This window comes from Coregonus clupeaformis, chromosome 26 (genome assembly GCF_020615455.1).
Source record: "Coregonus clupeaformis isolate EN_2021a chromosome 26, ASM2061545v1, whole genome shotgun sequence".
NCBI lineage: Eukaryota > Metazoa > Chordata > Actinopteri > Salmoniformes > Salmonidae > Coregonus > Coregonus clupeaformis.
In genome coordinates, this window is record NC_059217.1 from 19,114,501 (window position 1) to 19,258,679 (window position 144,179).

At 43.5% G+C, this 144,179-nt stretch overlaps 2 protein-coding genes across 4 annotated transcripts in view; one reads left to right on the forward strand and one right to left on the reverse strand.

The window, feature by feature from the left end:
* The window catches only part of LOC121540475 (terminal uridylyltransferase 4), a 22,912-nt gene extending 8,353 nt beyond the window's left edge, over nt 1-14,559 (forward strand). For 2 of the 3 annotated variants that reach the window (XM_041849373.2, XM_041849374.2), the window contains exons 7-29: nt 3,536-3,587; nt 5,755-5,824; nt 6,090-6,216; nt 6,581-6,700; nt 6,909-7,094; nt 7,458-7,632; nt 8,003-8,565; nt 8,868-9,018; nt 9,254-9,340; nt 9,465-9,568; nt 9,689-9,746; nt 9,894-9,997; nt 10,141-10,344; nt 10,510-10,587; nt 10,764-10,941; nt 11,029-11,076; nt 11,185-11,267; nt 11,531-11,664; nt 11,926-12,086; nt 12,417-12,514; nt 12,708-13,308; nt 13,679-13,855; nt 14,060-14,559. In XM_041849373.2, the coding sequence (XP_041705307.1) occupies nt 3,536-3,587; nt 5,755-5,824; nt 6,090-6,216; nt 6,581-6,700; nt 6,909-7,094; nt 7,458-7,632; nt 8,003-8,565; nt 8,868-9,018; nt 9,254-9,340; nt 9,465-9,568; nt 9,689-9,746; nt 9,894-9,997; nt 10,141-10,344; nt 10,510-10,587; nt 10,764-10,941; nt 11,029-11,076; nt 11,185-11,267; nt 11,531-11,664; nt 11,926-12,086; nt 12,417-12,514; nt 12,708-13,308; nt 13,679-13,855; nt 14,060-14,148 (3,648 nt within the window). In that variant the 3' untranslated portion in view covers nt 14,149-14,559. The remainder of the gene's footprint in view (nt 1-3,535; nt 3,588-5,754; nt 5,825-6,089; nt 6,217-6,580; nt 6,701-6,908; nt 7,095-7,457; nt 7,633-8,002; nt 8,566-8,867; nt 9,019-9,253; nt 9,341-9,464; nt 9,569-9,688; nt 9,747-9,893; nt 9,998-10,140; nt 10,345-10,509; nt 10,588-10,763; nt 10,942-11,028; nt 11,077-11,184; nt 11,268-11,530; nt 11,665-11,925; nt 12,087-12,416; nt 12,515-12,707; nt 13,309-13,678; nt 13,856-14,059) is intronic. The other variant, XM_041849375.2, reaches the window with a different exon arrangement.
* Nucleotides 14,560-55,284: 40,725 nt separating this feature from the next.
* On the reverse strand, nt 55,285-113,711 carry LOC121540032 (pituitary adenylate cyclase-activating polypeptide type I receptor-like). Its single transcript, XM_041848679.1, has 13 exons — nt 113,613-113,711; nt 112,011-112,119; nt 86,744-86,848; nt 63,130-63,230; nt 59,188-59,285; nt 58,824-58,956; nt 57,745-57,898; nt 56,997-57,057; nt 56,775-56,844; nt 56,523-56,614; nt 56,104-56,233; nt 55,822-55,863; nt 55,285-55,548 (listed from the first exon to the last, which is right to left on the reverse strand). The coding sequence occupies exons 1-13, from the start codon at nt 113,709-113,711 to the stop codon at nt 55,285-55,287; spliced, it is 1,458 nt and encodes a 485-aa protein (XP_041704613.1).
* Between the last annotated feature and the right edge of the window lie 30,468 nt (nt 113,712-144,179).

A 144,179-nucleotide genomic window follows, 5' to 3' on the forward strand; every position in this document is an offset into this window, starting at 1 on the left:
TCCTGTTTCCATTGATCATGATTGATGTTTCTACGCCTTGATTGGAGTCCACCTGTGGTAAATTCAATTGATTGGACATGATTTGGAAAGGCACACACCTGTCTATATAAGGTCCCACAGTTGACCGTGCATGTCAGAGCAAAAACCAAGCCATGTGGTCAAAAGAATTGTTCGTAGAGCTCAGAGACAGGATTGTGTCAAGGCACAGATCTGGGGAAGGGTACCAAAAAATGTCTGCAGCATTGAAGGTCCCTAAGAACACAGTGGCCTCTATCATTCTTAAATGGAAGAAGTTTGGAACCACCAAGACTCTTCCTAGAGCTGGCTGTCCGGCCAAACGGAGCAATCGGGGGAGAAGGGCCTTGGTCAGGGAGGTGACCAAGAACCCGATGGTCACTCTTGACAGAGCTCCAGAGTTCCTCAGTGGAGATGGGAGAACCTTCCAGAAGGACAACTATCTCTGCAGCACTCCACCAATTAGAGTGGCCAGACGGAAGCCACTCTTCAGTAAAAGGCATGTGACAGCCCACTTGGAGTTTGCCAAAAGGCACCTAAAGGACTCTCAGACCATGAGAAACAAGATTCTCTGGTCTGATGAAACCAAGATTGAACTCTTTGGCCTGAATGCCAAGCGTCACGTCTGGAGGAAACCTGGCACCATCCCTACGGTGAAGCATGGTGGTGGCAGCATCATGCTGTGGGGATGTTTTTCAGCGGCAGGGACTGGGAGACCAGTCAGGATCGAGGGAAAGATGAACGGAGCAAAGTACAAAGAGATCCTTGATGAAAACCTGCTCCAGAGCGCTCAGAACCTCAGACAAGGGCGAAGGTTCACCTTCCAACAGGACAACAAACCTAAGCACACAGCCAAAACAACGCAGTTTCGGCTTCGGGACAAGTCTCTGAATGTCCTTGAGTGATCCAGCCACAGCTCGGACTTGAACCCGATGGAACATCTCTTGAGAGACCTGAAAAAAGCTATGCAGCGACGCTCACCATCCAACCTGACAGAGCTTGAGAGCATTTGCAGAGAAGAATGAGAGAAACTCCCCAAATACAGGTGTGCCAAGCTTGTAGCATCATACCCAAGAAGACTCGAGGCTGTAAACGCTGCCAAAGGTGCGTCAACAAAGTACTGAATAAAGGGTCTGAATAATAATGTAAATGTAATATTTCAGTTTTTTATTTTTAATGAATTAGCAAAAATGTCTTAACCTGTTTCTGATTGGTCTTTATGAGGTATTGTGTGTGGATTGATAAGGGGGAGAAAAAACTATTGAATCCATTTTAGAATAAGGCTGTAACGTAGCAAAATGTGGAAAAAGTCAATACTTTCCGAATGCACTGTAATTCTAATTTCCCACTCCGGGGTAATGTGATGTGCTGTCACTGTTAAGTACAGTGGGGGAAAAAAGTATTTAGTCAGCCACCAATTGTGCAAGTTCTCCCACTTAAAAAGATGAGAGGCCTGTAATTTTCATCATAGGTACACACACGTCAACTATGACAGACAAAATGAGAATCTTTTTTCCAGAAAATCACATTGTAGGATTTTTAATGAATTTATTGGCAAATTACGGTGGAAAATAAGTATTTGGTCAATAACAAAAGTTTCTCAATACTTTGTTATATACCCTTTGTTGGCAATGACACAGGTCAAACGTTTCTGTAAGTCTTCACAAGGTTTCACACACGTTGCTGGTATTTTGGCCCATTCCTCCATGCAGATCTCCTCTAGAGCAGTGATGTTTTGGGGCTGTCGCTGGGGCAACACGGACTTTCAACTCCCTCCAAAGATTTTCTATGGGGTTGAGATCTGGAGACTGGCTAGGCCACCCAGGACCTTGAAATGCTTCTACGAAGCCACTCCTTCGTTGCCGGGCGGTGTGTTTGGGATCATTGTCATGCTGAAAAGACCCAACCACGTTTCATCTTCAATGCCCTTGCTGATGGAAGGAGGTTTTCACTCAAAATCTCACGAACATGGCCCCATTCATTCTTTCCTTTACACGGATCAGTCGTCCTGGTCCCTTTGCAGTGAAAAACAGCCCCAAAGCATGATGTTTCCACCCCCATGCTTCACAGTAGGTATGGTGTTCTTTGGATGCAACTCAGCATTCTTTGCCCTCCAAACACGACGAGTTTAGTTTTTACCAAAAAGTTCTATTTTGGTTTCATCTGACCATATGACATTCTCCCAATCCTCTTCTGGATCATCCAAATGCACTCTAGCAAACTTCAGACGGGCCTGGGCATGTACTGGCTTAAGCAGGGGGACACGTCTGGCACTGCAGGATTTGAGTCCCTGGCGGTGTAGTGTGTTACTGATGGTAGGCTTTGTTACTTTGGTCCCAGCTCTCTGCAGGTCATTCACTAGGTCCCCCCGTGTGGTTCTGGGATTTTGCTCACCGTTCTTGTGATCATTTTGACCCCACGGGGTGAGATCTTGCATGGAGCCCCAGATCGAGGGAGATTATCAGTGGTCTTGTATGTCTTCCATTTCCTAATAATTGCTCCCACAGTTGATTTCTTCAAACCAAGCTGCATACCTATTGCAGATTCAGTCTTCCCAGCCTGGTGCAGGTCTACAATTTTGTTTCTGGTGTCCTTTGACAGCTCTTTGGTCTTGGCCATAGTGGAGTTTGGAGTGTGACTGTTTGAGGTTGTGGACAGGTGTCTTTTATACTGATAACAAGTTCAAACAGGTGCCATTAATACAGGTAACGAGTGGAGGACAGAGGAGCCTCTTAAAGAAGAAGTTACAGGTCTGTGAGAGCCAGAAATCTTGCTTGTTTGTAGGTGACCAAATACTTATTTTCCACCATAATTTGCAAATAAATTCATAAAAAATCCTACAATGTGATTTTCTGGATTTTTTTCTCTCAATTTGTCTGTCATAGTTGACGTGTACCTATGATGAAAATTACAGGCCTCTCTCATCTTTTTAAGTGGGAGAACTTGCACAATTGGTGGCTGACTAAATACTTTTTTCCCCCACTGTAGCTCTCTGTAGCCATGGATGTCCATCCATTTGTAGTAAGCGCAACACAGAGTGCATTGGCCAATTCATTGACAACTTAGGCTTTAGCTTGCTTATATAGAGTACTACCTGTTTGCTGAAATGGGTGAGAGAGGACGAAGTTCATAACGTGGCTCGAGCCCTTTCACAAGGTGCTGAAACAGAACTAGTTCCCGGCTGCGCCTCACAAAAGGACAGTTTGAAATACGCCAATTAAGATTTGAATTTTGATTACAACTTGTTCATAGGCTCTAGTTTTAACGGAATAGCCTGAAATGTTTTTGTCAGCCCAGACTTACTAGCGGTGTACAACGCAGCGTAGGCATAGCCTATAGGTCTAGTGTTTAAATGTTGTACATACATTTTTTTTTTTTTTCATTTGGGTTCACAGTGCGGACCGAACAGAGTTCACCGAATTTTTACGCTCCTAATGAATAGATTTGATTGAATTTGATATGATCAACTTTGATGCCCTGACCCTGACTAACAAATGTCATGCTGTTTTTGTCTCGCCAGATGACCCAACCAGATGTGCTGATACTAGTACTGGAAATCCTGAAGAACAGCAGTGAGTGTTGAACAGCGCTGCATGAATAAACACACACACTCAGTCAGTGTAGAGAGCGATTGTCGAGTCGGCATAAGGAGGATTGTGTTGTGGCACCAGACAGAGTCAGTGAGGTCTTTGTTCCAGCCCACAGGCCAGATCAGGGCAGAGTAGAGCTGTACTGAGTTCTGTGTCAGACTGGAGAGTCCATATTAACCTCCTTGAATGAATAACGTTATGAAAACAGAACATTTATAGAAAACTGAAACTAATGCACAGTGGTTTTAATACAACCCCCTTTGGGAAATTACACTACCAGTTAAAAGTTTGGACAAACCTACTCATTCAAGGGTTTTTCTTTATTTTTACTATCTATTTTCTACATTGTAGAATAATAATGAAGACATCAAAACTATGAAATAACATATGGAATCATGTAGTAACCAAAAAACGGTTAAATAAATCAAAATATATTTTATATTTGAGATTCTTCAAATAGCCACCCTTTGCATTGATGACAGCTTTGCACACTCTTGGCATTCTCTCAACCAGCTTCATGAGGTAGTCACCTGGAATGCATTTCAATTAACAGGTGTGCCTTGTTAAAAGTTAATTTGTGGAATTTCTTTCCTCCTTAATGCGTTTGCGCTAATCAGTTGTGTTGTGACAAGGTAGTGGGGTATACAGAAGATAGCCCTATTTGGTAAAAGACCAAGTCCATATTATGGTAAGAACAGCTCAAATAAGCAAAGGGAAATGACAGTCCATCATTACTTTAAGACATGAAGGTCAGTCAATACGGAACATTTCAAGAACTTTGAACGTTTCTTCAAGTGCTGTCGCAAAAACCATCAAGCGCCATGATGAAACTGACTCTCATGAAGACCGCCACAGGAATGGAAGACCCAGAGTTACCTCTGCTGCAGAGGATAAGTTCATTAGAGTTACCAGCCCCAGAAATTGCAGCCCAAATAAATGCTTCACAGAGATCAAGTAACAGACACATCTCAACATCAACTGTTAAGAGGAGACTGTGTGAATCAGGCCTTCATGGTCGAATTGCTGCAAAAAAACCACTACTAAAGGACACCAATAAGATGAAGAGACTTGCTTGGGTCAAGAAACACGAGCAATGGACATTAGACTGGTGGAAATGTGTCCTTTGGTCTAGAGTCCAAATTGGAGATTTTTGGTTCCAACCGCCGTGTCTTTGTGAGACACGGTGTGGGTGAACGGATGATCTCCGCATGTGTATTTCCCACCGTAAAGCATGGAGGAGGAGGTGTTATGGTGTGGGGGTGCTTTGCTGGTGACGTTGCCTGTGATTTATTTAGAAATCAAGGCACAGTTAACCAGCATGGCTACCACAGCATTCTGCAGCGATACGTCATCCCATCTGGTTTGGGCTTAGTGGGACTGTCATTTGTTTTTCAACAGGACAATGACCCAACACACCTCCAGGCTGTGTAAGGGCTATTTTACCAAGAAGGAGAGTGTTGGAGTGCTGCATCAGATGACCTGGCCTCCGCAATCCCCCGACCTCAACCAAATTGAGATGGTTTGGGATGAGTCGGACCGCAGAGTGAAGGAAAAGCAACCAACAAGTGCTCAGCATATGTGGGAAGTCCTTCAACAAGACTGTTAGAAAAGCATTCCAGGTGAAGCTGGTTGAGAGAACACCAAGAGTGTGCAAAGCTGTCATCAAGGCAAAGGGTGGGTATTTGAAGAATCTCAAATATAATAATAATAATAATAATAATAATAATAATATGCCATTTAGCAGACGCTTTTATCCAAAGCAGTCATGTGTGCATACATTTCTACGTATGGGTGGTCCCGGGGATCGAACCGACTACCCTGGCGTTACAAGCGCCATGCTCTACCAATTGAGCTACAGAGGACCACTATAAATATATTTTGATTTGTTTAACACTTTTTGGGTTACTACATGATTCCATATGTGTTATTTCATAGTTTATTTCTTCACTATTATTCTACAATGTAGAAAATAGTAAAAATAAAGAAAAACCCTTGAATGAGTAGGTGTTCTAAAACTTTTGACCGGTAGTGTAGATTAAACAATCTTTTTCAGAAATTACAGTATGTCAGTTGGGGAGCCAGCCAGTAGATAATGTTGTTGTCTTTGAGTTTGGGAGCAGTCAAAGAATGGTCACCTTTCCCTTTACAGCTGAATATTCTGAGGTGGAGTCTGACTTTCACGCCAAAGTTCCGGTAGTGTTTTGCAGAGATGTCAAGAGGTCAGTGGAATGTCAACTCTACTGCTTTCTATTAGCTCTACTGTCACCTATTTACAACCTACTACTGTTTGAAATATCCTCTGAGTTACTGGTTGCTGGGTGGTTTTCTTTACTGGGCACATTATAGCAAAACATTTTGCAACAGAAAACAAAAATGAGAGTTTCTTATTGGACAAGTTCAGGTAGCCCCTCTCGGTTTCAGTCAGTTTTCTTCAGTTTGGTGCCTAATGAATACAACCCTGATGAGTGTGTTGTATCTCCGCAGTAGGTTGTTGTGCAAGGTGAGTGCAGGTAATGACGTAGCCTGCCTCACTAGCAACCACCTGGCTGCCCTGGCTAGACTGGAACCCAGACTGGTGCCTCTGGTCCTGGCCTTCCGCCTCTGGGCTAAGGTAAGGCTGGCTTGGAGGACCTTCTCTTTTATGGATAGTATGCAATCATATGATGTAAATGGTATCTATCTAGTGCTTTTGATAATTGCACTTTTCCAATGTTCAGGCCTTTGCTGACTTAACCTAAACCTCTTCATGCCAACAGTTCTTAAAGTTTACTGTATTTGTGAGAAGTAGAAAGTAAAATGTGTGTGTGGTTTTCATTGTAATGAGTCAATGACATGATGGCTCGACATACCTTTGCATACTGTAGCTTTAGTTGTTTTAATGATACCAACAGCCGCTGACCAGAGAGAATGTGTTGTCAATGACTTACCAGATGAAGTAAAGACAATTCTATATTTGGTTGTTTCTGTTCCTCTAGTTGTGCCACATTGACTGCCAGGCGGAAGGGGGCATCCCATCCTACTCCTTCTCCCTCATGGTCATCTTCTTCCTCCAACAACGCAGGGAGCCCATCCTCCCTGTCTACTTCGGCTACTGGGTAGGTGACACCACAGAAATATAATAACTAGAATGGACGTTGTTCTCTTTATCACACATTTGATCATTTTATAGAACTGGTCACCATTATGACAGGCACATTTTGAAGTTAATACATTACTTTCAGGTGACAAGTCATAACATGTTGCTGGGTTTTTTCTCTCCATTTTCTGTTGTTGATAGCTAGACTATGTTGTGTTCCTTTTCAGATTGAAGGCTTTGATGTGAAGCATGTGGATGAGTACCATCTGACGGGGATAGAGATGGATATATTTGTGGGGTGGGAGCACCGACCCCCCAGTACAGAGGGACGGGGGGACGGCAGGGGGGAAGGACGGAAGGCCAAGCCTGAGCAAAAGAAACCTGATGTGAAGAACCGGCATGTAGCGGGGATGGTGAGTAGTCTGGGAGGGGAGGGATCTAGTCCCAAAAGCAGGGCTCTGCAAACAGCACACGCACACTATGGTCGAGTTCTGATTTTCTCCACTTTTCCCAGAAGTGTACACTTGCTCACTCCCCCCTTCATGGATTTATTGGATTGGTTTGCATAAGCTAGCAAGAGGGAATTCTGACACCAGTCTATTGGTAACACTTAATGACACCTTTCATAAATAAACAATCCATGAAGGGGAGTGAACGAGGAGAGAATGTGACCATAACTATGGCTTTCAAGAATCGGAATGCTTTTTATGTAGCTTCCTGAACTAAGCCTATGTCACATCTGACATAGTGTATTTCCCTCTCTCTGTCCCTCCCAGACGCGTCTATCCCTGGACCTGGGTAAGGGTGTGTCCCTGGGCCAGCTGTGGCTGGAGCTGCTGAGGTTCTATACGCTGGAGTTCGCCCTGGATGAACACATAATCAGCATCCGCCTCAAAGAACTTCTCTCCAGAGAGATGAAGAACTGGCCCCGGCGCAGACTGGCCATCGAGGGTAAGCGAGAGGGGGAGGGGAAGGACCGCTGAATGGGGGTGTATTCAGAGAGATGAAACGTTCAGAAAGTTGCAGAAGGAAACGTAATGAATAGAGCTGAGATGATCCCTCTATTCTACATGACAGACAATCAGGTTTGTTCTACACGATACATTTTTATGTATGACTAGCTCCCCTCCTTTGTTACCTATTTTGTCCTTACTATTTGTCTCCCTCAGTGAGCCTTCTGATGTACTAGGTGTTAATAGGTTAAAGTTATGTGGTGGAAAGGTCAGAAGGGACTATTTTTCATGGTTAGATTTCTCTTAGTGAGTTTCTACACACCACTACCACCTTTCAAGTCGTCATCCTCCATTTCCACTTCTCTCAGATCCGTTTGCCCTGAAGAGGAACGTCGCACGCAGCCTCAACAGTCAGATGGTCTTTGAGTACATCCAGGAGCGCTTCCGCACCGCCTACAAATACTTTGCCTGCCCACAGAGCAAGGACAGAAACACCGGGGTGCACCAGAGAGGTACGAAGCCAACCAAACATGGGGGCATGAAACAGGAGGAGGGAGAAAGGAAGGGTGGAGAAGAGGGGTCTGAAAAGAGTGGAGGTGGAGAGGGCGTTGGGAAGGAAGGTAAAAGTCAGAGCTCTGAGACGGGACAGAAGGAGAATGGTGAGAGTGATGAAGAAGAAAGAGCTGAGCGGGCTCAGGAGAAGGAGGAGAGGGCATTGAATGGCGGCCTTATGGACTTGGTCCTCAGCGAGGGGGGCAGTTCTACGGATGGGGCTGGAGCTGAGCCTGGCACCATCCTGGAGCCTTCCTCCGCCTCAACCCATAACGGCCTACTGGATGAGGAGGAGAACCATGTGTCGGACAAGCAGGGACATATTGCACCGGAGGACCTGCACTATATCTTTGACAGAATGATTTTCACTGGTGGAAAGGTAATGCATAACCCCTGTGATACCTTTCTACTCATCAAACTTGTTTTCCAATGGACAATGTCAATTCTAGAACTGATTTGACAGCACATTTTATATATCTTTATATAAGTTCCAGAACTCCTTTGCCATAAATGTAATAGTTTGACTCAAATAGATTTGGCTTAAAGTTGATGAAAAAGCAGGTCTTTACCATAGTTTTCAGGTATTATCTTATCTCAATGAGTTTCTGGTCATTTGGATGTTCACAGGTTCTGCTTTCCAACATGTCAATCATCTTTATTATTTGATTCTCTCCCCTGCAGCCTCCTACAGTTGTGTGCAGCACCTGTAAGAGAGATGGCCATCTGAAGGACGAGTGTCCTGAGGACTTCAAGAAGATCGAGCTCAAACCGCTGCCCCCCATGACCGACCGCTTCAGAGACATCCTGGATGGCCTTTGTAGACTCTGCTACCGTAAGTCATCTGCTGTTCAACATTATTCTGCCATCTTGGAAGGAGTTTGAGTGATTTGTCCAGATTTTGTCAGAGCATATCTTCTATATTATGGAGCTAAGACAGGTGTCTTTAACCCTACACTGTTACAAACAGTATATAGACTTAAATATTAATATAGACACAAATAGGAATTCTCAAGCACGCTAAATATCATTTTTGTGTGACTTTTGTTAAATGTCTGTTGTGTTTGTAGATGAGCTGGCCCCTTCCCTTGGAGAGCAGCAGAAGAGAGAGCAGATCATGGGTAGTCTGGAGAGGTTCATACAAAAGGAGTACAATGGTACGTACTGAGTTGCATATTTAACAGCTGAGATAACAGTAATGTAAAGGAATACGGAACTTCCTATACATTGGAGTACCACTTCAGTATGGTATTATAAAACATCTACGATCTCATTTTACAGACCATGCCCAGCTGTGTTTGTTTGGCTCCTCCAAGAACGGCTTTGGTTTCCGTGACAGCGATCTGGACATCTGCATGACCCTGGAGGGCCATGATACAGCAGAGGTACATGGACTCACTAGACCGGCACCCATTTTGACATTTTGAACTTAGCCTTCAGTTCTTTGTCTGATCTCATCTCCCTAGTCATTCTGAGATGTATATCTGTCTACCTCTACTCAACAGAAGTTGAACTGCAAAGAGATCATCGAAGGCCTAGCCAAGGTGCTAAAGAAGCACACAGGTACGAGACAGGTTCTCCCACAGCACATTACATTGGAACTCCTTTCAGAATGCAAGGTTTGACTGCTTGATATGAGTACAGTGTAGACAGTCATATTTTGTGACTTGGTGATTGATTGATTGATTAACCTGTGTTTTCCCCTGTCAGGTCTGAGGAACATCCTGCCTATCACAACAGCCAAAGTGCCTATTGTGAAGTTTGAACACAGACAGAGCGGACTGGAGGCAGACATAAGCCTCTACAACACTCTGGTGAGTAATGGGACTGGTAAGGGACAGTCAATGGCTAACAGGTCCTTTGTAACTCAAGCTAAGTTGCTGTTATCAACATACTTGCTTAAGCAATTAAATACATGCATCTGAATGGATTCATTGGCATCTGTCCTCTCTTCCAGGCTCAACACAACACCAGAATGCTGGCTACCTACGCTGCTCTAGACCCTCGCGTGCAGTTCCTGGGATACACCATGAAGGTGTTTGCAAAGCGCTGTGACATAGGTGACGCGTCCAGAGGAAGTCTGTCGTCCTACGCCTACATCCTCATGGTTCTCTACTACCTGCAGCAGAGACAGCCCCCCGTCATTCCTGTTCTCCAAGAGGTACTGTTCACTTACCCTCTGTTAACCCTTTTCCAACCCCAAAGTGGATACTGTTATAGCCTGTCTCTATGGACGTAGGCCGACACCAACAGAACATGCTGAAAGTCTTTGTAAAAGCAATTATAAAATGTTAAGGAAATAACCCAATGTTGATTGGTTCCTTAGGTCTTTGATGGACATTCTGTACCACAGAGGATAGTGGATGGTTGGAATGCCTTCTTCTTTGATGACATTGAGGAACTGGTGAGTTGTTGAGTCATCAACACTACTGAATGTAACATCCTACATGCCTGCTTCTCCTAAATTATGACCTTGAATGATTACCTTGAATAAGCTTGTTGTTTTGCTTACTAGTTATTGTAGTCAAAGCATTCTCTAACAGTTGTGAATATAATAAAGCTCACTATCCGTTGACGTAGCGTCAGCGTCTGCCAGAGCTTCAGCAGAACAGTGAGTCTGTGGGGGAGCTGTGGCTGGGCCTGCTCAGGTTCTACACTGAGGAGTTTGACTTTAAGGAGCACGTCATCAGCATCCGTCAGAGGAAACGACTCACCACCTTTGAGAAGCAGTGGACCTCCAAGTGCATCGCAATCGAAGGTAGTGAAACTATCTTTCTCACTCACATGGTTGTTATGATGAAAGGACCGATTTGATCACTGACAACTTACTTTTTGTTTTCCTTAGATCCCTTTGACTTGAATCACAATCTTGGTGCTGGAGTTTCTCGCAAAAGTAAGTGAACTATGTCTCCTAAGTAATCCTTATCAGGCCAATTTGGTGTTGTCTCTAGTATTTCAGTGATCATGGTCCCTAACACACCCCTTCTCTGTCTCGCCTCAGTGACTAACTTTATCATGAAGGCCTTTATCAACGGCAGGAAGCTGTTTGGTACTCCCTTCTACCCCCAGCCTGGCATGGAGGCGGTATGACAAACATTAGATATAGGACTGTCTTCACAAAGAGTCTTAGAGTATGTGTGCTGGTATAGGATCGTTTTTGCCATTTTAAACGATAATGAATAAGAGTGGGACCTGATCCAAGATCGGCACTCTGAAACACGTTGTTAGTATTGGCATTGTTACCCTGACACTGTTGAGTTGCATTTATGAACGCATATCAAATGATTCCATTTGTCTAAGGAAGATCTTTTCTCATGTCTAACGTAATGTTTTCTTCTGTGGTACAGAACTACTTCTTTGACTCCAAGGTGCTCACGGACGGGGAGCTGGCACCTAATGACAGGTGCTGTCGGATCTGTGGCAAGATCGGCCATTACATGAAGGACTGCCCCAAGAGACGCAGGTACACTGGGAGAGAACAGTGAGTTTTTTTGGAACAAATGTGTGTGTGTGTGTGTGTGCAGACCTGGGTTCAAATACTATTTAAAACATTTTAAATACTTTGAGTGTTTGCTTTAGCCTGCTTGGAGTGCCAGGTGTGACGGGTTTGCACTTTTGTCTGTTGGTTCTATTGCAACAGGCATAGTATATAGTATTTTAACTTAAGTCGGGTGGTGGCTCCATGTTTGATTTAACTAATCCTCCATTTCTGTTTCCGTGTGCGTGTCTTTTGTCCGAACAGGGGGATGAAGAAGAAGGAGAACGAAAAAGAGGAGGATGTCAAGGATGGCGACGAGCATGAGCCACGGGAGCGTCGCTGTTTCCAGTGTGGTGACATTGGTCATGTACGGAGGGACTGCCCAGACTACCGCCACCTTAGACAGAAAGCTGCAGGGGGACAAGGTACACACACACACACACCTCAATGTCCTTTTATCTACTGTACTTAGTTTTTTACAGACGACATAATGTATAATAATAACTGATAACAAAGAAAATACTGTACCAAGTCTGACTATGATTGTTTTTAGTGGCTCAACTTTATATGAGTGGTCCACAATGTATTTGTTTTTTTATCTGAGCTAGTGGATCACAGCAAGAGTATTTACCAGCTATGTGTACAGTAACTAATTCATGATTGAAGCCCTGTATTTTGTCATTACTAGTACTGCCCAGCAGAGGGCAGCAGTGGGACTGAGTGTATGTGGTTGTTGGTTTCTCTGTTTCCTCCAGTTTCCCACATAGTGCGAGCCATGGTAAGCTCCCAGTCCATCCCCATCCCCCAACCTCCCCACGACCGACCTGGACGCACCAGACAACCTTCCGAATGTGTGAGTACAACAGGCCATTTTCTGTCTCTCCCTTAGCCAGTACTGTTGCAGCTATCTTCTTTATGAATCAATACAGACTTGTATGTATGATGATACATTTTTTTTATTGATTTCTTTCAAAATCTTTCTTCCTGTCTTTCCCACTACCTCCTTCCCCTGCTCCCTTGCTGTCTCTCTCGGTCTCTCTGTCCAGTCTGATTCCCACCAGACTCCACCCTATTCCCCTCAGCCCACCCCGTTCTCCCAGGGTTCCAGCTCCCCCCAGTCCTCCTCCTCCAAGACCTCCATCTCTGCTGGAGGGGGACCCCAGAAGCAGCCCCAACACCCCCAGGTTCCCCTCTCTCTCTTCAGCTTCCCTCCCTCCCACCCCCACCCAAGCCAGTACCACCACCCTGGAGCTCTCACTGCTCTGGGGCTGCTGCCGTCCCACCACAACCAGCACCAATCACACCTGTCCCAGGGGCACCAGGCCCATCACCAACCCCACCACCCCTCCACCTCCTGGCCCATCCACGGCCCCGTCCTCCAGACCTCCAGCGGCCCCAGAGGGCCCTCCCCGCCCAGCCTAAAATTCCCCTTGCGCCATACCCCCGGGCCAGGGAATGGGAACGCAGGCCCAGGGGGGTCTCCGGTGGGTGGCAGCCCCATGAACCTCAACGACCCCAGCATCATCTTCGCCCAGCCGGCGGGGAGGCCCATGGGCTTGGGAGGAGGGCCGGGACTGGACGGGCACTGGCACAACCACCTGGCACAGCAAGGGGCACTGGTGGCTAACGGCACTGTGGGCAAGTCAGGTACACACTGGGTGGCACTGTCTGTCTGTGTTATCTGTGACTGTCTGTGTCAGTTGTAACGGTCAGTCTGTCCACGTCTTTGTTTATTTGTCTGACTAACTGTGGTCAGATTCTGTCCTTGTTCAGGTAGTCTTTAGCAGTAACTGTCTGTTTCCCTGTTAATGGTGCTGATTGTGTGGTCAGGTAAGAGACACCAGTGGTTTTGGCTACACACTTAATTCACTGTTCACAAAAAACTGGTGCTGGGACAGAAGGATTTTATCAAATTGTGGTTGGCTGAGTTTCTTGTTTCAATTTTCCAATGATGTTTTGCTGTACCGAATTTGAAGACCTCTCCTCTCCATCCATTCCTCCCTCCCTCTCCCTGCAGATCCGGGCTACCAGACCCAGTTCGGGGGTGTGAGCCAGCAGGGCTCTAGGACCTGGGAGCACAGCAATGCGGCCCACTACTCCCAGTCCCAGTCCTGGCCCTACCGCATGCCACAGAACTTCATCCAGCAGGGCAACGGGGGCTACCCACAACCCGGCAAGCCCTTCATGTCCCAAGGTAAAAGGCTCGGAGAGAGCGAGAGAGAGACGGACACAGGGTCAAGAGACGTACTGCTAGGACACATACTGCTAGGATGCCACCTCTCATTTAGTATTACTTTTTTTAACTAAATGTAATCAAAATAATTTACGCCTTAGATCTTACAAAAATGCCCCTACAGCAGTTAACTTTACTTCCTTGTTTGTCTTGGCTCCGCCCCAGGTTCTGTGGTGCACCCCAGTCAGCATTTTCCGCTCCTCCCCCACGGACGACATCATGTCAACCTCAATTACATCCAGCAGAAGAAATGAACTTCGAATTCTGAACTCTGAACTCCATTCAGTTAGGTTTTATGGTCCTTCACCATGACAAAACAAAAACGATAATCTAAATTTGCATCATTTGGTCACAATACTTTTAAAAATGAATTTTATCATTTTTGTACAGTTTTTACATTTTTTTTGGTCTCCTTACATTGATTTGTGATACAAATGTCAAATATTTTAATACCCCCATTTTTGAAGGGGTCCAAAAAGTGTTTATTTTATCATGTAAAGTAAGGAGGTAAAAATTATCCTTTATTCTTATTAGCTGTATTCATACTTTGCTTGCTTAAGGATAAAAGCTTTGAATAGACATTTGTAAAAAGATAAAATAAAACATTTTAAAAAATGCACACCCCTATCAGATAGTTAGTGCCTTCAGAAAGTATTCATACCCCCTGACTTACTCCACATTTTGTTGTTACTGCCTGAATTCAGAATGGATTCAATTTATATTTTTTCTCACCCATCTATACACTACCCCATAATGACAAAGTGAAAAGATGTTTGTAGAAATATTTGCAGATTTATTGAAAATTAAATACATACATCTAATGTACATAAGTATTCACACCCCTGACTCAATACTTTGTAGAAGCACCTTTGGCAGTGATTACAGCTGAGGGTCTTTCTGGGTAAGTCTCTAAGCGCTTTCTACACCAGGATTGTGCAACATTTGCCCATTATTCTTTAAAAAATTCCTCAAGCTCTGTCAAATTGGTTGTTGATCATTGCTAGACAACCATTTTCAGGTCTTGCCATAGATTTAAGTCAAAACTGTAACTCGGCCACTCAGGAACATTCACTGTCTTCTTGGTAAGCAACGCCAGTGTAGATTTGGCCTTGTGTTTTAGGTTATTGTCCTGCTGAAAGGTGAATTCATCTCCCAGTGTCTGGTGGAAAGCAGACTGAACCAGGTTTTCCTCTAGGATTTTGCCTCTGCTTCGTCCTATTCTGTTTCTTAGTGTTGATGACTATCCTAGAAAAACTCCCCAGTCCTTAACGATTACAAGCATACACATAATATGATACAGCCACCACCATGCTTGAAAATATTGATGGTGGTACTCAGTAATGTGTTATATTGGATTTGCCCCAAACATAACACTTTGTTTTCAGGACAAAAAGTTAATTGCTTAGCCACATTTTTAGCAGTATTACTTTAGTGCCTTGTTGCAAACAGGATACATGTTTTGGAATATGTTTTTTTCTGTACAGGCTACCTTCTTTACACTGTCAATTAGGTTAGTATTGTGGAGTAACTACAATGTTGTTGATCAATCCTCAGTTTTCTCCTACCACAGCAATTAAACTCTAACTCTTTTAAAGTCCTCTCCGGCAACGGAGTTAGGAAGGACGCCAGTATCTTTGTAGTGACTGGGTGTATTAATACGCCATCCAAAGTGTAATTAATAACTTTGCCATGCTCAAAGGGGTATTCAATGTCTGCTTTAAAAAAAATAAACATCTACCAATCGGTGCCCTTCTTTGTGAGGCATTGGAAAACCTCCCTGGTCTTTGTTTGAAATTCACTGCTCGACAGAGACCTTACAGATAATTGTATGTGTGGGGTACAGAGATGAGGTAGTCATTCAAAAATCATGTTAAACACTTATTGCACACAGTGAATCCATGCAACTTATTATGTGAATTATTAAGCAAATGTTTACTCCTGAACTTATTTAGGCTTGCCATAACAAAAGGGGTTGAATACTTAGACTCAAGACATTTCATCTTTTCATTTTTTATTAATAAACTATTTCTACAAACAATTCCACTTTGGCATTATGGGGTATTGTGTGTAGGCCAGTGACAAAAACATCTCAATTTAATCCAATTTAAATGTAGGTTGTAACAACAAAATGTGGAAAAATTCAAGGGGTGTGAATTATTTCTGAAGGCACTGTATGTAGTGCAAAAAATATCTATAGTAACGGGGGAAAATTAAAACTAAATAACATAAAGCCCCCCAAAAATACAGTAAACACAAACAAACAACACTTTGTTTTTGGTGACTTACTTGTTTTTTGGCCAGTTTCCCAGACAGATTAAGCCTAATCCTGGACTTAAAGCATTTTTAATAGAGATTCTTAAATCGGTCCTGGAAACCGCTGCCTTATTTTTAAAGTTTTTTTAAAAGCCGATCGGGACAGCAAACTGTGGTCGCTCTATGTACAATGCAGTACAGGATGATTTTTAACATCTTCAGTAATCATTTACATAACTGCAGCTGCTCTACTACTAGAACATGGATATAATCAGCAGGACACTGGTATTGACATGTATTGCATACAATGGTCACTGTAGTATTATTGATTCATATCTTTTGTTGATTCTAAACGTTACAAATTTCAGTTATTACATAATGGTAGTGGTTGTGTCACCCAAGTGAACATTTTCCTAGAAATGCCCCTGACTGTTTTTCTCTCAGGTCAATGGAAGGAGCTGTCACAGCAGTCCACTTAGTCTTTGCATTGGGCTGGGGCCCTCCCTCCTTTGCCTAGCCCAAAGCCTTTGTGTTGGACGGACAATGTGAAAGGCAGTAGCAGTAATGTATAGAGTAAGGTAGGACTTCTCCTGTTAGCCTCAGGTAAACCAGAACGGTAGGGGACAGAGATAGGAAAGGAAGGATGCAGGTAAGAATGTACGCTTATGAACAGGTGGACTGATAAATGCTCATGATAACTACTAAAAGTCTAGTTATTGCAATATCACAACTATACTACACAAAGGCATGAAGGTTGTAAGGCTGCTGAGCTGTAGTGCTGTGGGCCCAACCCTGCCGTTTGGTCTGGTCTTCTATGACGTGTGCAGGTAGGCTACTTCTCCCCTGGCCGGGCCCTACACCCTGGCTTCTGGTGGGGAACATGCCCCAGCTACTGACCAAACCTGCACACACTATCGCTAAGGCAGTGGTGTAAAGTCACTAAGTAAAAATGCTTTGAAGTACTACTTAAGTAGTGTTTTTGGGTATCTGTACTTTACTATTTATATTTGACAACTTTTATTCCACTACATTCGTAAAGAAAATATACTTTTTACTCCCATACATTTTCCCTGACACACAGAAGTTACATTTTGAATGCCCTGGAAGGACAGCAATATTGTCCAATTCACACACCTGTCAATATAATGCGTTGTCATGCCTCTGATCTGGTGGACTCACTAAACACAAATACTGTTTGTACATGATGTCTGAGGAATGGAGTATGCCCTGGCTGTCTGTAAATAAATACAATTTTAAAAAATTGTGCGGTCTGGTTTGCTTTAATATAAGGAATTTGATTTATAACATTTACTTTTACTCTAGTATGATAATTGAGTACTTTTTCCACCACTGTACTTGAGTACAGTTAAAACCAGATACTACTTGAGCAAAAGTCAAAGTATTTTACTGGGTTACTTTCACTTTTACTTGAGTCATTTTCTATTAAGGTACTGTAGCTTGAATTTTTTTAACCTAAGTATGATGATAGGAGTACTTTTTCCACCACTGTGCTGAGGTTAATCTGGCTCTGATTTGATTACTGCATGTACCCAGGGGTGCAACTTTGGTTTTAGAAGTGGGGGTAACATAACTTGGCGGGGGTCTGGGGGTCCTCCCAATTTTGGGGGACATCTAAAGCTCATTTCCTGCCTTTCTACAAGGGATGTTAATGGTAAACCATTAATCGGTTAGCTGCCGAAAATACATTTGACCGGTCATGCTTATTGGTCTATAGGTTAATTTGCATAATTGTGTGGAATTAAATTGGTATGTTTGTATTTTTGTTTGTTGTCATGCATTTTTTATTTATCACACAGGCACAGCATAAAGAGCCTAGTTTGATGAGCAGAATAGCCTACCATCTGTCAGACAGCGTGAGAGTAGCTCCTTAAAAATCATTTTGGTTTGCGTTAATTAGTAGGAAAATACCATTTTTGTGAGACTTCATTCATACAAAAATAAAAATTTGGGGGGTAAACTTCGGAACAATCTTTTGAAAGTTTTTGGACCAATGCATTTTGGGCAATAGTGTTCTACACTGCTTTTTTTTGTGTCGCACATTTATATAAAAAAACAAATGTGTTTACAACCCAATATTGTTAATCAACCAGGTTGTCACCGAAATACTTATAATATAATAGTAGCCTTAAGTTTTTGAAATGTTACTATTAACCTCTACGAGATTGGTGTCCTGTATACGGGACGGTTGAGCAAATGTGCGCTAATGTGATTAGCATGAATGTTGTAAGTAACAGCAAACTTTCCAGGACATAGAAATGTCTTATATGGGCAGAAAGCTTAAATTCGTGTTAATCTAACTCCTTTTGAACAGTGAGAGACAGAATAACAACAAAAAAATCCAGAAAAACGCATGTCAAAAATGTCATAAATTGATTTGCATTTTAATGAGGAAAATAAGTGTTTGACCCCTCTGCAAAACATGATTTAGTACTTGGTGGCAAAACCCTTGTTGGCAATCACAGAGGTAGACGTTTCTTGTAGTTGGCCACCAGGTTTGCACACATCTCAGGAGGGATTTTGTCCCACTCCTCTTTGCAGATCTTCTCCAAGTCATTAAGGTTTCGAGGCTGACTTTTGGCAACTCGAACCATCAGCTCCCTCCACAGATTTTCTATGGGATTAAGGTCTGGAGACTGGCTAGGCCGCTCCAGGACCTTAATATGCTTCTTCTTGAGCCACTCCTTTGTTGCCTTGGCCATGTGTTTTGGGCCATTGTCATGCTGGAATACCCATCCACGACCCATTTTCAATGCCCTGGCTGAGGGAAGGAGGTTCTCACCCAAGATTTGACGGTACATGGCCCCGTCCATCGTCCCTTTGATGCGGTGAATTTGTCCTGTCCCCTTAGCAGAAAAACACCCCCAAAGCATAATGTTTCCACCTCCATGTTTGACGGTGGGGATGGTGTTCTTGGGGGTCATAGGCAGCATTCCTCCTCCTCCAAACACGGCAAGTTGATGCCAAAGAGCTCGATTTTGGTCTCATCTGACCACAACACTTTCACCCAGTTCTCCTCTGAATCATTCAGATGTTCATTGGCAAACTTCAGACGGGCATGTATATGTGCTTTCTTGAGCAGGGGGACCTTGCGGGCGCTGCAGGATTTGAGTCCTTCACGGCGTAGTGTGCTACCAATTGTTTTCTTGGTGACTATGGTCCCAGCTGCCTTGAGATCATTGACAATATCCTCCCGTGTAGTTCTGGGCTGATTCCTCACCGTTCTCATGATCATTGCAACTCCACGACGTGAGATCTTGCATGGAGCCCCAGGCCGAGGGAGATTGACAGTTATTTTGTGTTTCTTCCATTTGCGAATAATCGCACCAACTGTTGTCACCTTCTCACCAAACTGCTTGGCGATGGTCTTGTAGCCCATTCCAGCCTTGTGTAGGTCTACAATCTTGTCCCTGACATCCTTGGAGAGCTCTTTGGTCTTGGCCATGGTGGAGAGTTTGGAATCTGATTGATTGATTGCTTCTGTGGACAGGTGTCTTTTATACAGGTAACAAACTGAGATTAGGAGCACTCCCTTTAAGAGTGTGCTCCTAATCTCAGCTCGTTACCTGTATAAAAGACACCGGGGAGCCAATCTTTCTGATTGAGAGGGGGTCAAATACTTATTTCCCTCCATTAAAATCCAAATCAATTTATAACATTTTTTACATGCGTTTTTCTGGATTTTTTTGTTGTTATTCTGTCTCTCACTGTTCAAATAAACCTACCATTAAAATTATAGACTGATCATTTCTTTGTCAGTGGGCAAACATACAAAATCAGCAGGGGATCAAATACTTTTTTCCCTCACTGTACCTCTCATTCCTTTTATGGAATTCCACTCTCCCTTTAGTATTTTGCTTTATTTTGACAAACACATACAATAGCAGGAAAGGTGGAAAAGGGAATTGAACCATGGTTTCCAGTGAGGACGCACACATTTGCTTGTTGCTGGAAGTCTTGCCCACAGCTCTGGACGAGCCTCTAATTTTGATCATGAATCTTGTTTCGAACTATGCATTTAGGCAACTGGCAACATGATGTGTTAATGTTATATAAAGGGTTTTGTTTGAATATAAAACATGTAGCAAATGTGTTTTAGGTGGTTCCCAATCTCATCAAAAAAGGTTTGGCGATTACTGTAATTGTTTTTAGAGCACATGGAGCTTTGTTCCCCACAATGTGCCAAACCAATTGGGAAAAAAATGTATAACGCACTAATACAGTAGCCACTACCAAGTTGAATAGAGTATTTAGCATTTTCCGTATTATTTCATGCTGTTCATATTATACAGCTTTAACTTATCTATGACATTAACTCATTGGATGGTTTACGTTAAGGATAATGTTTTACATCTTTATGATTGTGTTTTAATTTGAAAGCATGTTATTGTATTATTTTATATGTTAAGCTAATTCCCCAAATTCCTGAACGTTTTCAGAATTCAGGGAACATTGAGGTTTACAAGGAATATTCCCTCTTAGTTCATTAAGTGGTTAAGTTTGTCTTTGGAATCTGCCATGAGTTGAGCTAGTTGGGTTGAGATTGGCTTGAGTAGAAAGAAGGTATTCACATTCAGGGAATTGAATTATGTAAATGTATGTTGCAGAATATTTAAGTAAGAATTGTAGTTTTGAATTGACTTAGAATTGGAATTCAAGATGAGTTGAAATGATTCTGAGTTGAAGAACTGTTATGGATTTTTTGAATTGCTGTAATTTATGGGGAGATGGAATTGCATTGGAATTTAATTTGTGGAATTGACCCCAACCCTTCTGTAATTTTGAACTAATGGAATTTATAGGGAGAGGGAATTGAATCGAAAATTAATTTGTGGAATTGATCCCAACCCTGGTAAATGCTTTTAGTTTTGTTGTCCTAGACTAGGCCTGTGTAAAATGCTTGATAGCCTTACTTCCTTGCATGGGCAATAAAGAGCCAGCTAGCTAACGTTAGCTCACTAGCCTACTACACATTGAACTTACATCTTCTCAGGCAAGGGGCTCATAATGTACACTACAGGTCCATTTTCTTTTAGAACACCTACTCATTCAAGGGTTTTTCTTTTATTTTTCTTATTTTCTCCATTGTAGAATAATAGTGAAGACATCAAAACTATGAAATAACACATATGGAATCATGTAGTAACCAAAAAAGTGTAGCCACCCTTTGCCTTGACAGTTTTGCACACTCTTGGCATTCTCTCAACCAGCTTCACCTGGAATGCTTTTCCAAAAGTGTTGTAGGAGTTCCCACATATGCTGAGCACTTGTTGGCTTCTTTTCCTTCACTCTGCGGTCTGACTCATCCCAAACCATCTCAGTTTGGTTGAGGTCGGGGGATTGTGGAGGCCAGGTCATCTGATGCAGCACTCCATCACTCTCCTTCTTGGTAAAATAGCCCTTTGTCCTGTTGAAAAACAAATGATAGTCCCACTAAGCCCAAACCAGATGGGATGGCGTATCGCTGCAGAATGCTGTGGTAGCCATGCTGGTTAAGTGTGACTTGAATTCTAAATAAATCACATACAGTGTCACCAGCAAAGCACCCCCACACCATAACAGCTCCTCCTCCATGCTTTACGGTGGGAAATACACATGCGGAGATCATCCGTTCACCCACACCGCGTCTCACAAAGACACGGCGGTTGGAACCAAATATCTCCAATTTGGACTCCAGACCAAAGGACACATTTCCACTGGTCAAATGTCCATTGCTCGTGTTTCTTGGCCCAAGCAAGTCTCTTCTTCTTACTGGTGTCCTTTAGTAGTGGTTTCTTTGCAGCAATTCGACCATGAAGGCCTGATTCACACAGTCTGTGTCTGTTACTTGAACTCTGTGAAGCATTTATTTGGGCTGCAATTTCTGAGGCTGGTAACTCTAACGAACTTATCCTCTGCAGCAGAGGTAACTCTGAATCTTCCATTCCTGTGGCGGTCCTCATGAGAGCCAGTTTCATCATAGCGCTTGATGGTTTTTGCGACTTTCATGTCTTAAAGTAATGATGGACTGTTGTTTCTCTTTGCTTATTTGAGCTGTTCTTGCCATAATATGGACTTGGTCTTATACCCCCCCTACCTTGTCACAACACAACTGATTGGCTCAAACGCATTAGGAAGGAAAGAAATTCCACAAATTAACTTTTAAGAAGGCATAGCTGTTAATTGAAATGCATTCCAGGTGACTACCTCATGAAGCTGGTTGAGAGAATGCCAAGAGTGTGCAAAGCTGTCATCAAGGCAAACGGTGGCTATTTGAAGAATCTCAAATATAAAATATAGTTTGATTTGTTTAACAGTTTTTTGGTTACTTCATGATTCCATATGTGTTATTTCATAGTTTTGATATCTTCACTATTATTCTACAATGTAGAAAATAGTAAAAATAAAGAAAAACCCTTGAATGAGTAGGTGTCCAAACGTTTGACTGGTACTCTATGTCAATCTAGCAAACCAGGCAACTAAAAGCTTTCTAAACAATGTTTTTGTTCGTTTTTAGCTTATTAGCTGTCTAGCCAGTTGAAATAATGACCATATCATATAGCTGACAACGTCTTAACTTTAGTTAATTTGTATTCATTATTACAGGAAAATAAACTCACAACAAGATCATTATTGACAAGTTAACGGCAGGCTAATTACAGAAAATAGCTTACGGTTGTGAGTGTGACAAAATAAAAGCAGGGCATTCTACTGGAGAATTTTTGAACATGGACACAGATACGAATAATATTACTACACAGATCATACACTTAACGTTAGCTAGCAAGCCAGCCAGCTAATGTTAGCTAACAGTACGCTTTAACTTGCAATGAAAATGACTGACAGAATTAGAAACATCTAATATCTGAAAATGTAGCTAGCTAGACTCTCTTACCCGTATACATGGTTGAACGCTTCTCCCTCTCTGTCACGGATGCCATGGTTGCCCTTAGTTTGAAGATGTAATCCGGAGACAGGTGTTTTATACAACAGCCTTTGTGTGTTATCTTTTCGACTCCCTCCGCATATTTGCAATCAAATGGCTGCATTTTCTCCATCTCCTTAGCTATCATACTCTGCTTCCACTGGGCATTCCACTGATTTTAAACTCGGTCCTCCAGAAAATGGAGAGTGGAGAGCATTAGCAACATTATCACATTCTTCATGATATCTTTCAAAAAAGCCATGTTAGAAACGATTACATACACATACAGAGCAGCTCATGTTATAGACAGAAGAGTGCTAAATGGCAGACCAATCCAAACTCCTCTCTCGGCATGCCCAGCCCAGCCATTTTCTCAGCCAATCATGGCTACCGGGACGGTTCCTGTCTTTTTCCGTGGCTAAACCAATTAGGCTAGTAATTACTTTTATTTATTTGTATTTACAGATGGCATACAAGTTTGTTATTAAGGCACATGAAGGTTCACATGTTCCAGAAGGCATGCCCAAAAACAATGTTTTACTTTCAAATGCCTGAAGTAGTGACGCGCGACATATGCCTACTTTCCTGAAACGACTCATATCAGATAAAGGATTGTTTTTCTATAAATAAAATAGGGCGTGCCAACTGAAAGGTGTTAACCCTCCAGATCTCTCAAGACAACTGCAGCACTGGGCCAGCCACTCTTAAATATCACCTGGGCTAGCACAGGTGAAACACTTTCCAACTAACGAGATGGACAAGCCAGCACAGGTGTAACAAATACTGTCCAACTAGGTGACACCAATCAAATCTAACATCCAACCTCGAAATATAAATGGAAAAACCAAATCCTATACAGTGAGGGAAAAAAGTATTTGATCCCCTGCTGATTTTGTACATTTGCCCACTGACAAAGACATGATCAATCTATAATTTTAATGGTAGGTTTATTTGAACAGTGAGAGACAGAATAACAACAACAAAATCCAGAAAAACGCATGTCAAAAATGTTATAAATTGATTTGCATTTTAATGAGGGAAATAAGTATTTGACCCCCTCTCAATCAGAAAGATTTCTGGCTCCCAGGTGTCTTTTATACAGGTAACGAGCTGAGATTAGGAGCACACTCTTAAAGGGAGTGCTCCTAATCTCAGTTTGTTACCTGTATAAAAGACACCTGTCCACAGAAGCCAAGACCAAAGAGCTCTCCAAGGATGTCAGGGACAAGATTGTAGACCTACACAAGGCTGGAATGGGCTACAATAATAATAATAATAATAATATGCCATTTAGCAGACGCTTTTATCCAAAGCGACTTACAGTCATGCGTGCATACATTTTTGTGTATGGGTGGTCCCGGGGATCGAACCCACTACCTTGGCGTTACAAGCGCCGTGCTCTACCAGCTGAGCTACAGAGGACTACAAGACCATCGCCAAGCAGCTTGGTGTGAAGGTGACAACAGTTGGTGCGATTATTCGCAAATGGAAGAAACACAAAAGAACTGTCAATCTCCCTTGGCCTGGGGCTCCATGCAAGATCTCACCTCGTGGAGTTGCAATGATCATGAGAACGGTGAGGAATCAGCCCAGAACTACACGGGAGGTTCTTGTCAATGATCTCAAGGCAGCTGGGACCATAGTCACCAAGAAAACTATTGATAACACACTACGCCGTGAAGGACTGAAATGCTGCAGCGCCCGCAAGGTCCCCCTGCTCAAGAAAGCACATATACAGGCCCGTCTGAAGTTTGCCAATGAACATCTGAATGATTCAGAGGAGAACTGGGTGAAAGTCTCAACTCGCCGTGTTTGGAGGAGGAGGAATGCTGCCTATGACCCCAAGAACACCATCCCCACCGTCAAACATGGAGGTGGAAACATTATACTTTGGGGGTGTTTTTCTGCTAAGGGGACAGGACAACTTCACCGAATCAAAGGGACGATGGACGGGGCCATGTACCGTCAAATCTTGAGTGAGAACCTCCTTCCCTCAGCCAGGGCATTGAAAATGGGTCGTAGATGGGTATTCCAGCATGACAATGACCCAAAACACACGGCCAAGGCAACAAAGGAGTGGCTCAAGAAGAAGCACATTAAGGTCCTGGAGTGGCCTAGCCAGTCTCCAGACCTTAATCCCATAGAAAATCTGTGGAGGGAGCTGAAGGTTCGAGTTGCCAAACGTCAGCCTCAAAACCTTAATGACTTGGAGAAGATCTGCAAAGAGGAGTGGGACAAAATCCCTCCTGAGATGTGTGCAAACCTGTTGGCCAACTACAAGAAACGTCTGACCTCTGTGATGCCAACAAGGTTTTTGCCACCAAGTACTAAATCATGTTTTGCAGAGGGGTCAAATACTTACTTCCCTCATTAAAATGCAAATCAATTTATAACATTTTTGACATGCGTTTTTCTGGATTTTGTTGTTGTTATTCTGTCTCTCACTGTTCAAATAAACCTACCATTAAAATTATAGACTGATCATGTCTTTGTCAGTGGGCAAACGTACAAAATCAGCAGGGGATCAAATACTTTTTACCCTCACTGTCCAACACCTTTGCCCTTAAGACAAATAGATCCTATATTTTTGTTGGATAAGTTTGCTCACAACCAACAGAAAATAACTTCCATCTCACAACATGACCAACTTAAATGCGTCGCCTCCTCCAGTATAAACATGGCGTCTACTGGCTGTCAACACTTTAATACAAGACAGAACAGCAATCTTTTTTTTAATAAATACAGTATATACAGTTGAAGTCAGAAGTTTACATACACCTTAGCCAAATACATTTAAACTCAGTTTTTCACAATTCCTGACATTTAATCCTAGTAAATATTCCCTGTTTTAGGTCAGTTAGGATCACCACTTTATCTTTTACGAATGTGAAATGTCAGAATAATAGTAGAGAATGATTTATTTCAGCTTTTATTTCTTTCATCACATTCCCAGTGGTTGAGAAGTTTACATACACTCAATTAGTATTTGGTAGCATTGCCTTTAAATTGTTTAACTTGGGTCAAACATTTCAGGTAGCCTTCCACAAGCTTCCCACAATAACTTGGGTGAATTTTGGCCCATTCCTCCTGACAGAGCTGGTTTAACTGAGTCAGGTTTGTAGGCCTCCTTGCTCGCACACGCTTTTTCTGTTCTGCCCACACATTTTCTATAGGATTGAGGTCAGGGCTTTGTGATAGCCACTCCAATACCTTGACTTTGTTGTCCTTAAGCCATTTTGCCACAACTTTGGAAGTATTCTTGGGGTCATTGTCCATTTGGAAGACCCATTTGCGACCAAGCTTTAACTTCCTGACTGATGTGTTGAGATGTTGCTTCAATATATCCACATCATTTTCCTTCCTCATGATGCAATCTATTTTGTGAAGTGCACCAGTCCCTCCTGCAGCAAAGCACCCCCACAGCATGATGCTGCCACCCCCGTGCTTCACTGTTGGGATGGTATGTTCGGCTTGCAAGCAACCCCGTTTTTCCTCCAAACATAACGATGGTCATTATGGCCAAACAGTTCTATTTTTGTTTCATCAGACCAGAGGACATTTCTCCAAAAAGTACGATCTTTGTCCCCATGTGCAGTTGCAAACCATAGTCTGGCTTTTTTATGGCAGTTTTGGAGCAGTGGCTTCTTCCTTGCTGAGCGACCTTTCAGGTTATGTCGATATAAGACTATGGATATAGATACTTTGTACCTGTTTCCTCCAGAATCTTCACAAGGTCCTTTGCTGTTGTTCTGGGATTGATTTGCACTTTTCGCACCAAAGTACGTTCATCTCTAGGAGACAGAACGCGTCTCCTTCCTGAGCGGTATGATGGCTGCGTGGTCCCATGGTGTTTATACTTGCATACTATTGTTTGTACAGATGAACGTGGTACCTTCAGGCGTTTGGAAATTGCTCCCAAATATGAACCAGACTTGTGGAGGTTTTTTTCTGAGATCTTGGCTGATTTCTTTTGATTTTCCCATGATGTCAAGCAAAGAGGCTCTGAGTTTGAAGGTAGGCCTTGAAATACATCCACAGGTACACTCACATGATGTCAATTAGCCTATCAGAATCTTCTAAAGTCATGAAATCATTTTCTGGAATTTTCCAAGCTGTTTAAAGGCACAGTCAACTTAGTGTATGTAAATTTCTGACCCACTGGAATTCTTATATAGTGAGTTGGAAAAATTACTTGTGTCATGCACAAAGTAGATGTCCTAACCAACTTGCCAAAACTATAGTTTGTTAACAAGAAATGTGTGGAGTGGTTGAAAAACTGGTATTAATGACTCCAACCTAAGTGCATGTAAACTTCCGACTTCAACTGTATACACTTTTTTTATCTTCTTCTTCTTCTTTATATATATATTTTTTTAGCTGCCTAAAACTGAAGTTTTGAGAAATGGGGGTAAAATCACATACGTTTCTATAACTCTCATCCCCTTGGAACGAGTCTGACCAAAACAAAACTAATCTCCAAAATGGCAAACGTGCAGTCAAAATAAATTGTGAGCAAGGGCTACACACTGACTGAACACTAAACCTATTGATTGCCCACCCTTGAAAGACAATCAGCAACCAAGTTGTCCTTACCATGGACATGTCTGATTTCAAGGGGAATCTCCTGCAATATGAGACCCCAGCGAAGGAGTCGGCGGTTCGTGGAGCTCGTCTTTTGCAGGAAAACGACAGGGTTATGATCGGTATAGACCACCAGACGGGTAGATACCGATACATAAACCTCAAAGTGCTGAAGAGCCAGTACCAAAGAGAACTTCTCCTTCTCGATAGTCGAGCAGTGTTCTTGATATGAGGCCAATTTCTTTAAAAAGTACCCCACAGGGTGCCCAACATTTATTGTCTTTCTGTAGGAGCACAGCCCCTGCTCCTACATAGCTGGCATCAGTGTAAAGCAAATGGACGACAGAAATCCGGAGCAGCTAGCACTGGTGCAGAGACCAAAAGCATTTTGTAACCTGAACGAAGACGAAGGCAGAAAACAAACCATCAGGAGTGACAAAAGCAGACAACTCTTTGGCGTGCTCAATTAGAGGGACCTGCCAATATCCCTTCAGCAGATCAAACTTGCTAACGTACTTAGCAGTGCCAACACGGTCCACACAATCATCGACTCGAGTCTGACTTAGTAATGCCATTGAGTTTCCAAAATGTTTAACAAAACCGCAGAGACCCATCCACCTTTGGTACTAATATACAGGGCGAACTCCACGGACTGTTGCCATGATGTGCAATGCCGTGCTCAAGCATGAACTCCACCTCACTGCGGACCTTCTCTCTCTTTTCAGGATTCACTCTATAGGCATGTTGTTTGATTGGGGCAGAGACCCCAACGTCAATCTCATGCTCTAGTACATTTGTCTGAGTTGGCACATCTGAAAAAAAACCCTGATATTCTAAAAGCAGTGCAACAATGTCACCTTTTTCCTCCGGAGACAAGTATGCCAAAAAGACGTCAAGGTTTTCTAGAATCTCTGAGTTACTCAACTGTTCAACCGGCACAGGGTGTAATAGGCTCTCCTCGTGCTCTATAGTCAACAGTGACATCAGTGGCCATCACTACCCATTTACACCGACTACTCCGCCAGATCGTAGTGGGTGAAGTATGGTTTCAACATGTTTACATGACACAACCAGTTTTTTTTTTCCTGCGCTCCGGTGTGGCGATGATGTAATCCAGATTACCAATTTTTTTCATTATGGGGTAAGGGCCTGAAAAGCGAGCTTGCAACGGTGTCCCCAGAACGGGCAACAAAACCAGGACTTGGTCACCCACATTGAAAGTGCAGTTTCAGGCCTTTCGATCGTTCCAAACTTACATTTTCGTTTGCCCCTTCTCCAGATTCTCACTGGCAAACTCACAGGCAACATGCGGTGTAATCTGTATCAAAAAGCACGAACATGCTCCAACATTTGTTTTTGTGTTTAATGTGTCACCCTGCAACAACCTCTCTCTCAGCAAGCTCAAAGGACCTCTGACATGTCCAAACACGAGCTCATTCGGACTAAAACAGAGAGATTCCTGAACAACCTCCCATCATGCAAACAGCACAAGATGGACCAATTCATCTCATTTGAAGTCTCAACAGACTTCAAAGTCTGATGAAATCTCTCAAAAGCACCTCGAGACTCTGGGTGGTAGGCACTAGAGGGGCAATGGGTTACACCCAACTGTTGTAGCTCTTGCTGGAAGACCTTTGACATTAAATTCGAAACTTGGTCTGATTGCACTACCTGCGGAAGTCCAAAAGTTGAAAATAATTTCACCAGGGCCTTAACAATGCTGGGAGCCGTGATTTTCTTCAGTGCCTAGGAAACGAGTATCAGCGCACATGATGGTCAAGAGAAACTGGTTACAACTCTTGGCTTTGGGCAAAGGACCAACACAGTCCACCAGAACCCTGCTGAAAGGTTTGTCAAAAGCAGGAACAGGCTGCAAAGGTGCCACGGTACAGCTTGGTTCAGTTTACCCATCCGCTGGCAAACGCGACAGGCCAGAAGAAGTTACGGAAGATACGGTCATACGTCTTGTTGACCCCCAGATGGCCTGACATACTACCATCATGAGCCAACCTCAGTATCTTTTGTCGAAGTGTAACTGGAATGACAATTTGAGATAAACTGGGCCAATTGTCTTGCCCAGAAGTGGCACCAGAATGCCATTTCCTCATCAGAACATAATCTCTGTCAAAGTAACCCACACAAACTTCAAACTCCTGGACGGATCTCAGCAAAAAGAGGGGAGAGGGAAACATCTTTACGCTGTTCAAGAATCAGCTGCTTCCTAGACATCGAAGTGCCAACTGCAGGGAACCTCTTCAAGTAGTCCTACAAACTCGCTCACCTTTGGGGGTTTCAAAGGAGAGGTGAACTCATGAGGTTTATCGAAATCAGGGTCACCCATAAATGTCTCAGACAGATAGACCATGGTGGGCTCGCTGACATCCTCATCAACACTAAACTTGCTAAGACATAGCATGTGTAACGGCACATGCTGGGAACACTCTAGGGTACTTTTCTGATAACCCATCAGGTTCCTCTACTCTGGGTTCCAAACAAATGTCAGGATTTGGCACGATCTTCCCTCCAGCCAAATTGTTTCCCAAAATGAATGAGACCCCCTTCACCGTTAGGCTAGCCTCACTCCAATGATAAAGAAACCAGAAACAAGATCAGACTCGAGTTCCACATTATACGAAGGAACTTCCATGCAACCAATTTCAACGCCTTGTACTAACACACTGTAACCAGTTGCTGAATTGTCAGACAAAGGCAAAACACCCTCCAAAATGAAGGGCTGCCGGGTTGTCTCACAGTATCTTCACAAAGGGTTTCAGACACCACTTCTGGGCAAGACAATTGGCCCAGTGTATCTCAAATTATCGTTCCATACACACCTGATCCAAAATCTTGTTTAGGAGATACACCAGACCCAACCAGAGACTTAATGGGCCAGAGTGCTCCCACAAGAAGAAACAGCTTTTTCTCTCTCATTTTTCTGTTTCAACTTAGGACACAGAGACAATGTGTCCTTTCTCACGGCAGTAATGACAAACTGGCAGATACGAAAAACCAGTTCTCTGCCGAACTTTATCTTTGGGTACTGTAGAAAAGTACTGAAACCTCACAGTAGGAGGTGACTTCTCTGGATTGCTTTTTGCGTAGGGATAACTACTGAGTGCTTTGTTTGTGAAGGTATTTATGTGTCAACACAACCTTATCTGCAAGAACTGCAGCTTTCTCAAGAATGAGATCCTTGTGCTCATAAATGTAGGTAGCAACCCTTTTGTGAAGGCAATTCTTAAACTGCTCGAGAAGTATGAGTGTCTTTAAATCCTCAAGGTCCTTGACCTCTTGAGAACCACACTACTGATAAAAAATATATGCTTGTTCCCTTGCAAACTCAACATGGCTTTGTGATGCTGTCTTTTGTAATTTATGGAACTGTTGTCTGTATGCCTCTGGGACCATCTCGTAAGCCCGAAGGATAGCAGCTTTAACAGTGTCATGATCTGAACTCTGGCCAAGAGAAAGCAGCATACACTTTCCGAGCGTTTCTCACCAGAACACTTTGGAGGAGCAATGACCAAATATCTCGCAGCCATTTTAGGGATGTGGCAATCCACTCAAACAGAGTAAAATATACATCCACCTCTTTTTCGTTGAAAGGCGCTACAAGCCGGCTGTTCCGACCAAGATCAAACTATGTTGAGGGTGCAGGATGGCCTGACTGGATTCAGAGTGCTTCCAGATCTACTGTATCTCTTAATCGAATGGCATGCTCACGTTCTTGATCTTGTTGTTTGGCTGCATGTTCTTGGTTTTTGGCAGCATGTTCATGTCCTTGTTTGGCTGCACGCTCATCTTGTCTTTCCATGTGCTCTAATTTCTGTTGCTCCAATCTCTCCTCACGTTCTCTTTCCCTTTCCTTGTGCTCTAGCTCTAATTTATGTTGCTCCAACTTTGCCTTTAGTTTTAACTCCCTCAGTTGCACGTCTACGGGACTCACCCCACTACTTGTAGCACCGCTTTCATCAGCCTCTTCATCAGGATTTCCTCCTCCAACAAAGTAGTACCAACCAGCTCTTTGACTACTGCTTTTGGATCGTCAGATGCCACTTTGATGTCATAATGCTTTGCAATGATAAGCAGATTTGCATTCTTACATTTATCTAGCATCTCCCATTTAGGGTTTTCCACAAATGCATCAAACTTAAATTGTATTAGCCTTTGTGTTTATACAACTATCAAAATGATTCCACCAATCGTATAACCCCTCAGGGTGGATTTCAGTGACAGAAACTCTACCACAAAAGTGTATTTTGAACACTCAAATATCTGGGCACTGCAGAGCTTCCATGTAGGCAATTAGAGCAACTACCATAGGAAACAAGATCCTGGTTGAGCCCCCATTTTGTTACGTTCCCCAGCAAGAAAAAACAAAAATTGTTGCTCAAACAGAAGGGGGAACAAACAGAGTCACTGACAACAACCAAAACAAAACAGATGAGGATTTAGGCAGGGTTCTGAAAGACACTCATGGGGGTGTCCACAGAAAGTTGACTAGCAACAACAACTGGGACCTAAAAGACACCGATCATCAGCGCCCACTAAATTTGCCCAGGAAGATGCAAACAAACTAAAAACCCACACCAGACTTAAAGACAAGAAGCAAACCAAAAAGTGGAGCAAAATGAGAACAGTGAAGCTCAGATAAAGGATTGTTTTTCTATAAATCAAATAGGGAAAGCCAGCTAAAGATGTTAACCCTCCACATCTCTCAAGACAACTGGAGTGCTGGGTCGGACACTCTTAAATATCACCTGGGCCCGCACAGGTGAAACACCTTTAGACTAACAAGATGGACAAGCCAGCACAGGTGTAACACATACTGACTAAAGAGGTGACACCAATCGGTGCGCCCCACGTACTAACGTCCAACCTCAAAATATAAATGGAAAAACCCAAAGCCTATAACAGATTACAGGGAGGTTCTGAGAACGTTTTACTCTGGTTCCTTGAACGGTTTCCTGGGAGGTTTTATTAACGCTCTGAGAATGGAAATGATAGGTTATTTGGAGGTTTCTTAATACTTCCTTAAATTTGCAATATGCAACTTTTTGGGCAACCCAAACAAATTCACATATAAATATGATCTGTCATTCTCATTGAAAGCAAGTCTAAGAAGTGGTAGATATGTTCTATGTGCTCTATTTCTATGTCTATGCTTCCTGTTCTTAAGTTGTTGCGTCTTTTACTTTCAGTTTTGTACACCAGCTTCAAACAGCTGAAAATACGATATTGTTGGTTATTGAAACTATATTTTACAGCAGTTTAGATGGTAGGATAGATTGCTTGTTTTGTCACAAACTGAAATTACGCCAACTATTAGAATATTAGCAACCAGGAAATGGTGGAGGGATTTCTGCATATTGCACCTTTAAAACTATCACTGAATGTTTCAATAAGACTTTTAATAACACTGCTAGCTTATTTCGGGTAAAACATGTTTTAGTCCAAGTACAGATAGGCATTAATAACGCAAACACATCTTTTTTTATTTGTGACACAGCAGTGAGAGTCAAACCTCTAAACTTTTGTTCCCTATCCATGGAATTAGTCCACTGATGGATCTAATGTGCCATGTTTTTTTAACGCATACAAAGCTGGTAATTTTAGTCTATTCAAATGGACCCCATTTCAAAGGAAACAAGCACTCATCAAGATCTGGTGTGGCCAATTAGTGGGTGCAGCCAACACACCTGAAGACACTTAACAAGATAGCAGAGAGAGAGAGTTTTGTTGACGATGAACATATATGTTTTTATGGAAAGTTTTCTTAACATTCTCGGAACAATTTGAGAACATGACTTTAAATAGAACCATGAGGAAACCTGTAGGAAACGTTACCCTGAAGTACTCAAATTCCCACAGAAGAATGTTGTTTGTTAACATTCTCTGAACTATTTGAGAATATTCCCAATGTCAAACCAGTTGGAGAATGTTCCGAGAACATTACCAAAATTGAAATTAAATGTAACCATGTTTGAACTTTTAGGAAACGTTCTGTTAATCCTGCACCATTCCCAGAAAGTTGTGAGAAGGTTGTATGCTAAATAAATATAGGAAAACCACACTCTCACCAAGCTCTAACAAACATATGGTACTCAGAACGTCATGTGCTTGCTGGGAGTTGACTAGAGGGATATGAGCTAAAGGTGAATGGGTGTGGAGACAAAGGCCATGTCCGAATACCCTTACTTGCGTTCTAAATAGTAGGCTTTTGGGTATGCAAAAATAGAACGTTTTATAGTATGTGGAATTTTTTTCATAGAGTAGGCCTATGCTTTAAATGCCAGGATGTCATAGTCATTTTGTATTTTCATCTAGTAGAATTTGCTGCATGTGATTGAGGAAGAGAATCTTCTTTTCAGATCCACGTGTGTTTGACAAAAGCTGATAATGAGATAAGGGGACGCACTGTATCCAAATGAATGAATGGTGGGAAATAAAGCAATTGCGCATCAGATGACACATTTTCAGTATGGGTGAGCCTAGTATGTTGATATTTGTTGCTTACTGCATACAATTTTGGCTAATTAATATTAATGTACTGATTAATTACTGGAATAATAAATTGTCTGATTTATTTGATTAATTTGTTTATCCTATCCAAATCAATCTAAGAGGGGCACCATTAAGAGTTGAATATAGAGAGTTATCATTAACCATTATAGTGTTTATACAGTATTATCAACAATATAATCACATCATTTACTATATTCTCATTCTGAACAGTCGTCAAGCTCTGGAACCTCAAGAACCCAATCGCTCAATGCCACTAAAAAGTCATTCAAGGTTTTATTTACATCAAAGTTCATTGTAAGTAAACTCGTGTTTTTCCTATCTTGTAGCTGGCATAATATGGGCATGTTATGCTTTGCAATGTTAATGACAATGGATTAGTGATGTACTAGTCGCAGACGTGACAAAATGTTTACCATCCAAATTTACTGCGTTAAAGTTCAATTATAATCCATCAAAGTTCACTGTAATATAAAGTAAAGTAGTGTTTTCCTATCTTGTAGCTGGTATAATATGGGCATGTTATGCTCTGCAATGTTAATGACAATGGATTAGTGATGTACAGTGCATTCGGAAAGTATTCAGACCCCTTCCCTTTTTCCACATTTTGTTACGTTACAGCCTTATTCTAAAATGGATTAAAAAATAAATAATCCTCATCAATCTACACACAATACCCCATAATGACAAAGCGAAAACAGGTTTTTATTTACATAAGTATTCAGACCCTTCGAAATTGAGCTCAGGTGCATCCTGTTTCCATTGATCATCATTGAGATGTTTCTATAACTTGATTGGAGTCCACCTGTGGAAAAGCACACACCGGTCTATATAAGGTCCCACAGTTGACAACGCATGTCAGAGCAAAAACCAAGCCATGAGATCAAAGGAATTGTCCGTAGTGCGCAGAGACAGGATTGAATCGAGGCACAGATCTGGGGAAGGCTCCCAAAACAATTCTGCAGCATTGAAGGTTCCCAAGAACACAGTGGCCTCCACCATTCTCAAATAGAATAACTTTGAAACCACCAAGACACTTCCTATAGCTGGCCGCCCGGCCAAACTGAGCAATCGGGGGAGAAGGGCCTTTGTCACCCTGACAGAGCTCTAGAGTTCCTCCGAGATGGGAGAACCTTCCAGATGGGCAACCATCTCTGCAGCACTCCACCAATCAGGCCTTTATGGTAGAGTGGCCAGACGGAAGCCACACCTCTGCAAAAGGCACCTGACAGCCCACTTGGAGTTTGCCAAAAGGCACCTAAAGGACTCTCAGACCATGAGAAAAAAGTTTGAAATCTTTGGCCTGAATGCCAAGCGTCACATCTGGAGGGGTTTATTTTTTAAATGTGCGCCCTACCTCTACACTGAACTTCAGTCTGCAATACTTTTCTGGTTAAGCACCGCAGCTACAGATTTTCAATATTTTTTTGTTTGATGCCTGGACTCTTGACCTGAACTGAATCTGTCACCATAAAAATCAAAACCGTTTTTATCGCTTGGAGTATGTCTGTTGCATCCAAAACAGAGGCAGCTCAAATGTGCCAGTGTAGTGTATACTCAAATCTGTTTTGACAAGTATATGCATTTGCTTGCGGGGACAATAAAGTTTGAATTGAACTGTAACCATATCAAGTTTTCACTGTACCTTGCTCACTCTGAAAGGCTTCATTCAAACAATGCGCTTCAATGCGCTTCAAACTGGAGGGATGGCCCCAGACTCTTGTTGCTCTGTCCAAAGTTCCTCGACGTAGAGAGAGCAAACCTCCTCTGTTGCTTCCATGGATACCCATTCGACATAACCACACCTAAGTGTAAGAACAGTTTTCAGTAATCAGTGAAGAAGCCTTAACTTGTACCATACACTCAAAGATGTAAGTAAGCCTTGTAAAATTATCCTTTTCGGAGTCAGAACGGCCCATAAGGTCAGGAGCATCTCCTGCTTCTGAAGCGTGAGGCAGCTTGATGTAAAATTACACCCCCTGGACAGGACGCTAGTTTGTAGGGCCTTACCCCCTATCCATCTCCTTAATACTGAGGGCCAAGCAGAGAGGCATCAGGTCCCGTTTTTTAAATCTTTGGTATGATTCGACCGGGGATCGAACTCCCAACCATCCAATATTTTCACACTAATAAAAGGATTTAATATTTCCACAATATTATATTATCAATATGATCAGTTATCCATTATAAGTTAATAAACCTACTGTAAGATGAGGACAATGTCTTGCCTTTCCAATGAAAACAAGTCTAGCACAATTGAATAAGCATAGTATAAAGTATTGGCAGAGTAAAACGCCTTCACCTAGTTACCTTTACTTCCCAATGCTTGACTTCCAATACATATATCTTCAAATAAGGGAATGGAGGGCCGATCTGCGAAACTGTCACCATTGTGGACCAAGGCATCTTTCACCATCTTGTATACACAGAACAACCCACTTTGGCTGTTGGTTTGCCGAAGGAATTTGAAGGCTGAAAATCTTTCCATATATTTTTGCACACTACAAGAAGAACAACAACACATTAAGTTGACTCCAGACTCAGCAGTTATCTTTCAACAGAGAATATGAATGTAGTAGCATACTGCTCTCTAGTGGTGGTAAAGTATCATGCCTGTGACACGTCTCTTCTACACCCGGTCTGTCCCCAACATCTAAGATCTGATCTTTTTAGATAAACAAGTCATTCTGCTCCTTACTCTATATTTGTTTTCAAGTTTTAAGATAACTAATGAACAGAAATCTCACCATAAAGGAACATGTTCCCATGGTCTTACTAGGTTCATGCAAAGATGAGGTGCTGTGAACTGATTTGGACATTCATCTGTGTGCCCTCATCATTAGAGGTGACTAGAGATTAATGAATAATGCATCTTATAACATCTTATAACATAATGTATTGTTATTCAATCTAACAGGAATCAGGAAATTATACATTCTATAGAGTGGAATCTAGAACCACACACACTAAAACAAATGGTTCCATATAGTGCCAAATATGGGTTCTTTGGCTTGTAACCGTAGCAGATCCGTTTATGGTGCTATATAGAACCTGTTTTTGAAGGATCTATAAAGAACCATGCTCATAAGGTTCTAAGTGGAACCTGTATGGTGCTATAAAGAACCCTTTCCTGAAGTTCTATAATAAGCCATTTAGCAGACGCTTTTATCCAAAGCGACTTACAGTCATGCGTGCATACATTATTTGTTTTGTTGTGTATGGGTGGTCCCGGGGATCGAACCCACTACCTTGGCGTTACAAGCGCTGTGCTCTACCAGCTGAGCTACAGAGGACCACATTCTATAAAGAACCATTAAAAGGTTCTATATACACCAAAAAAGGGTTCTGATGGTTACAACCCTTTTTGGGGCTATATATTAAAAAAAAAAATATGGTTCTTTATAGAACATGTATGGAGAATGGTTCTATAACTATAGATCCTTTTGAAGAACCATACAGGGTTTTTTATTCTGGTTAGCCATATTATATTGTTACAATTCCATAGGCATATAATTGTGTTATTTGACAAGTTGAATCAGTTGCTCTAGCTCTGGAATGGCTGGGGGTCGCTGAGGAGATAATTGAGAACCACTGACCTAGTCAACCGTTCTGAATTAATACAAGGCCATACATGAGTCTTTCACAAGACACCGTCACTGGCCATAGTCATATATACTGTACAATAACATATAATGGCATAAGACAACAGATTTGACAAAATGAGACATGGCTTACGGACAATACACTTGACTATGCTATTCAACGAGACGGCTTCTCCATATTCCGAATGAATCGAACGGGGCTCCTGGTAAGAGCCGAGGGAGGGGTATGTTTCCTCATAAACAATTCCTGGTGTACCGAAGTTGAAAACATTGGAAGCTCATGTTCACCCGACCTGGGGCCTCATTTATCAATATTGAAGAGAAACTATTCTAAAATACTACTTACGAACGGAATTTTGATTGTTCGTACGCATAGAAAAAGCATGATTTTATCAAACAGTGTCATAAGGACACCGGTAGGAGATAGCTATTTATAAATATCAATTGTTCCCAGCTTCAGTGCTCGTGCACAACCTTGGCTATTTGCTTTCTGAAACGCACTTAATTAACCATATATGGTAAAAAATCATCCCTTTAAAGCCCATAAGGAATATACAACACAGTACCATGAAATAAAATGTCACAACCAAAAAAAGCATAGAAACAAATATTTTTCAGAAATAGAGGTGCTAGTGTCAGAGAATGAGTACGCTTGGAACGTCCCATCTCTGACATCACCCCATTGAAGTTAACATTTAAAACGGTTAAGGTAAGGGTTAAGGTTAGGGTTAGGTAAGGGTTATGGCTAAGGGTAGGGTAGGGTAGGGTAGGGTAGGGTAGGGTAGGGTAGGGTAGGGTAGGGTAGGGTAGGGTAGGGTAGGGGTTAAGAGTAGGGGTTAAGATTAGCAAAGGCTGCCATGAGGTGGAGGTAAGATGGCAGACTGGAAAAAAATGAGAAAAGTGGAACATATTATAAGTAGTGCTTTATCTGGGTAGCCGGAGAGTAGAGCACAGTAGTCTAATCTAGAAGTGACAAAAGCATGGATTAGCTTTTCTGCATCATCTTTGGACAAATAGTTTCTGATTTTTGCAATGTTACGAAGATGGAAAAAAGCTGTCCTTGAAATATTCTTGATATGTTCGTCAAAAGAGAGATCAGGGTCCAGAGTAACGCAGAGGTCCTTCAAAGTTTTTTTGAGACGACTGTACAACCATCAAGATTAATTGTCAGATCCAACAGAATATCTCCTTGTTTCTTGGGACCTAGAACTAGCATCTCTGTTTTGTCCGAGTTTAAAAGTAAAACAATTGCCGCCTTCCACTTCCTTATGTCTGAAACACAGGCTTCCAGGGTAGGCAATTTTGGGGCTTCACCATGTTTCATCGAAATGTACAGCTGTGTGTCGTCCGCATAGCAATGAAAGTTGACATTGTGTTTCCGAATGACATCACCAAGAGGTAAAATATATAGTGAAAACAATAGTGGTCCTACAACGCTTGACCCCATCCCCTCCTCTCTTCTCCAGACCATCTCCGGTGACCTTCTCCCCTACCTCACCTCGCTGATCAACTCATCCTTGACCGCTGGCCATGTCCCTTCCGTCTTCAAGAGAGCGAGAGTTGCTCCCCTTCTCAAAAAACCAACACTCGATCCCACTGATGTCAACAACTACAGACCAGTATCCCTTCTTTCTTTTCTTTCCAAAACTATTGAGCGTGCCGTCTTTAGCCAACTCTCTTGCTATCTCTCTCAGAATGACCTTCTTGATCCAAACCAGTCAGGTTTCAGGACTGGTCATTCAACTGAGACTGCTCTTCTCTGTGTCACGGAGGCTCTCCGCACTGCTAAAGCTAACTCTCTCTCCTCTGCTCTTGTCCTTCTAGACCTGTCTGCTGCCTTTGATACTGTGAACCATCAGATCCTCCTCTCCACCCTCTCCGAGCTGGGCATCTCCGGCGCGGCTCACTCCTGGATTGCGTCCTACCTGACCGGTCGCTCCTACCAAGTGGCGTGGCGAGAAGCTGTCTCCGCACCACGTGCTCTCACCACTGGTGTCCCCCAGGGCTCAGTTCTAGGCCCTCTCCTTTTCTCCCTATACACCAAGTCACTTGGCTCTGTCATATCCTCACATGGCCTCTCCTATCATTGCTACGCTGACGATACACAACTAATCTTCTCCTTTCCCCCTTCTGATAACCAGGTGGCGAATCGCATCTCTGCATGTCTGGCAGACATATCAGTATGGATGACGGATCACCACCTCAAGCTGAACCCCTGGCAAGACGGAGCTGCTCTTCCTCCCGGGGAAGGACTGCCCGTTCCATGATCTCGCCATCACGGTTGACAACTCCGTTGTGTCCTCCTCCCAGAGTGCGAAGAGCCTTGGCGTGACCCTGGACAACACCCTGTCGTTCTCCGCTAACATCAAGGCGGTGACCCGCTCCTGCAGGTTCATGCTCTACAACATTCGGAGAGTACGACCCTGCCTTACACAGGAAGCGGCACAGGTCCTAATCCAGGCACTTGTCATCTCCCGTCTGGATTACTGCAACTCACTGTTGGCTGGCCTCCCTGCCTGTGCTATTAAACCCCTACAACTCATCCAGAATGCCGCAGCCCGTCTGGTGTTCAACCTTCCCAAGTTCTCTCACGTCACCCCCTCCTCCGCACACTCCACTGGCTTCCAGTTGAAGCTCGCATCCGTTACAAGACCATGGTGCTTGCCTATGGAGCAGTGAGGGGAACGGCACCTCTGTACCTTCGGGCTCTGATCAGTCCCTACACCCAAACGAGAGCATTGCGTTCATCCACCTCTGGCCTGCTGGCTCCCCTTCCTCTGCGGAAGCATAGTTCCCGCTCAGCCCAGTCAAAACTGTTCGCTGCTCTGGCACCCCAATGGTGGAACAAGCTCCCTCACGACGCCAGGACAGCGGAGTCACTCACCACCTTCCGGAGACATTTGAAACCCCACCTCTTTAAGGAACACCTGGGATAGGATAAAGTAATCCTTCTACCCCCCCCCCAAAAAAAAATTGTAAAGTGGTTATCCCACTGGCTATAGGGTGAATGCACCAATTTGTGAGTCGCTCTGGATAAGAGCGTCTGCTAAATGACGTAAATGTGCCCTTGAGCAAGGCACTTAACCCTAATTGCTCCTGTAAGTCGCTCTGGATAAGAGCGTCTGCTAAATGACTAAAATGTAAAATGTAAAATGTACAACGGAACCTTGAGGAACACCGAAACTAATTTACATGCTGAAGCTATGTTGCTCTTGGTGACCTCTGACTGTGTCATCCTAACATCGTTGGTGCTGACGTGGATAACAATATCCCTATACGCTCTACACTTGCCAGTTTTTGCCTTAGCCAGCACCATCTTCAGATTAGCCTTTACGTCGGTAACCCTGCCCCCTGGTAAACAGTGTATGATCGCTGGATGATTATTTTAAGCCTAATATTGCAGGGTAATGGAGTCGCCAATGACTAGGGTTTTCAATTTGTCAGAGCTAATTGTGGGAGGCTTCAGTGGCTCAGACCCCGTAACGGGTGGAGGAGAGACCTGAGAAGGCTCAGCCTCTGACTCCGACTCATTGCTTAATGGGGAGAACCGGTTGAACATTTCTGTCGGCTGAATGAGCGACACCGGTTGAGCATGCTGACAGCATTTCTTTCCAGAAGCCTTGAGAAAATTGTCCGGCTGCGGGGTCTGTGCGAGGGGATTTATACTACTATCTGTACTTACTGGTGGCACAGACGCTGTTTCATCCTTTCCTACACTTAAATTGCCCTTGCCTAATGATTGCATCTGAAGCTGGGCTTGCAGCACGGCTATCCTCACCATAAGGCGATAATTTTCCTGTATATTATGAGTACAGCGACTGCAATTAGATGGCATAGTGTTAATGTTACTACTTAGCTTCGGCTGGTGGAGGTCCTGTAGAACCATGTCCAGATAAAGCGTCCGGGGTGAAAAAGTTGAATGAAAAAAGTTGAGCGAGGACAAAAAAACAAAACAAAATAATAATAACTAAGACATTGGTAAAATGTGTTAAATGAAGATTGATGAAACGGTAAAAAAAAAAAAAAACGTAAAATTTGGCAGGTAGACAAGCAGCAACAAACAGCACAGCACAGCAGCACGGAGACAAGTGACGCACTCAAAACGGAAGTGACAATGCAAGATCTTTTTAAGCAGAATATTTGGATTATTAGCATATGAACGACTTGCAATTTGATTGCTGGACTATCGAAGCCATCCATCCAACCCATTTATTCAGATCCGACAGTTCAAAGAGGATAGTTTCAAAGGTAATCAATTGGGCCTAGTTATTGTTCATTAGCTGCATACTTTAGTTTGTGTGCCTATTATTAGTTTACATTTAAGTATGAACTCCTAAAACTAGAACAGTATTTTAGGCGTCATGGGAATGTAACATTTTAATACATTCTAATAAAATTGGACTTGTCCAACATCGTGTGACATACAACCCTTTTCGTTCCTTGTATTAATGGCAGTGTTGTTTGCCTATCAATATAATAGTAATATTAATAATAACTTATTGGTGAAATTAGACATTGAACCCTGTTTCAACAATCATCAGCTGATTCAGAAAATAATTTTCAGAATGACAGTAAAGTGAACAGCTGTTGTGATAGCGCGCAAGGTTTTTCTATAATATTTTGATGTCTCGTATGTTACAAAAAGGATAGTACAAACTATAGAGGCCAACAATGTAGGCCTATATCATTTTTAAAACAGGTTCAAAAGCTAAAAAGCTTTATTTCTTTGTAATTCATTTCATTGAATGGCTGCATCTGTGTCCTTGCCAGCCAAGGTAGGGCAACACTTTACAACAGTCCAATGTTACAGTCTTGTGAATTTCTCATGCACATTTTTTAAATTGAAAATGGAAACAATGGGAGAGATGAACAAATACTGATTTCAAAACAAAATGAACTACATTCTCATTCATATTATCAAGACATGAGGTGAGTATCAAAATAGTTTTAAAGTTGAACCAGAGTTTTTGTAGAATCAAGATTTGACTTTATTTCAATTCAACAAAGCCCTTGCTGGTCTGCAGAGTAGCCATTTTTTTCTCCCTCTCCTCCCCCTCTATATAGTCTCATTCACACACATCCTAACTTCAAATCCCTCCCTCTTCAGTTTCCCGCTTTTTATCGCTCCACCCACTTCCTTTGTCTATGATGGAGGCTAAATTCAACTTTCATTCAGTTCAGAATCAGTTTTATTTTCGTCATTTAGCAGACGCTCTTATCCAGAGCGACTTACAAATTGGTGCATTCACCTTATGATAGCCAGTGAGACAACCACTTTCCAAAATTTTGGAAAGTGGTTGCCTGCCTTGTGAGTAGGGGGGGACGGTGAGAGGGTGAGGTCAAAAGAGGAGAGGAGTGGAAAGAAGGAGGCAGAGAGAAATGAGTCAAAGGTAGACGTAGGGAGGTGAAAGTCACCCAGAACTGTGAGGGGTGAGCCATCCTCAGGAAAGGAACTTATCAAGGCGTCAAGCTCATTGATGAACTCTCCAAGGGAACCTGGAGGGCGATAAATGATAAGGATGTGAAGCTTGAATGGGCTGTGACAGCATGGAATTCAAATGAGGAGATAGACAGATGGGTCAGGGGAGAAAGAGAGAATGTCCACTTGGGAGAGATGAGGATTCCTGTGCCACCACCCCGCTGACCAGATGCTCTCGGGGTATGCGAGAACACATGGTTTCCTTATGATCATGCTCTTTGTGTCCTTGTAGGGCTTTGTCGTGGCTGTTCTCTACTGCTTTCTGAATGGAGAGGTAAGCCCCCTTTTAAACCAACCTCTTTTGCTTGTATAGAAATTAAAGAGATAGAAAAAGAGAGAGAGTGAGAGACAGACAGACAGGCAGGCAATCACCCAGGCAGACAGACAGGCAGGCAGAGTGTTTCATGCCGAGTCTTTCCAGCGAGGTCCATTAATAATGACCTTGTGAAGTATCTCCCTGAAAGTGCAGTCGGAGATCAAGAGGAAATGGTGCAGCTGGACGGTGAACGGGTACATTGCTGTGAACCTGAAGCATCGGCACCCTTTGTTGGCCAGCATTGGGGTGAACGGGGGGACGCAGCTCTCCATACTCAGCAAGAGCAGCTCTCAGATCCGCATGTCCAACCTACAGGCTGAGACACCAGCCACCTGAGCCACCTGAACCTTAATGGTGAAGTCCAGGGCCAGAGTCAGGGCCAGGGAGAGACCACCACCACTACTACTACTTCTATCACACCTACACCAAGACTAATCCGCCACTTCCACACTACGACCAACCTCTCCCCTACACCCAACCTCCCCCTTACACCCACACCCAACCACGGACCACTACCAGTGACCAGCCTCGCCAACCCATACCCTTTCCCCAACCCGTACGCAGACACCACCAACCCATAACCCAAGACAACAAACCCGTACCCTGACACAACCTTAATCCTGGACTCTGGAGAACATATCCCAGACCCTCCTAACTTCATTGCACCCAAAAGCCCAACAGAGCCCTTCGTCTAACCAATTGGATCAACAAATCAACCCTGATACAGCAATGCCGAATCAATCACACCCAACCTAACCCAACCCCTAGCCCTATTCAAACCAACCCACCACTATCCAAACTAACCTACATCCTAGTTCGAACCAATCCAATCCATCCATACCCAAACTAACCTGAATGATATTCCATTCCAATTATGCAAATTAGGGGATGACGTCTTTAGCGACTTTTAGGACAGCCAATAGCTACTTTCCTTACTGAGGAGTTGGCAACACTGACTCGCACTCCCACCTACTGTATTACGTCACGTTGCATCTCCCCATTCACTGAACCTTCTTCCAGCCAGGACAATGGCAACAATATAGATTAAAGAAGATATACACAAAGCAAACATTTTACTTCATAATTATCAGCTAGAGATATGTGAATCGTCGTAATCTAGCTAGCCAGCTAGGTAGTTAAACAGTAGATGTCAATTCTTCGTGGGTAGCTAGCTACCCAGTTAGCCCTATTTACTTACTATGGACTTACCTATTCACTAAACCTTCCTTCTTATAGCCAGGACAATGGCAATAGGGACGAAACAAGATATACACAAAGCAAACGTTTTACTTCATAACTATCAGCTAGCTATATGTTAATCGTAATAAGGTAGCTAACCAGATAGTATAACAGGCAAAAATGACCTAAAAGCAATGTTATCCAAGGTAGATGTAAACTCTTCATGGGTAGCTAGCTAACAATTATTTGTGGCTAGCTAACCGTAGTAGCTAGCCAGTTAGCTCTATTGACGTACTATGGGCTTGCGACCTAAGCACACTATAGTGGGTATTGTAGGTAGGTAACCGTGCCAAAATGAACACAGCATGTATTTATGAACGTATCAAGATAAAATACTGTAGCCAGGCAATATATGAGATGTGAATAGCCAACAGTTAAAGTCGGAGTGTATTTTCTCTTCTTCTTCTTCTTCTTCTTCTTCAATGAGGTTAAACGGCGGTTGGCATCAAATTTGTTGCATTACTGCCACCTACTAGACTGGAGTACAACTCCCTTATATTTTGCTTGAAAAATAAAATTAAGAAATACCCTACCATCTAACACTACACTCACAAATTCAAAAATATTATTAATAATTAACACCACCCTTCTCCACTATTTAAATATATTCATTCCTACCTCATGCCCTCAACCTGAAATGATGGGACATCACCACTTAACACTCCCTGTAACTCTTCTGATGTCAAGTCTCGCACACCGAAATACCTCTCTGCAGCTGCCACCACAACCTCAATTTTCCTCGACTTACGTTCCATCCCTGCAGTACAATTAATAACCATTGCTATAAATGCAAAAAATCCAATCTTACTGAACATATATCACTTGTTGGCCTATCCCTCTGTACTGGTACATATCTACTACTCTCACCACCCCCCCATTACGATGTTGACACCTGTAATATCGTGATGTATTCGGCACATAAGCTCGTACAGGATAACTTATATATCGTAACTCCACTTTTTCAGGCAAACACTCAACTTCAAAGCTCAAAAGAACAGACAATGACTCTTCTGTTTCCCCACTCTCGCCACCCTGTTTGCGTCGCACCAAACGACGAACATCACAAACACCGGGAATCTTCCCCTTCAATTGATCCACTTTTACATTTACTGCTACCTCAGTAATCACTCCTTTCAATGGCGCCCTTTTCTTGAGAGCGAAACAATTCACACTTCTTTCCCCCATTTGTTTAACTCTGAGCGCCTTCTCCCTCTGACCAACAGAAACACAAACAATTATCACTAGACCACTTCTGGTTACCCTCACTGACTCCACTATACCCAACGCTTTTTTTTTGCCATCTTGAAACCACAAATGGATCAGCCAAAAGGCAAGGGTCCACTTTTTCCAAAAGGTTCACTCCTACTGTCACAGACTCATCTTTATCCTGACCCTCTGTGCAAGCCTCGGGCTCCGAGTACTTCACCACACCTACCACCTCCGATACTTCACCCTCATTCACTTCCATTTATCCTCCTCTCTTCAGCTCACTTTGCTTACATTTCCTACCATTCTTCTTTAACAAACCTTCTCCCTTTTTCCCGCCATTTTTTACAGACTCAAGCTCACAATTTTCCTCCCTCTCTCTCGTAGACCTCCTCTGCCTCTCTTTTTCCTTCCATTCCTCCTCCGTCATCCAAGTATACGTCTCCTTATCCCACAGCTGTCTGTGAGACACCATGTTTCTTCATCCCTCTTGTATTTTCTCTCGCTTCAGCTCCAATATGGGGCGGCAGGTAGCTTAGTGGTTAAGAGCGTTGTGCCAGTAACAGAAAGGTCGCTGGTACTAATCCCCGAGCTGACTAGGTGAAAAGTCTGTCGATGTGCCCTTGAGCAAGGCACTTAACCCTAATTGCTCTGGATAAGAGCATCTGTCAAATGTAAATAATGGCTGCCATTGACTTCAAGAAAATGTGTGTAACTTTTTACGTGGTTGCATCATATTTCTTTGCATACGTTCTGTTGAAGCTTGCTGCATCGATGCATGCTTGAAAATATTTACAAACCAACCCAGTCTCTCATTAACTATGTACTATATGTACAAATAAGCACAATGTTTTTCGAGAAGTGCCCTCTGTGCTCCGTTTCGCATACTTTGATTTGGACTCATACTCCGACCCTCCCGTGCTCCATTTTGCGTGCTCGGAGCACGGTAGTACGCATTTTGAGAAACACTCTAAGGGTTTAACAAATATGTGTAGCCTACCATTATGGCTTATAAATGGTCGAAATAAATTATGTTGTTTCATTGTGTAAGACAGAATTAAGCTACTATTGCAGTATCTTGTAAATTGAGTCGTTCTTGGTGCAAAGTGAATATTAGCAGTCATTGAATTTTGCTCTGTGGTTGTTATCATATTATTATTATTTTGGTGATAGCGTTTGTTCAAATGTGAAGCATATTGTATTGCTGCCTATAATCTTTTGTAGACTGATGCATGCATCTTTGATGGTTGATCCCTTTCAACAAGCTGAAGTTTATCACTCTGCAGATGGATTCTTACTGGATGTGATGAAATCTTTATAGAAATGCTATTATGTTTTTAAAAGTACACAGAATACTGAGGGAATTCTAAGTGTGACATTCTTTTTACTACAGTCGTGGTCAAAAGTTTTGAGAATGACACAAATACTAATTTTCACAGTCAGCTGCCTCAGTTTTGATGATGGCAATTTGCATATACTCAAGAATTTCATGTTAAAATAACAGACTGGAAGCTTTAAAAGGAGGGTGGTGCTTGAAATCATTGTTCTTCCTCTGTTAACCATGGTTACCTGCAAGGAAACACGTGCCATCATCATTGCTTTGCACAAAAAGGGCTTCACAGAAAGGATATTGCTGCTAGTAAGATTGCACCAAAATCAACCATTTATCGGATCATCAAGAACTTAAAGGAGAGAGGTTCAATTGTTGTGAAGAAGGCGTCAGGGCGCCCAAGAAAGTCCAGCAAGGGCCAGGACCGTCTCCTAAAGTTGATTCAGCTGTGGGATCGGGGCACCACCAATGGCAGCAGGCAGGTGTGAGTGCATCTGTACGCACAGTGAGGCGAAGACTTTTGGAGGATGGCCTGGTGTCAAGAAGAGCAGCAAAGAAGCCACTTCTCTCCAGGAAAAACATCAGGGACAGACTGATATTCTGCAAAAGGTACAGGGATTGGACTGCTGAGGACTTGGGTAAAGTCATTTTCTCTGATGAATCCCCTTTCCGATTGTTTGGGTTATCCGGAAAACACCTTGTCCGGAGAAGACAAGGTGAGCGCTACCATCAGTCCTGTGTCATGCCAACAGTAAAGCATCCTGAGACCATTCATGTGTGGGGTTGCTTCTCAGCCAAGGGATTGGGCTCACTCACAATTTTGCCTAAGAACACAGCCATGAATAAAGAATGGTACCAACACATCCTCCAAGAGCAACTTCTCCCAACCATCCAAGAACATTTTGGTGACGACCAAATCCTTTTCCAGCACGATGGAGCACCTTGCCATAAGGCAAAAGTGATAACTAAGTGGCTCGGGGAACAAAACATCGACATTTTGGGTCCATGGCCAGGAAACTCCCTAGACCTTAATCCCATTGAGAACTTGTGGTCGATCCTCAAGAGTCAGGTGGATAAACAAAAACCCACAAATTCTGACAAACTCCAAGCATTGATTATGCAAGAATGGGCTGCCATCAGTCAGGATGTGGCCCAGAAGTTAATTGACAGCATGCAAGGGCGGATTGCAGAGGTCTTGAAAAAGAAGGGTCAACAATGCAAATATTGACTCTTTGCATAAACTTAATGTAATTGTCAATAAAAGCCTTTGACACTTATGGAATGCTTGTAATTATACCATAGTAACATCTGACAAAAATATCTCATAACACTGAAGCAGCGAACTTTGTGAAGACCAATACTTGTGTCATTCTCAAAACTTTTGACCACGACTGTACATTGTGATGACCATGTGATCAGCTGTTCCAAGGAAAAGCAGTTTTAAGAAAGGCAAATACAATGGTGTTCAATAGTGAATAATTATTTCAAACTATTGAACCTATTATATGTCAGAAGGGGTATAGGATAGCTGGAGTAGCTGGTAGCTGGTAGCTGGAGTAGCTGGTAGCTGGAGTAGCACGTAGCTGGAGTAGCAGGTAGCTGGAGTAGCAGGTAGCTGGAGTAGCAGGTAGCTGGAGTAGCAGGTAGCTGGAGTAGCAGGTCAATTGTCAGTAGGCAGGGGCCATATAAAACATTTATGATCTGGACTGAAGCGTTGGTTCCCTGTTCGCTTTCAATTGTTTTCTATTGAATGTGTATTCTATTTTCTATGTTTGACATGAGGGTAATTGCCATATAACATATCTAAAGAAATAGCCAATACCTTTTTGTTAGTTTCCAACCATCACAGGATCACATCTAGAAAGCTGGCTCTGTGTTTAGGATGGGAAATGGACAACAGGGCTGCATTCAGCAGAGCACAATGTTGTCGAACACTCAGATAGAAATACATAATGTAAAACACACATGCCACTCTGACATGTAGAATAAGAACTCACGTCAGCTCTATTCATGACATTTCTATCTGCAACGTTCCACAACGTTTGCCTACCTAACATAGCCCAGGACAAGGGATGAATGTGTGTACTGTACACTGATGGCTGAAAGTAATGTAACTGCTGTATAGGAAAGGATTTCTACCACTGATCTGTGATCTGAAGGGTTGGGGTCAATTACATTTAAATCAGTCAAATCCCGAAGTAAACTGACGTTCCAATTTTTTCCAATGCTTTTTAAATGAGAAACAAATGGAATTTGGAATTTCTGTTTGAATTTAATTTGCCCTAACCCTGGTGATCTGACCGCTGCCTGCTTCTGTCTGTTTTCATCTGATCTTCTCTTTCACTCAGTAGCGGTGCATGGGTAAAATCACTGGGGAAGCCAAGCCCCCCTAAATATGATGTGGCTGTCCATGGTTCTGATTTATGTGTGCGTGTGTGTGTGTGTGCGTGTGCGTTCCTGCAAGTAGAAACGTCTATGCCATCCTCCTCTCTTTCATGTTGACGAAACAGTCTATCACTCTGTCATACAGTACACACTTTAATGTTTTGTTGTCCTAGGCTTGAAAAATAAATGGAGAGTCGCACACTCTAGGAGCTCAGATGCAATCATTTAATAACCTAATAACCAATGTTTCGACAGACAAGTTGTCTTCATCAGGGTATAATAACAAACACTGAGGGTCACTAGTTTATATAGTGTCAAAGGACACACACAGGTGTCTGTAATCATGACCGGGTGTGGCCTGATGCCATTGGTTAATTCACAGATAAACAGAACATACAAAAAACATGAATAGATAGCATACGATCATAGATACAACTTGGCTACATAGGCCCACAAACATTTACAATGAATAGCAAAATCACAATAATCACAAGAATGGCTTCAAATCAAAGTCTACGTTGAGACCGAAGAGTCTTTAAATTAAAGATCCAGGCAGCCTCTCGTTTTAACAATAAGTTGTCGAGGTCACCCCCTCTCCTAGGGAGGGTGACATGTTCGATGCCGATATAACGTAGGGATGAAATCGAGTGGTTTGCTTCCAAAATGTGGGCTGCGACTGGGTATGTTGAGTTTTTGCACCTAATGGTGCTACGATGCTCCGAGATTCGTACTTTTAATTCGCTCTTTGTTTTACCCACATAATATTTACCACAAGGACAAGTTATAAGATAAATAACTGCCTTAGTGGAGCACGTAATAACACCTTTGATTGGGATCTGTTTCCCTGTTTGGGGGTGTTTGAAGGATTTGTAAGTTCCATTGCATTGAGCGCAGCCATTACACTTGTAGTTTCCATCCGGTAGAGGCGCAAATAGATGTTGTGCAGGGATATTTAGGGGTGGTACATCAACGTTTACCAATTGATCTCTGAGATTTCTGCCCCACGAGAATACGACCAAGGGAGGGTCTGAAAACACATTACCGATACTATCATCGGATCTTAGAATGTGCCAATGTTTGTGAACGATTCCCTTAATTTGTTCAGAACACTTTGAATAGCGTGTAGTCAGAACGCAAGAATGCTTCTTTTTGCAAGACTGTCCTTAAAAGAGATCAGGTCTCGATTTGTTTTGAATTTTCTCAATGGCAGTATTAATCTGACCATTTTTGTACCCCCTCTCCTTGAATTTTCTTTGCGTCTCAGACATATTTCTGTCGAAATCTGATCGTTTTTTTTCCAATTATTTTGATTAGACAGAATTGGCTGTAGGGCAAACTGTTTTTCAAGGGAAGCGGGTGACAACTATCAGCCCTCAACAAACTGTTACGATCAGTAGGTTTCCTGTAAAGATCAGTGTATAGAACATGATCCTCACACAAAATCAGAAGATCAAGGAAACTGATTTGAGTCAGATTGTATAGTAAATCTCAGGTGCTCAGAACAAGAGTCAAGAAAGCATGGAATGCCTGGAGCTGTTTTGAATCACCCCTCCATAGAACAAAAATATCATCAATGTACCATTTCCAAATAATAATGTTAGGCAAGAAAACATTTTTGAGAGGATTGAAAATTTACTGTTTCTCCATGTAACCCACATACAAATTAGCATAGTTAGGAGCCATAGGGGATCCCATAGCAGTGCCCTTCGTCTAAATAAAGAAATAATTTAGAAACATGAAGTAGTTGTGTATGAGTACTATTTCAGCCAATGTTATAATGCATGCACTGGAAGGTAGTTCATTTGGGTCACGTTGCAGAATAAAATGACCTCAACAACTTATTGTTAAAACTTGCCTGGATCTTTAATTTAAAGACTCTTGCTCCCTTCGGTCTCAACCTAGACTTTGATTTGAAGCCATTCTTGTGATTATTGTGATTTTGCTATTCATTGTAAATGTTTGTGGGCCTATGTAGCCAAGTTGTATCTATGATCGTATGCTATCCATGTTTTTTGTATGTTCTGCTTATCTGTGAATTAACTTCTCCAAACTGTTGCCACAAAGTTGGAAGCACAGAATTGTCTACAATGTCATTGTATGCTGTAGTGTTAAGATTTCCCTTCACTGGAACTAAGGGGCCTAGCCCGAACCATGAAAAACAGCCCCAGACCATTATTCCTCCTCCACCAAACTTTACAGTTGGCACTCACTATGCATTCGGGCAGGACGTGTCCTCCTGGCATCTGCCAAACCTAGATTAGTCCATCGGATGCCAGATGGTGAAGCGTGATTCATCACTCCGGAGAACGGGTTTCCACTGCTCCAGTGTCCAATGGCGGCCAGCTTTCCACCACTACAGCCGACACTTGGCATTGCGCTTGGTTATCTTAGGCTTGTGTGCGGCTGCTTGGCCATGAAACCCATTTCATGAAGCTCCCAACGAACAGTTCTTGTGCTGATGTTGCTTCCAGAGGCAGTTTGGAACTTGGTAGTGAGTGTTGCAACTCGCCTGTCCCGTTCTATGAGCTTGTGTTGCCTACCACTTCGTGGCTGAGCCATTGTTGCTCCTAGACATTTCCACTTCACAATAACAGCACTTACAGTTGATCGGGGCAGCTCTAGCAGGGCAGACATTTGACGAACTGATTTGTTGGAAAGGTGGCATCCTATGACGGTGCCACGTTGAATGTCTCTGAGCTCTTCAGTAAGGCGATTCTACTGCCAATGTATGTTTTTGGAGATTGCATGGCTGTGTGCTCGATTTTATACACCTGTCAGCTAAGGGTGTGGCTGAAATAGCCGAATCCACTAATTTGAAGGGGTGTCCACATACTTTTGTATATATAGTGTACTTCATTTACAAAAATAAAATATGACTCTACAGTGCTCCCTTGTGGAAAAATGCAATTATTGACAGCAAGAAATAAACAGACACGGTAATCCAAAGACCTGTACATTTTCCCAACTACACAATACAAATATCTGAAAACAAACACATACTGTACAGTTTTAACATATTGACAAATAAATATGTTAATACAATTAAATTTCTCTAAAATGTAATGATAGCACACAAAGTATGTAACAACACATCTTCTTTACAATTGTTTAAATATAAAACTTCATTTGTTTAAGCCAAAAACCTACTACCTACACTACAGTTACATATATGATACAAACATATTTGATTGATCATAATGAAATCATTAAGATGTGTTGTCTAGGTATGAAAAAGTATTTGCCCCTTTCAAATCTTCTCTACTTTTACATATTTTTGATACTGAATGTTATCAGATCTTCAACCAACACCTAATAGTAGATAAAGGGAACCTAAGTGAACAAATAACAAAACAATTACATACTTATTTCATTTATTTCATAAACAACGTTATGCAACACCCAAAAAGTAATTGTGAAAAAGTAACGGCCCCCTTACACTCAATAACTCTTTGTGCCACCTTGAGCTGCACGACTTCACAAGTTGTTTTCCGAAACGCAGGCGACCAAATTACCACCTCATCGAGCGGGGGATTGCGCAATAAACCTCCAGGTAGACGCTGTGCCTCCCAGGAGTCATGTATTTCCCCTGTCGCAGGCTGAAACGGAGGCGATGGAGACATACTGTACGTCTCCGAGTCCCTGCACCAGGGGTTCATACGTCCCTCTTCTTCACCCGCCTCCTCAAGTTATTTTTTTGTGAAGAAGAAAGACGGAGGTCTGCGCCCTTGCATTGATTACCGAGCACTTAACAAGGGGACAATTTGTTATAGTTATCCTCTACCCCTCATTCCATCTGTAATCGAGTCAATGCATGGAGCGCGCTTCTTCACAAAATTTGATCTCCGGAGTGCGTACAACCTGGTGCGTGTCCGAGAAGGGGACAAGTGTAAGATAGCATTCAGCACAACCACGGGGCATTACGAATACCTGGTGATGCCGCACAGTTTGATGAATGCTCCATCAGTCTTACAGTCCTTTGTGAACGAGGTGTTTCGGGACATGCTTGGTCGCGGTGTGGTGGTCTACATCGATGACATTCTGGTGTATTCCGCTACGCGCGCGGAGCATGTGTCCCTGGTACGCAAAGTGCTGGGCCGACTGTTGGAACATGACATTTATGCCAAGGCAGAAAAGTGTCTGTTTTTCCAACAGTCCGTCTGCTTTCTCGGATACCACCTCAGGTGTAGAGATGGAGGGAGACCGCATTTCAGCCGTGCGTAATTTGCAGACTCCAACCAGGCCATGTGGGCCTTGTTCTTCAGCCGGTTTGATTTCACGCTGTCCTATATACCAGGCACTAAGAATGTGAAGGCAGGCGCACTGTCACGGCTGTACGACACAGAGGAGAGGCCCATAGACAACATTTACATTTACATTTTAGTCATTTAGCAGACGCTCTTTTCCAGAGCGACTTACAGTTAGTGCATACATTTTTATTTTATTTTTTCATACCCCCTGTGGGAATCGAACCCACAACCCTGGCGTTGCAAACGCCATGCTCTATCAACTGACAACATCCCCATACTCCAGGCCTGCTGCATTGTGGCGCCGGTAGTGTGGGCGATGGACGCGGATATAGAGCAGGCGTTACGCACAGAGCCATCTCCACCTCAGTGTCCAGCTGGGCTGCGGTACGTGCCGTCTCTTGTCCGTGACCGTCTTATCTATTGGGCACACACGTCCCCCTCCTCTGGTCACCCAGGTATCGGCCGCACAGTGCGCTGCCTGACCGGGAAGTACTGGTGGCCTACCTTGGCTAAGGACGTGAGGGTGTATGTCTCCTCCTGCTCGGTGTGCGCCCAGAGTAAGGCACCTAGGCACCTCCCAGCGGGTAAGTTACATCCCTTACCAGTTCCACAAAGGCCATGGTCCCACTTGTGTATTGACTTTCTCACTGATCTTCCCCTCTCTCAGGGTACCACCATCCTGGTCGTTGTGGACCACCTGCTGCCTCTGCCCGGTCTCCCCACGGCCCTGCAGACTGCAGAGGCCCTGTTTACTCACATCTTCCGGCACTACGGGGTGCCAGAGGACATAGTGTCTGACCGGGGTCCCCAGTTTACATCCAGGGTCTGGAAGGCATTCATGGAACGGGTGAATCAGGGTTTCCCCTTAATCTATGGCTGCATGTGAAATGGCACCCTATTCCCTATATAGTGCACTACTTTTGACCAGGAGCCATAGGGCTCTGGTCAAAAGTAGTACACTATATAGGGAATAAGGTGCGATTTCAGACACAGACAATGTTTGATTTCTTACTACGCTGGATACAAGCACAGTCCACTAGAGTCTAGTGACTAGAGCACACAGCCAGCAAGCCCATGTCTGGCAAAAATACCAGCAAACCACCCAAAGACAGCACAGTTTGAAATGCCCTGACACACAAGGCTGTGTATATCATTGTACTATGAAAGCTACTGTATATTGTAGATACTATAAGGGTTGCTTCAGCGATATAGGGACTCAACTTTCTGTAGCATTCATCCTCAGTCTATGGAACCCCCCAGCCAAGCCAATCAGTCAACACAACAGATACCTCAATCTATAGAACAACATTAAAAGAGAGCCCTCTCTAGAGACAGTTCTATAGAGTTGTGTGTGTCGTCACAGATTGAGACAGAGCTGTGTGTGAGTGTGTGTCGGTGTGTGTGAGTGTGTGTGTCACTGATGCAGGGCAGCTCCTTGGGGGAGGACTTCTCCAGCACAGAGATCTGTGTGACGGTGGAGCTCTCTGTGAAGAGGGTGCGTCTTCTCCTACTGTAGCTCAGATAGCCCTGGGTCTGCCACTTCCACAGACGCTTCTTCAGCTCCCCTTGCACCTAGACAGACACACACACACACACACACACACACACACACACACACACACACACACAAACAGAGAGAGAGAGCAATATAGAGAGAGAAAAATAGTTGTGGAGAGAGAGAGAGAGAGAGAGCTCTGTCCTTTAAAAGCACATTGAGAGGTCCATACACGGCATACAGTACTTAAGATAATCTGGACATCAGAGACTTGAGATAGCAGTAAATTATAAGGATATTCAATGTTATTCAATCAAAATTCTAATTCTGTTGGTAACCCCCCTGCTTACTTCTCCATTCAGGAAACAGTAGAGCAGAGCCACAACAAAGCCCTAAGAAGAAGGAATAGAAAGTGAGTTGTACATCAGGCCATTTTAACTAGCTACGTTATTACAAAATCATATATTATGTCAAAATTACTCTAACACTTATTCAGACAGCCTCACCCCCAACAGACACACATTGCATGCCACATGCTGTCCGTTGCATAAACACACACACACGTGAGCACGCACGCGATGTGGGCACGCACGCACGCACGCACACAGACACAGAAACGCACACACACCTACCTGGAAGGATCCCAGACCCAGCTCTATGAAGATGCGTGCCTCCTCTCCTGTGTTCTCTGGTAGGAAGGCAAACACCATGTAGTGCATCCCAAACAGAGGGATCAGGAACAGGGTGGACTTAGCCAGCCTCCTGCACACAGAGACAGAGAGAGAGAGAGACAGAGAGACAGAGAGACAGAGAGACAGAGAGACAGAGAGAGACAGAGAGAGAGAGTATAATCACAATAATGTATTTGTGTCTGTGTGTGTCTTACGTGTGAACTCGAGTGTTCTGTGCACCAGAACAGCAATTAACACACTAGCCCAATGCCTATGCATTTATTCGGGGAGCCAATACAACTGTTCTAAGTGTGGTCACCGAACCACCATCGTTATATATGTGTGTGTGTGTGTGTGGTGTGTGGGGGGGGATGACTCACATGAAGTGCCCAGTATCGTGGCCCCCAACACAGGGAGACTTTAGCTTCTGGACCAGAATACGGATCACATTAATGAAGATGATGAAGTTGACCTTAAGCAGTGGAGGAAGAGGATGAGTTAGTGCTGAATACTTTACAACACAGGGTGGGTTAGGGTTAGAGTTGAGGCTAGGGGTAGGTTTAGGGTGGAGACTAGGGTCAGGGTTAGATTTGAGGATAGGGTTAGGGTTAGGTAAGTGTTAGGCTACTCACCAGCAGTGATGCAGTTATAGGCCCTTTGATAATCCACCAGATGAAGGTCACATCGGTGTCGTCCCAACAACTACATCAGGACAGAACAACATGATATCATACAGTACCGTATTAATACCAACCTCCAACAGTATTACATTATGATTCATGTATGAATATATAGGCAACATGACAATATAAATTCAGAGCAAGTTCAAAGCAAATGCTAGTTTCCATCCTTACCCTCTGTTATCATAGAAGTTTCGTGTCAGAACCCACACCAACAATATTGTGGTTGGGAGACCTAACAGACACAGAGAATGGACAAACATCAGCCAGATGTTGTAACAATGTCACGCTCGTCGTAAGCAACGGACCAAGGCGCAGCGTGATATGCGTACATCTTTAAATAAGTACTTTAAACACAAACAACAAAACGATACGTGAAGTCCTAAGGTTAACAAACACAAACCTCTCCGGAACAAGATCCCACAAAACAGAAGTGCACAACAGGCTGCCTAAGTATGGTTCCCAATCAGAGACAACAAGCAACAGCTGATTCACGTTGCCTCTGATTGAGAACCACCCCGGCCAACATAGAAACACATAACCTAGAACAGAACATAGAAAACGAAACATAGACACTACACAAAGAAACTAACACCCTGGCTCAACATACAAGAGTCCCCAGAGCCAGGGCGTGACAAACAAAGCCATGACTCTTTGAGTTGTTGAGGAGAGAGGGAGAAAGGAAGAGCGAAAAAGAGAGAGAGAGTGAATGTGAAAAGAGAGATAGGTGTGTGTGTGAGAGACAGAAAGAGAGAGAGAGATAGAAAAGAAAGAGAACAGATTGAGAAAGATAAGAAAGAGAGAGAGAGAGAGAGAGAGAGACATAAAAAGAGAAGGACAGAGGGAAGGAAGGAGAAAGAAAATGAGACAGACAAGAACATGGAGACAGATAAAAAGAGAAGGACAGGGGGAGGTCACCTACCCCAGCCGATGAGTGTGTACCACCAGAAGTACTTATTGTGTGAGACGAAGGTGAGGGCAAGGAGGGTCTGGAGGTACATGCCCTCGACCAGCAACCAGAAGTAGTTAGCCAGGATACTGAACTGGAAGAAGGCCACCGCTGACTTACACGCCGTCTACATGAGAACACAACACACACTCAAAAACATGCTGTGTTGTTTGGATGACCCAACTGCTGGGTTGCAGGCATTGGGTCACTTAGTTGTTGAATTGTTTTCTTTAAAAATACTAAAGTTGGGTTGTTGATGCTGGGTTATTGATGCTGGGTTTTTGAGATATGACCCAGTGGTTCAGATCAGAAGACTGGAGGTGTGGCTTAGTAGGGGCGTGGCTTTCACATAGTTAATTTTGGCCAGCCTTTAGAATAAATGTCATTCCGGTTCATCTGTTCCGGTTCACTGACAATTTTGTAGTGTTAATGAGGCTAATATAAGTGCACTCCTCGGGTGCCCCATCCACCACTCCAATGACTCCCTGAGCCACAATCACACTTTCTCACCCTTCTATACTTCTGTAGTTGTCTCCCTAATGTCCCGATCTCCTCTCTGTGCTGTGGATTTAGTTTCTAAATATAGAATGCCCCATCGGGGTGTGAGAACTCTCTCCTCTTTTCTGTCCTCTTTTCTGTACACACGCGACTGGACGACTCACTCTTTTTAGAAGCATGTATCAGCATAAAAGTATACTGAGGAGAAAGTCTCGACTCGCTCTCTCTCTCTCACAGACTCGTTTCAATTAGTTAAAATGTGTACCAGTGAGATAGTGTTCACAAGCTCACCCTCTCACGCGGTTCCCATACAACAAGATGAGTCATACACTCTGAAGGCAATGACGTTCAAAAGAGGAAAGTGCTAGGATGAAGAACTTAGTATAGATCAGTGGGATACTCTATGAACTTACATGAAGTTCATGTAGATACGGTATAGAATATCTAAATATATGGTGGTATAAGAGGTAGAAGTCACAGGGAGTTAGAGACAGTATTGGGACATTAAGTCCAGTATAGTATGTGTCCTTTGTTGATGACATCATGGCACTCACAGTGGACATGAAGCAGTGGTCGAGGTTCTCGTCAGCAAAAAGAACCCCATCCTTGATGAAGACGGCACTGGCTCTCAGGATGAACGAGGAGAACAGGTTGATGTGGATGTAGTTCCTGGTACAGTGGAACTTCCTGAACGGGAAAGTCAACTTCCTGTTAAACTGACCTAATTTCCTGTCAGGCCAGTTTAGAGGGTCCATTGCAAATGTATTCCCATACAATATATACTGTACCAATATAAACTATAATACATATATGAATGCAGCCCATTCTTACAGTGTTATCTATTTATCATGACAAGTTTATCATGTATCTGTGTATCTCTTAGGAATGAATATTGGACTGAGAATGTCCCAGGGTTACCTGAACACAGCGAAGACAAAGATGGCTGATATGAGGGAGATGAGGGAGGTTGCGTATCCTGCAGTGTACACCTGACTGATGGTCGAAAAGTATGTTGTCTGGAAATCAACAGGTCAAAGGTCAGAAAGAAACATATAGTACAGGTTATAGTATTTTGGGGGGTTTCATTTATTTGCACCAAAGAAAACTAGTGAAAGACAAAACAGTACAGATAGAAAATAGGGAAAAACGGTGTGCAAGTGAAGTTGGAAACCCAAAACTGCTTACAGTGCATTCAGAAAGTATTCAGTCCCTTGACTTTTTACACATTTGGTAACATTACAGCCTTATTCTCAAATTGATTAAATTGTTTTTATTCCCCCTCATCAATCTACACACAATACCCCATAATGACAAAGCAAAAACTGGTTTTTAGACATTTTTGTAAATGTATTAAAAATAAAATACTGAAATATCACATTTACATAAGTATTCAGACCCTTTACTCAGTACTTTGTTGAAGCACCTTTGGCAGCGATTACAGCCTAGAGTCTTCTTGGGAATGACGCTACAAGCTTGGCACACCTGTATTTGAGGAGTTTCTCCCATTCTTCTCTGCAGATCCTCTCAAGCTTTGTCAGGTTAGATGGGGAGCATCGCTGCACAGCTATTTTCAGGTCTGTCCAGAGATGTTCGATTGGGTTCAAGTCCGGGCTCTGGCTGGGCCACTCAAGGACATTCAGAGACTTGTCCCGAAGCCCCTCCTCCATTGTCTTGGCTGTATGCTTAGGGTAGTTGTCCTGTTGGAAGGTGAACCTTCACCCCAGTCTGAGGTCCTGAGTGCTCTGGAGCAGGTTTTCATCAAGGATCTCTCTGTACTTTGCTCCGTTCATCTTTCTCTCGATCCTGACTAGTCTCAGAGTCCCTGCCACTGAAAAACATCCCCACAGCATGATGCTGCCACCACCATGCTTCACCGTAAGGATGGTGACAGGTTTCCTCCAGACGTGACACTTGGCATTCAGGCCAAAGAGTTCAATCTTGGTTTCATCAGACCAGAGAATCTTGTTTCTCATGGTCTGAGAGTCCTTTAGGTGCCTTTTGGCAAACTCCAAGCAGGCTGTCATGTGCTTTTTACTGAAAAATGGCTTCCATCTGGCCACTCTACCATAAAGACCTGATTGGTGGAGTGCTGCAGAGATGGTTGTCCTTCTGGAAGGTTCTCCCATCTCTACAGAGGAACTCTGGAGCTCTGTCAGAGTGACCATCGGGTTCTTGGTCACCTCCCTGACCAAGGTCGTTCTCCCCCGATTGCTCAGTTTGGCCGGGCAGGCCAGCTCTAGGAAGAGTTTTGGTGGTTCCAAACTTCTTCCATTTAAGAATGATGGAGGCCATTGTGTTCTAGGGGACCTTCAATGCTGCAGAAATATTTTGGTACCTTTCCCCAGATCTGTGCCTCGACACAATCCTTCGACCTCATGGCTTGGTTTTTGCTCTGACATCCACTGTAAACTGTGGACCATATATAGACAGGTGTGTGCCTGTACAAATAATGTCCAATCAATTGAATTTACCACAGGTGGACTCCAATCAAGTTGTAGAAACATCTCAAGGATGATCAATGGAAACAAGATGCACCTGAGCTCAATGTGTAGTCTCATAGCAAAGGGTCTGAATACTTATGTAAATAAGGTATTTCTGTTTTTGATTTGTAATACATTTGCAAATATTTCTAAAACCTGTTTTCGCTTTGTCATTATGGGGTATTGTGTGTAGATTTATTAATTTAATCCATTTTAGAATAAGGCTGTAACGTAACAAAATGTGGAAAAGGGGAAGGGGTCTGAATACTTTCCGAATGCACTATACACTGGAGTTGTTTACAAAGACGACATTGAATTTTCCTGAGTGGCCTAATTACAGTTTTTACTTAAATTGGCTTGAAAAAACATAGCAAGACTTGAAAATAGCTGTCTCGCAATAACCAACTTTTTCTTAAAGTCATTTAGCAGACGCTCTTATCCAGAGGGATTTACAATTAGGGTTAAGTGCCTTGCTCAAAGTTACATCGACAGATTTTTCACCAAGTCGGCTTGGGGATTAGAACCAGCAACCTTTTGGTTACTGGCACAATGCTCTTAACCACTAAGCTACCTGCCGTGACAGAGCTTTACAATTATTTAAAGAATAATGGGCAAATATTGTATAATCCAGGTGTGCAAAGCTCTTGGAGACTTACCTAGAAAGACTCACAGCTGTAATCGCTGCCAAAGGTGATTCTAAAATGTATTGACTCAGTGGGTTGAATGCTAATATAACCAATATATATATTAGTGTTTTATTTTCCATTGATTAAAACAATAAATATAATTATTCTTCCATTTTTTTAATAGAGAGTATTTTCTGTAGATCGTTGACAAAAAAAAAGACAATTAAATCCATTTTAATCCCACTTTGTAACAACAAAATTTGGAAAATTCAATGGGTGTTAATACTTTCAAAAGGCACTGTAGCTATACACTGATGTCTGGACCTTGACAAACTGCAGAGAGTGAGTGATCACTGGGGAAAACACACAAGACTGATGGCTATAGCTTGCTCAACAAGTATATTATTCTTCTGGATTTATCTAGCTCTATTTGTGATATTTTACCTTGCCTCGCTGGCTTGCTAGCTTGCTAGGTGGGTCGTTCCACGAAAAGCCATCCTTTGATATTTTAAGTAGAATTTAAAATATAGCACCAATATTTAGTTTTAAAATCCTGTTATATTAAATTAATTGTGCTTTAATATAGACCACATAGATAATTCAATAAATTCGATTTTTTTATATGAATAAAGGATTGCTAAAGTGCCAAAATTCATTATTTTGACATGTCCCTCCTTCATCCCTGTGTCACTTCTAGGAAGATTTGAATCCAATTAATCCCAACATATATCCAAGTTTCACCATCATTGTAAAGACTTAGTTATTTTGTTACTTTGACAGTCATTTCTGTGATTAGTGATTAATTTACATCTGTCCCTCATTTTAAGGTCAAGACTGTTACGTGAACTGAACTCTCATTATGGTGAAATGATTCCTTTAAAAAAAAAGAAATTTTCTGAAGAAACATTGAACAAATCATAGAGTAAAAGCAGGTGAGCTGGTTCTACTATTTTTGGCCATTTTCTGGTGTTTTGTGGAGGAAAACTGAGCGGGTCGAGCATAACACCTCAACCATGTTACCCATAGTTAGACAGGCTAGAAATTTTTAACAATTTCATTTTTTTTTGTGAAGCTACCATTCAATTGCCACTCCCTGTTGCACACAAGCTTTCATTCCCCCTGTCACAAGGGGATTTATGGCTGATTTAAGAAGAAATCGTCAACACTGGTATGGTCAACCCTGTTACTTTATTTGGGACTTAATAGGCACTTACTATAGTAATATATTTTTTTAGCTCTTCAGATGTTTTTAAATATTTTTTTTTATGAAGTTCAACATGTGCTCTTTATGACAGAATGTAAACATTTCGTGAAATCAAATGTTTTCTTGACCAAGTTACAATTCTCAAAAGGCACCGAATTGGTGGAACGACCCAGGTAATCAATGACATCTGCAATGTTGTAGACAATAACCATTGGATTTGGGGTTTCTTACTTGCATGAGCTGCATCTGAAGTCGGACTTGATCGTATTTACTTCTATGTAAACAAACTGGTGTCTGATTCGGAACTGTGCGTGTAACTTTTCATGATGCGCCCGCGAAATGGGTCTGTTAGAATAAGAGTGCAGTACAGGCCAGATAATTCAGACAAGCACATGACTGAATGGTTCATTAGAACATTCCTTCTGTCCTCAACCAATCACATTCCTTCTCCCGCAGAACAAAATTGAAAGTGGAACATTTCAATGAGTGACTGAATTACAGAGTGAGTAAAAGAGAATGTACAGTATGTGAGTGATGTGATATCTCTAACCTCTGATCCTGTCTCTGACTCCTCTGCGAACTCACAGGCCTCCTCATACGTAGGGTACAGCTCTGTCCAGCCATCCTTCGTACAGTTCCTGAAGATGTAACCTGAGAAACAGATCAACCAATCAGAGGCCAGCCCTGAGGGAGTGGAGCCACCAGAGCTGGTAGCCTGCAGGTATTTTCTCAACTAGATTTTCTCACCTGCGTCCTCTCTCCTCCATCCTCTCTCGCCTCCTTTTGAAAAGGATCAAAGGTAGTCGAGGAGAGAGAACGTGGACGGAAATGCACTTGTTTGAAATTAGACGATCCTTCTCCACACGCGCTTTTTCAGGCAGATTACGTTTAATAATAAAAAGCCATTTAGCAGACGCTTTTATCCAAAGCGACTTACAGTCATGCGTGCATGCATTTATTTTTTTGTGTATGGGTGGTCCCGGGGATCGAACCCACTACCTTGGCGTTACAAGCGCCTTGCTCTACCAGCTGAGCTACAGAGGACCACAGGGGTGGAATCCCAAAATAAATTTGTAAAGTCATAAAAACTAATGAAGTTAGTTGTGCAAAACATTTTATAGATAAAACCATATGTAGCATATTGTTCTCTGACAATACTACAGCTGATTCAAAGGGGGTGTGGAAGATATCAAAACTCTTCTGCAGTATGATACACTGGTGCTTCCAAGCCAAAAGGAGGCTATCGAGGAGGGGAGGACCATATTCTGTTTGCCTACTAACAAATTGACAAACTCCTCGACCACTCAACCACTTATCGGTTTCTGGATCATGGAGGAGAGAGGAGAGATGACGGAGGATGGACTTTTACCCAAATTACTTATCCCCAGAGAGAACTCAGGAAGGTCGCCAGTTCATTCTCCCCTCACATACAGTAGAATAATCAGACAGAACTACAGTATTACAAAATTGCAGAATTCCTTCAGTTATACAGATCAGAGGCATCATTCCCATATATTTGTCCTGTTTTTATTTTGAATAAAAAAAAGTGTTTGTTTGTTTTTTCTCTGTAATACTACTAGCCACTTAGCAATTTCATGAAATTGGCTTTAACTAGCCCAGATAGGTTCCCAATCTCCTAACCTCATAACTCGCTACCAAGAAGCCATTTCAGGCTATCAATGAAGTTAGAGTAGCTAGCTTGTCTAACTATGTTAGCTGACATGCCTGCTGGCAAGGTTGGTAGACTTTAGAAAAGCAAGCAATAACTAAATGTACTGAATAAGACTCACATTCCTTTCAATATGTTACCCAGATTTGAGTAGAGATGCAGAGAAGCATATTTTGTTTCATAAAAAAAGAACGACCAGTTAGGAGGATAGACAGATATGCCTGTATCATGCTCCAATAGCAGGGATTCAGTTCATATTGGGCATCAGGACCCTTCAGCGTGCAGTCTGCTCAAGAATCCATCTGTCTGCCTACTCTTCATGGCCTACGGAGAAGCAAAGAACATGCATATCAGAGTATCCCTCCTCTCTCTCAGTAGCACAAGTTTGAGTTCACGTTAAGGCAACAGTGTTGGGTTTACATTACGCTTTTCCAAAGGCGGTCTGTATGATGGCTTTAGGGGTTCTTCAATCTGAATACACTAAATGTTCCTTCCCTTTCATTTTGCATGATCTCTTAAGTTCTGTTTGCATTATGGACTCTTGCATGTGGAACATTGTCGTCATCACCAGAACTAACACTGCTTTGTCCTCTCTTTCATTATATGCTGCCTGCATGCTAAACACGGGCAGCACCTGGCGAACCTCTGTTCAACATTGATGCTGGTAACCAATGACAACATACTGGAACTCATAACGGCTCTGGTTCCTTCGTCAGTGCTGAGTGCTAGCTCTGAGCTATTGGCTCCCAATTCTGCATCGGCCCTGCTACTGCTTCTCAATTGATCCTGGCTTCACTCTGATCCTCTGCTGCTACGATGTTACAATTGATTTATTTGAGATTGGGAAACCTACCTGAGTTCTTGCAGTATTGCAATATGATCATGATTACTGTATGGCAGCCCATGGTCCATTAGCTATTTTGCATAGGTAGAATATCCTCATACACCAAGATGACAGCTTTTTCCGCCTCATCGCCTTCAAAAGAGCAATCTTCAGGCATGACAAAGGTTACAAAAAATGTATTCACGTTAAGGGAAGTGTGTTTTTGCTCATACAATGATTTTATTAGAGGCAGTTATCTTATGTATTTCTACAGGTTTTTTACGGTTGGGGAATACACTTCGTATTCATTTATCTTTAATCATTGCATGATCTCACGATTTTCTGATTTAATTATGGACACTCACATGTTCACTGTGTTAAAAAGCATGACCAAACTAATAGGAAGAGTAAAGGTATGCCTGGTATTATTGCTCAAACTAACACTGCTTTCAAACTAACACTGCTTTCTGTCCTCTCTTCCATGTTACACTACCTGCAATGGTGACCACTGGCCACGCCGGGCATTCCGTTATTCATCACTGATGCTGGCAAACGAGATACTGGTTTTCATCACGGCTCCATCTCCTCTGCCAATGCTGCGGGCTATCCCCTGAGATATACGCAGCCATTCATTTCGCATTGGCGCTGCTTCAACGGCTTCTCTATCTGTCCCTGCATCCACACTGAAGATCATAGGGCGTGGTCCTCTACTTCCTTCTAACGTTATATTAGATTAAATGCCTAGGAGATTTCTTATGCCAAAAGTGATGAGTTCATCTGCGAGTTCCATGCCGTATATACTTTGCTATGTTGGCGTTCAGCCCACAGTCAATAGCTTTGCTTTGGTTGTTATCGTAATAAGGTTCAGTGCATATTAGTACAGGTGGTTGGCTGGGTGCTTATTGCAGGCCACAGCAACAGCAAGGACACCAATAATAAGAAGAGACCTGCTTTGTCACGGTTTACTATGCCAGAACCCAGAAGCAGACCAGGACAAGGTACGTTGAGAGAAAGGTGAGTGTTTATTTAATAGATTCCGAGTGAGGCTGAATAATCCAGGGAACAGAGCGGGTGGCGTGGATGGGTTGTTGAGGGTGCAGTGGTTGGTCCGGTACTGGCTCGGCAGCCGCCGACCATCAGGCAGAGGTTGGGTGAAGGTTCCGGGTGAGAGATGTTCATAGCTACGCATCCGGCAGGAACTGGATGTTAGGCCAGAGCCTAAGAAGGGTGATGATCAGGACCAGGTGTGCAGATTGCTGATGGGATGCAGGTGCGGAAAACAAGAGCGCTCCCCGGAGCGTTCCCGAACCCTCGGGAAACTGGAGATTACGAACCGGAACACTAGTCACCAGACAGGACCCGACTCAGACAGCCGGGGTCGTTACAGTACCCCCCCTCCGACGAACGCCACCGGGCGGACTCCCCGGAGCGCCAGGATGGAGGCGGTAGAAGTCACTGATGAGGTCCGCATCTAGGACCTGTCGCCGCGGAATCCAACTCCTCTCTTCAGGGCCATACCCCTCCCAGTCCACGAGATACTGGAAACCCCGGCCCCGCCGTCTGGAATCCATGATGCGACGCACCGTGTAGGCAGGACCACCTCCGATCATCCGAGGAGGAGGAGGAGGAGGAGGCGGAGGAGGCAACAGAGGACTGAGGAAGACAGGCTTGAGGCAGGAGACATGAAAGGTGGGATGGACTCTGAGCGTCCTCGGTAGTTTGAGTCGAACTGCCACTGGATTGATCACCTTCTCCACCACAAACGGACCAATGAACTTCGGTAACAACTTCCTAGACTCAGTCCGTAACGGAAGATCCCGTGTGGCCAACCAAACCCTATCTCCGATGGTATAGGTGGGAGCGGGGATCCGGCGACGATTCGCCTGGAGCTGATACCGGTCCGAAACTCTAAGGAGTGCCTTTCTGGCCCGATGCCAGGTCCGGTGGCAACGACGAATATGGGCCTGAACAGAAGGCACTGAGAGCTCCTTCTCCTGAGAAGGAAACAGGGGAGGTTGGTAGCCATACAGGCACTGGAAGGGAGACATCCCAGTGGCAGATGTAGGAAGAGTATTGTGGGCATACTCAACCCAAGGCAACTGAGAGACCCAGGAGGTGGGGTTGGAAGAGACCAGACAGCGTAGCGTGGATTCCATCTTCTGGTTGGCTCTCTCCGCCTGACCATTGGATTGGGGGTGAAAACCAGATGTGAGACTGACCGTAGCTCCAATGGCCAAACAGAAGGACTTCCAGACAGCAGAGGTAAACTGAGGGCCACGGTCGGAAACGATATCACTGGGCAAACCGTGGACCCTGAAAACCTCCCTAACCAGGATCTCGGACGTCTCCGAGGCAGAGGGAAGCTTGGCAATAGGCACAAAGTGGGCGAACTTGCTGAATCTGTCCACGATAGTCAGAACGACCGTGTTCCCCTCAGAAGCGGGCAACCCAGTGACGAAGTCCAGGGCCAGATGCGACCATGGTCGCCGGGGAATAGGAAGGGGGTGAAGTAGTCCAGAGCTGGGCCGATTGGCACTCTTATTCTGCGCACACACTGGACAGGCAGCAACAAAACCCCGAGTATCCTCGGCCATGGCAGGCCACCAAAAACGTCTGCGAAGAAACGCCATTGTCCGAGCCACGCCAGGGTGACAAGCCATCTTGCTGGCGTGGGACCATTTGAGGACAGCAGGACGAACCGACTCAGGCACAAACAACCGACCCGGGTGGACCGTTACCGGGACCGGGCTGAGTCCGAAGGGCCGCCAGCACCTCCTCCTCAATCTTCCACATAACTGCTCCCACGACGCAGTTCCGGGGGAGGATAGTCTCGGTCTTGGACCCACTCTCCTCCGTCTTGGAGAACATCCGGGACAAGGCGTCCGCCTTGCCGTTCTTAGATCCAGGTCGGAACGTCAGGGCAAACTTGAATCGTCCGAAAAACAACGCCCACCTGGCCTGACGGGAGTTGAGACGTTTAGCCGATTGCACGTAAGCAAGATTCTTGTGGTCAGTCCAGACAATAAACGGTTGCTCCGCCCTCCAACCAGTGGCGCCACTCCTCCAAGGCAAGTTTCACCGCGAGAAGCTCCCGGTTACCCACATCGTAATTCCTCTCCGCAGGCGAAAGGCGACGGAGTAGTAGGCGCAGGGATGGAGTTTACTGTCCGTGGAGCATCGCTGCGACAGGATGGCGCCAACTCCCACATCAGACGCGTCCACTTCAACGACTGAACTGACGGGCCGTGTCCGGTTGAGAGAGAATCGGTGCGTTGGTGAATCGCCTCTTCAAATCCAGAAACGCTCGATCCGCCTCCGGATTCCACTTGAAGGTCCTGATACTGGAAGTCAAGGCAGTTAACGGAGCGGCCACACGGCTGTAATCCCCGGATGAATCTGCGGTAGAAATTCGCAAACCCCAAAAATCTCTGGAGCTGCAATCTCGTACCGGGCTGGGCCCATTCCAGAACCGCTCTAACCTTCTCCTGGTCCATCCTAATCTCTCCCCCTGGAGATGATGTACCCGAGAAAGGATGTCGTGTGGGCGTGAAACTCGCACTTCTCGGCCTTCACGAACAGGCGATTCTCCAACAATCGCTGCAGAACCTGCCGGACATGCTGGACGTGGTCGGAAGGTTCCTTCGAGAAGATCAGAATGTCATCCAGGTAAACAAACACAAAGAGACCGATCATATCTCTCAGGACGTCGTTCACCATACTCTGGAATACCGCTGGAGCATTGGTCAGTCCAAACGGCATCACCTGATACTCGAGTGACCCATCGGTGTATTGAAACCCGTCAACCACTCGTCCCCCTCTCTGATCCGGACCAGGTGATACGCATTGCGTAGGTCTAGCTTGGTGAACACCGTAGCACCCTGTAAGGAGTCGAAGGCAGAACTCATCAAGGGCAGGGGATACTTGTTCTTGACCGTGATGTCATTCAACCCCCGATAATCAATACACGGTCGAAGAGAGCCATCCTTCTTACCCACAAAGAAGAATCCTGCCCCCAGGGGTGATGACGAGGGACGAACGAGACCAGCAGCTAGGGACTCCTTGATGTAGGTCTCCAACGCCTCACGTTCAGGTCGGGAGATACTGTATAACCTTCCCTTGGGGTAGACAGCTCCAGGGACCAGGTTGATGGCACAATCATATGGTCGGTGGGGAGGGAGTGACAGAGCCTTCTGCTTACTGAAAACTTCCCCCAAATCGTGATATGTCTCGGGAACCAGGGACAAATCTGGGGGTTTAGCCTCAATCACCTGACTGGGAACCGAATGGGGGCAGGCAGTCTTGAGACAGTTAGCATGACAATCAAGGCTCCAACTCGTTACCTTGCCCGTCACCCAATCGAACGTGGGATTGTGTTCCTTCAGCCAGGGGTATCCAAGAACCAGAGGAACATGGGAAGACGGCAGAATGAAGAATGAAATCATCTCAGAATGATTCCCCGACAACCGCATCTTAACCGGTTCAGTCCTCATCGTGATACGTGCCAGACTACTGCCGTTCAGAGTGGTCGCTTCAATGGCTTCCGGCAATTGCTCCTTGGAAAGCCCCAGCTGTTCCACCAACTCGGCATCAAGAAAGCTTCCATCGGCACCTGAATCGATAAAAGCGTTAAGCGCTAAGCTCTGATTCCTGTTCACAAGGGTAGCCGGGAAACGGGGTCTGACAGAGGTACTGAGAGGTTGAAACTGGCTCGCTAAAAGTCCTCCCAACTTTAGCGAGCCGGGCAGTTTGACGACCGCCGGGAACAAGTGGAGATGTAATGTCCCGAGCTACCACAGTAGAGGCAGCAGTTGGTCTTACGTCTATGTTGACGCTCCTCCTTGGTTAACCCGTGCCGCCCCACTTGCATGGGTTCAGAATCGGGAGAGAGGACCTCTCCACTAATCCATTGTGGTGGAGAATGATCGACGTGTTCTGGTCCACCACCCGACCCGACTGGGAACTGAGAAGCTGATCGATTGGACGAACCCCATTGCTTCTCCCTCCTTCGCTCTCGGACTCGATTATCCACCCGAATAGACAAGGCTACCAAGCTGTCCAGGTCACTAGGCTCCGGATAGGAGATCAACTCATCCTTGAGCTGCTCCGACAGACCCTGGTAAAAGGCCGCTTGCAGAGACTCTCGTTCCACCCACTCTCCACAGCCAACGTCTTGAACTCGATCACGAAGTCGGCCACGCTGCGAGTTCCTTGGCGAAGCGAAAACAGGCGCCTAGCTGCGTCCCTCCCTCGGGACGGAATGGTCGAAGAGCTTCCTCATCTCGGCCGTGAACCCCTGGTATGAAGCCATGCAGGGATCCTGTCGTTCCCCAAACGGCTGAAGCCCACTCCAGCGCTCGACCACGCAGCAACTCAATCACAAAGGCTATCCTAGCCTTGTCTGTGGCATAAGAGTAGGGCTGTAGATCGAACACTAATCCACACTGCATAAGGAAGGAACGGCATCTTCCCAGCTCCCCCTCATATTTATCCGGCGTCGGAACCTTGGGCTCACGGATGGACACAGCTTCAGAAGCGGCAGGCGAGATGGGTGAAACCGGTAGTGGATCCTCCACCGGACACTTACGTTGGTTCTGGACCTCCGTCAGACCGGTAGAAAGGTTCGAACTGACAACGCGATCTCCTGTAGTACCGTGCTATGATGGCCCAACATCTTCTCCTGCTGGGTAATAGCATGGCGAACAGAGTCCAGGTCCGCTGGGTTCATTACTGGCCGGATCGTTCTGTCACGGTTTACTATGCCAGAACCCAGAAGCAGACCAGGACAAGGTACGTTGAGAGAAAGGTGAGTGTTTATTTAATAGATTCCGAGTGAGGCTGAATAATCCAGGGAACAGAGCGGGTGGCGTGGATGGGTTGTTGAGGGTGCAGTGGTTGGTCCGGTACTGGCTCGGCAGCCGCCGACCATCAGGCAGAGGTTGGGTGAAGGTTCCGGGTGAGAGATGTTCATAGCTAACGATCCGGCAGGAACTGGATGTTAGGCCAGAGCCTAAGAAGGGTGATGATCAGGACCAGGTGTGCAGATTGCTGATGGGATGCAGGTGCGGAAAACAAGAGCGCTCCCCGGAGCGTTCCCGAACCCTCGGGAAACTGGAGATTACGAACCGAAACACTAGTCACCAGACAGGACCCGACTCAGACAGCCGGGGTCGTTACATGCTTGGGCCAAGAAACACGAGCAATGGACATTAGACCGGTGGAAATGTGTCCTTTGGTCTGGAGTCCAAATTTGAGATTTTCGGTTCCAACCGCTGTGTCTTTGTGAGACGCGGTGTGGGTGAACGGATTATCTCGGCATGTCTAGTTCTGAACATAAAGCATGGAGGAGGGGGTGTGATGGTGTGGGGGTACTTTGCTGGTGACACTGTCTGTGATTTATTTAGAATTCAAGGCACACTTAACCAGCCTGGCTACCACAGCAGTGATACGCCATCCCATCTGGTTTGGGCTTAGTTGGACTGTCATTTGTTTTTCAAAAGGACAATGACCTAACACACCTCCAGGCTGTGTAAGGTCTATTTTACCAAGAAGAAGAGTGATGGAGTGCTGCATCAGATGACCTGGCCTCCACAATCCCCCGACCTCAACCCAATTGAGATAGTTTGGGAATGAGTCGGACGGCAGAGTGAAGGAAAAGCAGCCAACAAGTGCTCAGCATTTGTGGGAACTCCTTCAAGACTGTTGGAAAAGCATTCCAGTTGAAGCTGGTTGAGAGAATTCAAAGAACGTGCAAAGCTGTCATCAAGGCAAAGGGTGGCTATTTGAATAAACTCTAAAGCTCTGTCAGAGTGACCATCGGGATCTTGGTCACCTCCCTGACCAAGGCCCTTCTCCCCCGATTGCTCAGTTTGGCCGGGCGGTCAGCTCTAGGAAGAGTCTTAGTGGTTCCAAACTTCTTCCATTTAAGAATGATGGAGGCCACTGTGTACTTGGGGACCTTCAATGCTGCAGACATTTTTTGGTACCCTTCCCCAGATCTGTGCCTACGACACAATCCTGTCTCGGAGCTCTACAGACAATTCCTTCGACCTCATGGCTTGGTTTTTGCTCTGACATGCACTGTCAACTGTGGGACCTTTTATAGACAGGTGTGTGCCTTTCGAAATCATGTCCAATCAATTGGATATACCACAGGTGGACTCCAATGAAGTTGTAGAAACATCTCAAGGATGATCAATGGAAACAGGATGCACCTGAGCTCAATTTCGAGTCTCATAGCAAAGAGTCTGATAAGGTATTTCAGTTTTTTATTTTTCATAAATTTGCAAACATTTCTAAAAACCTGTTTTTGCTTTGTCATTATGGGGTATTGTATGTAGATTTCTGAGGACACTTTTAATCAATTTTAGAATGAGGCTGTAATGTAACAAAATGTGGAAAAAGTCAAGGGGTCTGAATACTTTCGGAAGGCACTGTAAGACACTGATAGTTACTCAATTAGCCCATGTCAGCTAAATTTTTTTAGATTAGTAAAGATTAATCTAAAGGCTGGGGGGGGGCATTGCTTTTGTTAGTCAGTCTCACTCAGATTTCATATTAAAAACATGCTAACATTTCTCTCCACCCAATGGCAAAATGTATAGAATTGCAGGAAGTTAACTGTAAAACAGGGTGCGCAACTGCGGCCCATCATGATAAATTCAGATTTTTTATGTCCTCCACCCCCATCAAAATTGTTGAGTTACAGTTCATATAAGGGAATCAGTCAATTGAAATAAATTCATTAGGCCCTAATCTATGGATTTCACATGACTGCGAATACAGATATGCATCTGTTGGTCAAAGACACCTTAAAAAAAAGGTAGGGGTGTGGATCAGAAAACCAGTCAGTATCTGGTGTGACCACCATTTGGCACTACACATCTCTTTCACGTAGAGTTGATCAGAGTGTTGATTGTGGCCTGTAGAATGTTATCCCACTCCTCTTCAATAGCTGTGCGAAGTTGCTGGATATTGGCGGGAACTGGAACACGCTGTCGTAGACGTCGATCCAGAGCATCCCAAACTTGCTCAATGGGTGAGTATGCAGGCCATGGAAGAACTGGGACATTTTCAGCTTCCAAGAATTGTGTACAAATTCTTGCGACATGGGGCCGTGCATTATCATGCTGAAATATGAGGTGATGGCTGCTGGTGAATGGCACGACAATGGGCCTCAGGAACTCGTCAACGTATCTCTGTGCATTCAAATTGCCATAGAATAAATGCAATTGTGTTCGTTGTGCGCAGATTATGCCTGCCCATACCATAACCCCACCACCACCATTGGGCACTCTGTTCAGAATATTGACATCAGCAAACGGCTCGCCCACAAGACACCATACACGCTGTCTGCCATCTGCCCAGGACAGTTGAAACCGAGATTCATCCGTGAAGAGCACACTTCTCCAGCGTGCCAGTGGCCATCGAAGGTGATCGTTTGCCCACTGAAGTTGGTTACGACATCGAACTGCAGCCAGGTCAAGACCCTGGTGAGTATGATGCAGATTAGCTTTTCTGAGATGGTTTCTGGCAGTTTGTGCAGAAATTATTAGGTCGTGCAAACCCACAGTTTCATCAGCTGTCTGGATTGCTGGTCTCAGATGATCCCGCAGGTAAAGAAGCCGGATGTGGAGGTCCTGGCTAGTGTGGTTACACGTGGTCTGCGGTTGTGAGGCCATTTGGACTTAATGCCGAATTCTCTAAAATGACGTTGGAGGCGGATTATGGTAGAGAAATTCATATTCAATTCTCTGGCAACAGCTCTGGTGGACATTCCTGCAGTCAGCATGCCAATTGCACGCTCCCTCAAAACTTAAGACATCTGTGGCATTGTGTTGTGTGATATAACTGCACATTTTAGAGTGGCACCTGTGCGATGATCATGCAGTTGAATCAGCTTCTTGATATGCCAAATGCCACACCTGTCAGGTAGATGGATTATCTTGGCAAAGGAGAAATGCTCAATAAGAGGGATGTAAACAAATTTGTACACAAAATTTGAGAGAAATAAGCTTTTTGTGTGTATAGAACATTTTTTGTATCTTTTATTTCAAGTCATGAAACATAGAACCAACACTTTACGTGTTGCATATATTTTTTTGTTCAAAATATAAAAAAAGGTTTCCTGTATAATTTAGCTAGCTAGCCCAAATGGAATTGTCAGCACTGTTTATCAAGATATTTAGCAAGTTCATCTTAAATAATTTCATTAAAAACTTTACAGGGTGAGGTCTGGGTACTTTTCATTAAATAAATAAAAAAAATAATATATATATATATATATATATATATATATATATATATATATATATATATATATATATATATTTTTATTTTTTTTTATGAAAAGTACCCAGACCTCACCCCGTAAAGTTTATATATAGATATAGATGGTCATTGGCAAACTTCAGCTTGGATTTTAATCCATGACGGCGTAATGTGTTACTAATGGTTTTCTTTGAGACTGTGGTCCCAGCTCTCTTCAGGTCATTGACCAGGTCCTGCCGTGTAGTTCTGGGCTGATCCCTCACCTTCCTCATGATCATTGATGCCCCACGAGGTGAGATCTTGCATGGAGCCCCAGACCGAGGGTGATTGACCGTCATCTTGAACTTCTTCCATTTTCTAATAATTGCGCCAACAGTTGTTGCCTTCTCACCAAGCTGCTTGCCTATTGTCCTGTAGCCCATCCCACCCTTGTGCAGGTCTACAATTTTATCCCTGATGTCCTTACACAGCTCTCTGGTCTTGGCCACTGTGGAGAGGTTGGAGTCTGTTTGATTGAGTGTGTGGACAGGTGTCTTTTATACAGGTAACGAGTTCAAACAGGTGCAGTTAATACAGGTAATGAGTGGAGAACAGGAGGGCTTCTTAAAGAAAAACTAACAGGTGTGTGAGAGCCGGAATTCTTACTGGTTGGTAGGTGATCAAATACTTATGTCATGCAATAAAATGCAAATTAATTACTTAAAAATCATACAATGTGATTTTCTGGATTTTTGTTTTAGATTCCGTCTCTCACAGTTGAAGTGTACCTATGATAAAAAATTACAGACCTCTACATGCTTTGTAAGTAGGAAAACCTGCATAATCGGCAGTGTATCAAATACTTGTTCTCCCCACTGATATATATATATATATATATATATATATATATATATATATATATATATACACACTACAAAGTATGTGGACACCTGCTCGTCAAATATCTCATTCCAAAATCCTTGCCATTAATATGGAGTTGGTCCCCCTCCTTGCTGCCATAATAGCCTCCACTCTTCTGGGAAGGCTTTCCACTAGATATTGGAACATTGCTGCAGGGACTTGCTTCCATTCAGCCACAAGAGCATTAGTGAGGTCGGGCACAGATGTTGGGCGATTAGGCCTGGCTCACAGTCGTCATTCCAATTCATCGCAAACATGTTCGATGGGGTTGAGCTCAGGGCTCTGTGCAGGCCAGTGAAGTTCTTCCACACCGATCTCAAAAAACAATTTCTGTATGAACCTCGCTTTGTGCACAGGGGCATTGTCATGCTGAAACAGTAAAGGTCTTTCCCCAAACTGTTGCCAAAGTTGGAAGCAGTTGGAACCACAGAATCATCTACAATGTCATTGTATGCTATAGCGTTACGATATCCCTTCACTGGAACTAAGGGGCCTAGCCAGAACCATGAAAAACAGCTCCAGACCATTATTCCTCCTCCACCAAACTTTACAGTTGTCACCATGCATTGGTGCAGGTTGCATTCTCCTGGCAACCGCCAAACCCAGATTTGTCCGTAGTACTGCCAGATGGTGAAGGGCGATTCATCACTATAGAGAACGCGTTTCCACTGCTCCAGAGTCCAATGGTGGCGTGCTTTACACCACTCCAGCCGACGCTTGGCATTGCGCATGGTGATCTTTGTCTTGTGTGCGGCTGCTTGGCCATGGAAACCCATTTCATGAAGCTCCCGACAAACAGTTATTGTGCTGACTTTGCTTCCAGAGGCAGTTTGGAACTCGGTAGTGAGTGTTGCAACTGAGGACAGACGATTACAATGCCTTAAGCCTAGGCCTGGACTGAAACCAATTTCGAGGCAGGATCTCCATTGTACATGCTTTTTACTCCGGGTCTAGGTTTAATCTGTGTCCAGGGAAAAAGGCCTAGTACAAACTGTGTAAAATTACATAAACACAGACATTGATAACGGATCAATTTGCTGCTGATGGTCTATTAATGAGATTAGTCAGTTGTGGACTAGAGCAGTTTCCTGGTAGTGAAATCTACTGACATAACTATGCCATCACAATGATGGACGAGGCGACTCCATCAAACACACACATATACACACATGTGCTCTCTCACTCTCATGAGCAAGCACACTTGCACACATGTAAACACACACAAAAAAACACACACAAAAAAAACACACGCACACATGCACGAACACACAGGGCGGATTCGATTATGCTGAACCGCGGGGCACCGGTCTATGGTGACATGAGCGGGCAAAATCGGTGAGGGAGGAGCGCCCTTCTCAAATCAAACAGTAATCTGCACCGCTTGGTCATATTGTCAACAAATCAGCAAGGTGCATTGTCCAGAAACATACAAAATCTATTTTCCATAAAATCTAAGTTTGAATTTTCAAACGTTTTCATTGGGATGGCAAATAAAGTGTTTTTATCAAAAGCATCACTTTTGCATGTGAAAACACCGAATCCTACTCGTTACTTTTCTTTTAAGATGGCTTCGCCGTGTGCTTTGAACGGGCACCTGGCTTACACCCATAAGGCAGCCCTGTTTCAAAACGAATGCAATCAACTTTCAAAACATGCCTACCCGGGCCAGATTAGTCTAATCCACTCACACACACACAACAACACACACACACATGATGGAGGAGGGGTGTCCGTCACAGGAGAAATAGCCCTCCTATTCAGTTCATTAGGATTTAATTGGCTGGACCATAATTCCATCTGCTTCGTAATAAGATAAGGTTAATAAGGTAGGTGGGAGGAGATATGGAGATGCACCTCCCTCTGTCTTCTGGAGGGCACATGAGTGATAACACACATCATTACACACATTATAATAGGCGCACACACACACACACACACACACACAAACATACACACAAACATACACGCAAACATACACACACTTTCTCTCTTACTACAGTACATACAAACCCTTAACCCTCCTCTAACACACACACTCTCTCTCTCTATCTCCCACAAAAACACAGTCCTCCTGTCTAGCAGCTGTTGGCCTACAGAGCAGCAGTAGAGAACAGAACAGAGTAGCTACATCCTGTTATGATAATACCTGCATCCCCCTCCAAGGGTCAACTTGGTGTCACCATGGGGGCAGCAGTGTGCAATCTGGGAGCTAATACCTCATCCTCAAGGGGATGGGCTGTTATGTTCTGTATACTGATGAGTTGATTTGGAAAGCATGGCCAACTCATACATCAGGCTCAAGGCAGGGTATATGAGATGGGCTGTTGTGTAGTCTGGAGCCAGCTAGCTGGTATTCAATCAAAATCAAATCAAATGTATTTTTCACATATACAGTTTACAGCAGGTATTAAAGGTGCAGCAAAATGCTTATGCACTACCTCCCTCAACAATGCAGTACATTCATCAATAATCAATAATAACAATGATAAGAGTCAAGTCAAAAATAAGTAGTAGAAGTAATGGCAGAGGTAGTATTCATCTGGAATGTATTTACACTGTATTTACAAATATAAAGTGGGTAGTGGAATCAATAGTATATATTAGAACAGCAGCGTTGACTGTGTGTGTGTGTGTTTGTGTGTGTGTGTGTGAGAGAGAGAGAGCTCTGAGAGCATGTGTGCTTGTGTTTGTGTGTTTATGGGTGCTTGTGTGTGTGGGTATGTTTGTGTGTAAGGGTTGGATGTGTGGGTAGTCAGTTTAAATAATTTCTAAGTTGCATATAGTCTTTACGGTGCAAATAGTCTCTAAGGTGCAGGTCTTTGCAGGGAGACAGCTAGGTTTAGCTTTTCAGCAATCTGATGCTTGGTGGTAGAAGCTGTCTTGGACCCTGTTGATACGAGACCCAATACTCAGATACTTCTTGCCAGATGGTAACAGAGTGAACATGGCTCGGGTGACTGGGGTCCTTGATGATCTTTCGGCCCTTCCTCAGACACCGCCTGGTGTAGATGTCCTGGAGGGCAAGGAGCTCGCCCCCAGTGATGTATTGGGCCGTCTGCACTACCATCTGTAGGGCATTCCGGTTGAGGGGCGGTGATGCAGCCGGTCAAGATGCTCTCAACCGTGCAGCTGTGGAACTTCTTTAGGGCCCATGCTGAATTTCTTCAGGCGCCTGAGGTTGAAGAGACCATTGTGATTTGGCCATGTCAGGTTTTCTGTGATGTGCAAGCCAAGGAACTTGAAGCTATTTACCCTCTCCACTGCAGTCCCGCCGATGACAATAGGGGCATGCTCCTCCCCTTTTCCTGTAGTCCAAGATCAGCTCTTTGGTTTCCCTGGCACCACTATGCCAGGGCTTTAACCTACTCCCTGCAGGCTAGCTCGTCGCCATTGACGATCAGGCCCACCACCATCATCGCAAGCCCACCACCGTTGCGTCTTCATAATGATGGTGTTGGAGTCATGTGTGGTGACGCAGTCGTGTGTGTACAGAGAGTACAGAAGGGGGATGAGCAGACACCCCTGGGTGCCCCCGTGTTGAGGGTCAGCGTGGCGGAGCTGTTGTTGCCTACCCTCACCAACTGGGGTCTGCCTGTCAGGAAGTCCAGGATCCAGTTGCAGAGGGAGGTGCTCATACCCAGGGCCTTGAGCTTAGTGTCAAGCTTGGAGGGGAATACGGTATTGAACGCTGAGCTGTTGTCGATGAACAGAATTCTCACATAGGTGTGCCTTTTGTCCAGGTGGGATAGTGCAGTGTGTAGAGCAGTGGTGACTGCGTCATGGATCTGTTGGGGAGGTATGTAAATTGGAGTGGGTCCACGGTGTCAGGTAAGGTGGAGCTGATATGGTCCTTGACCAGCCTTTCGAAGCACTTCATGATGACAGAAGTGAGTGCTACAGAGCGATAGTCATATTTATTTTATTTTTTTATTTCACCTTTATTTAACCAGGTAAGCCAGTTGAGAACAGGTTCTCATTTACAACTGCGACCTGGCCAAGGATATAGGCAGGTTACCTTAGTTTGCTTGGGTACAGGGACAATGGTGGTCATCTTGAAGCATGTGGGGACCACAGACTGGGACAGGGAGAGGTTGAATATGTCCGTGAACACTCCAGCAATCTGGTCTGCGCATGCACTGAGGACGCAGCTGGGGATGCCGTCTGGGCCAGCTTGAAGGTCCTATTCACGTCAGCCACAGAGATTGAGAGCTCACAGACCTCTACAGCAGCGGGAGCGCTCATAGGAGGAACAGTGTTGATTGCCTCAAAACGAGAATATAAGTTGTTTAGCTCGTCTGGGAGAGAGGAATAATAGTGAAGACATCAAAACTATGAAATTACACATATGGAATCATGTAGTAACCCAAAAAGTGTTAAACAAATCAAAATACATTTTACATTTGAGATTCTTCAAATAGCCACCATTTGCCTTGATGACAGCTTTGCACACTCTTGGCATTCTCTCAACCAGCTTCTTGAGATAGTCACCTGGAATGCATTTAAATTAATTTCCTTCTTAATGAGTTTGAGCTAATCAGTAGTGTTGTGACAAGGTAGAGGGAGTATGCAGAAAATAGCCCTATTTGGTAAAACCCCAAGTCCATATTATGGCAGGAACAGCTCAAATAAGCAAAGAGAAACGACAGTCCATCATTACTTTAAGACATGAAGGTCAGTCAATACGGACAATTTCAAGAACTTTCAAAGTTTCTTCAAGTGCAGTCGCAAAAACCATCAAGCGCTATGATGAAACTGGCTCTCATGAGGACCACCACAGGAATGGAAGACCCAGAGTTACCTCTGCTGCAGAGGATAAGTGCATCTCAGATTGCAGCCCAAAAAAATGCTTCACAGAGTTCAAGTCACAGACACATCTCAACATCAGCTGTTCAGAGGGGACTGCGTGAATCAGGTCTTCATGGTCGAATTGCCGCAAAGAAACCACTACTAAAGGACACCAATAATAAGAAGAGACTTGCTTGGGCCAAGAAACACGAGCAATGGACATTAGACCGATAGAAATGTTTCCTTTGGTCTGGAGTCTAAGTTTGAGATTTTTGGTTCCAACCGCCTTGGCTTTGTGAGACGCGGTGTGGGTGAACGGATGATCTCCGCATGTGTATTTCCCACTGTAAAGCATGGAGAAGGAGGTGTTATGGTGTGGGGGTGCTTTGCTGGTGACACTGTATGTGATATATTTAGAATTCAAGGCATACTTAACCAGCATGGCTACCACAGCATTCTGCAGCGATATGCCATCCCATCTGGTTTGGGCTTAGTGGGACTATCATTTGTTTTTCAACAGGACAATGACAATTTGCCTGGCATAGAAAATGTGCTCTCTGTTATTCAGAGGAGCTAACCAGCAACACAGCTAACACAATCACTCCAAACTGAAGCTGGAAAGACTGCAAACTAGCTGCACTTCGTACATTTCTTTGTATGTAAATTTCTTTGTATTTATCCATAGAAATGATGCCAGCTGATTCATGATTTCGACTGGCTGAGAAATACTGCCTGCCTGTCTCTTGTCCTGACACGTTCATTACTATGGGACAGCTGGAGATCGAATTTGAATATTGAAACGATGTTGCAAATGTCGGAAAGAGAGACAGCAAGGTTTATACAAATCTCTGCTGTTAAAAACTAAATGTTAGTCTAAAAGAAATGTGAGATAATGTCTAGATGCTTTTTATAGTGGAGATCAAGTTTATAAATTGTCTGGCTGGGCTGATGAGACAGTGGATTGCGCAGTCAGATGGAACAGAGTAAATAGGCATTTTAACATCATAGATTTAGCCGATGGTAACTTGTGGAATAGACACCGGTTGGAATGCGGTTTTAACCAATCAGCATTCAGGATTAGAACAACCCATTGTATAACAATGTACAGTTTATTGACTATGAGAGCTACACGTTGATTGAATTAGTGTCGTTTTGTATTCATCCATATCCCCAGAAATCCGACCAGAGTTTAATGCGTTGGTCCACGCTCTCAGTTTTGCGTGGATGATGCTATTTACCCACTCATGAGATTTGATTATGGTTTTGAGAATAGATGTTGTGTTTATTTTGCAGACTAAGCATATTCCACTATGCTATCTCCTGCCCTCTGTCTCCTGCCTCTGGCCTCCCACTGTAGAAGTAGTGAATTACTATGCACTAATGACACCTTCATAACAGCTCAGTAGGCCTATATAAACACAGCAGCTTCCTGAGATGGTGAATAAACAGGGTGTGGAGGTAGACAATTGTGTCAGTTCCCATAGAATAACCTTTATACTGATGAGAGGTAATTTAGACTATAGCATCCCTATATCAGACAGAACGCAAAATAAGTGTGTGTGTGCATGCAGTTGTTTATGCTATGCATTAGTTCAATGACAGTGAGCAGACATGACATTTTACAACCTTGAAAAAACGTCCCCCTGTCCACTCCAGTCAGTCCATTGTCATCAGCCAATCACGAACGGGCTGTGATAAATATGAACGAGATGAATGAGATGGAAGAGTAGAGCAGAATAGAAGCAGAGGATGGTGTTCTCTCTCTCCCACCATGGCCTGGAGTGTGGATGGGATGACTGAACACTCTCACAAAGTTCCACAAGTACCCTGAATCAGAGTATGAGGTCGTCACAAGGTTGAGAGGAGCGTGTGTGAGGGGGAATGTGAGTGAGTGAGTGAGTGAGTGAGTGAGTGAGTGAGTGAGTGTGTGTGTGTGTGTGTGTGTGTGTGTGTGTGTGTGTGTGTGTGTGTGTGTGTGTGTGTGTGTGTGTGTGTGTGTGTGTGTGTGTGTGTGTGCGTGCATGTGCGTGCGCGCATATGTGTGCATGGGCTCACAAAAAGGAAATGAAAGAGGGTTTAACACAGTGGGACTGGGAAGCTGTCTATTGGCTGTTATGGATAATAAATGATAACTGCACCCATCCAGTACCTTGCTCCACAGTGAGACGGTGAGCAGTAGGAGAATGAATGTGGGGGATTGAACAGTATAGTGAAGAGTGGGCGGCTTGACTGAAAAGTTGCCATTGGGATTTTAGATCCTGTATTAGCATTAGCATAAAGTGGCTAGTAGCCGTAGCATGGAGGCCTGTAGCCCTGCAGCCATAGTAAGAGAGGGTTGGTGGGTGAGTGGATGGCTCATCTGTGCTATCTAGCCTAGCGGTAACATAGCATAACTGAGGGCTAAGGCTAAAACTCCAGAGACAGTAGAGACTGAACTACTGTGGCTAACAAGCTTCAATAACGCTCATCCTCACACTCCTCCTCACTCTCTCAGTTGAACCTTTTGATTTTGTTTTATTTCTTTATTTTCCCTCCATGGCTCTCAGTGGCTCTCAGTGCCTCTGGTGTACTTATCGTTGACTGAGTCTGCGGGGGAGGGGATCCAGGGAGCGCTCTGTAGGCTAGCTCCCACTCTTAATTGAGTTATGAGGTCATCGATGACATTGACAGCCCCCGTCCTCTCCTCCCACTCACTCTTAAAGTTTAAGTCCAAGCTCAAGTTTCACTGAGATAATGCTTCAAGCGGTTTTTCCCTTTCTCTTGTAATTTCAATTATTTCTCCCCCTCTCACACACACACACTCCCTGTCTTTTGCTCTTCCTGTCATTGAGAAGTACAAGCCATATACACAAACCTCCACACCAAAAACATTGACTATTTCCCTAAACTTATCCATGAATATTGGTCAACACATATCAAACCAACACACACTACATAATTCCTTGCAGTCACACATGCATATTGGTCTACACACACATATTTCCAACGAGTGTGTTTCTGACTCCATGGAGACGTTCTCAGTGTAGTCATTTTGAGAACATAAAACACACACACACACAGTGATGAACGTGTCATGTTTACACGCCTTATCCAATGTCAACCATTTTACGAGCCATGAGAGAGGCTATAACAGTGTTTGTTTTCTTTAGTGTACACTCTTAGAATTAGTGGTCACTCAAGGAACCCTGGACATCCTCAAGGTGCCCTGGACATCAGTCACTGGATTCATACTTGCACCTTTGGTTAGTTGAGGGGTTCTTGAAGGAACCTTTAACGTTTCAATGCAGCAAAAGGTTCCTAGGGGAACCCTGGACTGGAGGCATGGCTTAGTAGGGGTGTGGCTTTCAGCTGGATCTTTTTAAGCCACCTGTGGGGGTAAATGTCATTCCTGATAATCTGTTCTGTTGCATTTTCATCCCATTATATGTTTGAACACTGACAGTTTTGTAGCTTTGGTGAGGCTTACAGTGGTGTATGAGTTCCTCAAGTCTCTTTATTACTATATGTAATCAGCAATGGTAAAATGCTTAAATATTTAATGTAAATTTAAATTTGCAGTGTACAAACTTAACATGATGACATTTACTCTAACAGTTGGCCAAAAATATATATGTGAAAGCCAGGCCTCCAATAAGCCAGGCCTTCAATCTTCTGATAGACTGCCACCTCTACAATATAGTATTAAACGTCCTGAACAGTCATTCTAAAAATATTTTTTTCTCTCATCGCTAACTACTAGGAAGTTTGAAAAGACAGGCTGAGTGGGCGGGAACTTATATTCATGAGCTCGCCCTGACTGACAGCTCTTTCAAACGCCTATGTCAAGCAACTTGGATGCAGTGAGAAGTGTTGCAGTACAATCACCTCAAGCAAATTTGGTGAAACACAAAGCAACTCAAACAACATTGAAATTGCATCACAAACCACGTTTCCATCCAACCATTTAATGCGGATGAATAACCCTTGACGCATGAAAAAGGTCACGACCGGGCTGATGGAAACAGGAAATGCCGATACAATTTTATAAATGCTGACAGACAATTTGTTCGTTCGACATGGTGGGATCTTTTTGTGTCAGTAAAATGTATTATATGAGAAATGGCGGTGGAAACACCTAATGTAAACTTGGAGTCACGTGATGATTTGTTGTGTGGTCCTGCCACTACGACTCGGGAAAGCATGCAGTTTATTAGGCTACAGATGAAATAAGTTATGATGAACTTCACAGGGTGGTGAATTTGCAAGGTGATGAGCTTTCCAAAAATATCGAGGGTCTTATTCTGATAGTGCCCCAGCCAATCATTTATTTATTTTACATGTATTCAACCTCTTATTTTTGGCACTAAACAGTCTCCATATATACTTCCATGAATTTTTTCAACTGGTTCCTGGGGACCGTCAGATGATTCTTGTGAGGCCTGTGGGCGTCCAAGAGAAAAACAACTTGTATGTGTTTGTGAGAGTCTCCCCTTTCCACAGAGGGGTCATATTAGTGTGTAGCCCAAACTGTTCGGACACTACAGACAGAAGTTGGCAGATCGGCTGTACCAGTGCAAAACCCCCCAGATATCTATAGCTTAAACTGACGGATTTGATGGGAATTTGTTTATTATGCTAATTAGATTTCCGCGGGGGCACAGACATCAACTCTAGGTTAACTTCTATTTTTCATTGAATTTAACGGTAAAAGTAATTTTTATGTGCACTACTTTATCACGTATAGCCTTTCATCTGCAAAAAGTGGAAACATCTCTGGTGGGAAAATGCGCATATTGTTTTATGCAGATTTTGAATGGTCTAATGAAAATCTGTCACAAATTGGATGTAAACCTAGCTACAGGTATCAAAGATTTGTTTAACACCTCCCGTTTGGCATGTCTTTTGTGACGCAGTTCACAGCAGCACTGACGGATATGTTGATTTGAAAACTGGGTTGGAGTTTTGAACGACCCTTCACCCCCTTTTGTTCCATGCTGCCTGAAGACCTAGCTAGCCATTAACTAGCTAACACCAGACACAGATGAAAAGGGAAACAAATAAATATCTTTGCCATAGATGAATAGGGTAAACTTGTAATTATATTTACTGACATCCTACAGTCAAATTTTGGCACCAGTAGAGTAGCTATCTAGCTATTTAAACCACACCCCTGTGCAAACACGCCTTCTCCGATGTTGGTTACAAGGCGGTAGTTTTTTTAATTAGGTAAGAGAATATCATGTTACCATTGGTGTATTAAAATTAGAGTTCAGGTGATGTCACCTTGTACCGTTAAAGGGGAATTTCACCCTGGGGGAATCTAGGCTTGTTTTCTAGGTCAGTGAGATGTGTTTTACACATAATTGCCCAGGAGGAAGGCAGCTTTGTGGCATTTCACGAAGGCTTTATGTTATACTGATTGCACAATTTTTTTGTGCGTGTAGATATGGTTGTCCTTATTTGATAGATTCATTGGATGTCTTTCAGCGATGTTCCTATCGGCGGATTCATTGCTAAATACACAAGCTGACCTATTTTTTCCAGTCTCTGGAAGACTACAACTCGTGTGGGGCGGTGCTTTGTGCTCTGGCCCCGTCCCTCCCACAAGGCAGGCTAATTTGAAACGGAAGCGGACACTAACTACACAATCCATTGGAAAAACTGAAAGAACTGACCAGACTGCAATGGCTTCAAGTGATTCCTCTCATCAACACAAAATTGACAATGGAGCATTTTTTTATGTTCTATTAGCTACATGGTGACATTCATCCATACGTTTCAACAGGAAAATAGCAAAGAGGATTTGAAACAAAGAGTTGGATTTAGCTAGAAGCTCAGCCGATGCCAGCACCAAGAGAGCAGGTGGCATACGTTGGCTAGCTATGTAAGTTATCTTTCCTGCAAGCCACCTAGCTAGCTAGCTAACTTTAGTTTGTCTACTGAAACTCATGTTGTGTATTGCTGGCTAACATACTACTGTGTTTTGCTCTACGACCCTCACAAATGTCACGGGACTCGTCTGAAGTCGGTAACACTGATGTGCCAACTTCTGTCTGTAGCGTCTGAACATTTTGAGCTACACACCACTATGGAAAGCGAAGACTCTCATGAACATGATGGAGTTCTCCATTTTTCTCTACGACCACCACAAGTGTCACAGGACTCATCTAACAGTAACCCATGTAAACGAATGGAAGTATGGAGGTAGTTTTGTGCCAAGGGAGCATAAAAGAATGCTCAGGCGGTTAACCTAGCCGAGTTCGGGTAGGCACCAGCCGAACTGAAGCATGCAGAAGCCTTTATTCGCCAACTGATTAGTATCATTGGTGTTCGCATGCGTTATTAATTACCCAAAATAGCAACTCTAATAGCAACAGTAAACAGTAGAAGCTTTCACCTCTGATCTTTCGATATACATCAGTGGATTGATCAGGAAACACACTGACATCCTCCCTTTCACCTCTTCAGAAGCTACAGTGGTTCTGCTTATATAAACTTCTCCCCACTGAGCTGTGTGGGTTAAGGCCATGTTTAAAGGTCAATCAATCTATGAAAAGTATTTATAAAGCCCTTTTAATATCAGCAGTTGGCACAAAATGCATATGCAGTTACCCAGCCTATAGACCCCAAAGGGTAAGCAGAATCAGAGGCATATTGTCTAGGAAAAACTGCCCAGCAACCAATTGCTCAAAGGTCAAAGGATAGGTCAAAAGTTAAATGTGAAATGTTGGACATCATTACCTTTGTTGGCGAAGAGCTGGGAGACGTCTGAGCAAGACACGTTGACAATCTGGCCCACATCAGCCTGGTACCAGCACCTGACCTCATCCCACTCCGTACGACACCCTGAGAAACATACACAGAGGCATGCACGCACGCACGCACACATGCACCCACACAGGAAGAATGGATGTTAGCACCTGACTTCATCCCACTCAATACGACACCCTGAGAGACATACACACATGCATGCACGTACGCGTAACACACACACAGGAGGCAGGAGGAAAGGATGTTAACAAATTTGCCACTTCCTGTCAGCAAGCTATAGATGGACAGCGGATTTGTGCCGGGTTTGATGGGTCCACTGTGAACTCTAACAGACTGTAGATCACAGTGGGATTGGAGGAACAGAGAAAGTAATGACAGTGTGTCATCATAATCAACTCCTGGCCGTGAGACAAAAAGTCCCTTTTAATAACAAACACTAATATAACGTGTGCATATGGGTCTTTCTATAAATAATGGGGCCAATGTGTGACATTGGGATAAACATTTCTAAATGGTTTGAAACAAAAATAATTTTTATGCAGTTCCACCTGTGTACTTAGAGGAATAAAAGTGAATATATGCAAATTAGCCCATAGCTCCACCTATACAACAACATCGGCCTTGGACTATTCATCCTTTAAGCAGGGTTCATACAGACATTGGCACGTCAAATTCAAGGATGTACAGGGAACTTTTTCAAGCACTTAATTGTAATTTTCAAGGACCTCAATGTTATGCAAATGTATAATTTATATAATTGTACATAGAGGGCCTAATATAGAGCCCCCCTCCCCAGAAAGCATGCACAAAGTGCAGAAGAAAAAAAAGTATGTCCACATTATTCTCACAGATGTAATAATAATTTTTATATCAAGGCCTAAAAAAATACATTATTCTTAAAGTTTTTTAGGCCTTGATATAAAAATTATTATTACATCTGTGAGAATAATGTGGACATTGCCTGACTAAATAGATTGGATGCATGCATGGTGATTTTTCTGTAATCTACAGTATGTGGCCGGACATAATAAAGCCATGAATAGCAGACCATCGCTGTTTTTATCATGAGAAAGTGACCAAAAACCAGGTTCCTTTTTAATGGATGGATTTGTATGGAAAGCCAAGTTGAAGCCAACATTAGTTGGTTTTACTGCAACAGAGTGGGAAACAAATGAAAGTTGCCACATCTCTCACAAAAACGGATAAAAAATGAAATCACAGATAATTATAAGGGAGCTGGAGAACTTATGAATTGGTGAATTTTATTGAATATAGCTATGATCCCCACTTATATCTTAATGTAATGACATGAACAAATTGACAGATTATTATCAATGACTTATCAACAGCTGTAACAAGTTGTCCAGTGTAGGAAATCCTCACTGGTACCCTAGTTTATAGAAAGACCCATATGCATGTGACAGAAGAGAGGGAGAGAGACAGAGAGAGAGAGCGAGAGATGTGCATCAAATCAAATCAAATGTTATTGGTCACATGCGCCGAAAAGTTAATGGGTAATGTCAGCACATTGGGGTTACAGTGCACCTGATCTGGTTTGTGAGAGTGGTGGCATTAGATTGGGGAGAGAGCTGAGTGTATAGGATCTTCATTTGAGCCAGTTTGCTACAGCAGGAAAATAATCTTCCAGCAACAGCAAATGTGAATAAGTATGTGAATTATAATTAATGGGTTGATACATTTTTCGTGAGAGAAATCAAGTCAAATTTCTAAGTGGAAATTACAAACATAAGCCTTTTTATACCTCAAATACACTACAAGTTAAAAATGTCCTGCATTGCAGGAAAGTTCTCCTGCAACAGGGTGATCCAATTAAGATCTTACATCTGTATGTTCTTCTTTTCTTCCTTTCTGCAGGTTTCAATCTTTCCTTCTCTCACTCCTCTCTGGCTTGCACTCCTCCCCTCAGGCTTTACTTTCAGATGTTTAGTGTTTACATTTGTTTTCCATTTCTCCATTTGTCATACACAGATAGCTCTCGGTTTGGTTGTAACGCTGTTTACAATATTGTTCACTCAAAATGTTCAAAATTCAGTCTGGATATATGATACTGTATCTCTACACATATGGCATTCCAGAAATGACATTTTGTGATACAAAATGCCGATTTGTTGTGGATATCTTTCCAATAGGGAAGAAAGAAAGAAAGAAAGAAAGAAAGAAAGAAAGAAAGAAAGAAAGAAAGAAAGAAAGAAAGAAAGAAAGAAAGAGGGGGCTAGATACTGTCAATCTCCCTCGGCCTGGGGCTCCATGCAAGATCTCACCTCGTGGAGTTGCAATGATCATGAGAACGGTGAGGAATCAGCCCAGAACTACACGGGAGGATCTTGTCAATGATCTCAAGTCAGTAAGTGGTAACACACTACGCCGTGAAGGACTGAAATCCTGCAGCGCCCGCAAGGTCCCCTTGCTCAAGAAAACATATATACAGGCCCGTCTGAAGTTTGCCAATGAACATCTGAATGATTCAGAGGAGAACTGGGTGAAAGTGTTGTGGTCAGATGAGACCAAAATCGAGCTCTTTGCCATCAACTCAACTCGCCATGTTTGGAGGAGGAGGAATGCTGCCTATGACCCCAAGAACACCATCCCCACCGTCAAACATGGAGGTGGAAACATTATACTTTGGGGGTGTTTTTCTGCTAAGGGGACAGGACAACTTCACCGCATCAAAGGGACAATGGACGGGGCCATGTACCGTCAAATCTTGGGTGAGAACCTCCTTCCCTCAGCCAGGGCATTGAAAATGGGTAATGGATGGGTATTCCAGCATGACAATGATCCAAAACACACGGCCAAGGCAACAAAGGAGTGGCTCAAGAAGAAGCACATTAAGGTCCTGGAGTGGCCTAGCCAGTCTCCAGACCTTAATCGCAAAGAAAATCTGTGGAGGGAGCTGAAGTTTCGAGTTGCCAAACGTCAGCCTCGAAACCTTTATGACTTTGAGAAGATCTGCAAAGAGGAGTGGGACAAAATCCCTCCTGAGATGTGTGCAAACCTGGTGGCCAACTACAAGAAACGTCTGACCTCTGTGATTGCCAACAAGGGTTTTGCCACCAAGTACTAAGTCATGTTTTGCAGAGGGGTCAAATACTTATTTCCCTCATTAAAATGCAGATCAACTTATAACATTTCTGACATGCATTTTTCTGGATTTTTTTGTTGTTATTCTGTCTCTCACTGTTCCAATAAACCTACCATTAAAATTATAGACTGATCATGTCTTTGTCAGTGGGCAAACGTACAAAATCAGCAGGGGATCAAATACTTTTTCCCTCACTGTAGACGGCACAAGGTACGTAAAGAGAACTGCCCCCATGGAGGCACTCACAATGAACACACGTACGAACTGTTGGTGAGTGCTCTGAGGCCAAGTGTGTCTGGGACCTGTTTGTTTCCTCTGTCCTCCAGCGTCCAGCCTTGCCGCCGCATCACTCCTCCTCCAGCACCAACCCAGGCCAATTGACATAGCCTCCACCACCTCCCTTCTCCATCTCTCTCTCCCTTCCTCCCTCTAAACCTATCCCTTTCACCTTTCCAGAACCAGGAACCATTCATCATCACAACAGCAGAGGTGCAGATCCCTCTGCAGATCCAACACCAGTCACAGCACCAGAACACCAGAAGAGGCGTGGAGGAGGGAGCAAACCCCAAAGCTTCACCCTGAGTCAGCAGACCACAGGGGAGTGCCACCACTGACCCCCAGGTCTAGGACTCCCTGGCATGCCTGCTTGCTCCTCAGGTTGTACTTCCTCCCTTATGCAGATCCAGCACCAGTCCCATCACCAATCCAGATCCGGTTTCCAGCACCAGACCAAAGACGAGGCGCGGAGGAGGGACCAGATCTTCACCTGGGAGCGAGCAGGCCACAGGGGGAGTACTACTATTGACCTGTGTGTCTGGGGCTCCCTTGTGTGTTGGCTTGCTCCTCTTGTTGTCCTTCCTCCCCACTACAGACCCAGATCCCAACCCAGCACCTGCAGCAGCCCCAGTTCCCGGTTCCTGTTTCCCAGTCCCCAGTCCCAGTCCCAGCACCAACACCAACCCCTGGACTCCAGTCCCAGCACAACTTCCAGTTCCAGCCCCAACACCATTACCAACCCAGGTTTTCACGGTCCCAGGGACAACACCAGCACCAACCCTGGACACAGCACCAATCAAACACAACTGCCACCTCCATCCAGGAACTGCCAGCCCAGACCATGCCTCTTCCCCAACAGAAAGACACAAATACACCGTAATTCCAACTGTTAACATATTTATTCACTTGCAACTTGCTGCTGTAGAGCATGCTGGGAAATATGATAAGGATGGGAGTGGTTTTGGTTGAAAGTGATGTGTATGAGTTTCAGGACCCTGTATTAGGGTAAAACTAGGCCCTGAAAATAAGGCCTTATGAAATACGTATGGTATTGTGTTACCCATGGGCGGCGCACAATTGGTCCAGCGTCGTCCAAGGTAGGGGAGGGTTTGGCCGGCAGGGATGTGGGTTCGTTTCCCACGGGGGGCCAGTATGAAAAAACAAGCAAAAAACAAAAAAAACAAAAAAACATGTATGCATTCACTAACTGTAAGTCGCTCTGGATAAGAGCATCTGCTAAATGACTAAAATGTAAAATGTAATGTAAATGTGTAAAAAAAAAATGACCCAACGCCTGTAAACCAGCAGTTGGGTCAACCAAACAACCTAGCATTTTTTTGTGTACATGAAGGGTGTGAAAAATATACGCTATGTGAAATATTTGTTATCACATAACATCAAGTTTTTGTCTATAATGTCCATCTTTTCCGCTTCCCCCCTCTTAAACAGGGGTACATTCAGTGCAGCTCCAAAAATACTAGCTATTGAGAGAAAAGTATATTTCTCTCATTTGGGTTGCTTATCCCTGAGCTGAGGGAACATAGGGCTGAGGGAACATAGGGCTGTGGGAACTGATGGAACATGTGGCTGAGGGAACATAGACATGGTCCCCATAATTCTGTGTCAGTGGTTGCAGTAGAACTTGAATATCCTCCTTCCACTAAAATGTGCAGTGATGCTTTTTGTGGCAACTCTTCAATGTCCATCAGGCAGGTAAGTTGTCGATCAATGTCAGGGTCTTCATACTGCAAGCGGAAGTCATGGTCCAACTAAAACTTTTCCATCAGAATATTTATCAGGTCAACAGCGGATGCTGGATGGGAGATGAGGTTTATCTTCCTTGTATGGTCAGCATTAACAATGCAAAGTAACATGGCTCGAGGGTCTGAGGCCATTGCTCTGTGGAAGAATACGACATTTTAAGAGGGTGCACTTGCAATATCAAAACAATGCACAATGTCATTGTGCTAATACCACACTCTTAGAGAAAAGGGTTCCAAAGGGGTTATTTGTGGAGGGTTAGGGTTCTACCAAGAACTGTTTTCATCTGAATAACCCTTTTTTGGAAGACAAGGGTTCTTTGTAAGGCAAAGGGCTCTACCTAGAACCTTTAAAATCTTAAGAAACGTGAACAACCTTTACCCCCAACTCATAAGACCGCTAAACAAGGCTGCTAAATAGCTAATCAAATGGCTACCCGGACTACCTGCATTTACCCTTTTTTTATATATAACTCTGTTGCACTGACTGCACACACACTAGTCTCTACCCACACACTCATACTTCCACTGACACCCTAACACACATATACACACATGCACACACTACATATGCCCACACACTCATAACAAGCGCACACATGCATACTGATGCCACACACACACACACACACACACACACACACACACACACACATACACACACACACACACACTCACACACACTGCTGCTACTGCTCTATATATGCTGCTGCTACAGCTCAGTCTATTATCTATCCTGTTGCCTAGAACCTTGGCGTGACCCTGGACAACACCCTGTCGTTCTCTGCAAACATCAAAGCAGTGACTCCCTACCTTCAGGCTATGCTCAAACCCTACACTCTAACCCGAGCACTCCGTACTGCCACCTCTGGTCTCTTGGCCCTCCCACCCCTATGGGGGGGCAGCTCCTGCTCAGCCCAGTCCAAGCTCTTCTCTGTCCTGGCACCCCAATGGTGGAACCAGCTTCCCCCTGAAGCTAGGACAGCAGAGTCCCTGCCCATCTTCTGAAAATTTCTGAAACCCTACCTCTTCAAAGAGTATATTAAATAAATCCACAGCACCCCCCCCTTTGCCTTTTGTGAACTAACACTCACACTTTACTTTTTCCCCCTTACTGGCTCTGACTTTGCTGATATCTACCTTCTTGAGGAAAAATGTACTTACAGTTTTTGCCTATTGCTTACACACTTTTTGCAGAATTTGGCTCATTATGTCAAAACTCAACACACAAGCCAATCAGACATAGCACTTGGAGATTAACAACTCACATATATGCCAAAATGAAACACTGTAATCAAAACTTAACACTCCTTTCTAAAAATGAAATTCTTGCAACAAAACCATACACACAAGCAACATTTGAATTACTCTTTCATATCACCAGCAACACACTGATGGGCTTTATATAAAACACTGCAGTCTTTGTGTTTCTATTTTTATTGTCATTTTATTGTCATTGTCTTCTGTAAAACTCAAAAGTATGATTTCTGCAGTAATCAAACAGTATTTACAAAAAAAAAAATTACAAAAAAAAAAAACATTCTTACAGATATTCTTAACATCAAATTTAGCAACAAAACAAAAGTAAAAAAACAAAACAATTACTGGATAAATTGCTATTGGGGGAAAAAACATATACCGTATTTTCCGCACTATAAGACGCACCGGATTATAAGGCGCACCTTCAATGAATGGCCTATACAGTTTTTGCCTATTGCTTACACACTTTTTGCAGAATTTGGCTCATTATGTCAAAACTCAACACACAAGCCAATCAGACATAGCACTTGGAGATTAACAACTCACATATATGCCAAAATGAAACACTGCAATCAAAACTTAACACTCCTTTCAAAAAATGAAATTCTTGCAACAAAACCATACACACAAGCAACATTTGAATTACTCTTTCATATCACCAGCAACACACTGATGGGCTTTATATAAAACACTGCAGTCTTTGTGTTTCTATTTTTATTGTCATTTTATTGTCATTGTCTTCTGTAAAACTCAAAAGTAGAATTTCTGCAGTAATCAAACAGTATTTACAAAAAAGTTTTTACAAAAAAAACAACATTCTTACAGAAATTCTTAACATCAAATTTAGCAACAAAACAAAAGTAAAAAAACTAAACAATTACTGGATAAATTGCTATTGGAGGAAAAAACATATACTTGTTTTGTGTGTGTGTGCGTGTGCGTGTGTGTGGTGGGGGGCGGGGGGCGGGGGGGCTTATGGATCACGCCTTCTGTTCGGATCTGGCCACAAGACCTCGTCAATATCACAGGCGATGTCCTCGCGGGCTAGGCATCGGGGAAAATATCGCCTTGTGTGCCGAATCCACCCTTGGATTGATCCCACCTCAATGTCTCCACATGCCTCTTCCATTGCTTGCAGAGGAGTCATGCGGGCATGTGGTTGCCGATCATATACTTTCCACCGCCACGCTGAAAAGAATTCCTCGATTGCATTTACAGTAGAAAGGGGCTGTAAGGGGGCAGGTATAGAACTGTGAAATGATTATGGTTGTTGAACCAATCTCGGACCAGAGCAGCCCGGTGGAAACTAACATTATCCCAGATGACAACAAACCTTGGCTGCTGTGGTCTGTCCTGCACAACTGCATGTAGTGCATCTAGAAATGCAATGATCTGTCCTGTATTGTAGGGACCTAGAGTGGCATGATGATGCAGGACTCCTTGGACACTAATTGCAGCACACAAGGTGATATTTCCCCCACGCTTCCCAGGGACATTTACAACAGCCCTTTGTCCAACTACGTTACGGCCCCGACGCCTGGTTTTAGCCAGATTGAAGCCTGCCTCATCCACGTAGATGAACTCATGCGGCAGTTCGGCGGCATCAAACTCCAGAACTGTCTGTAACAGAAAATATTGAATAGTGTTACTGAAAACACATACAGTAACTACAATGTCTATATTTTCACACAAGTAGGGGCTGGGTTGGGTGAGTATAGACAAAAACTACAAGCTACAGGCAGGGCAGGTGGCAGCATAAACCCTCATTCCCACTTCACAATATATAGTATGTCAAGTAAAGTGACACATACCTGCACATAATCATGGCGCAGATCCTTGACCCTGACACTGCTTCATTCTGAAGTTATGTTTCTGTAGGATGCGACTTAGTGTAGAAATGCTGACCCTGTTGATATTGTTGAAATCATTTCCATTTGCAATTATGCGTTGTTGCAACTCACTAAGTCGGATTGCATTATTTTCTCGCACCATTTCAATGATGGCAAGCTCTTGTTGTTGAGTGAAGAGCCGTTCCCTTCCACCTTGAAGAGGTCGTCCAACCATTCTGTAGAAAATGCCACCACAAGATGTCATTGGTTAGGTTATTTTTCACATACTGTACTTTCAAACTGTACACAGTACTGCAACATCACAATGGTATTCCTTTACATATACAGTACTTCACAGCACTACCCATTTTTGTATAGTATAGTTAGTACAGTAATACTGTAATATGATACAGAATCATGTGACACATACAGTCTGGAGTAGAAACTTGAAGATATACCTGTTCTCCAGTCGGAATGTCCTTATTATCGATGCTACTGTGTAGCGACTGAGGTTAGGGTGGACTCTTTGCCCAGCCTTCCTCATGGACAGGCCATGATCTATCACATGGTCCACCAGAGTAGCCCTGATGTCATCTGATATACGTCTCCGCACTGGTCCTCGTCCTCTTCCACGTCCTCTTCCACATCCGACTCCTCTCTCTCTTCGTCCTCCTCTTACTCTGACTCTCATTGCCTCCATGCTTGCAAAGTTCTAAAAATGGCTTACCTGAGGCCTATTTGTAGTGCTAAGGCTCAGACTGATTGGTGTTCGGTTTTCTGTGCAAGTGTTTTCAGGTGTGTATGTAAGTGGATACAATTGCCAGATGAGTTTTGCATTTTGAACAGAGTGTTTTCCCAATGATAACAGGTGATTTCGTTTTTGAACAAAGTGTCTAATGTAAGAAAACGTGTGTAGTGTTTCGCAATAAGTGTGTTACAGAATTGCAAACAAAGTGCAAAGTTGACATTGTGTTTAAGCTATGGTTACACTGTGTTTAAGGTATGCTACAAGAAGTTTAGGTATTGAGGCTTTGGTCTAAGCATTCGGTTTTAGTGTGTAAGCAATGGGCAAAAACTGTAAAGCGCATAGAATAGAAGATACTGTAGTCAAACGTTTGACTGGGGTTGCGTTATGCATCCACTAGATGGAGGTGTGCTAAAGGGAATGTCAACAAAACAGTCAGATAAAGTCAAACTTTATTAAGCGTTCTGACAACTCCGTTCACTCCCATGGTAATGTTGTTCAAACGTTAATGTGCATATTAACAATATCTCCCAGCCTTGCTCACTCTTCTCCCAAACGTGGAGGGGAACCTTTCCCTGATTCAGTAAACACGTAGTAAAAGAAACAGTCTGATACCACTAAATCAAACGTTAGTGCATAACTCAACATTGTTCAGTTACATATAACACGTAAAGCTCACTTTTTCAGTTCATTCCCGTCCACGAACCCCTCGAATTCTTCTTCTTCAGTGTCCGAATTGAACAGTTGGGCGACTACGGCATCCAACCTGCCCGGCTCCCTCTCGTCATTATCCGAGTCAGTGTCGCTGCTGTTGCCTGGCAGTTCAGAGATTATTCCTGCCTTCGTGAAAGCTTTGACCACAGTTGAGACCGATATATCAGCCCAGGCATCCACGATCCATTGGCAGATAGTGGCGTAAGTCGCCCGGCGCTGTCTCCCCGTCTTGGTGAACGTGTGTTCGCCTTCTGTCATCCACTGCTCCCACGCAGCTCGCAGTCTAGCTTTGAACGCCCTGTTGACACCAATATCTAGCGGCTGGAGTTCTTTAGTTAATCCACCGGAATGACGGCAAGCTCCGAATTAGTTTGCTTCACTTGTTTTTTGACAGCATCGGTGATATGGGCGCGCATTGAGTCGTAGATCAATAGGGACGGAGCTGTGTGGAAAAAGCCACCCGGTCTCTTGACGTAAATTTCTCTCAGCCACTCACTCATCTTTTCCTCATCCATCCATCCCTTCGGGCTAGCTTTGATTACGACGCCGGCTGGAAAGTTTTCTTTTGGCAAGGTCTTCCTCTTGAAAATAATCATGGGTGGAAGTTTCTGGCCATTAGCCTGGCAGGCGAGAACTACAGTGAAGGATGACTTCTCATTCCCTGTGGTGCATACAGACACCGTACTGGTCCCCGTTTTCTCCACAGTGCGGTTCACGGGAATATCAAAGGTGAGTGGAACCTCGTCCATGTTGGTGATGTGCTCTGGCCGGATCTTCTTTTCAGTGATCTTCTTTTTGCAGTATGCGCGGAAAGTGACCAGCTTTTCTTGGTAATCTTTTGGCAGTTGCTGCGAGACGGTAGTTCGTGTGCGGATGGAGAGATTACGTCTTTTCATAAAACGAAAGCACCAAGAAGGACCGCCTCGAAATTCATCGATTGTCATGTCCCGTGCTAGCGCTGTTGCCTTCATTCGAATAGTGACTGTAGAGACGCTTCTACTTGCTGCTCTCTGTTCAACAACCCACTGTTAGAGTTTGTCCTCTAACTGTGGCCATCTCGCTTTGTTCCCTCTGAAACTCTGTTTAGTCTTCTTTACTTGGCGCAGGTCATCTTCTTGCTTCCTCCACTTCCGTACCATTGATTCATTAATGTTGAATTATCTCGCTGCTGCTCTATTCCCATATTCTACTGCATGACCGACAGCCTTGAGCTTGAACTCTGCGTCGTAAGCGTGTCTCTTGAAAGGTGCCATTTTGGGGTCTTTATACACACACAAGTGGTGTGGGACTGTGAGTAAGCACAGTACCGGTGTGTATTGGCTACCGTAATGCTGCAAGTGGTGCTGCTTTGTAGTTTACCAGTCGTACTGAAACATTTCATTATTATTAAATTGTTTTTATTGGTTTTTCATACTGAAACATTTTGACAGAGCGCCTTGAGCGCTGTGTACAACCAGTATGGATCAACCAATTAACCAATTGATCCATATATAAGGCGCTCCGGATTATAAGGCGCACTGTCGTTTTTTGAGAAAATTAAAGGCTTTTAAGTGCGCCTTATAGTGCGGAAAATACGGTACTTGTTTTGTGTGTGTGTGTGTGTGCGTGTGTGTGGTGGCTAATGGATCACGCCTTCTGTTCGGATCTGGCCACAAGACCTCGTCAACATCACAGGCGATGTCCTCGCGGGCTAGGCATCGGGGAAAATATCGCCTTGTGTGCCGAATCCACCCTTGGATTGATCCCACCTCAATGTCTCCACATGCCTCTTCCATTGCTTGCAGAAGAGCCATGCGGGCATGTGGTTGCCGATCATATACTTTCCACCGCCACGCTGAAAAGAATTCCTCGATTGCATTTAGAAAGGGGCTGTAAGGGGGCAGGTCTAAAACTGTGAAATGATTTACTCGCTCGCCGTCGGATCCTTACAAGGCACCCCGACCTACGTCCACGATATCTCCGTCTCTTCCTCATGCGAATGACGGGGATTTTGACCTTGTCGGGTGTCTGTAGGATATCCTTCGCGGCAAAAATTATTCGTCCAATACGAGGTGAGTAATCGCTGTCCTGATATCCAGAAGCTCTTTTTGGTTATAAGAGACGATGGCAGAAACATTACAAATAACGCGGAAAAACACAAATAATAGTACAATTGGTTAGAGGGCTGTAAAACGGCAGCCATCTTCTCCGGCGCCATTCTTTCTACATTGCAGCACACAAGGTGATATTTTCCCCACGCTGCCCAGGGACATTTACAACAGCCCTTTGTCCAACTACGTTACGGCCCCGATGCCTGGTTTTGGCCAGATTGAAGCCTGCCTCATCCACGTAGATGAACTCATGCGGCAGTTCGGCGGCATCAAACTCCAGAACTGTCTGTAACAGAAAATATTGAATAGTGTTACTGAAAACACATACAGTAACTACAATGTCTATATTTTCACACAAGTAGGGGGCTGGGTTGGGTGAGTATAGACAAAAACTACAAGCTACAGGCAGGGCAGGTGGCAGCATAAACCCTCATTTCCACATCACAATATATAGTATGTAAAGTAAAGTGACACATACCTGCACATAATCATGGTGCAGATCCTTGACCCTGACACTGTTCCTCTCAAATGGCACCCTGTACAGCTGCTTCATTCTGAAGTTATGTTTCTGTAGGATGCGACTTAGTGTAGAAATGCTGACCCTGTTGATATTGTTGAAATCATTTCCATTTGCAATTATGCGTTGTTGCAACTCACGAAGTCGGATTGCATTATTTTCTCGCACCATTTCAATGATGGCAAGCTCTTGTTGTTGAGTGACGAGCCGTTCCCTTCCACCTTGAGGAGGTCGTCCAACCATTCTGTAGAAAATGCCACCACAAGATGTCATTGGTTAGGTTATTTTTCACATACTGTACTTTCAAACTGTACACAGTACTGCAACATCACAATGGTATTCCTTTACATATACAGTACTTCACAGCACTACCCATTTTTGTATACTATAGTTAGTACAGTAATACTGTAATATGATACAGAATCATGTGACACATACAGTAGGTACAGTCTGGAGTAGAAACTTGAAGATATACCTGTTCTCCAGTCGGAATGTCCTTATTATCGATGCTACTGTGTAGCGACTGAGGTTAGGGTGGACTCTTTGCCCAGCCTCCCTCATGGACAGGCCATGATTTATCACATGGTCCACCAGAGTAGCCCTGATGTCATCTGATATACGTCTCCGCACTGGTCCTCGTCCTCTTCCACGTCCTCTTCCACATCTGACTCCTCTCTCTCTTTGTCCTCCTCTTACTCTGACTCTCATTGCCTCCATGCTTGCAAAGTTCTAAAAATGGCTTACCTGAGGCCTATTTGTAGTGCTAAGGCTCAGACTGATTGGTGTTCTGTTTTCTGTGCAAGTATTTTCAGGTGTGTATGTAAGTGCATTCAATTGCCAGATGAGTTTTGCATTTTGAACAGAGTGTTTTCCCGATGATAACAGGTGATTTCGTTTTTGAACAAAGTGTCTAATGTAAGAAAACGTGTGTAGTGTTTCGCAATAAATGTGTTACAGAATTGCAAACAAAGTGCAAAGTTGACATTGTGTTTAAGCTATGGTTACACTGTGTTTAAGGTATGCTACAAGAAGTTTAGGTATTGAGGCTTTGGTCTAAGCATTCGGTTTTAGTGTGTAAGCAATGGGCAAAAACTGTAACATGTGGATGTCCCACCTAGCTATCTGGATAAGAGAGTCTGCTAAATGACTAAAATGTCAAATGTAAATGCCAAGTTTTTTTTTTACCCCTACCTATATGTACATGGCTACCTCAATTACCTCGTACCTCTCCACATCGACTCTGTACTGGTACTCCCTGTATATAATAATGTTATTTTTACTCTGTATTGTTATTCGTTATTCACTGTGTATTTATTCCTTGTGTCACTTTCTATTTTTATTTTATACTTTGTCTCTTTATCTTTAAATCTGCATTTTTGGAAAAGGACCCATTAGTAAGCATTTCACTGGTAGTCTACACCAGTTGTTTACAAAGCATGTGACAAAGTCAATTTTATTGATTGATTGATTGTGTCTATATTCAGACTCACAAGTTGACAGTTACCCTTTGAACAATTCCACACAAGATGAAGAATAAATATGAAGTTAATGTTCATTAACACATTTTAATTTCATTGGGAACTAGCTAGCTAAATGATACAAAATACTATTTACATTGGCTGGGGTCCATAGGCAGATGAGGCTCAAGACCAGAAAGATCCACTGCAGGAGGGGAAATATGATAATATTTTGCTAGAAAAATCTAGCTAGCTAGCTAGCCAGTTCTATCAGAGACACCAAAACCTCACTTAAGCTAGCTAAGGTAGCCAGCTAGCTAGCAAGCTTCACATTGCTTGGCTAGCCAATATCATTTAACAATAGCTTTAGCAATTAAATTATATCTAATACATTCATGACATTAACTCTACTGAACTATACTAAACTTCAATTTTCGAAATAATTTTTACCTTGGTCAGTCACACTGCACATTGGTGGCAAGCTAAAGAAGGAGCTAGCTAGCTGTGTTAGCAAGCTCTAAAACCTATTGCTTGCAGTTCAAGAAATTATCTTCTTCCTCTTTCACCCACCAGGTTAAAAACATATTTGAATTCAATGTAATGAATGTATAATCAAGTAAAATGTCATTATTCACAAGAAAGCTTTTTGGCGGTGACAGCTGCTCTTCTCCTTCTTTTGAAGAAAATATATATTTTTAAAGGCTGCTCTGTCAGTTGGAGGCGGGGGGAGGGGCTCTGGATTTTAAATAAAAAATATATTTTAAAATATATTTACAGTTCAAGTGTCTACGTTCAAGTGTCTTTTCGAAATAAATACCACATTTATTTATATTATGTTCATAAGTGACAGGTAGGCTACACCTCAATAGTTGCAGAATGTATTTTCATCTACAACTCAATAATCCAACTTTTGCATGCAAAACGCCACTTTGGGAACCTAATGCTAAGTTACTAGAGGTCAACAGAGACTCAACATTATCATCGGGGTAGAGAAGATTGTGAGGGGTGAGTGTGTATTTTACACATATATTTTACAAATATACGTACATACATTTTACTTATTTATATATATTCCAATATATTATTTTTTCAGTGTGGGTAGGCAAGTAGCGTAGCTAGCTAGTTGGACATAATCAGAATGGCCTAACGTTAACTGATAGACAAATTTGACTAACTATGCTTCGGAAATTCTTATTTTTAAGCAGCTAACGTTATCCTTCAATGCTTTTTCTTACAGGGCATGACTGAGTTAGTTAGCTAGCTTGTCATTTGCTACTATGCCAGCTAGCTAGCAGACATTAGCCAACTAACTTTAACCTGTATGGCGCCTGGCAAGAGAGGTGCGTTGTTGCACAATTCGGAGAGGGATGGAGATTTTGACAATGCAGATTTTCTCTAAAGGAACTATGCCAGCACACAAACAATGGTAAAATCTATCTATCTATCTATCTATCTATCTATCTATCTATCTATCTATCTATCTATCTATCTATCTATCTATCTATCTATCTATCTATCTATCTATCTATCTATCTATCTATCTATCTATCTATCTATCTATCTATCTATCTATCTATCTATCTATCTATCTATCTATCTATCTATCTATCTATCTATCTATCTATCTATCTATCTATCTATCTATCTATCTATCTATCGAAGTAAAGCAATTTAATCACTGTGTTAAACTTCAGACTTCTGCGTTTGTAGCTTGTAGTGTGGAAAACAGCGCAATGAGCACATGCTGCAGCATGTTTCTTTGAAGTCCACTCAGTCACCTTCTTATGAGGTCACGCGCAATTGCAGAGGTTGGCTTGCCTGCATTTAATTTCCAGCTTTCATTAATAGAAAACTGATTTAATGACCCTTTCTTTAAAACATTTATTTGTATCAGTACCTACCACCACTGGCATTTTCAAATCATACTAGCTATCTACAGTTGAAGTCGGAAGTTTACATAAACCTTAGCCAAATACATTTAAACTCAGTTTTTCACAATTCCTGACATTTAATCCTAGTAAAAATTCCCTGTCTTAGGTCAGTTAGGATCATCACTTTATTTTAAGAATGTGAAATATCAGAATAATAGTAGAGAGAATTATTTATTTCAGCTTTATTTCTTTCATCACATTCCCAGTGGGTCAGAAGTTTACATACACTCAATTAGTATTTGCTAGCATTGCCTTTAAATTGTTCAACTTGGGTCAAACGTTTCAGGGAGCCTTCCACAAGCTTCCCACAATAAGTTGGGTGAATTTTGGCCCATTCCTCCTGACAGAGCTGGTGTAACTATGTCAGGTTTGTAGGCCTCCTTGCTCGCACACGCTTTTTCAGTTCTGCCCACACATTTTCTATAGGATTGAGGTCAGGGCTTTGTGATGGCCACTCCAATACCTTGACTTTGTTGTCCTTAAGCCATTTTGCCACAACTTTGGAAGTATGCTGTGGGTAATTTTTGGTTAACTACTCTATCTCACTTAGGGGCAGACAACATAAAAACCAACTATATGAATTATGCATGTTGTAGAATGAAATGCCTATATGCCTTATATGCTTATGGATCAAGAACCAATTAAAGGGTTAAAATAGAGCAGTGACATTTCTTTAGTGCAAATGCTGTGCTTCTGATAAATGGATGGTTCCCTCTCGCTCCATGCAGCTGGTCTGGGTATGTCAATGACATGTGATGGAGATAAAACTTATTTTTTTCGGCTGTGTGGAGAAAGGAGTAACAATGGAACTAGTGTTATCACTTGTTTGTGCTTATGACCTGACACACATAGTCACATGCACATAGTAACAAGGAAAAACCATAGTGGCCAGGGAGGTTGGCTGTTGGTAAAGGTTTAAATGTATGTGGTTGAGAATGGGTTACGGACAACATGTTTAAACCTTGTTTAAGTATTGATTGATATGTTTTATAATGTGTTATGAAATTAAAAGGGTAAAACAGAATGAACATGATTGATACTTTGTACTCCAGATGCATGCCTGGATAGTGAATATAGTCAATCCAGAGTGTGATTGTTCTTTAACGTACGTATGTATATAATAATAGTCACACCACTAATAAGAGACAGAATCCCCACTTAGAGAAATGCACGTAGCCTCGTGAGTAACCAACATGTGACACTGAAAGATGTTATTCATTCACATAGAGAGGAGTAACTATGTACAGTGGGGAGAACAAGTATTTGATACACTGCCGATTTTGCAGGTTTTCCTACTTACAAAGCATGTAGAGGTCTGTAATTTTTATCATAGGTACACTTCAACTGTGAGAGACGGAATCTAAAACAAAAATCCAGAAAATCACATTGTATGATTTTTAAGTAATTAATTTGCATTTTATTGCATGACATAAGTATTTGATCACCTACCAACCAGTAAGAATTCCGGCTCTCACAGACCTGTTAGTTTTTCTTTAAGAAGCCCTCCTGTTCTCCACTCATTACCTGTATTAACTGCACCTGTTTGAACTCGTTACCTGTATAAAAGACACCTGTCCACACACTCAATCAAACAGACTCCAACCTCTACACAATGGCTAAGACCAGAGAGCTGTGTAAGGACATCAGGGATTACATTTTAGACCTGCACAAGGCTGGGATGGGCTACAGGACAATAGGCAAGCAGCTTGGTGAGAAGGCAACAACTGTTGGCGCAATTATTAGAAAATGGAGAAGTTCAAGATGACGGTCAATCACCCTCGGTCTGGGGCTCCATGCAAGATCTCACCTCGTGGGGCATCAATGATCACGAGGAAGGTGAGGGATCAGCCCAGAACTACACGGCAGGACCTGGTCAATGACCTGAAGAGAGCTGGGAACACAGTCTCAAAGAAAACCATTAGTAACACACTGCGCCGTCATGGATTAAAATCCTGCAGCGCACGCAAGGTCCCCCTGCTCAAGCAAGCGCATGTCCAGGCCCGTCTGAAGTTTGCCAATGACCATCTGGATGATCCAGAGGAGGAATGGGAGAAGGTAATGTGGTCTGATGAGACAAAAATAGAGCTTTTTGGTCTAAACTCCACTCGCCGTGTTTGGAGGAAGAAGAAGGATGAGTACAACCCCAAGAACACCATCTCAACCGTGAAGCATGGAGGTGGAAACATCATTCTTTGGGGATGCTTTTCTGCAAAGGGGACAGGACGACTGCACCGTATTGAGGGGAGGATGGATGGGGCCATGTATCGTGAGATCTTGGCCAACAACCTCCTTCCCTCAGTAAGAGCATTGAAGATGGGTCGTGGCTGGGTCTTCCAGCATGTCAACAACCCGAAACACACAGCCAGGGCAGCTAAGGAGTGGCTCCGTAAGAAGCATCTCAAGGTCCTGGAGTGGCCTAGCCAGTCTCCAGACCTGAACCCAATAGAACATCTTTGGAGGGAGCTGAAAGTCCGTATTGCCCAGCGACAGCCTCGAAACCTGAAGGATCTGGAGAAGGTCTGTATGGAGGAGTGGGCCAAAATCCCTGCTGCAGTGTGTGCAAACCTGGTCAAGACCTACAGGAAACGTATGATCTCTGTAATTGCAAACAAAGGTTTCTGTACCAAATATTAAGTTCTGCTTTTCTGATGTATCAAATACTTATGTCATGCAATAAAATGCAAATTAATTACTTAAAAATCATACAATGTGATTTTCTGGATTTTTGTTTTAGATTCCGTCTTTCACAGTTGAAGTGTACTTATGATATAAATTACAGACATCTACATGCTTTGTAAGTAGGAAAACCTGCAACATCGGCAGTGTTTCAAATACTTGTTCTCCCCACTGTATGTTGTATGAGCTTGACTATGCATTTGTGTCCGTATAAAAGGAGAGCTCCGAGTCATGGCAAGCAGCTACTCCATGGACCAGTTCGGCTTTCGTTGCTTCGTGTAATAAAGGTCTATCTTGATTCAACAAAAACTATGGAAGAACTTTTGATTGTTAACAAGTATAGTGATAATTATTCACGACAATGCTTGGGGTTATTGTCCATTTGGAAGACCCATTTGCAACCAAGATTTAACTTCCTGACTGAAGTCTTGAAATGTTGCTTCAATATATCCACATAATTTTCCTTCCTCATGATGCCATCTATTTTGTGAACTGCATCAGTCCCTCCTGCAGCAAAGCACCCCCACAGCATGATGCTGCCACCCCGTGCTTCACGGTTGGGATGGTGTTTTTCGGCTTGCAAGCAACCCCCTTTTTCCTCCAAATATAACGATGGTAATTATGGCCAAACAGTTCTATTTTTGTTTCATCAGACCAGAGGATATTTCTCCAAAAAGTATGATCTTTGTCCCCATGTGCAGTTGCAAACTGTAGTCTGGCTTTTTTAATGGCGGTTTTGGAGCAGTGGCTTCTTCCTTGCTGAGCGGCATTTCAGGTTATGTCGATATAGGACATGTTCTACTGTGGATATAGATACTTTTGTACCTGTTTCCTCCAGCATCTTCACAAGGTCCTTTGCTGTTGTTCTGGGATTGATTTGCACTTTTCGCACCAAAGTACGTTCATCTCTAGGAGACAGAACGCGTCTCCTTCCTGAGCAGTATGACGGCTGCGTGGTCCCATGGTGTTTATACTTGCGTACTATTGTTTTTACAGATGAACGTGGTACCTTCAGGCGTTTGGAAATTGCTCCCAAGGATGAACCAGACTTGTGGAGGTCTACAAATTATTTTCTGAGGTCTTGGCTGATTTCTTTTGATTTTCCCATGATGTCAAGCAAAGAGGCACTGAGTTTGAAGGTAGGCCTTGAAATACATCCACAGGTACACCTCCAATTGACTCAAATGATGTCAATTAGCCTATCAGAAGCTTCTAAAGCCATGACATCATTTTCTGGAATCTTCCAAGTTGTTTAAAGGCACAGTCAACTTAGTGTATGTAAACTTCTGACCCACTGGAATTGTGATACAGTGAATTATAAGTGAAATAATCTGTCTGTAAACAATTGTTGGAAATATTACTTGTGTCATGCACAAAGTAGATGTCCTAATCGACTTGCCAAAACTATAGTTTGTTAACAAGAAATCTCTTTGAAATAACTTCTAAGCCTATTCACAATAATATTGGGCTGGATGCTGATAGGGGAAACTTGCTGAATTATCAGAGAAATTATAGCCTAAAAGAAAAGCTTTAACTATTTGCAGAAAAATTATACGTGAACTGTTTGAATACTTATACTAACCGCACTAACCGTACTATTTGTGACATAAATTGAGTATGTAGTATGCTTATTGGTTATAGTATGGATATACAGTGAGGGAAAAAAGTATTTGATCCCCTGCTGATTTTGTACATTTGTCCACTGACAAAGAAATGATCAGTCTATAATTTTAATGATAGGTTTATTTGAACAGTGAGAGACAGAATAACAACAAAAAAATCCAGAAAAACGCATGTCAAAAATGTTATAAATTGATTTGCATTTTAATGAGGGAAATAAGTATTTGACCCCTCTGCAAAACATAACAATTCGACCATGAAAACCTGATTCACACAGTCTCCTCTGAACAGTTGATATTGAGATGTGTCTATTACTTGAACTCAGTGAAGCATTTATTTGGGCTGCGTTTCTGAGGCTGGTAACTCTAATGAATTTATCCTCTGCAGCAGAGGTAACTCTGGGTCTTCCTTTTCTGTGGCAGTCCTCATGAGAGCCAGTTTCATCATAGCACTTGATGGCTTTTGCAACTGCACTTGAAGAAACTTTCAAATTTCTTGACATTTTCCAGATCGACTGACCTTCATGTCATAAAGTAATGATGGACTGTCATTTTTTCATTGCTTATTTGAGCTGTTCTTGCCATAATATGGACTTGGTTTTTTACCAAATAGGGCTATCTTCTGTATACCACCCCTACCTTGTTACAACACAACTGATTGTCTCAAACGCATTAAGAAGGAAATAAATTCCACAAATTAACTTTTAACAAGGCACACCTATTAATTGAAATGCATTCCAGGTGACTACCTCATGAAGCTGGTTGAGAGAATGCCAAGAGTGTGCAAAGCTGTCATCAAGGCGAAGGGTGGCTACTTTAAAGAATCTCAAATATAACATATCTTTGTATTTGTTTAACACTTTTTTGGCTACTACATGTTTCCATATGTGTTATTTCATAGTGTTGATGTCTTCACTATTATTCTACAATGTAGAAAATAGTAAAAATAAAGAAAAACCCTGGAATGAGTAGGTGTGTCTTTTGGCTGGTACTGTATATATATTTTGTTTTTAATGTGTATTTTATATTGTATTAAACAACGGGTGATTCTAATCCTGAATGCTGATTGGTTAAACCGCATTCCAGCCAGTGTCTATTCCACTGGCTAAATCTATGATGTTAAAATGCCTATTTACTCTGTTCCATCTGTCAGCGCAATTCACTGTCTCATCAGCCCAGCCAGGCAACTTATAAACTTGATCTCCACTATAAAAAGCATCTAGACATTATCTCACATTTCTTTTAGACTAACGTTTAGTTTCCGACGTTTGCCAAAAAAAAATCTATATTCAATTTTGATCTCCAGCTGTCCCATAGTAATGAACGTGTCGGGAGTCGGGACAAGACAGACAGACAGGCAGGCAGGCAGCGTTTCTCAGCCAGTTGAAATCATGAATCAACTGGCATCATTTTTATGGACATATACAGTGCCCTCCACAATTATTGGCACCCCTGTTTAAGATGTGGTCGAGGACTTCCAAAAATTCTCCTTTTTTTTTAAACAACATAGAACCCAAATGAAAAAAAAGAGAAAAATCCAACCTTTTATTTAAGTACATTACTTTGGTGTAAAAAAAAAAAATCACACATTTAGAAAAAAAATAAACTTGAAATCATGTGTCCCACAATTATTGGCACCCCTGATGTTAATACTTTGTACAACCCCCTTTTGCCAACAACATTTACATTTACATTTACGTCATTTAGCAGACGCTCTTATCCAGAGCTGGGATAACCACTTTACAATTATACTTTTTTTTTTTTTTTTTTGGGGGGTAGAAGGATTACTTTATCCTATCCCAGGTGTTCCTTAAAGAGGTGGGGTTTCAAATGTCTCCGGAAGGTGGTGAGTGACTCCGCTGTCCTGGCGTCGTGAGGGAGCTTGTTCCACCATTGGGGTGCCAGAGCAGCGAACAGCTTTGACTGGGCTGAGCGGGAACTATGCTTCCGCAGAGGAAGGGGAGCCAGCAGGCCAGAGGTGGATGAACGCAATGCCCTCGCCTGGGTGTAGGGACTGATCAGAGCCTGAAGGTACGGAGGTGCCGTTCCCCTCACTGCTCCATAGGCAAGCACCATGGTCTTGTAACGGATGCGAGCTTCAACTGGAAGCCAGTGGAGTGTGCGGAGGAGGGGGGTGACGTGAGAGAACTTGGGAAGGTTGAACACCAGACGGGCTGCGGCATTCTGGATGAGTTGTAGGGGTTTAATGGCACAGGCAGGGAGCCCAGCCAACAGCGAGTTGCAGTAATCCAGACGGGAGATGACAGACAGCACTTAATCTCCTCCTATAACATTTCACAAGATTGGAGAACACAGAGAGAGGGATCTTTGACCATTCTTCTTTGCACAATCTTTCTAGATCATCCAGTGTCCTGGGTCCTCTCTTATGCACTCTCCTCTTTAGCTCGCCCCACAGGTTTTCGATTGGGTTGAGGTCTGGGGACTGAGATGGCCATGGGAGGACCTTGAGTTTGTGACTGCTGAACCATTTTTGTGTAGATTTTGCCACATGTTTTGGATCATTATCCTGCTGAAAGACCCAATGACGACCCATCTTCAGCTTTCTGGCAGAGGCCATCAGGTTTTTATTTAAAATGTCCTGGTAGTTCAAAGCGTTCATAATGCCATGCACCCTAACAAGGTTCCCAGGGCCTTTGGAAGAGAAACAGGCCCACAGCATCACATATCCTCCACCATACTTCACGGTGGGCATGAGGTGCTTTTCGGCATACTCATCTTTTGTTTTACGCCAGACCCACTTAGAGTGTTTGTTGCCAAAAGCTCAATCTTAGTCTCATCTGACCAAAGCACACGATCCCAGTTGAAGTCCCAGTGCCGCTTAGCAAACTCCAGACGTTTACGTTTGTGAGTGTTAGTGAGAAAAGGCTTTTTCTTGCATGCCTCCCAAACAGCTTGTTGGCATGTAGAGAGCGTCTGATGGTTGTTTTGGAGACTTTGTGACCCCAAGATGCCACTCTTTGATGCAATTATGTGACAGTGAGCTTAGGACTTTTTTTACTTCTCTTACCATCCTCCTCACTGTGCGTTGTGGCAAGATAAACTTGGGACCTCTTCCAGCCTTGTTTGTCACTGTTCCAGTTGTTTTAAACTTCTTAATGATTCCTCTGACTGTAGATACGGGCAAGTTAAGGCGAGTGGCTATTTTCTTGTAGCCATTGCCTGACTTATGAAGGTCGACACAAATCTGCCTTACTTGAATGGTGTGTTCTCTTGTCTTTGCCATGTTGACAAATGGGTAAGAGAATTAGGCCTCTGTGTCACGTCATATTTATACCCCAGGGAAACAGGAAGTCATGAATTACTAATTAAAAGTTCCTAGATACCCTGACCAACTTTAGCAACTACAGAAAAATATATTTAAAAAAAAATCAATTAAAATTTTCAGCGGAATTGTTAGGGGTGCCAATAATTGTGGGACACATGATTTCAAGTTTATTTTTTTCTAAATGTGTGATTTATTTTTTTTACCACCAAAGTAATGTACTTAAATAAAAGGTTGGATTTTTCTCTTTTTTGCATTTGGGTTCTATGTTGTTTAAAAAAAATGAGAATTTTTGGAAGTCCTCGACCACATCTTAAACAGGGGTGCCAATAATAGTGGAGGGCACTGTACAAAGATTTGTGTCTGGACTATATTTTGTGGAAGGATGAAATAGTATGAATAAATTCCTCAAAATAAAGTTTTTAATTCAAATATGTCAATCATTATTTGAATATGTTGGTAAAAGTGATAATGCCCTGGACATCGTCTCGGGCCTAACAACACCCGTGCCAATATATCCTCCAAACACTGGCTTCGAGGGCATTATCACTTAATTATTAAACAGGGCGCATTTAGAAAAGAGACCTGTCAAAATATAACATTTCACTTGACTGGGAATACAGATATGCACCTTTTGGTCACAGATACCTTAAAAACAATTGTCCTCACAATGCGCCTCAGGAATTCGTCATGCAACGCGGTTAGCCATTGTGGCTGGGACCGTGGATTGTCCCTGGGTTTGTGGCTGTCTAGATTCCTGCTGTTTGTTGTTTTCAATCTTCCCTGTGACCTGCCCTGTCTGGAACTGCAAGGAGTAACAGCGTAACCTACGTTGCTAGCTACCAAGACAAAGACCAAAGCTGGCGGGAGTACCGTTGTCGAGGACAGTGGTGTCTCTCTATCACACGTGAAGGATCTTTTAAACAAAAATAGTTCTACAAGCAGTTGTTACAACAACAAGAAAATAGCTTCAAGTGCTTTGTCCAAATACTGGTGGATTTGACTAATAAAATAATGGACGACCTGACCAGAGAGGTCTAGGACCTAAACAACAGTTTGCTGTTCTCCCAGGGTCAGCTTGATGAGTTGAAACAGGAGAATGGCAAGATTACAGCAATCTGTAAGTCATTGAGAAAGGACATCAGTTCTGTGTGTGAATCCATGATAACAACGACGGATAAATCTCGAGGGACAATCAAGTTATAACAACATCGTTGTGGACGGAATTGCAGAATCTCCACGTGAGACCTGGACGGAGTCTGAGGACAAAGTGAGGGAAATTATCTCTGTGAAATTGAAGATGGACCACAGGAAGATTGAGGTGTTTTTTTCTGAACGTGAACGTGCCGTTATCGTATATGAGGTCAGATGTAATGAAGGTCAAACTTGAAAGATGTGTCTGTAAATCTATCATCAGAAGTCCTGTTCACATAAAAACTCAGGTAAATTTCATCTGAATCAAAAATAGCAGTCTCACAAAATCATAACTGAAGGTGCATGTCCCCTGTAGCTCAGTTGGTAGAGCATGGCGCTTGCAACGCCAGGGTTGTGGGTTTGTTTCCCACGGGGGGCCAGTATGAAAATGTAAGCACTCACTAACTGTAAGTCGCTAACTGTAAGTCGCCCCCCCCCCCACACACACACAGCGGAGTCGCTCACCACCTTCCGGAGACATTTGAAACCCCACCTCTTTAAGGAATACCTGGGATAGGATAAAAGTAATCCTTCTACCCCCCCCCCCAAAAATTGTAAAGTGGTTATCCCACTGGCTATAGGGTGAATGCATCAATTTGTGAGTCGCTCTGGACTAGAGCGTCTGCTAAATGACGTAAATGTGCCCTTGAGCAAGGCACTTAACCCTAATTGCTCCTGTAAGTCGCTCTGGATAAGAGCGTCTGCTAAATGACTAAAATGTAAATGATTATGTTTACAGAACTTAATCCAATAAATGAATAGTACTGTTGGGGTTTACAGTACCTGTCCTGGCAGAGCGGTTGCGACCCTCTTGTCTGCGTGTGTGAATACAGCTCTCCTGGGCCTTCATGTGTTGGGACACCAAGGCACAGTCTGGATGGATGGCCTCCACCTGGAAGGGGGAGGGAGCGAGGAATGGGGGGAAGGATGAGACAGAGGGAGGGAATGTGGGATTATTTTAGCTATGAAAAAGCACAGAATGCAGGAATATGTTTTCACATTACACATTTGATTTGTATTACTTTGTTCTTTACTGAGACAACAAGTGCCACCGTACAACATTGTCCCTTTATGCACACTGTATGATTAACTTATTCAACACATACTGTAGAAGAGTGACACACTCATTGTCACCCTGACTTCAAACCATCTCTCCCCTCCTGTCCCATCTGTAGGCCAGTGAAAAACAGTCCCTTTTAAAACTACTCACAACAAAACAGCATCTTCCTTTGAAACTTCAGTGTCTTTTACTGATGCTGTTTGTGTTAGGTGACAGTTCTCCAAAGACAGTGACAGTATCTATAACTACAGTAGAAAAGGAAGTTTCAGTAGAAACTTTGTGTGCTTGCTCAACTGGCTGAGTATTATTATTAATGGTAGTGGAAGAAGTGTACATAGTGAGATAGTTAGGTCTATATCTTTGAGATATCTTCCAGTAAAACCAATGTCTTTAAAGGGCAATTCCACCACTTTTCAATCTCATATTCATTAACTCCAGCAAAAAAACAAACATGTAATCCGTAGCCTGCACTCGAATAACGAATGGAGGAAGCGCTTCCCGCGGTTACGTTTTTAATATGTTGTCATTACTCAAACTGATAGAGTCACTGTGACCCTGTAGGGGGTCCAGATTTGAGTTGTATCATCTTGAACATTTTGAGTAATGCCCCCACTAAGCCACGCCTCCAATATCATTTCCCAGGCTGCCTTGCCTTTTCGAGTGAATTGCAGTTATTACCCTTGACTGTATTTGTTAGTGACAGAGACAACGTTGTAGAATTCGTTCATTTTCAGTCATGTGGCCTTCATCAAGTGAGTTTCTAGGCAAATGTTATATCTGTGGGAGCCAAGGAACCGTGAAAGAACAACCCTGAGGAGGAGGCTGGCAAGATGGAAGGACATCAAAATCTAAACTGCTCCCCCCGAGCTGCCCAGACCAAGACCAACGCCAGACGTGGTTTTTAGTGTCCAACCTCGCTGCTGCATCGCTCTGCTTCCAGGCAACTGACCAAGCCTCCAGTACTAGCCAAGGCCGATGGACACATTCTCTCTCTCTCTCTTGATTTCTACCTCCCACTCTCACAGAACCGGCACCAACCCGGAACCATCCACCACTAAAAGAGGGTGGAGGGGGGTCCAAACATCAGATCTTAACCCGTCACGAGCAGACCATAGGGGAGGGCCATCACTGACCCCTGGGTCTAGGGCTCCCATGTGTGCCTGCTTGCTCCTCAGGTTGTCCTTCCTCCCCTCTGCAGATCCAGCACCAATCCAGGGCCCATTGGCCAGTCCCAGCACCAGACCACCAGACGAGGCGCGGAGGAGGGACCAAACACCAGATCTTCACCCGGAGCGAGCGGACCACAGGGGATTGCCACAATTGACTTCCGGGTCTCCCTTGCGGGTCTGCTTGCTCCTCAGGTTGTCCTTCCTCCCATCTGCAGATACAGCACTAGCACCAATCCAGATACTGGTTTCCAGCATCAGTCCCAGACCACCATCAAGCTGGAAAAGGCATTGGTCGTCACCAAACTGTTCTTGGATGGTTGGGAGAAGTTGCTCTCGGAGGATGTGTTGGTACCATTCTTTATTCATGGCTGTTCTTAGGCAAAATTGTGAGTGAGCCCACTCCCTTGGCTGAGAAGCAACCCCACACATTAATGGTCTCAGGATGCTTTACTTTTGGCATGACACAGGACTGATGGTAGCGCTCACCTTGTCTTCTCCGGACAAGGTGTTTTCCGGATGCCCCTAACAATCGGAAAGGGGATTCATCAGAGAAAATGACTTTACCCCAGTCCTCAGCAGTCCAATCCCTGTACCTTTTGCAGAATATCAGTCTGTCCCTGATGTTTTTCCTGGAGAGAAGTGGCTTCTTTGCTGCCCTTCTTGACACCAGGCCATCCTCCAAAAGTCTTCGCCTCACTGTGCGTGCAGATGCACTCACACCTGCCTGCTGCCATTCCTGAGCAAGCTCTACACTGGTGGTGCCCGATCCAGCAGCTGAATCAACTTTAGGAGATGGTCCTGGCGCTTGCTGGACTTTTTTTGGGTGCCCTGACGCCTTCTTCACAACAATTGAACCTCTCTCCTTGAAGTTCTTGATGATCCGATAAGTGGTTGATTTAGGTGCAATCTTACTAGCAGCAATATCCTTGCCTTTTTGTGCAAAGCAATGGTGACGGCACGTGTTTCCTTGCAGGTAACCATGGTTAACAGAGGAAGAACAATGATTTCAAGCACCACCATCCTTTTAAAGCTTCCAGTCTGTTATTCTAACTAAATCAGCATGACAGAGTGATTTCTAGCCTTGTCCTCGTCAACACTCTGACCTGTGCTAACGAGAGAATCACTGACATGATGGCAGCTGGTCCTTTTGTGGCAGGGCTGAAATGCAGTGGAAATGTTTTTTGGGGATTAAGTTCATTTTCATGGCACAGAGGGACTTTGCAATCAATTGCAATTCATCTGATCACTCTTCATGACATTCTGGAGTATATGCAAATTGCCATCATCAAAACTGAGGTAGCAGACTTTGTGAAAATTAATATTTGTGTCATTCTCAAAACTTTTGACCACGTCTGTAGACTTGCAAGTAGCCCGCTTAACTACAACATTCTCAGTAAGGGTAGCATCATCTTTTTACTTGCTATGACTGTGGTAAATTCTTGTTTACCTTAGTTTAATACACTGACTGTAAGTCACTCTGAGTGATTGTCTGCTAAATGACCAAAATGTAAATGTAGATGTAAAAATGAAAACTTGCAAAGCACACTGCTGGGTATTATTCTAATTATATTGACATTTTAGTCATTTAGCAGATGCTCTTATCCAGAGCGACCCACAGTTAGTGAGTGCATACATTATTTTTTATTTATTTTTCATACTGGCCCCCATGGGAATCGAACCCACAACCCTGGCGTTGCAAACGCCATGCTCCACCAACTGAGCTACATCCCTGCCGGCCATTCCCCTACCCTGGACGACCCTGGGCCAATTGTGCGCCACCCCCCACCCCCAAACAAGGCCAAATTTGATCAAAATATAAATAGTTTGAGGGCGGAGCTCATTAGAATAATACCCAGCAGGTTGCTTTGCAAATAGTAATTTTTAACATGTACATTTTGGTCATAACCAGATGCTCTTGTCCAGATTGACTTACAGTCACTGCATTCATCTGATTCAGAGGGGTTGGGTTAAATGTGGTAGACGCATTTCAGTTGAATGCATTCAGTTGTACAGCTGACTAGGTATCCCCCTTTCCCTTTCATGTAAGGTTGATAAAAAATACATATCACAGTTATACCAAGTACAATGTTCTGTAACCGTTACTAGGAATGTTGTTGTAGTTTAGAATACATTGGTCTTCAAACTATACTGTAATTGTAACAAGATACCTTTTGGATGTATCTTTGCACCAGCTTCCTGTAAGTTACTGTAAAACGCAGAGCAGTGTCATAGTACAACCCTGTGAAATTAGCCTAATATACTGTAAGGAAGTCAATGCTACTGTAATCATTTTAGGATTTCACTGTAATTACATGGGATTAGTGCAAGCAGGTTGGCTGCTAGGTATTTGTAAATTGCAGCATATTTATGAGTATTTGGTGTTTAACAACACGTGCACTTCTATAACCCTAAACAAAGGCTTTACTGGCTGTGATTACAGGGCAAAACAGATAAAAAAGACACAGCTTAATCTTCAACCATTACAGGTTTAAGACACACTGTCACTCTGAACTGTCTCCTATATACATTAAATTGTTAGGGCACTACTACCACATACAGTTGAAGTCGGAAGTTTACATACACCTTACCCAAATACATTTAAACTCAGTTTTTCACAATTCCTGACATTTCATCCTAGTAAAAATTCCCTGTCTTAGGTCAGTTAGGATCACCACTTTTTTTTAAGAATGTGAAATGTCAGAATAATAGCAGAGAGAAAGATTTATTTCAGCTTTTATTTCTTTCATCACATTCCCAGTGGGTCAGAATTTTACATACACTCAATTAGTATTTGGTAGCATTGCCTTTAAATTGTTTAACTTGGGTCAAACATTTCAGGTAGCGTTCCACAAACTTCCCACAATAAGTTGGGTGAATTTTCTCCCATTCCTCCTGACAGAGCCGGTGTAATTGAATCAGGTTTGTAGGCCTCCTTGCTCGCATCCTCCTGGATACTTCTCACATCTAGGAATCTCCCTCCTATACACTGTTGCTGCAACATGACCATAAGCTTGGCACCTAAAACACTGTAATATTTTCTGAACAAAAGCTCTAACGGGATAACTGACACATCCTAACTTCACCTTGTCGGTGCTAGGGAACTACTACCACACGCCACTTAAATTGGTACAGCTATCTCACTAATGGGTGCAACAAGTATTGGGAACCCTCAAAATGTATTAATTAGCCACAATAAAACCATGCGCCCGCAAAAGGTTTTTGGCAATCCAAAATTACAGTATGGTACTGAATTACAGTAAATTACTAGCAGCACAGTAGGCAATTAATTACTGTAGATTTACTGAAAACAGTTTTTAGACAGAAATTTTTTTTATGGTACTGTATTCTGTGGGGTATAGCGTTCTCACTAATGGGTGCAAAAAATATGTTAATGAGCCAGATATTATTTCGCCACCCATAACATTTCCCTACAATGCACCATATTTCACATAAAGCTGCTGTAAATATGTAGCAAAACAGGTAATACATTACTTTACTGTAAAATTGTATTGTCATTTTACCGCAGTGTAGCGGAATGCCATTGAGCCCCTATAATGCATTGCTCTTTACAGTACTGTACTGTGATATAGAATTACAGTAGCTAACTGTTAAAGTGTTGCTGTAAATTTACAGCAATTTGTTACAGTGACATTCGCATTTTCCAAGTCCAAATCATATAGAGTAACTTCTTTGAGTTACATAATCCATTTTTAGATACTTTAGGATGATTTGGACAGGAAAGGTGAAAATAAAAAGGGTCCATACATCAAAACCTCATCATAGAAGGCATGTCCAATGTCATTTAATGAAAATAAGATACCTAGACTTTAGCTTTTAAGAGTCAATTACTATAAAATTACTAAATAAAAGGTATAAAATAGATTTTAACACAATAATCCTAAAGGGGCAAGTTTTTGTTTTTATTGAATAACAAAAACAACAAACATTCTGCCCACTTATTTCCCTTCAAAATGTGTTTGCCTGAGGATAGCCAGTATGCACATATCTAAATCTTACCAAATATTTCCCTTAAGGGGGGAGTTTTCCCCAAGTTACCCTAGTTGTAGGTCTTTCCCCTATTGAAAGATAGTGTAAACATATGAATGCTTTCTTTTTGCTTGACTTTGAGCACTTGGCTACAGGGAGATGGTAGATGCCAAGGACATGTGTCCTAATAGAGACACGGAAGAGACTCAAGTCTCTCTCACAGGCAGCACCGGAGAACGGGACTCTTGCTGTTCAATGGCGCCTTCAGAAAAAGTATACTGTACCGGGACCGTGCGGTGTATTCCGCTGAAGTACTCGGCTAAATTCCGGGGTTGGCACGGGAACACACCGGACTCAGCACGATCCTTTCTCAAAGGAAATTAACTTACTAACCAGCCGAAGCTTGGGGCTATGACGATGCCAACTGGAAGGACAATGATGATATCTTAAAGACTGGATTAAAAATTCGGTGTTGCAGCCTAATAATCAAGGAAATTAAGTCCCAAACATTTTAGAATGTTTTATCTCATTTAACCTATACAAATAACGTATAGTTTGGATAGTGTGTTATAGAGCATTGTATAAAATATGTTATATTGATGATTAAATTGATTGGTGTAGTAAAAGAGAGGTCAAAGTATTGTTTTTAATGTTATAAATGTAATCCACTTACTGTTTTCCATACAATCTGATGCAGCCATATAGCAAATAACGTGCGTATCCATTTCAACGACAAAGTTTTAGTGACTAAAATTGTCCTTTAGAATTAATTGCACCTTTTCTTAGTATACCAGATGGTTCAAATAATAGTAAATTACATTGACATAACTCTTAAAAAGTATCCTAATTATTTAATGAAACACTGGTCAGTTGTTTCTCTACCCCATGAACGAAAACTAGTATTGTCTGATTCTCTTTCACCTTAGGGTATTATCCACATATTTTGCATTTGCCTGGATGTAATCCTTTCTTGTCGCCAATATTCAGATGTTTTTTGGGTTGTCTTCAGCGCAGGCTCTCTCTCTCTCTCTCTCTCTCTCTCTCTCTCTCTCTCTCTCTCTCTCTCTCTCTCTCTCTCTCTCTCTCTCCCCTCCCTCCTCCTCTGTTTTGAATAACTTGTTATATAGAAGAGGTGGCTAAGGGATTTGTAAATTGTGGTACTGATCTAAAGAAACAGAAAAGAGAGGGCTTAGAAACAGCCAGGGTGTGGCTAGTAGAAGCTAGAAAGCGGGAAGAAGGCAGGAAGAAAAGAGAAGTGAGTGAGAGTGAAAGAGAAGTGAAGGTTGAGGTCTCCGTGCCTCCCCCAGAGCAGAGGGCAGAAAGTTTATATCCAAACTAGGCAGACCAGACATGGAGAGAAAATCCAGATGATGAATACGTAGTGAGGAGAAGGAGAGTGCAGGGGAATAATGTCGCCCCCCCCACCGGCCCCACCTCCCTATGAGGAAGAAGGGGCTGGAGGAGGAAGGGAAGACGAAGGTGAGGAAGAGCCAGAGGTAGAGGAGTACAGGACAAGGGCAGAGAAAGTCAGACATGAGGCGCAAAGGGAGAAAGAGAAAAGGAAAAAGCTAGAGAGGCACAGGGCTGAGGCAAGAGAAAGGGGAATGATGAGTCAGAAGGGGAAGAGTCAGATGGGGCTGGCAGTGGTAAGGGTAAAATGGAGCAATCCTATCCCTTAATAGCCCTGCCAAACCCCAGAGCAAGATAAGACAACCAGCCTGATACCTTACAAGTATACAGAGCATGGACTCAGAGAGATGTAGTGAGAGCAGTGGAAGGGATACCCCACCCCAAGACTGGGGGACACCAGTTCAGAAGAGATATGGAAGGGTTGACCGCCAGCTTTAAGCTGAATACAGGGGAACTAGAGAGGGCAATCAGACAGATAGTGTTAAAGGACTGGGCAGCAGTGAGGGGAAACTGGGTTCCTGGGGATGGTATGATGTTTATAAAGCCTTGTTATTTTGATTTTAGGGGGTTTTCAACAGGTCAAAGGTGATAAGTCTTAAAGGAGCACACACAGTGAATTTTATGGAGTTTTTCTGTTTTGACTGAGTTTAGGGTATACATGATTTCTTATGAGAATAAATGTCATGAGGACTTAATGAACACTTGGGATAAGTAACATTTATGAAATATTTAGGATGATGGTAATGTGTAGTATACTATGGGATGGAACAGTTCGTTGAATGATTTCAATGGCCTCTGAACTCTGTTTTGACTTTCTGGTGTTAATTAATCATCCACACTGGTAATTCTAAAGGCATGAGAGGAGGACTTTAAGATAGTTTATTTTACCAAGTTGAGGGTAATTTATAGTACTGTGAAAAGTGTGAAGAACTTTATAATTTGGTAATAACATATATGATTCGAACCATAAAATAACAGAAGAGAGAGAGAGCTTTCCCTGAATGAGGGATACCTGTTGCTAGTAAATTGTACTAATCTTGGATTACTTTTATGTGATAGAAGTAAGTTGAGGTATTATCAAATGTTGTCAGCAGGGTTAAAACACTTCCCTGATCCCAGTCAGCTGTCAAAAGAGGACGTTTCGATAGATAGAGATCTACTTATAGAGAGCTACAGTAGGGCCCCAATTAAGGAAGTTCATAGATGGGTGAAGCAAGGCGCAGTAAATAAGGAAGGAATATGGGTCAAAGACAGTTTACCAATTCTCCCGAAATTACTGTTTAGATATGCTGCAATATTGACACACGGGCAGAGCCATGTGTCAATGGGAGGGATGGATGGTAGAGCAGATTAGACAACACTTTGTTGCATATGGGATTACTAATTATCCCAAATTTTTTTTATAAAAAACTTTTGTTCAAGATGTGATATCTGTGCTCAAAATAATCACCAGGGCAGACAAAGGGCACCTCAGGGTGAGTATCCTCCGGCTAAGTACCCCTTCCAGCAATTGGAAATGGATTTTATAGAGTTATCACGGAGTGAAGGGAAGACATTTAGAGTAACCCCAGATAAAGATGGGTTATCCCACTTTGAGAAAGTGTTTGGAAGACCTTACAGAATGCCACAGTTGGCAGGACCAGAACAGGAAGACATAGAACTAGAGAATACACTAGCAGAACACATGAGAAAATTGTTCGTTAATCGTATGTCTAAGAATTTGTGTCCTACAGGAGAATTAAAGGAGAAGGTGATTCATAGTATATAACCTGGAGACTGGGTGTGGATCCAATCGTTGAGGAAAAAGGATTGAAAGCAGTCACGCTGGGAGGGACCATACCAAGTCCTATTGGTAACTGCCTTCGCTATAAGAATAGCTGAGAGAGCCACTTGGGTCCACGTTACCCACTGCAAAAAGGTAGGCCCACATACCAACACCATTGAACACACACAGAGTTAAAGAGAAGAACTGCACCACTAGGGTTCGGGGGTAAACTCTGTTAACGAAGAAACCCTACCCCGACCTTCACTGTGGGGTGTTTATAGAGGTCTGGGTATGGGGAAGTACCAGGCAGGTGGGTCAGGGACATGATTGGGATGGCGGTTTTGGGGATTTTGGGGGACTCTGAGCTGCATCATCATGTTAACCATATTATGGATTAATCCAGGTCAACCTAAACAGGGAAATTATGAACAAAATAATACCAAGGCACTGATTCGATCTCGTAGAAATACTGAAACCAAGAAAGACTATTGGGGGAATGATTATTTTAATAGTTAAAGTCAGTTTAGGACAAGATGGGGGATTCAATATACCATTCGACTTCTCCCATGAAGAGATAGGAGGTTTTGGGGCTTTGGTAAGAACGGGCCGTGTACAAGAAAGTTAGGTCCTAGAAGGTATGGTAAATACATTTGCACTGGGGAACGCTGATGTCCTTGGGCAAGGGTGTTTAAACATACCTGGGGAACATACTATGAGAATGGAATGGACGCAGTACACCGATGGGGAATTAAACAAACCCATGATTAATGTAAATCGGAACTGGTGATAACGGTAAAGTCAATTATGCAAGATGACATAGCAAGGAACTATTGGGTCTGTGTTGATGATGTCGGGGCAAATACATGTGTGAGGCTCATTTTTCAGGAGAGAAATGAATCTTCCACCCCCAAGACAGAACAGCAATTAGATCTAATGTTATCACCAGAGGTATCAAAAACTAGTCTAATACCCCTTGGAAGGCCCTCAGAAGGAATCCTAAATAGCACTAAACCACCAAGGGTAGAATATTTCCTCTTGCAGGAAATGAACCAAGGAGAAGTAGAAGGAATTTCAAATGAGAACTTCTGGGTAAGGTGGATGAACTACACAGCTAGGGCGTTGGGTCAAACTAATTGTTATGCCTGTTCAACAGGTAGGCCAACCTTTGTAACTGCACCTATGCCTCAGATCATGTTCTCTTGTGTGATAGATTTGGGATCAAACCAAACCTCACCTAATTGTTCTGATATTAAAATAACCACTCTTAAAAAGGATAATACTAAGGCACCCCAATTCACCATGAACCCCGGAGATTATCAATGTTATAGACACCAAAGTAATACGAATCACAGATCAAATTGGAGAAGGATTTACAACAATTGATAAAAATGTTGACTGGATTAATTACATCTACAAAGGTTTGTTAATTAGACAGGGGATGCAGTGAAGAGAATCTCAGGCCAACTATCCGCCACCTCACTCATGACCTGCAGAATAGTTTGGTTCTCGAAATGCTTTTAGCAGAGAAGGGGGGATTTGCAAGATGGTGGGAGGTCATTGTTGTATGTTTATCCCCAACAATACAGCCCTAGATGGTACAGTAACTAGAGCACTGGCAGGTCTCACTGCATTAAGTAAAGAATGGGCTGAGAACTTGGGGGTGAATACATCAATGACTGGTTGGTTTGATCAAATGTTTGGTAAATGGAAAACTATTGTTGTAACTATTTTAGGGGCAGCAATAGCGTCTATTGGTATGCTTGTTCTTTGTGGATGTTGTCTTATTCCCTGTGTCCGAGGGTTGGTGAGCAAGGCGTTGGAGAATGCAGTTTCCCAACAGATGGTGAGATACGGCCCAATCCCGGACTCCGACCTAAGGAATGAAGAATATGACCCACCAGGCTTGGTGGAGGACGACGACAATTCAGATAGTTTGAGACTGAATGTTTTCCTAGAACTATAAATCTCTAGTTTAAACGTTATTGTAATGATATTTTGAGTATTAAAGTATTGTTTTAAGTATGATGTACTAGTTAACCGATGTTGCAGGATGTGATGAAGCAAATGTTCTTCACTATAGGCTTAGACTGTTGTTTCCAGATAGTGGGTAAACAGGTTAGGTACCATTGCTAAAGAGTAACGTTACGCTTTTAATCATGGGGTAACCCTGATGAACCTGTATTGAATGAGACAATGTTTGATGTTTTTATATGCAAACCAACTTATATGCTTCAATGTGTGTGATTCATTTCTATTACAACATATATTTTGTGAGTATGTGTGTAATATTTAGTCAAAGGGTGGATTGATAGATTAATTATTAATGACTAATTATTACACCCTGAAACTGTGTGAAATGTGTTAGAATGTGTGAGTGTAGGACCAGTAAAGACTATGACATTGAGCTACTATTCAGCAATGTGAGACAACAAAGGACAAGGAAAACTGTCTACAGGCAACTGAGAAACCAAGATAACTGAGGAATTTAGGGAGGAGAGAAACTGTTAGGCTTTTTAAGGAGTATGAAATATGGTGCAGGATATTGTGAGGCAGCCTATGTGTGTATGCATGTGTGGGTGTGTGTATGTATGTGTGTGTATGTGTATGTGTGTGTGACCTAATGGTTAGGGGAGCAGTTTTAAAGTGGAAAGCTACAGCCCGCCTCCAGAGAGGAGGGATTTTTGTATGACGTATGAGTATAAAAGATGGACTCTGAAATTGTGATGTCAGAATTCTCAATGAATAAAGATCTCTGACTATGCAGACCGGGACTCTGTTCATTTCTTGATTTTGGGAGAAGCACAGAGACACTGAAATAGTTTGTTAAATAATTCACATAACAATTGCCCATGCTGTCAATCCAGCATAACTTCTGCCACGCTCAAAACAACTGGAAACTCAGAACTGGGAAATCTGAAAAAAAACGAGTTCAGACTGGGAAAATACATTTTGAACGGTCATTCTACTCAAGTTCCGAGTTGTCTTGATAACACTATAAATCCAGAGAATGCCAGACTTTGATGACAAAGTTTGATGACAAAATTTGCCCACGAAGGACCGCTGTGCCACCTTCCTGTTCAAGTGAGCACAGCACAACAAGGTAAGTCCAAAATGGTCTTGTATGCTGCTGCATAAATGATGTAATATGCCAGGGAGATATGTATACTGTAGCTAATAAAGTAATACTAAGTGTATGTTGTATAGTAAGCTGTCAGTAGCCCATGTGTCTCACACTAATAATTTTGTCCCTTTTCCACTGTTAATTTCACCTACTGTTCTGACTTGGTGGTGCACATGTAGCCTATAGCCTGTTTTGGAGAAATGTAATCATCGAAAATGGTCTACTTATATGGCCCCTTTATTTATCCTATGGTTCTACGGTTCTGACTTGGTGTACAGAGAGAATACTGTAAGAACAGCCCATGTTCTGAATTCTGTTGCTGTACATTTCTAATGTGCTGAACAAATAGTTATATTGACTAACGTTACGTCCGTCCTAGCTCGCTCATTAATGTCTTAATTGAAATTACGGAATGCCTCTTATCCGCTCGCCATCCCCTTATGCAATAGTTTGTACATCTCAATTGTCAGTAGAAATCACATTTGTTTAAGCAAGTCAGCCATATCAGCTATGTTTTTTTAAAAGGTAGTACATGAGAATGAATGAACTGGTTCACTGCCAGACAAGGCTCCGCTGAAAGCCAGGTGTAGCAGTGGTAAGGGGTTGGGACAGCTGTTGGTGCTATAATCGCCACTGGCCATAACCCCAACCATAGCTTCGTCTCCACATCTTGGCTCAACCCTCCACATAATGGTTAGGGTTGAGGTTTGAGTTATGCTTTAGCCGGGATATGGACAAGAAGTTAGGGTTAGGGTTAGGGTTGAGCCAAGATGTTGAGAGGATTGGGGTTGAGCCGGGAGTGGAAATGAAGCTAGGGTGAGGGTTAGGCAGAAGCGGATGTAGCTTGAAGGCTGTGGGTGTGACCGCCCTGGATGGAATGAAAGGGGTATCCTATCAGTTGAGGTGCGTGAGTAAAATCACTGGGTGAGCCAAGCCAGGAAAAAAAGCCATATTACAACATATGTGTTGTGATAATTGCGTTGTTTGCTCTATAACCTGTTAGTTCATATGCCTTGACACCGTGATATATAGGCCTAAGGCCTTGACAATAAGAAGACACTTTGTTTTGTTTCATCACAAAACCGGAGAGTAACATCTGTCCGGTGAAGTCTACAAAACATATTCCATGTCACAAACAGTTACATGACCTACAGCATGGTCAAGCAAGTTAATGTTTCCGACATTTTCGGACTGCTAAACAACCATTGATTTAGAACCACAGAGAGTTACCGTAAGTCGCAAAGAAAACAGGCGCTGCCTCCACTATTCCAGCACCATTTCAACTTCAACATTATCTAATGACCTATGCTTAGTCTAATACAGTGACAACTAAAAGATACCAAAAACGATTTAGTCCAATCAACGTAAGCTAAATATGATGTCACTGTCCATGGTACTGATTTCTCTGTGCGTGTGTGTTTTAGTTTTTGTTGTCCTAGGCTACATGGCTAAAATGCCAGGCCAGCTAGTTAACATTAGCCTTCTACATCTAGCTACATGTTGAACATCCATCCTTTCAGGCCAGCGGCACAATGTACAAATTTATGGTTGGATCAGAATCACCGTTATAATCATTGGCCAGTACGGAGAATTAAGTCCAAATCCCTATCTCCATCCATGGCTAATTTAGGAAAGGGACAACTTTAGCTAGCTAGCTAGCCACCGGAAGACAACAACACAACGAGATGCAACAATTCAAGTTTTTTCTGTAAATGACGTTTGGCTTTTGGTGTGATGTGAAGGCAAATCCAAACTGGCTTCCCTTGACACTTTTTTTTGGTGTGCCAGGACCATTCACAGTTGAGCTCACTCAGTTTAGCTCAATGCTGATTGGCTGTTATTATAAAAATATATATATCAAGGGAAGCCAAATGCTTGCTGGCTTCCCTTGTATTCAATGCTATGGGACGCAATAATATCATATTATTTTTGACCAGACAGCATCAGATAGATGGGCGTCACATACAGAGACAGAGGGGCGTTGTTTCGCTCGCTCAGATGCTTTCTCCGGTGAGATACATTCAGCCTTTTGCGAATTGAAGGAAAATGATGAAGCACAGAGAGACTAAAGATAAATGATTTTTACTTTGTAAAATGTTTTGGGGAAGCGTGGCTTCCCTTGGTATCCATGAATACACACCACTGTTTCCTAGTCAGTTGCACAACTGAATGCATTCAACCAAAACATGTCTTCTGCATTTAACCTAACCCCTCTGAATCAGAGAGGTGCCGGCGGCTGCCTTAAACGACGTCATTGGCGACCGGGAAGCAGTTGTTGGGTGTTAACTGCCTTGTACAAGGGCAGAACGGCAGATATTTCTACCTTGCCAGCTCGGGATTTGAACCAGCTTTATTTCAGAGGGTTAGGGTTGAGCTGGGAGTGGACATTAACCTAGGGTGAGGGATGGGCAGAAGTGGAGGTAGAGTGTAGAGTGAGGAATTAAATATTCAACAAAAAACATTCTCTTAACACTATAAAACATGGCAAAATTACTGTATATATAATTGATGTCTATTATATGATTTGATTAAATCCTGGAATTGGTCTGAGCTGGTGTTGCTTATTTTATAAAGCAATGTACAGCTGTGTCTATCGCCATACCCCCTTGGGACTGGCGCTGCGCTGCTCGCCTGGTTGGACACTGGTGATTATGGCTATATGCAATTGCAAACAATCTTATATTCCCGTGCCCTTATCACAGACAAAACACACCTATTTTATAGTAAGAATTTAATGGAATATATAACACAATGAAGTAGAAAATAATATTATTCCAAATGAAAAAAGTTCCCAGCGCGAAGTGAGATGTTTATCTCCTGTCTGGAATGGTTACTTTTTAAAATGAGTGAACATTTGAGAAGGGTCTCATGCTCTGAATTTTAGGAGTTGAAAGACATTTTGTTCAGGGTTATAAACCACATATCCTCTTCTTTTCTATAATATATATATAGCCATTTGTTCGGATTAGGTACTGCCAGTTCTTTGGACATTTTCACAATGCAAATTGAGAACGATGAATTAACTTTCACCCCATGACAAAACACATCTGTTTGGTGAATAGTGTTATTTCCTGAAACTTGTTTTTAAATGGCATGTGAAAGCAAAAGTAGTCTATTCTATATTAGATTATTAGGTTGAACTATAGCCAAACAGGCACATGGGATTCAGTTGTTGTTGTGCTTGACTACAGAAAGCAATATCGAATTGAAGTGGATGTGTTTGCTGTTTACAGTGTACAGTCGTGGTCAAAAGTTTTGAGAATGACACAAGTATTGGTCTTCACAAAGTTTGCTGCTTAAGTGTTTTTAGATATTTTTGTCAGATGTTACTATGGTATACTGAAGTATAATTACAAGCATTCCATAAGTGTCAAACGCTTTTATTGACAATTACATTAAGTTTATGCAAAGTGTCAATATATGCAGTGTTGACCCTTCTTTTTCAAGACCTCTGCAATCCGCCCTGGCATGCTGTCAATTCACTTCTGGGCCACATCCTGACTGATGGCAGCCCATTCTTGCATAATCAATGCTTGGAGTTTGTCAGAATTTGTGGGTTTATGTTTGTCCACCTGTTCTATAGGATTTATGTCAGGGCTTTGTGATGGCCACTCCAATACCTTGACTTTGTTGTCCTTAAGCCATTTTGCCACAACTTTGGAAGTATGCTTGGTGTCTCATATTACTGTGGATATAGATGCTGTTTCCTCCAGCATCTTCACAAGGTCATTTGCTGTTGTTCTGGGATTGATTTGCACTTTTCGCACCAAAGTACGTTCATCTTTTTACGCTGCTGCTACTCTGTTAATTATTTATGCATAGTCACTTCAACTCTACCCACATGTACATATTACCTCAACTACCTCAACAACTTTTTTGTTGTTGTTGTTTTATTTTACTTTTTTATTAAGAACTAAATGCATTGTTGGTTAAGGGCTCTAAGTAAGCATTTCACGGTAATGTCTACACATGTTGTATTCGGCGCATGTGGCAAATAACATTTGATTTGATCTCTAGGAGACAGAACGCGTCTCCTTCCTGAGCGGTATATAAGGGCTGCGTGGTCCCATGGTGTTTATACTTGCATACGATTGTTTATACAGATTAATGTGGTACCTTCAGTCATTTGGAAATTGCTCCCAAGGATGAACCAGACTGGAGGTCTACCATTTTTTCAGAAACTTCTAAAGCCATGACATCTTTTTCTGGAATTTCCCAAGCTGTTTAAAGGCACAGTCAACTTAGTATATGTAAACTTCTGAACCACTGGAATTGTGATACAGTGAATTATAAGTGAAATAATCTGTCTGTAAACAATTGTTGGAAAAATTACTTGTGTCATGCACAAAGTAGATGTCCTAACCGACTTGCCAAAACTATAGTTTGTTAACAAGGAATTTGTGGAGTGGTTGAAAAACAAGTTTTAATGTACATTTCTGACTTCAACTGTATCAGTTCAATTGGTACAGCATTCTCACTAACGGGCGCAACAAATATAGCCACTTACGTGGCACGTCTCAAAATATGTTAAAGAGCCAGCGATTCTTTCACCTCCCACAACATTTTTCCACAATGCACCATCATTTACAGATAGCTGCAGTAAATATACAACAAAGCATTGTTAAATTGTATTGCAATAATATTACAGCAATTGCTAACAGTGCATCCAACTTTTAGGAGCATACACTGCTACCTACTGTACTGGAGTGTGAGGCCAGTCACGGCCTACCTACATTAAATTCCAGTAATACAAAATTGGGAAAAAGGAAAATTACCCTGCCAACTATTGGCCCTCACAACAAAACAAAAAACACCACCCCATTCCACTATTTAACCCTATCTAATACTACTCAACAGCCCCTGCAACTCTTCTGCAGTAAAACCTCGCAATCCCAAGTATTGCTCTGCAGCTGCCACCACAACCTTTATTTTCTGTGACTTATGTTCCATTTCTGCAGTACAGTTGACAACCATGCCTATGAATGCTAAGAAACCCACCTTACAAGCACATATTATTCCCAACACTCTCTATTGGTCTCTGCCTACTCACAAGAATCCTCTCAGGATCCCTCACCCTATACCCATTTTCCTCTACCACTCTCTTCACTGCTTCAGCATATGACACTTTCTGTACTACTCTGACCATGTCAACCTCAACCTGCCTTTCTCTCGTCGGACACACCAGATCTCCACCCCCACAGCTAACACACACCTTTCTCCATCGATACTACACATTCCTTTGTCTCTTGCCCTCCTGGAAACTTTTCACATCTATGAATCTTCCTCCTATACACTGCTGCTGCAACATGACCATAAGCTTGGCACCTAAAACACTGTAATATTTTCTGAACAAAAGCTCTAAGGGGATAGCTGACACATCCTAACTTCACCTTGTCGGTGCTAGGGAACTACTACCACACGCCACTTAAATTGGTACAGCAATCTCACTAATGGGTGCAACAAGTATTGGGAACCCTCAAAATGTATTAATTAGCCACAATAAAACCATGCGCCCGCAAAAGGTTTTTGGCAATCCAAAATTACAGTATGGTACTGAATTACAGTAAATTACTAGCAGCACAGTAGGCAATTAATTACTGTAGATTTACTGAAAACAGTTTTTAGACTGAAAAAAAATGTATGGTACTGTATTCTGTGGGGTATAGCGTTCTCACTAATGGGTGCAAAAAATATGTTAATGAGCCAGATATTATTTCGCCACCCATAACATTTTCCTACAATGCACCATATTTCACATAAAGCTGCTGTAAATATGTAGCAAAACAGGTAATACATTACTTTACTGTAAAATTGTATTGTCATATTACCGCAGTGTAGCGGAATGCCATTGAGCCCCTATAATGCATTGCTCTTTACAGTACTGTACTGTGATATAGAATTACAGTAGCTAACTGTTAAAGTGTTGCTGTAAATTTACAGCAATTTGTTACAGTGACATTAGCATTTTCCAAGTCCAAATCATATAGAGTAACTTCTTTGAGTTACATAATCCATTTTTAGATACTTTAGGATGATTTGGACAGGAAAGGTGAAAATAAAAAGGGTCCATACATCAAAACCTCATCATAGTGAGCATGTCCAATGTCATTTAATGAAAATAAGATACCTAGACTTTAGCTTTTAAGAGTCAATTACTATAAAATTACTAAATAAAAGGTATAAAATAGATTTTAACACAATAATCCTAAAGGGGCAGGTTTCTGTTTTTATTGAATAACAAAAACAACAAACATTCTGCCCACTTATTTCCCTTCAAAATGTGTGTAACGATCCCGGCTGTCTGAGTCGGGTCCTGTCTGGTGACTAGTTTTTCCTGTTCGTAATCTCCAGTTTCCCGAGGGTTCGGGAACGCTCCGGGGAGCGCTCTGGTTTTCCGCACCTGCATCCCATCAGCAATCTGCACACCTGGTCCTGATCATCACCCTTCTTAGGCTCTGGCCGAACATCCAGTTCCTGCCGGATCGTTAGCTATGAACAGTATGTTTGTCAGCGTGTCAGCCTCTGAGCCCTTAGTTAGTTTTGTTGTTTTGCACCTTGTTACTTGCTGTGTACTGACCTCCGTTTTTGTTCTGTCTGCAGTCTCTCACCCGGAACCTTCACCCAACCTCTGCCTGATGGTCGGCGGCTGCCGAGCCAGTACCGGACCAACCACTGCACCCTCAACAACCCATCCACGCCACCCGCTCTGTTCCCTGGATTATTCAGCCTCACTCGGAATCTACTAAATAAACACTCACCTTTCTCTCAACGTACCTTGTCCTTGTCTGCTTCTGGGTTCTGGCATAGTAAACCGTGACAGAACGATCCGGCCAGTAATGAACCCAGCGGACCTGGACTCCGTTCCATGCTATTACCCAGCAGGAGAAGATGTTGGGCCATCATAGCACGGTACTACAGGAGATCGCGTTGTCAGTTCGGAACCTTTCTACCGGTCTGGCGGAGGTCCAGAACCAACGTAAGTGTCCGGTGGAGGACCCACTACCGGTTTCACCCATCTCGCCTGCCGCTTCTGAAGCTGTGTCCATCCGTGAGCCCAAGGTTCGCGACGCGGATAAATATGAGGGGGAGCTGGGAAGATGCCGTTCCTTCCTTATGCAGTGTGGATTAGTGTTCGATCTACAGCCCTACTCTTATGCCACAGACAAGGCTAGGATAGCCTTTGTGATTGAGTTGCTGCGTGGTCGAGCGCTGGAGTGGGCTTCAGCCGTTTGGGAACGACAGGATCCCTGCATGGCTTCATACCAGGGGTTCACGGCCGAGATGAGGAAGCTCTTCGACCATTCCGTCCGAGGGAGGGACGCAGCTAGGCGCCTGTTTTCGTTCCGCCAAGGAACTCGCAGCGTGGCCGAATTCGGTGATCGAGTTCAAGACGTTGGCTGTGGAGAGTGGGTGGAACGAGGAGTCGCTGCAAGCGGCCTTTACCAGGGTCTGTCGGAGCAGCTCAAGGATGAGTTGATCTCCTATCCGGAGCCTAGTGACCTGGACAGCTTGGTAGCCTTGTCTATTCGGGTGGATAATCGAGTCCGAGAGCGAAGGAGGGAGAAGCAATGGGGTCCGTCCAATCGATCAGCTTCTCAGTTCCCAGTCGGGTCGGGTGGTGGACCAGAACACGTCGATCATTCTCCACCACAATGGATTAGTGGAGAGGTCCTCTCCCGATTCTGAACCCATGCAAGTGGGGCGGCACGGGTTAACCAAGGAGGAGCGGCAACATAGACGTAAGACCAACTGCTGCCTCTACTGTGGTAGCTCGGGACATTACATCTCCACTTGTTCCCGGCGGTCGTCAAACTGCCCGGCTCGCTAAAGTTGGGAGGACTTTTAGCGAGCCAGTTTCAACCTCTCAGTACCTCTGTCAGACCCCGCTTTCCCGGCTACCCTTGTGAACAGGAATCAGAGCTTAGCGCTTAACGCTTTTATCGATTCAGGTGCCGATGGAAGCTTTCTTGATGCCGAGTTGGTGGAACAGCTGGGGCTTTCCAAGGAGCAATTGCCGGAAGCCATTGAAGCGACCACTCTGAACGGCAGTAGTCTGGCACGTATCACCGATGAGGACTGAACCGGTTAAGATGCGGTTGTCGGGGAATCATTCTGAGATGATTTCATTCTTCATTCTGCCGTCTTCCCAAGTTCCTCTGGTCCTTGGATACCCCTGGCTGAAGGAACACAATCCCACGTTCGATATTGGTGACGGGCAAGGTAACGGAGCTGGAGCCTGGATTGTCATGCTAACTGTCTCAAGACTGCCTGCCCCCATCGGTTCCCAGTCAGGTGATTGAGGCTAAACCCCCAGATTTGTCCCTGGTTCCCGAGACATATCACGATTTGGGGAAGTTTTCAGTAAGCAGAAGGCTCTGTCACTCCCTCCCCACCGACCATATGATTGTGCCATCAACCTGGTCCCTGGAGCTGTCTACCCCAAGGGAAGGTTATACAGTATCTCCCGACCTGAACGTGAGGCGTTGGAGACCTACATCAAGGAGTCCCTAGCTGCTGGTCTCGTTTCGTCCCTCGTCATCACCCCTGGGGGCAGGATTCTTCGTGGGTAAGAAGGATGGCTCTCTTCGACCGTGTATTGATTATCGGGGGTTGAATGACATCACGGTCAAGAACAAGTATCCCCTGCCCTTGATGAGTTCTGCCTTCGACTCCTTACAGGGTGCTACGGTGTTCACCAAGCTAGACCTACGCAATGCGTATCACCTGGTCCGGATCAGAGAGGGAATGAGTGGTTGACGGGTTTCAATACACCCATGGGTCACCTGAGTATCAGGTGATGCCGTTTGGACTGACCAATGCTCCAGCGGTATTCCAGAGTATGGTGAACGGCGTCCTGAGAGATATGATCGGTCTCTTTGTGTTTGTTTACCTGGATGACATTCTGATCTTCTCGAAGGAACCTTCCGACCACGTCCAGCATGTCCGGCAGGTTCTGCAGCGATTGTTGGAGAATCGCCTGTTCGTGAAGGCCGAGAAGTGCGAGTTTCACGCCCACACGACATCCTTTCTCGGGTACATCATCTCCAGGGGAGAGATTAGGATGGACCAGGAGAAGGTTAGAGCGGTTCTGGAATGGGCCCAGCCCGGCACGAGATTGCAGCTCCAGAGATTTTTGGGGTTTGCGAATTCTACCGCAGATTCATCCGGGATTACAGCCGTGGCCGCTCCGTTAACTGCCTTGACTTCCAGTATCAGGACCTTCAAGTGGAATCCGGAGGCGGATCGAGCGTTTCTGGATTTGAAGAGGCGATTCACCAACGCACCCGATTCTCTCTCAACCGGACACGGCCCGTCAGTTCGTCGTTGAAGTGGACGCGTCTGATGTGGGAGTTGGCGCCATCCTGTCGCAGCGATGCTCCACGGACAGTTAAACTCCATCCCTGCGCCTACTACTACTGTCGCCGCCTGGAGAGGAATTACGATGTGGGTAACCGGGAGCTTCTCGCGGTGAAACTTGCCCTTTGGAGGAGTGGCGCCACTGGTTGGAGGGGGCGGAGCAACCGTTTATTGTCTGGACTGACCACAAGAATCTTGCTTACGTGCAATCGCTAAACGTCTCAACTCCCGTCAGGCCAGGTGGGGTTGTTTTTGGACGATTCAAGTTTGCCCTGACGTTTCCGACCTGGATCTAAGAACGGCAAGGCGGACGCCTTGTCCCGGATGTTCTGCAAGACGGAGGAGTGTGGGTCCAAGACCGAGACAATTCTCCCCCGGAACTGCGTCGTGGGAGCAGTTAGGTGGAAGATTGAGGAGGAGGTGCTGGCGGCCCTTCGGACTCAGCCCGGTCCCGTAACGGTCCACCCGGTCGGTTGTTTGTGCCTGAGTCTTGGTCCGGCTGTCCTCAAATGGTCCCACGCCAGCAAGATGGCTTGTCACCCTGGCGTGGCTCGGACAATGGCGTTTCTTCGCAGACGTTTTTGGCTGGCCCGCCATGGCCGAGGATACTCGGGGGTTTGTTGCTGCCTGTCCAGTGTGTGCGCAGAATAAGAGTACCAATCGGCCCAGCTCTGGACTACTTCACCCCCTTCCTATTCCCCGGCGACCATGGTCGCATCTGGCCCTGGACTTCGTCACTGGGTTGCCCGCTTCTGAGGGGAACACGGTCGTTCTGACTATCGTGGACAGATTCAGCAAGTTCGCCCACTTTGTGCCAATTGCCAAGCTTCCCTCTGCCTCGGAGACGTCCGAGATCCTGGTTAGGGAGGTTTTCAGGGTCCACGGTTTGCCCAGTGATATCGTTTCCGACTGTGGCCCCTGTTTACCTCTCCCCTGTCTGGAAGTCCTTCTGTTTGGCCATTGGGAGCTACAGTCAGTCTCTCATCTGGTTTTCACCCCCAATCCAATGGTCAGGCGGAGAGAGCCAACCAGAAGATGGAATCCACGCTACGCTGTCTGGTCTCTTCCAACCCCACCTCCTGGGTCTCTCAGTTGCCTTGGGTTGAGTATGCCCACAATACTCTTCCTACATCTGCCACTGGGATGTCTCCCTTCCAGTGCCTGTATGGCTACCAACCTCCCCTGTTTCCTTCTCAGGAGAAGGAGCTCTCAGTGCCTTCTGTTCAGGCCCATATTCGTCGTTGCCACCGGACCTGGCATCGGGCCAGAAAGGCACTCCTTAGAGTTTCGGACCGGTATCAGCTCCAGGCGAATCGTCGGCGGATCCCCGCTCCCACCTATACCATCGGAGATAGGGTTTGGTTGGCCACACGGGATCTTCCGTTACCGGACTGAGTCTAGGAAGTTGTTACCGGTTCATTGGTCCGTTTGTGGTGGAGAAGGTGATCAATCCAGTGGCAGTTCGACTCAAACTACCGAGGACGCTCAGAGTCCATCCCACCTTTCATGTCTCCTGCCTCAGCCTTCTTACCTCGTCCTCTGTTGCCTCCTCCGCCTCCTCCTCCTCCTCCTCGGATGATCGGAGGTGGTCCTGCCTACACGGTGCGTCGCATCATGGATTCCAGACGGGGCGGGCCGGGGTTTCCAGTATCTCGTGGGACGGGGGAGGGTATGGCCCTGAGGAGAGGAGTTGGATCCTCGCTGGCGACAGGTCCTTGATGCGGACCTCATCAGTGACTTCTACCGCCTCCATCCTGGCGCTTCGGGAAGTCCGCCCCGGTGGCGCTTGGCCGGAGGGGGTACTGTAACGATCCCGGCTGTCTGAGTCGGGTCCTGTCTGGTGACTAGTTTTTCCTGTTCGTAATCTCCAGTTTCCCGAGGGTTTGGGAACGCTCCGGGGAGCGCTCTGGTTTTCCGCACCTGCATCCCATCAGCAATCTGCACACCTGGTCCTGATCATCACCCTTCTTAGGCTCTGGCCGAACATCCAGTTCCTGCCGGATCGTTAGCTATGAACAGTATGTTTGTCAGCGTGTCAGCCTCTGAGCCCTTAGTTAGTTTTGTTGTTTTGCACCTTGTTACTTGCTGTGTACTGACCTCCGGTTTTTGTTCTGTCTGCAGTCTCTCACCCGGAACCTTCACCCAACCTCTGCCTGATGGTCGGGCGTGCTGCCGAGCCAGTACCGGACCAACCACTGCACCCTCAACAACCCATCCACGCCACCCGCTCTGTTCCCTGGATTATTCAGCCTCACTCGGAATCTACTAAATAAACACTCACCTTTCTCTCAACGTACCTTGTCCTTGTCTGCTTCTGGGTTCTGGCATAGTAAACCGTGACAATGTGTTTGCCTGAGGATAGCCAGTATGCACATATCTAAATCTTACCAAATATTTCCCTTAAGGGGGGAGTTTTCCCCAAGTTACCCTAGTTGTAGGTCTTTCCCCTATTGAAAGATAGTGTAAACATATGAATGCTTTCTTTTTGCTTGACTTTGAGCACTTGGCTACAGGGAGATGGTAGATGCCAAGGACATGTGTCCTAATAGAGACACGGGAGAGACTCAAGTCTCTCTCACAGGCAGCACCGGAGAACGGGACTCTTGCTGTTCAATGGCGCCTTCAGAAAAAGTATACTGTACCGGGACCGTGCGGTGTATTCCGCTGAAGTACTCGGCTAAATTCCGGGGTTGGCACGGGAACACACCGGACTCAGCACGATCCTTTCTCAAAGGAAATTAACTTACTAATCAGCCGAAGCTTGGGGCTATGACGATGACAACTGGAAGGAAAATGATGATATCTTAAAGACTGGATAAAAAATTCGGTGTTGCAGCCTAATAATCAAGGAAATTAAGTCCCAAACATTTTAGAATGTTTTATCTCATTTAACCTATACAAATAACATATAGTTTGGATAGTGTGTTATAGAGCATTGTATAAAATATTTTATATTGATGATTAAATTGATTGGGGTAGTAAAAGACAGGTCAAAGTATTGTTTTTAATGTTATAAATGTAATCCACTTACCGTTTTCCATACAATCTGATGCAGCCATATAGCAAATAACGTGCGTATCCATTTCAACGACGAAGTTTTAGTGACTAACATTGTCCTTTAGAATTAATTGCCCCTTTTCTTAGTATACCAGATCGTTCAAAGAATAGTAAATTACATTGACATAACTCTAAATAAGTATCCAAATTATTTAATGAAACACTGGTCAGTTGTTTCTCTACCTTATGAACGAAAACTAGTATTGTCTGATTCTCTTTCACCTTAGGGTATTATCCACATATTTTGCATTTGCCTGGATGTAATCCTTTCTTGTCGCCATTATTCAGAAGTTTTGCGGGTTTTCTCCAGCGCAGGCTCTCTCTCTCTCTCTCTCTCTCTCTCTCTCTCTCTCTCTCTCTCTCTCTCTCTCTCTCTCTCTCTCCCTCCCTCCTCCTCTCTCTCCCCACTCCCACCTTCACCCTCTCCCTCTCTCTCCCCTTAATCCCCTCTCTCCACCTCCCTCAATCTCCCTGTACTCCCTCTCCCTACTCCCCTCTGCATTCTCTCTCCTGCTTTCTTTTCCTCCCCCTCCTCCCATTTCTCTCTCTCCCTCCCCCTCCTCCCTCCCCCTCATCTCTCCCACCTCCACAGACATAAATGTGCATCAAGGGAGTTGATGCATAAATCAATACATTGCAGTCAATACATTTAGTCAAAAGAAGTTGGTGCTATTGCTGTTATGGGTAAATTGGCGACAGACAGACATATCCACTCAGACAGATAGAGAGACAGACATGTCTCTCTCTCTATTCTCTAATCCCCCCTCTCTCTCTCCTCTCTCTCCATCCTATCTCCCTCTCTTTGCCTCCCTCTGTCTCTTCTCTCTACCACCTCTTTATCTCCCACCTTTTTTTGGTTGCCTGTTTTGCATGTTATTTTGACATTAATACGTGTTACATATCAGTTTGCAAACAATGTAAAAAAAATAAAAAAAATAAAGCTGCATACAAACTTGGTCTCTTTTTTCCTTTCTTGAGTAAGGCAGCTCCAAAATGCAGGTGTTTCAGCCTAGCTCAGTGCTTTCTGTGGTGGTGGGGCAGCCAGCGGAAAATACGGAGCGTAGGGGTTGGTAATGTTCTCTAGTTGCGACATGATTGGGTAATAACCTCTAGTTGCGCTGTGATTGGCTCAGTGTTCTGTCACTCATGGCGACACTAAGTCACCGCCAAATCTTAGGGTAGAGCTCGGAAAATTCAAGCCCTTTGGGTGCTGCCATAGAGTTACATTAGAAGTGCCCATCCCAGAAGGCTCAAGGTTATTGGCCAGAGATAAAATTACTTCAAATCACGTTATATCTACAGTAGCTTTGATTGGACTGATCATGTCAACATCATACTTTCAAAATCTTAGCTAGCAAGCTAGCAGTCATCATCGTGAATCAAGTCGACAATCTACTGGCAAATGCTTTTTAATCCTTGTCATATGAAGAGAAATAATGAAGAGAAATTATAGATAAAACGTATCGGTGCTAATCGGCCATTGGACATAAACATTACACAACAAGTTGGACATCGCAAATTCAACAATGAGTGGTTTGGAAGGAATCAGTGGCAAACTGCAAGCATTGCAAAGCAATCACTAGCCTGCTATTCAGTGGAGTGGATGTGTGGTCCCAAGTCTGGGTTTAAGGGTCTCTTTTCCAAGCTTAAAAGGATAAACATTCAACATTGGCCATGCTGTTAATCCAGCATGACTTCTGCCACGCTCAAAACAACTGGAAACTCAGAACTGGGAAATCTGAAAAAAAAACGAGTTCAGACTGGGAAAATACGTTTTGAACGGTCATTCAACTCAAGTTGTCTTGAAAGCACCATAAATCCAGAGAATGCCAGACTTTGATGACAAAGTTTGATGACAAAATTTGCCTACGAAGGACCGCCGCGCCACCTTCCTGTTCAATTGAGCACAGCACAACAAGGTAAGTCCAAAATGGTCTTGTATGCTGCTGCATAAATGATGTAATATGCCAGGGAGATATGTATACTGTAGCTAATAAAGTAATACTAAGTGTATGTTGTATAGTAAGCTGTTAGTAGCCCATGTGCCTCACACTAATAATTTTGTCCCTTTTCCACTGTTAATTTCGCCTACTGTTCTGACTTGGTGGTGCACATGTAGCCTATAGCCTGTTTTGGAGAAATGTAATCCTTGAAAATTGTAAGAGCTTTCATTGTCTACTTATACGGCCCCTTTATTTATCCTATGGTTCTGACTTGGTGTACAGAGAGAATACTGTAAGAACGGCCCATGTTCTGAATTCTGTTGCTGTACATTTCTAAAGTGCTGAACAAATAGTTATATTGACTAACGTTACGTCCGTCCTAGCTCGCTCATTAATGTCTTAATCGAAATTACGGATTGCCTCTTATCCGCTCGCCATCCCCTTATGCCATAGTTTGTACATCTCAATTGTCAGTATAAACCACATTTGTTTAGGCAAGTCAGCCATTTCAGCTATGTTTTTTTAAAAGGCAGTAAATGAGAATGAATTAACTGGTTCACTGCCAGACAAGGCTCTGCTGATAGCCAGGTCTAGCAGTGGTAAGGGGTTGGGACTGCTGTTGGGACTCTGCTGTTGGGACAGTTTTATGTAGGCCGTAAGAGTTTGTGGGCACCGTTTGTCACCATTATAGTGCAATGAATGTATTGTTTAGTGTTGTGTTGTGTAGTGGCTTTGCTGTCATGCATCTAAAAAAGAAAATGTTTTGTTTGCCCCACCAGGATTTACATGCTAAAATCGCCACTGGCCATAACCCTAACCCTAGCTTCGTCTCCACATCTTGGCTCAACCCTCCACATAATGGTTAGGGTTGAGGTTGGAGTTATGCTTTAGCCGGGATATGGACAAGAAGTTAGGGTTAGGGCTAGGGTTAGGGTTGAGCCAAGATGTTGAGAGGGTTGGGGTTGAGCCGGGAGTGGCAATGAAGCTAGGGTGAGGGTTAGGCAGAAGCGGATGTAGCTTGAAGGCTGTGGGTGTGACCGCCCTGGGTGGAATGAAAGGGGTATCCTATCAGTTGAGGTGCGTGAGTGAAATCACTGGGTGAGTCAAGCCAAGAAAAAAAGCCATATTACAACATATGTGTTGTGATAATTGCGTTGTTTGCTCTATAACCTGTTAGTTCATATACCTTGACACCGTGATATATAGGCCTAAGGCCTTGACAATAAGAAGACACAGTGGCAGAATGAATTCAACCACACCTTTGTTTCATCACAAAACCGGAGAGCAACATCTGTCCGGTGAAGTCCACAAAATATATTCCATGTAACAAACAGTTACATGACCTACAGCATGGTCAAGCAAGTTAATGTTTCCGACATTTTCGGACTGCTAAACAACCATTGATTTAGAACCACAGAGAGTTACCGCAAGTCGCAAAGAAAACAGGTGCTGCCTCCACTATTCCAGCACCATTTCAACTTCAACATCATCTAATGACCTATGCTTAGTCTAATACAATGACAACTAGCAGATACCAAAAACGATTTAGTCCAATCAACGTAAGCTAAATATGATGTCACTGTCCATGGCACTGATTTCTCTGTGTGTGTGTGTTTTAGTTTTTGTTGTCCTAGGCTACATGGCTAAAATGCCAGGCCAGCTAGTTAACATTAGCCTTCTAAATCTAGCTACATGTTGAACTTCCATCCTTTCAGGCCAGCAGCACAATGTACGAATTTATGGTTGGATCAGAATCACCGTTATAATCATTGGCCAGTATGGAGAATTAAGTCCAAACCCTATCTCCATCCATGGCTAATTTAGGAAAGGGACAACTTTAGCTAGCTAGCTAGCCACCAGAAGACAACAACACAACGAGATGCAACAATTCAAGTTTTTTCTGTAAATGACGTTTGGCTTTTGGTGTGATGTGAAGGCAAATCCAAACTGGCTTCCCTTGACCCTTTTTTGGTGTGCCAGGACCATTCACAGTTGAGCTCACTCAGTTTAGCTCAATGCTGATTGGCTGTTATTATAAAAATATATATATCAAGGGAGGCCAAATGCTTGCTGGCTTCCCTTGTATTCAATGCTATGGGACGCAATAATATCATATTATTTTTGACCAGACAGCATCAGATAGATGGGCGTCACATACAGAGACAGAGGGGCGTTGTTTCGCTCGCTCAGATGCTTTCTCCGGTGAGATACATTCAGCCTTTTGCGAATTGAAGGAAAATGATGAAGCACAGAGACACTAAAGATAAATGATTTTTACTTTGTAAAATGTATTGGGGAAGTGTGGCTTACCTTGGTATCCATGAATACACACCACTGTTTCCTAGTCAGTTGCACAACTGAACTGTTGCCTAGTCAGTTGCACAACTGAATGCATTCAACCAAAACATGTCTTCTGCATTTAACCTAACCCCTCTGAATCAGAGAGGTGCCGGCGGCTGCCTTAATCGACGTCATTGGCGACCGGGAAGCAGTTGTTGGGTGTTAACTGCCTTGTTCAAGGGCAGAACGGCAGATATTTTTACCTTGCCAGCTCGGGATTTGAACCAGCTTTATTTCAGAGGGTTAGGGTTGAGCTGGGAGTGGACATGAAGCTAGAGTGAGGTATGGGCAGAAGTGGAGGTAGAGTGAGGGCTGTGGGTGCGAATACCCTAGGTTCCACTGTTCCTGGAGTAAAAAAAATAAAAATAAAATATTCAACAAAAAACATTCTCTTAACACTATAAAACATGGCAAATGTACTGTATATATAATTGATGTCTATTATATGATTTGATTAAATCCTGGAATTGGTCTGAGCTGGTGTTGCTTATTTTATAAAGCAATGTACAGCTGTGTCTATCGCCATACCCCCTTGGGACTGGCGCTGCGCTGCTCACCTGGTTGGACACTGGTGATTATGGCTATATGCAATTGCAAACAATCTTATATTCCCGTGCCCTTATCACAGACAAAACACACCTATTTTATAGTAAGAATTTAATGGAATATATAACACAATGAAGTAGAAAATAATATTATTCCAAATGAAAAAAGTTCCCAGCGCGAAGTGAGATGTTTATCTCCTGTCTGGAATGATTACTTTTTAAAATGAGTAAACATTTGAGAAGGGTCTCATGCTCTGAATTTTAGGAGTTGAAAGACATTTTGTTCAGGGTTATAAACCACATATCCTCTTCTTTTCTATAATTTATATATAGACGTTTGTTCGGATTAGGTTCTGCCAGTTCTTTGGACATTTCAAAATGGATTGCCAATTTCACAATGCCAATTGAGAACGATTAATTAACTTTCACCCCATGACAAAACACATCTTTTTGGTGAATAGTGTTCTTTCCTGAAACTTGTTTTTAAATGGCATGTGAAAGCAAAAGTAGTCTATTCTGCATTAGATTATTAGGTTGAACTATAGCCAAACAGGCACATGGGATTCAGTTGTTGTTGTGCTTGACTACAGAAAGCAATATCGAATTGAAGTGGATGTGTTCGCTGTTTACAGTGTACAGTCGTGGTCAAAAGTTTTGAGAATGACACAAGTATTCGTCTTCACAAAGTTTGCTGCTTAAGTGTTTTTAGATATTTTTGTCAAATGTTACTATGATATACTGAAGTATAATTACAAGCATTCCATAAGTGTCAAAGGCTTTTATTGACAATTACATTAAGTTTATGCAAAGAGTCAATATTTGCAGTGTTGACCCTTCTTTTTCAAGACCTCTGCAATCCGCCCTGGCATGCTGTCAATTCACTTCTGGGCCACATCCTGACTGATGGCAGCCCATTCTTGCATAATCAATGCTTGGAGTTTGTCCGAATTTGTGGGTTTATGTTTGTCCACCCGCCTCTTGAGGATCGACCACAAGTTCTCAATGATATTATCAAGTAATCCTTCTAGTAATCCTTCTACCCCCCCACCCCTCCCCATAAAAAAAAGAAGAAGAAAAGTGGTTGTCCCACTTGCTATCATAAGTTGAATGCACCAATTTGGATAAGAGCGTATGCTAAATGATGTAAATGTAAATGTAAATGTATTAAGGTCTGGGGAGATTCCTGGCCATGGACCCAAAATGTCGATGTTTTGTTCCCCGAGCCACTTAGTTATCACTTTTGCCTTATGGCAAGGTGCTCCATCATGCTGGAAAAGACATTGTTCATCACCAAACTGTTCTTGGATGGTTGGAGGATGTGTTGGTACCATTCTTATTCATGGCTGTGTTCATAGGCAAAATTGTGGGTGAGCCCACTCCCTTGGTTGAGTGTCACGGTTTCTGCCGAGGCTGCTCCTTCTCCTTGTTCGGGCAGGCTTTGGCGGTCGTCGTCCCCGGAGTACTAGCTGCCACCGTTCGTTGTTTCTGTGTTTGTTTGGTTTGGTCTGTTTTGGTACACCTGTTTCTCATTTTGTCTTGATTATGTGTCCTTTAAGTTCTCGTTGTTTCTGTCTTGTGGTTGTGTGTAGTTGTTCCATGTCAGCAGGTGTTGCCAGTCAGTTTGTGCTCTATTTTTATAGAGAGTCCGCACTGTTGTGCGTTGTTGTATTTTTACGCTGAGTGCGTTATTTTCCTTGTGCCTCCGGCTCTGTTTGTAGCCGTACTTTCTGTGGACTTTATTAAAGTATTTTTGAACTTGCATCTGCATACTGCATTTGATTCCACACCACACCTACGCCCGTCTCTGACAGAACTACACACCATTCATGGAATCAGCAGGAGCAGCAGCAGCGACCGAGTCATGGGAGGAGCGCGTCCGCGGACAGGATGACAGGATAGCCCAGATCACCAACGCTCTACAGGGAGTCATGAATACCCTGCATCGCCTGGAGACCAGTTGGGCACCCACGCCTCCTCCTACAGTACCACCAGCACCGGTCAGTCCCTTAGTCCACGCTCCGGAACCCAGTGGGATTCGGCTCTCGCTCCCGAGGGCGTATGATGGTACCGCTGCCGGGTGTCAAGGTTTCCTCCTACAAGTAGAACTCTACCTCGCCACCGTACACCCGGTGCCCTCGGGACACGAGAGCGTTTCCGCCCTCATCTCCTGTCTCACCGGCAAGGCGTTGGAGTGGGCCAACGCCGAATGGAGGAGAATAGACCCCGCGACGATCACCTATGCGGAGTTCTCCCGTCGCTTCAGGGCTGTATTCGACCATCCACCTGAGGGGAAGGTGGCGGGAGAACGTCTATTCTACCTCCGACAGGGGAGGAGGAGCGCCCAGGAGTTTGCACTGGAGTTCCGGAATCTAGCGGCAGACGCAGGGTGGAATGAGCGGGCCCTCATAGACCACTTCCGTTGCAGCCTACGGGAGGACGTCCGTCGTGAGTTGGCCTGCAGGGACACCACCCTCACGTTTGACCAGTTGGTAGACATGGCCATTCGCCTAGACACCCTGTTGGCCACCCGCGGACGTCCTGAGTGGGGGTCGTCCATTCCACCCTCCAGCACCTCCGAGCCTAGTCCTATGGAGCTCGGGGGTGCTGGCGCTAGAGAGGAGAGGAAAAGGAGCCCCAGGGGGACCAACCCCTGTACCTACTGTGGCCGTGGAGGACACACTGCGGCCAGGTGCTGGGGGGGGTCTCCTAGGGGAAGAGACGGCAGGTCACGCACTGGGGAGACCTTCCAGGTGAGTAGGCGCCCCACTTACCCAGAGCTCTCTGTTGTGCACCTAACCACACCTGTTTGCTTCCCACAGGTTGCACCTCGTTCCCAGCATAAGGCGCTAGTAGATTCAGGCGCAGCTGGGAATTTTATAGATCGGAGATTTTGTGCAGAGTTAGGGATTCCCCTCCTTCCTGTCAGTAATCCTTTCCCTGTACATGCTCTAGATAGCCGTCCGTTGGGATCAGGGTTGATTAGGGAGGTCACAGCTCCACTTAGGATGGGGACGCAGGAGGGTCATGAGGAGACTATTCAGCTATATCTTATAGACTCTCCTGCGTATCCGGTGGTGCTGGGGCTTCCCTGGTTGATTACTCATAATCCCTCTATTTCGTGGCAACAGAGGGCTCTCAAGGAGTGGTTTGCCCAGTGTGTAGGGCGATGTCTGGGCGTTTCCGTAGGGGCGACCTCGG

Excerpts from the sequence above, each read along its gene's own strand:
- LOC121540032 (XM_041848679.1), bottom strand. The coding sequence starts at position 113,711 with ATGCTGGAAACCAGTATCTGGATTGGTGCTAGTGCTGTATCTGCAGAT. Across the intron at positions 112,120-113,612 it reads CCCGCAAGGGAGACCCGGAA|GTGGAGGCCATCCATCCAGA; the intron begins GTCAATTGTGGC and ends TCCCCCTTCCAG. Across the intron at positions 55,549-55,821 it reads ACTGTTTCCTGAATGGAGAA|GTGCAAGGGGAGCTGAAGAA; the intron begins GTAAGCAGGGGG and ends GTGTCTGTCTAG.